The sequence below is a fragment of the Lynx rufus genome, unplaced genomic scaffold, assembly GCF_022079265.1.
Source record: "Lynx rufus isolate CCGP_SWC_20201006 ecotype Redwood Valley unplaced genomic scaffold, mLynRuf1.p SCAF_33, whole genome shotgun sequence".
NCBI classification, from domain to species: domain Eukaryota; kingdom Metazoa; phylum Chordata; class Mammalia; order Carnivora; family Felidae; genus Lynx; species Lynx rufus.
The window spans coordinates 226,890-366,601 of NW_025814849.1; the positions used below are offsets into that span (position 1 = coordinate 226,890).

Below are 139,712 nucleotides of genomic sequence, written 5' to 3' on the forward strand. Positions count from 1 at the left end.
CGCAGCCCCACCCACAGCACGAGCGGGTTCGAGTCCCGGAGGCCGCTGGGCGTGGCGGCGAGTACTCCTTTGCGAGGCTCGGCGCCCGCGGAGGGTTACACGCGGGGGGGCGTGGCCTGCGAGGGGCGGGACCTCCGGGGGGCGGGGCCGGCCGGGGATCCCGCAGGCTAAGGCCGCGCCGCGCTCAGTAGCGCCGCGCTCGCCGTCGTCGCCGCCGCCCGGCAGCTGCCCTCCGACCCCGCCGCCGCGCCTGCAGACCCCCGGCCCGGTCCCAGTGCCGCTCCGCGTCCCCGTGCCCGTCCCCGCGCAGCCGCCGCCGCAGCCATGTCCAAGCAGCCGCGAGCCGGCGGGGAGGAGATCCTGGAGTGCCAGGTGATGTGGGAGCCTGACGGCAAGAAGAACACGCAGATGGACCGCTTCCGGGCGGCGGTGGGCGCTGCCTGCGGCCTGGCGCTGGGTGAGTGCGGGCGCGCGGCCCGGGGCTCCCCGGCCACCCCGTCCCCGGGGCCAGGGCCCTCCAGAAACCCGGCTCCCCCTCGGAGAGGGGCCCGCTCCTGGGGACCGGGGCGCCCCGTTCTCCCGGGCGTTGCTGGCAGGGCCCCCCTAGCTGTTAGAGTGGTCTCCTGATTTCCAGTCTCCTTCTTGGGGGGCTTGGAGGAGCCCCTGGAAGTGGGGGCCCCCTTTCCGGGGGGGGGTGGGACTCCTGACTGTGGCAGCTGCGTCCCTGGGAGGGTCCCCCAGCCCCCCGGCCTTGGAACCTGGGGGCACTGAGAGATCCCTTGTTAGACCAGGCGCTCCCTGGGGTCTTGCACTCTGGCCTGGGGGGGGGGGGCTTCCTTCCAGACGTAAGATGTAGGGTCTTTCTGACTTGTGGCTCTTCTCCTGGGTGTGTGGGGGTCACTCACCAGCCAGTAGCACCTGCTGTCTCGTTCTAACCCCCCCATCCCCCCTTACTAAAGGGCCAGTGTGGCTGGCATTCAGGCTCCTGGGAGAAAGATGATCAGGTAGGAACCTTTGGGGTTAGGGCGGGACTCCTCCGCCTGTTGGCATTCCCAGGCCCCAGCAGAACCCAGTCCCAGGCCTGCCATCCAGGCACCACCCCGGCTCTCAGAAACCACCTGGCTGGGTTTTGGCTGGGCACACCAGGCCCTTTTCCTGGGTCAGAAGCGCTCTGGCCTGGGCCTCCCTGCAGCTCAGCTGACTTCTGAGGCTGCTGTGTTTTTGCTGGTGGCATCACATCCGTGTTCTCAGTCCTTGTCACAGACACGGAGACCTGCTCTGCCTAGGGGAGTCGCTGCCTCCTTACGTGCCCCCCTTTTCCTGGGGCCCTTGTTCCCTCTGCCCTGAACGTTGGCTGGGCTTCCTGCTTCCTGCTTTTCCTCCCTCCTCCCTTCGGTGCACCCCGCTTGCTTTCCCGGAGCACAGGTCTGACTTTTCACTCCTTGGCTGCGAGTTCACAACGGCCTCTTGTTGACCATGGAATTGCACACAGGGCCACCTGGCAGCTTCGCGTCCCCCACAGCGCGATGGGTGTCATAGCTTCTGCCGAGCCCCTGTCCTTGGCAGACCCAGCCCTGTCGCGCCCCTCTCTCCTGCACACTAGACAGGGAGCACTTTGGAGGCAGATGTGGCTTATTCCTCCGGGGCCTCGCAGGGCGTAGTTGGTAAGTGACCATGTGTCGGGCTGGGGCGAACAGACGAGGCTCCAAAGAGCTGGGGGTGGGACATCGTTCTCGTTCTCGCCTCGATCCCGTCTGCGTCTCCTCTGCCAGCAGAAACAACCTCTCCCGTGGCGAGCCAGCCCTCCCACTCTAGGAAACCGCCGCACACGGGTTGTGCGTGGGTGAGACCCATCTAACCTGACGGCCTGGATTCTGAACTGGCTCCACCATTTACCGGCTGCGTGATTAGGAGAAAGTCACCTGATCTTCGCAAGCCTCTTTACAGACTTTCCCCGTCTGTAGAATGGGCACGATGAGAGGGCCGGCGTCAGTGGGTGGTGGTGCGAGGGTGACAGGAGGTGATCCGGCCCAGCGGTCACTTGCACCTGGCCTGCGGGTTGCTGTGTAAATACCACCGGGCACTGGCAGCTCCCAGTTGGCCTGCTCAGGGCTGCGGGGGGGGGGGGGGGGGGGAGGGGGGTGCCCGGGGCCAGATTGGCACTGTGGACTTAGGACTTCACTTGGGCGGCTCACACACTGGGAGACACACAGGAAAAACAAAATTTCCATCTTCTTTTGAAAACCTAAAGGCCCGTGTTGCTGGGCCTGTATCCCCACGTGGTGGCAATGAGCTGGCCCCGGTGGGGTTCCTCTCTTGGTCTGGGGGTGGTTTAGAGCTTGGCGTCTGTCTTTTTGTCCTCTTCTGCTCCTGATGGCTAAGCCAGCCTGCTCTTCTCGCCTTTCCAGAGGCCTGGCCCTGGACTTCTGGGCTTTAAGACTCATCTCAGATGTTTCCTCCTCTTTGATTACTGTCATCGAATGTCTTCTCCTCCGCTCTCCAGGCGCGTGTAATTTGGACTTTCATCCTGCCTCACTTTTTCATTAACTTGTGAGCATTCTAATCGCTTTAAAGTCTATAGCCTTGAGTTTGTATCTTCTGCGCCCCCAGTGTTTTGTGTGTAGCTGGCACGCGGTGTTGAGCAGAGTGCTGTGCCCACGTGTGCAGGGAGAGCAAGGGACACATCCTCACGGGTGGCTGCAGCTGTGCTCGGTCCCCGAGGAGGGATGGGCGGGAGGGCGGCCTTCTCCAGCCTGGCCGCCTCTCCACGAGCCCAGCCCAGGGCTGGCGTGAGGTTGGGCGGGGCCTTGGCGGGGTCCCGTATTCTTTCCGACTCCCAGGGCCTCTCCCAGGGCCTCGGGTCGGTTGGTTCCCGTGACTGCTCCCAGCCAACCTCACCTGAGGACTCTGCACACGTCCGCGTGGAACTCGGGGTGGGGGTGGGGGGGCGGTTGTAGCCGTCCTGTGGACAGCCTGTGGCTGCAGCCCAGCATGTGTGCATGTGAGAGACCCCAGGAGACACGCCGCGGGTACCGGCCCTCCGTAACCAGGGGAGCGACACCCGCTTTCAAGTGCGCGCTCCTTCGTTGGACGGTGCCGAGTGCCTTTCTGTGTGCCGCAGGCCGCAAATCACGGCAGCCTTCGGGCGGCTGGGATGGCCTTTGCCCGCAAATGGAAGGCTTGGTCCCGGCTCTCAAACCGCTCACGGGCGGCTGGGGGAGAGAGCTCTTGCAGAACGGGCGTGCCAAGGGAGCGTCAGAGTAGGGACAGCCCGCTGTGGGCTCCCGAGCGGTTCCCTGTGTGCTGGGCTGTCCGATCGATCATGAGCGGAGACTCGGAGGTGCAGGCTGGTCCGAGTTCTCCTGGGTGGACGGGAAGAGGGGGTGGCTTTCAGAGCCGACGCCTACGCAGGGAAGGGTGGTAGTCGGCTCTCAGTGGGCGTGCATCCCCTGACCTAACCCGTGGAGCCCTGGCCCGGCGGGTGCTGGCACCCGTTTCCCGGGTGGGCAAACACAGGTCTTGGGATGCTGCAGCCGTGAGTGGCGGGCCTGTTGTCTGTTTCCAGAGTCATGACCGTCTGCCGGGTGACGTTGCCTCTCGCGTGTGGGTGAGGGCGGGGGGGACAGCTGTCACCGGGCTCTGTAAGCTGCCTGTCGCTATGTGGCGTGACGGTGCCTTAGGTTAGGGCCCCAGGAGAGCCAGGCAGGAGCTGCAGTGGCTGTTAGGACCCAGTCTCAGAAGTCACCCTTGGTCATTTGCATAATATCCTGTTGGTGACACAGGCCCCTGCCCTGCGTGGGGCGGGGACAGCATGGGGATGTGAGTGCCGGAGGCGGGAGCCCCTGGCTGGCCACAGCCGGCCGTTCTCGTTTCTCAGGAGAAGGCGCAAACCCTGCATTTCGTTTGAAAACTGGGATTTTAGTACGTTGGCAGCTAGTTCGGGCTCTTTGTGAACGTCGTGCAGACTGAACCAGACGTGCCTGTGGTAGGCGATCTGGGCCTCAGGAGCGCAGGCTGCGAGCGGGGCGTGGGTAGAAGTCACAGGGCCCGGCCCGGCTGACGACTCGTCCCTCAGGACTTGCCTGGGTCGTCCACGTGGACGAGCTCCCCCCCAGAGGCAACGCGTCCCCCTGCTGTCCTCTGGGGCCCTCGTCACGTTAAGGTGCCGTCGAGACCACTCGTCCCCCGCATCGGCAGGCGGGTGGCATCTTCCTCCCTCCGGATGCTGCCAGAGCCTCGCTTTCCGACGGGCTCGCTTTCGGTGCAGGCCCCGGGGTCGGGCCTCCGTCCGTCTCTTGTGTCGGCCTGGGGGAGCTCTCGGAGCTGGGAGCCTCGGCCACTGGTGAGGGCTGGCGTGACATCGAACAGAGAGGCCCGGGGGGAAACGGAACCGGGGGCCCCGCGGACTAGCCCAGCTTCCCCGCTGTGGGCAGGCGGGGGCTCCCTCTGCCAGAACCACCCTGGGCCCGCGCTGCCCTCCTCCTGGGCCGCGAGCCCGGTGTCTCCTACTCGTGAACGCGTCCCTGTGCTGGCATGGCCCTGTCCCGACGTCCTAGCCCGTCCCACGCTGCCGGGTAGCCTGGCGCTGTCCTGCTCCTGCGAGGTGACGGGCAGGGACGACGATGGCTGGCGCACCAGGTCCTTTCCCTCTGCCAAGCTGTGGTCTCTCAGTGCTTTGTGTGTTTTGACTCGTTCGGTCTTCGCACTGACCGTGACAAGTCACGGAGGACGACTTATGGAGGAGACGCTGAGGCCCAGAGAGGGTTGTTTACTTGTCTGAGCTCACATGGAAAGCGGCAGGACCTGGACCCGGATGGTCGAGCTCCGGAGCCTGTGTCTTGAAGCCAGGCTCTGTTGGTCCTCGGGGGTCATTGTTGTCATCCCCATTTTGCAGGTGAGAATGCCGAGGCTCAGAGAGGTGGCACAGCTTGCCCAGGGTCCCTGTGCAGTAAGTGGCAGGGCCGAGACTCGAACGCAGCCATCACTTCCTACTGTCACGGGAGGATCCGTGCTCTTCTCCAGTCAGTTTCCAGGTGACCTATAAGGACACTGAGTCCAGAGAGGCACAGTGGCCTACCTCAGGTCCCCAAGCACGGTCTCCAGAGTCAGGGCCGGCCCCAGAGTTCCAGACACTCCATCCCTGGTGCTTTTCCCCCCACACGCCTGGTTGACCTGGTCTGTGGCCCCCGGCTTGAGTCGATGGGGCGGGACTGGAGGGCAGGCCTCCCGGGGCTTGGAGGCAGGGGGCGGGGGGGGGGGGGAGGGGGGGAAGCCTCACTGCCACGAACCCGAACTGCTCCAAAGCCCCTGTTCCCTGCTTGCTGTGTGGCCTCTGTGCTGACTCTCCCCTCCTCATCCGGGGGATCCTTCTCCGCTCCGCTGCAGAGGGGCGCTGTACCACTCACTCCCTGTTCTTCGCCTGGGCTCTAGGCTTCCCCCGGGCGTCCCCAGCCTGCCCTTGCTGCCAGGGCCGCCCCCGCCTCCCGCAGCCTGCCCTGCTCTCGGACACGTCTCTTCCTCCCGCTCCAGAGTCCCGCGTGCCCGAGGACAGTTCTGGACGCCTCAGTGGGAAGGGGCATTGCCGACGGGCAGGGATCATTGTGTCCCCCCTCCGTGCCTCCCAGGACTGGGAGCAGTGAAGACCGTTAGGCCTTGATGGCACTGAGAGAATTCAGCCCGGCCATTGCCTTATGCCCCGTTTTCCTCTTCCTGACACCTTTCTGCCGGTCTGTCCCAGGAGCACCAGCATGGGAACGTGTAGCCTGCTGGGAATACGTGGAGATTGAAAACGCCCAGTGAGGGCAAGGGTCTTGCCCAGGGTCTCAGGATCAGAACCTGGTGTGAAGAACCTGCTTCCGTTTGCGTAGAAAAGAGAGAGGGGGATGTATCTAGTCACGTACGGAGTCTCTGTTAAGACGCACACGCTTTGCCTGTTCCAAAGTCTGAGTCACCTCCCCCGCCCCCAACACTGTTACCCGCATGTGAGGTCATCACCGAGCTTCTGGTTGCATTTCTGGGACCTCAAATCTGTCAGATGGGGCTTTCCTCATTTCGTGTGGTATAATAGCAGGCTTAGGGGCGCCTGGGTGGCTCAGTCGGTTGAGCGTCCGACTTCAGCTCAGGTCACCATCTCACGGTTCGTGAGTTCGAGCCCCGCGTCAGGCTCTGGGCTGATGGCTCAGAGCCTGGAGCCTGCTTCCGATTCTGTGTCTCCCTCTCTCTCTGCCCCTCCCCCACTCATGCTCTGTCTCACTCTGTCTCAAAAAATAAATAAACATTAAAAAAAACAAATAGCAGGCTTAACGTAGCTCCGGCTACGTCCAAGGCCCTGTTCTAGCATCTCGTGCCTGTGTTCGTTTGAGTTCTCCCAACAGCCCCACGAAGAGGGGGTGCTGTGAACCATCTCCACTTGACAGATGGGGAGACCGAGATACGGCGTGCTCAAGTAGCTTCCACAGGGTCGCACGGCTAGTACGTGGCCAAGGCGGGATTTGAAGTCAGGCCTTCTGGCTCTGGAACCCATGTTCTTAGGCACTGCTAGTCAGGGTATGAAGTCACTGCCTCATGCTTTTGTTCGTGTTAGGGGCCAGCGGTGGTAGGTTTGCGCTGGTAAAAGTTAGGATACGCCACCGCCCCCAGACCGTTTCCCATCAGATGCCTCTGACAAACCTGTGACTCCTTAGGCGTGGCCATCTCCTTACTGAACTGCTAAGGCTTTCGAAGCGTTACTTGAGCTATGTGCCGTTTTCTTTTCTTTTTAGAAAATTATGATGACTTATACCACTGGTCGGTTGAATCCTATTCAGACTTCTGGGCCAAGTTCTGGAAATTCAGTGGGATCATCTTCTCCCGCGTGTATGATGAGGTGAGTCGAGACTTTGCACACACATTGTCTTCTTACGGTTGTGGGTCCAAAATGAAGTGTTTGTTTTTGGGGACACCGAGTCCTATCTTCTTTCCAAGCCTCACACCAATGGGGAGAAAATCATTGTTCTAGAGAGTTGGCAGAAAGTTGGGTTGAGGTCACAGATTCCACGGAGAGCATGCCTTCTAGACTCCGTGATGCGTGGACCCCAGGCCCCGTCCCGGGAACGCGGGCGACCCTACGTGGCAGGACGTCATTTCATTTTTATTTTATTAAAAAATTTTTAATCGTGGTAAGATACACGCCACAAAATTTACCACCTTCGCCATTTTAGTGCCCAGTTCAGTGATGCTATTAAATCCATTTACGCTGTCGTGTTTGAAACCGCCAGGAGGTTTATCGTTTCTTAAGCCTGGAGTTTAGGGACCTTTACGACTCCTTATGCTGTCAGTCAGTGACTATCTGGGGAAAGGGGGTCTCCTGTTACTCAAAGTTTAATTTATTGGGTTTGATGGTGGGGTGAACCATCCTGAAAGATTCATCTGTTGGCACTGGGGAGGAAAGTCGAGGTTCGAGCCCTTCGAGGAAGGAGGTGAGGGACCCGGGTCGGGGAAATTGTGGGAGGGGCAGGCGCATGCCATCGCCATCTCCTGGTTTTCCGTGTGTCTGGTCAGAGCCTGGAACATTCGGCAGGTGCCACATCTGTCTTATTCCCTTTTTGTCAGCGGCTCTCATAAAGTAGGTGCTTCATAAGTATTTGTTGAAAGAGTACGTTACTGGGGATGGTGCTTTCCCTTTGGCATTAATTTCTTAAAAAAAATTTTTTTTTAATGTTTATTTATTTTTGAGGGAGACAGAGTGCAAGCAGGGGAGGGGCAGAGAGAGAGGGAGACGCAGAATCCAAAGCAGGCTCCAGGCTCCGAGCCGTCAGCACAGAGCCCGACGTGGGGCTCAAACTCACAAGCCGTGAGACCATGACCTGAGCCGAAGTCGGACGCTTAACCCGACTGTCCCTCTTTTTCAAACTTTATTGAGGAATAATTAACAATGAAACTGTATATATTTAAAGCATCCAGCGTGATGATTTGCTGTAGGGATACATTGTGGAAATTAACACTCCCACCATCTCGCCTGCTTTCTCTTTGTGGTGAGGACACTTAAGATTACCTCTCTTAGGGGCGCCTGGGTGGCTCAGTCGGTTGGACGGCCGACTTCGGCTCAGGTCATGATCTTGCGGTCCGTGAGTTCAAGCCCCGCGTCGGGCTCTGTGCTGACAGCTCAGAGCCTGGAGCCTGTTTCGGATTCTGTGTCTCCCTCTCTTTGACCCTCCCCCGTTCATGCTCTGTCTCTCTCTGTCTCAAAAATAAATAAACATTAGGGGCGCCTGGGTGGTGCAGTCGGTTAAGCGTCCGACTTCAGCCAGGTCACGATCTCGCGGTCCGTGAGTTCGAGCCCCGCGTCAGGCTCTGTGCTGACAGCGCAGAGCCTGGAGCCTGCTTCAGATCTGTGTCTCCCTCTCCCTCTGCCCCTCCCCTGTTCATACTCTGTCTCTCTCTGTCTCAAAAATAAACGTTAAAAAAAAAATTAAAAAAAAAAAAGATTACCTCTCTTGGCAACTTTGGTGTGTAACTTCTTCCCGATTACCTAGAGGGCGCTGATCTCTTTTCAGTTTCAAGCCTGTAGGCCAGTTCGGTGTTCAGTCTACGAAACGATTTGATGATGCTTTGGGCCAGGTTAGCGGGCTTCCTGGGAAGCAGAGTGTCTTTTGTTTATTCCCGTGTGGATCTCATTGTGCGCATTTGCCGTCATCTCCTGTAGGTTGTGGACACCTCAAAAGGGATCGCGGACGTCCCTGAGTGGTTCAGAGGCAGCCGGCTAAACTATGCGGAAAATCTCCTGCGCCATGAGGAGAACGACAAAGTCGCCCTCTATGCTGCGAGTGAGTCCCGACAGCGACTTGGGTTTTCCTCCTTTATTTATTTACTTATTTTAACCTATTTTATTTTTATTTTTATTTTTTTTTCAATATATGAAGTTGATTGTCAAATTGGTTTCCAGGATTTTCCTCCTTTAGTGTCCTCGGGGCCACCCACCCAGAGGGCCGCGTGGTCAGAGACGCTCCGAAACATTCACAGGCTGCAGCGTGTGTCTCCAGACAGTGTCTTGGCACCTTTTTTCCTCCTCCCTTTTTTATCGTGGCAAAAAAATGCGTAACGTTAAGTGTACCATCTTAACCATTTTTAAAAAAGGATTCAGATTTATTTATTCGTTTTGAGATAGAGAGCAGGGGAGGGGCAGAGAGAGAGCGAGAGAGAATCCTAAGCTCAAAGTCCAGCCAGGTAGTCAGGTGTGATGGGATTTCCTTCCTCTTTACGGCTGCATAATATTTCCTTGTAGGGATGCCTCACATTTTGTTTGTCCATTGCTCTGTGAGTGGGCCCTTGGGGTGCTCCCACGTCCTGGCTGTCGGGAGGAAGGCTACAATGAACACGGGTGTGCAAATAGCTCCCTGAGGTCCCGCTTTGGATTCTCTTGGATATACGTCCAGAAATGGATCATGTGGTGATTCGGTGTTTAATTTTCTTTTTTTTTTTTTTTTTAATTAAAAAACATTTTTTTAAATCTTTATTTATTTTTGAGAAAGAGTGAGAGAGACAGAGTATGAGCAGGGGAGGGGCAGAGAGAGAGGGAGACGCAGAATCCGAAGCAGGTTCCAGGCTCTGAGTTGTCAGCACAGAGCGTGACTTGGGGCTTGAGCCCATGGACTTCGAGCTCATGACCTGAGCTGAAGTTGGATGCTTAACCAACTGAGCCACACAGGTGCCCCTTTAGTATCTACATTTTATTTAAAAAAATTTTTTTTAACGTTTATTTATTTTTGAGACAGAGAGAGACAGAGCATGAACAGGGGAGGAGCAGAGAGAGAGGGAGACACAGAACCTGAAATGGGCACCAGGCTCCGAGCTGTCAGCACAGAGCCCGATGCGGGGCTCGAACTCACAGACTGTGAGATCATGACCTGAGCTGAAGTCGGACGCCCAACTGACTGAGCCACCCAGGTGCCCCACTAGGGGTTTTCTTAGTAAGGAGACACTGTGGTTAGTCTTCTAATTAATTGGGTTTTTGGTAAATCTGAATTTTGGTAAAGTGACATTGAATTATGTGCTATTGGTAGGGTTTGAGGTGTTTTACATAGCGAATTTTCCAGGTGACTACATTTGTCTCCTTTGAGTAATTAAGCTTTATTTACCCATTTTATTTATTTTTTAAAGTTTATTTATTTTGAGAGAAAGAGAGCGTACTCATGGGGGCGAGAGAGAGTCCCAAAGCCTAGTGCGGGGCTCGAACCCACCAGCCATCAGGGCCTGAGCTGAAATCAAGGGTCAAACGCTTAACTGACTGAGCCCCCCGGACGCCCCTTATTTACCCATTTTCCACACGCGTGCTGCCGTGTCGTGAGGAAGTAGGGCTTCAGCAGAGACTGAACGTCATTGGCCCTCTGGTGCTCGTGACTCACGGCTTCGGCTTCGAGACGGCACCAAAACCCGATGCTCTCGAGCTGTCCGTGTGTGGGGGACGCTCGGCCCATGCCTCGGGGGTGGGGGGGGCCCGGAGAGCTGCGCCCTCTGCCACCACCTGCCCCGGCCTCGTGTCCTGCTGCATGCCAGTGCCCTGGCCTGTAGCAGCGTTCCTTGTTTGTAGTCAGCGGTGGTGCCCAAAGCCAGATAACCGTGCTCTGTCCGCTGTTCCAGTGCCCGAAGTAGGGGTGGGTGAGGTCCAGTGGCTGTGCGACCTTGGGCCAGCCTCTCAACGTGCCTGGGTCTGTTTCTGCCTCTGTCACGTGGAGAGGCTGATAGTACCGCCTTCAGGAATATCGTAGGGTTGAAGCGAGCGAACACGGATGCGTAGGCCCACGGCAGACCTTGCCACGGGAAGCGTGAGTGGCTCTCAGTTGAGGTTGTGCCTCTGAAATCCCCCCCTGCGTGGCTTTTAAAATCCTGGCCGTCCAGGGGCACCTGGGTGGTTTAGTCGGTTAAGCGTCCGACTTCGGCTTTGACTCACGGTCTGTGGGTTCGAGCCCCGCGTCGGGCTCTGTGCTGACAGCTGGGAGCCCGGAGCCTGCTTCGGATTCTGCATCTCTCTCTCTCTCTCTCTCTCTCTCTCTCTCTCTCTGCCCCTCCCCCGCTTGCACTCTGTCTCCAAAAATTAAATAAATGAAAAAAAAAAAAAAAGTAGAATCCTGGCTGTTCCGTTCCTCCTGTGGCTTCTTTTTTTTTTATTTTTTTTTTAAAATTTTTTTTTTAATTTTTTTTTCAACGTTTATTTATTTTTGGGACAGAGAGAGACAGAGCATGAACGGGGGAGGGGCAGAGAGAGAGGGAGTCACAGAGTCGGAAACAGGCTCCAGGCTCTGAGCCATCAGCCCAGAGCCCGACGCGGGGCTCGAACTCACGGACCGCGAGATCGTGACCTGGCTGAAGTCGGACGCTTAACCGACTGCGCCACCCAGGCGCCCCCCTCCTGTGGCTTCTTAAGCACATCTTCCAGGGACGGTACCCAGGCTTCCATATGACTTTAAAGCCCACGGTCGCTTCTGATGCACATTGTTGGATAAGAACCACAGAGCCTTGTCTTTATGTCGTCTTCGGGCTGTGCCTTTTACTCTCCTCCCTACTCAGCCCGGGTGCACTTTGGGCCGAGTGCATAGTGGCCTCGGGGAAGCTACACCAGGCCTGGCATCTCTCCCTTCGTCTTTCAGGAGGTGTTTGCGTGTCCATCCGTTCATTCTCTCGCTTGTTCTCACCTCGGTCTCAAATGTCTCCTCAGCGCAAGGTGCTGTGGACGTGGTGTTGAACAGGATGGACAGGGTCCCCTGCTCTCGAGGGGCTGACTTTCTGGTGAGGCAAACAAGGAATAAAAGACGTATAGGCGATCCCTGACTGAGGACGGTTCAGCTTGATAATGTCCGACTTCGCGACGGGGCGGAAGCAGTGTACCTTCAGCAGGAATCGTATGTGGAATAGTGCCTTCGCCATGTCCCGGGGCAGCCATCTGTGTCCCCGTCCTCTCTCGCGATGCTGGGCAGCGGCCGCAGCTCCCGGACCGCCGCCTGCACCCACGCGGCCGTCCCGTTTGTCACTTGCGGTACAGGATTCAATTACACGCGACCGTCAACACCTCGTTATAAAACAGGCTTTGCTTTGTGGTGGGTGACTGTGCCCACCCGGAGGCTCCCGTCCGTGTTCGGAGCACGTCTAAGGCGGGCCGGGCCAGGCTGTGGTGTTCCCTAGGGTAGGCGTGTTGGACGCAGGCGGGCTCTGACAGAAAGCGGCCCGCCGAGTCCTCGCTTTGTACAAGGAATGAGGGAGGACGTTTGCCTGGGCCCCTTACCCTCGAGGGGAAACAGGATGTCGGTAGTGAGCCACTCGTGCGATGCGTCACCGCAGAACGCCACAGGGTTGCTGGGGGCGCTCGGTGCAGAGGGCAGCAGAGGCTGGGGGAGAGGTCCTTCCTCAGGCGGGACACGAGCCACGCAAGGCGTCCCCGCCCTCACCCTCACGCCGCACGCGTTGTGGCGTTGAGCTATGCACGGCGTTGTCAGCCACCAGCCCTGTCTGAGTCCGTCCGCCCTGTCACCCCAAAGGAACCCCCGACCCAGCCCCTGGCACCCTTCGCTCTCTCCGGTCTCCACGGGTTTGCCCGTCTGGGCGCTTCGCGGAGGCGGGGGTCACACACGGCGTGGCCTTTCAGGTCTGGCCTCTCCCTCGGCCTCGAGGTTTCAAAGCCCATCCTCCCCGCGGCTGGCGTCAGCGACCCTTTCTCTGTCCCAGGAACGTTCCACAGAGCGGAGAATTCGCGTCCTGTGTGTCCTAAGAGACCCTTCGAGGGCCGTCCTGCCCCGGGTGCCGGGGTCCCTTTGTAAACACCGCTCAGCGCCTCTTACGAGCCTGAAGCCTGAGGAGTGGGAACCCTGGGTCTCTCCCTCATCTTCTTTTCCTGCTCTCGTTGGATGTGTCTGTACTTTGACCCAAGGTCTCGGGCACTGCACGAGGTCCTGGTTTCCCCCTCTGGAAAGCGGGAAAGGTCAGACGTGAATCTTTTGGAAAAACAGAACCGAAGACCAGTAAAGGTGGTGAAACGCGCCAGTCTTCTGGGTGGCTGGGTTCGGACTGAACTGGCCGTGCACGTTCGTTCACTCTCTCTTCCCAGCACCCCCCCCCCCCCCCCGCGCCCCGCTCCTCTCGTGTGCACTGGCTGAACCCAGCCCCTTTTTTCTTAAGCCTAGCTCCGTGTTGAGGTGGGTTAGGGAGGCATGGTTGTAATTTTGGGTGTGCTGTGTCCGTGTCACCCTCTCCCTCCACACCCCCTCTCCTTCCCACCCCCACCCCCCTCTCCTGCCCACCCCTTCCCTTTAAATATGTGAACGTCTTCCATTAAGGAGCTCCCTCTTGTATTTGCGGGGCAAACAAATGCCCTCAAGCCAGGGATCATATTTAGTTTATAAATAGGGTACCTTTGTTTTTTTTAAGTTTATTTGTTTATCTTGAGAGAGAGAGACAGAGAGAGAGCGCATTCGTGGGAGGGAGGGGCAAAGAGAGGGAGAGAATCCCAAGCAGGCTCTTGGAGCCCAACGTGGGGCTCGATCTCATGAACCGTGAGCTCATGACCCGAGCTGAAACCAAGAATCGGATGCTTAACGGACGGAGCCACGCCGGCCCCCCAGTGGGGTACTTTCCTAAGCAGCGTCCTAGATCGGCTGGTTACTGGCTTGGGGATTTCAAGACAACCGTGTTTCGTTTTCTGCGTGTTGTCCTGATTTGTTCCTACTCTGCCGGCTGCGTGCGGCTGCTTCGTGCGGGGTGGAGTTCTGCTCCGGCGTTCTCCGCCGAGTCCGTCCCTCCCAGGGACGGTCCCTGCCGAGGCCAGGAGGTGCCACCAAAGGCAGGCGTGCGCCGGGCCCTTGGCGCTCCAGCGAGCAGAGTGCAACCGCGTGCATCCGTGCCGCCCGCGTCGGAGTTCCAAGAACAGCTGCGTGTGCAGCACACTGTGTCTCCAAACAGTGGGTTTCAGGTTGCTGAGTATTTTTACAGGGTCAGAAATGATCTGGGAGGGGGGAGGGGAGCATGGGGGAGGGACTTCGAAGGCCGCCTGGCGAGGGGGGAGAAGAACCAGGGGCGGGCGTAGGTAACTTTAAGGAGATGGGAGAAGCCAGGTCGACACCAAACAGAAATCAGGACATTTCTTCACTTTGGAAGGGAGGTGCCCCGTGCGGCAGAATCGAATAGAAGTTGGCAGTCAGGAGTAACGTGTCTGCGTCAAAGATAACGGCCGGGATTCACCTCTTCCACGTGGAAAGTACGGCCAGATAGTTTTGCCACAGCCACGCAACATCGAGTGTCGGCCATGTTCATTTCCTGTCGCCGTGGAGCAAATTTCCCGAAAACCGCGGCCACAGATAGCGAACAGAGCGTCTCACGGTTTCTGTGGGTTGCACGTTCAGAAGTGGCTTCGCTGGGGGGTTCTGGCTCGGGACCCTCTCACGAAGTTGCGGCAAGGACGTTGGCGGGGGCTGCGTCATCCGAAGGACTGACCGAGGCGGGCGGGTCCGGGTCCAAGATGGCGCACTGCCGTGGCTGTTGGCGGGAGGCCTCAGTTGCCCCCCGCGTGGGCCTCTTGGGGGCTGCTTGAGTGTCGTCACAACACGGCAGCTGGATTCCCCCAGAGGGAGCGGGGTGGGAGCCGCCGTGTCTTCTGTGACCAAGGCTCACAGGTTCCCGTTGTCTCCAGTGTCCTGTCGCTCACCCGGCTCGGGGCCCCTTCGGTGTGGGGGGACCCGCATGAGAGCACCAGCACGGGGGGCGGGGGTCACTGGGGGCCGCTGCGGAGGCCGGCGAGCACACCGTCTTCCCCTGTCGTTGCCGTCTGTTAGGTGGAAATTCGTATCTCACCCTTGTCACGGACCTGTCTTCCACAGCGAGCTTGATCATTTTTCTGTCCTCGGCTGACAGCCACACGCACGTCCCAGGAAGTTGAGTAAACCTGTGTCCGTGCGACATTTTTTTTTTAAACATGATTTAAAAAAACACTTTTTTTAAATTTTTAAATGCAAATTTATTTAGTTTGTGAGACAACTTTTTTTTTAATGTTTATTTTTGAGAAAGAGAGAGCGCGTGAGCAGGGGAGGGGCAGAGAGAGAGGGAGGCACAGAATCCGAAGCAGGCTCCAGGCTCTGAGCCGTCAGCACAGAGCCTGATGCGGGGCTCAAACCCACAAACCGTGAGATCATGACCCAAGCCGAAGTCGAACACTAACCGACTGAGCCCCCCAGGCGCCCTGATGTGTGACACATTTCTAACCTATGTTTAGACGAGTCTACGACTCGGAACTTTTCTGTTAGGCTCGTCTCCACTGTGTGTCCCTGTTCTCTTCCCAGGGGAAGGCAAAGAGGAAATTGTGAAGGTGACTTTTGAAGAGTTGAGGCAGCAGGTGGCTTTGTTTGCAGCAGCAATGAGGAAAATGGGTGTGAAACAAGGAGACCGGGTCGTTGGTAAGTTCGGGCTCTTGTGGTTTGGGGGAGAGACGAGGTGGAGTGACCAGCTTGGAAGGTTGAGGCGACTTTTGGACAATGGCAGATTGCGAGCAACCCTGTAGGACCTCAGCGATCCACGCTTGGTGGAGGACAGATGACCAAGGAAGGTCATGGTGCCCCGAGAGGGAAGGGACAGCCTGTGCAAAGGCCCGGAGGTTCATGGGGCAGGGCACCTGCAGGGGTGACAGGAGCACGGTGGGCTGGGCGTGCACCGCAGGTGGTAGGGCAGGCAGGGGCCCTCCTTCCAGAAGGAACCAGGGTTGGTGTCTCCAGAGGGCAAAGGGAGGCCTGGCTCCCTCTCCCTCCCCGGCCCCCTCCCCAGTTCCTGCCTTCCTCTGTTCTCTCTGCATCTGGCAATGAGTCTTGGTTTCCCACCGAGCACATTCAGGTGTCTTCTTACAGTTTTCCTTTCACCTTGACTCCTGGGGAAGGTTTCCGGGCCTGTATGTGGACCTGTTCTCCGCCCCAAGGACCTTTAGTTAATTTAGATGTGGGTGGGCGTGCCCGCAGGGCGAGCAGGGGGAGATAAGAGGACTTATCCTCGTGCAGGCGGGGTGGCCGGGGTGCTGGTCTGCCTCCCCACCCCCATGGCCGTGGGACAGGGCCACAGGGCAGGTGGCAGTGGGAGAAACCGCCTCTCCTGGGGGAACTCACCACAAGTGGGCATTCAGCGTGTTTGCTAAGAGGGCGGCCTTATCATTGTAAACCGAGTAAGGGCTGTACCCCGTGTCTCCTCCCATGGCAGCTGGGCACGGAGGCCCTGCTCGCATGTCAGTTGACTGGGAAGGAAGCAGACGGGGGGTCACCGCAGCCATCGCCCCCTGTCTCGGCCCTGGATGGGCTGTACTGACGTCCGGGGTTCGCACGCTTCAGCGAGGTCCCTGCTGTCCCACGGGAAACCGTCGGCCCTCCCTGCATGCAGCCTGCTTTATGTTCCTTTGTGGTCCTCATCGCCCATCTGAAATCTTGGGATCGTTTGTGTGTGCGTGCGCATGTGTCCGTCTGTCTGTCCTCCCACTGGAGGACAGGGGCTGTGTCCTCTGTGCACGGCTGCGTCTCTGTCCGCAGGGCGGCCGGGGCGCAGTGGGTGTGTGACGGGCTCTTGTGGGTGAGTGCGTGTGAGCGTGGGGCCCGGTCATAGCAGGCACGTGTGCCTGAAGCCTCCATATCTGTGGTTCTTCCTCCGGTGTAAGCCACCCTTTCGAGGTCTAGAAAAGGAATTCAGAAGGTTCTTATTGCCTCTGGTTTTTTTCTTCCCTCTAAGTGTTCTCCTTCCTCCCATTTTCGTTAAAACAAGTCTCTTTTTGAAGCAAACATTTTCCGAGAGAAGGAGAAGTGGAGACCAGGGTGTGTTGGGGAAGACGGTCGAGACCCCCTCCGGGCCGTGCTTTCGTGGGCGATGTCCCGACTGTGCAAACTCATGCGGGTGCCTGGTGACCCATGCTCGTGAGGGTCTCAGCCTGGACACTAACTTGACCCGACCACAGTTCCAGGACTGGGGGCTGTGGTTCCTGGAAGAGGGCACCAGGGAATGACTCCCGAGGGGGGGGAGGACGCGGGAAGATGCTTGAGGGGCTTCAGACACCCGTCGGGGCTGCTCTTGTGGGTTTCTCTTGTCCGTGACGCGTGCTCACTGCCCTGGCACCAAGCCTGGGTGTGCGGGCCCCCCGGGCGTGGGTCCTGCCCTGCCCCGCCCCGGGGACATTGCAGTTTACATGGTAAACTCAGGAGACCGCAGGCCTGCCTGTGCCAGATGCTGGGCGCATCCCCAGCTGAGCCTCGCCCTTTGGGGGCGCTCCTGGCTGGCTGCCAGGGAGGTGCAGCGAACTTGAAGAAGCGGAGAGTGGAGCGCCTTGGGGGAGGAAGCAGGGAGAGAGCTGTTCAGGCTCAGAGCCCCGGGTGCCGGGACTGCGAGGCTTCTGTGGCCGCCCGGGGGCCGTGCAGGGCGGCGTTGGGCCACGGCCCCTGCTCCCCGGTGCCTTATGTGTCTGCTCCTTTCCTCTGGGACATTTAGGACCATCCGTCTAATTGACCGGAGTCCCTCTGGCCACAAAGTTGCTCTGCCTCTGTTGTCATTACAGCCCAGCCTCTTGCCTCTGCTGTGTTCCTTCCAGGCTTTTCTGGGTCTCTTGACTCCTGCTCGATTCCCTTACTGCCTCTCCTTCCCCCTTCCGTCCGTCCACCTGTCTGTCTATTTATCCGTCCATCCACCAGCCAGCGCGCCCATATCTCAGGGCCTTGATATGCAGGGCATGGTAAAAGGCGTTTGGTAAAGGAAAGGACAAGACAGGCAAAGTCCCTGCCCTCCTGTGGGAACCAGCTGTGAAATTGACAGTTATATTATCAGATGCAGGTGATTATTATGGTAAATTTGGTGACGGAAAGATAGAGTGTGCTTTGTGGGGACCGGCCAGGGAATCTGAGTTTATCGGGGGGCCTCGGAGAAGGCGTCTCTGAGAAAGTCTCATTTACATTAAGAGTTAAAGAATGAATTTGCAGAGTCAGGAAGGCTGCTGTGTGTGAAAGAGTATTGAGGCAGAACGGACATCCTGTGCAAAGGCCCCGGGGCAGGAGGAGTTTAGAACAACTGGTGTGTGTGGAAGGGTGTTCAGGCAGAACAGAGAGCCTGTGCAAAGGCCCTGGGGCAGGAGGAGCTTAGAACAACTGGAAAACTGGAGAAGGAGGCAGAGCGGAGGAAGAGGAGGCCAGGGCCGGATCATCAGGGCTGCGGGGATCGTTCTGGTTAGTATGGGTTGGAGGGGTGACCGTAAGGAGTGGACAGGCTGGGGGTAAGCGGTGGGGCCGTCCGGATGGGGACATCAAGGCAGCTGGGATGGGGTGGGGCTGGCCGTGCTCCTTGGGCTGGTCAAAGCCAGCTCCTCTCCCCACTGCTTGCCTGGCTCTCAGAGGTCCCTCTTGGTAGTCTGCTGCACCCCACGTACCCTGAACCCAAGGCTTTCTCCCTGTGCCCGACGACAGGTTATTTACCCAATGGTGTGCATGCCGTGGAGGCCATGCTGGCTGCAGCGAGCATCGGTGCCATCTGGAGCTCCACGTCCCCAGACTTCGGTGTGAACGTGAGTTGGGTCCCCAGTGAGGGGCGCCCGTGTGCCCCTGAGTGCCCTGGGGGTGCAGCCACTGGCCACAGAAACATTCCCGTGTGATTTCCCAAGGGGAGGGCTCTGCCCACCCGGCGTCTCGGGCAGGGGCGTGGGCAGCTGTGGCCCAGGACTGGCAGGCCGGGAAGGAGACGATGTCACGACGGCCTCCTGTCTCACCGGCCGGTGACACCGGAACGATGGGAGAGAAGGACCCAGAGTGAGCTGAGCCTTGGTTTTAAATCTGCCCGCCAACGAACCCTCCTCTTTTCTGGCGTTGCTAACGTCCCGTCCTCGTGTGGCAGATGGCGCTGGGGGATCTCACGGGAGGTGTCTGTCATCTCTGCACTCGTGACCGCGGGAGACTTTCTGATGTTTCTGTTCTGCAGACCGTCATCTGGGTTCGCTCACAGAGGCTGCCCCGAGGTCTCCTTGCGCTTGGGTCTTTCCCTGCCGTTTCTGATCTCTCACTTTGGATCCGTGCTCTGCGCGGGAAGAGGGTGGGCCTCTTTATCTCTGCGGAGCCGAGGGGACCAAGGACCCAGGGTGCAGCCAGCCGCCAGAGGGGCCCAGGCAGGGGCAGGGGGCGCGTGCTCAGCCCCGCTGTGGAGAAGGAAGTGGCGGCAGAACAGGACGTCCCCGGGGCCTCCACTCGCCGGCCCGGGGCCTTTCCTGCTTGCAGAGCCTTGGCGATGTGGGTCCCTTGGGAGCCATGAGGACAGACCCCAGTTAGGGGACACGGTGGGCATCCGGGACCCCGGCCGCTCTCCATGGCATCAGGTGCTTCGCTCCTGGCCCGGCCCCCGTTCCGGGCACCGGCCAGCACAGCTCAGCGGCTGAGGCTGTCCCGACTTTGCCGACCCTGCACCCCTGTGCGAAACAGGGACGGTGGGAAGAGAGGGCCGTGGAATGAGCATAGGAGGCTGGGCCCGCGAGGCCAGATTGGCGCACCTCGGCTCCGGCTTCAGCCGCTGGTGACGTTCGAGCTCGGCGCCCTGTGGTCGGGCTGGTCTCGGCCGCAGGGCTGGTTTTCGGGCACGAGCTTGGAACTCGCGTCTACCTTGAGGCTTCCTGTTCTGGTAAAGGTGGTCCAAGCAGGTCTCCTCCGCCCCATGCCGTGCGGAGGCGCGGGGGCAGTGAAGTGGCCGGCTGGGGCTGCGGTGAGGACCGGGCTCTGCCGAGTTCAGGAAGCAGGTGGCCGCCTGGACCTCCCGGCTTGGCGGTCGTTTTCCTCCTGGGGCTTTCCTGTGCCCGGTCGCCCCACGGGGACCGCAGAATGGATGCTTGCGTGGGGTTGGGGGCCACGCTCGACTCACTGCCCCCTGAAGTCACCGCGTGTCAGCCTTTAAAAGTGACGTGGGTGTTTTGAGCCGGTCACGAAGGTGTTGGGAGAGCTGGGCGTGGCACAGGGCAGTGGTCGTGGCCTTCTGGGGCTGGAAGGAAGCCCCTGCCCGGAGACCTCACGGAGAGCGGAGCCCCTGATGGCACCGGGAGGCGCATCGTGCCTCCGGGTACAGGGTGGGAGGCTGGGACGCGGGCCAGCGTCCAGCCGCCTCCCACTCTGCTGTTGCCACGTCCCGTGCCACGTGTCCCCAGCAGATGGCTCTCCAGCCTGCGCTGCTGACCCTGCTGCACACTAGATGGCAGCGTGGCTCTGCCTTCTCCGGGCTTCGGCTCGCGGCTTCTGGGAGTTCTCTCTGGCCTTGTGGCCTGAGTCTCGGGGGAGAGCCCTCCGGGGGTAGGAAAGCGACAGGGCCAACGGCTTCCCCTGGGGCCTCTGGGTCTGTCTGTGGCCGGGCCCAGACCTCTGATTCAGAAACACTGTGGTCTCCGCTGTCTGTTGGCCCTCACCGTGGCTGGGAGCTCTGTGACATGTGAGGCCCGGGTCCCTGGCGGGCTGGGTCCTTCCATCCTGAGTGTTGGCGCCTTGCGCAGGGGAGAGCAGGGGAGGCGCGGGGTGTCACGGAGATGTCTCTGCTGCCTTCAGGGGTGCCCTCAGCCCGACTCCGGCAGCTCCTCCCTGATCCGAGGCCCTCCCGCAGGCCTTCCGTTCCCTGAGCGTCTCCCGAGGTGCCCTCTGCCTGGGGACAGCCTCTCCCCTCCCGCCTCGCTGTGGAACCTGCTCCAGCGGCCGCCCCCGAGGGGACCCCCTCCCGCTCCGTGGCTCCAGCCCCCGCTGCCTCTTCCTGGTCCTGCTTCAGTTGGCCTGGGACCCGGCCCTGTTCTCTGCTGCTGCCCTTTGGTTTCCTTGTCGCTCGGGCTAGTCTCTCCCAGAGGCTGCGTGTGGTTAAGAGCACCGGCCTGCACCCCTGGCTCTGCCATTGGCCGCCTGTTACTGTGGCCCAGTTGCTCAACCTGCTCACGCTTCCGCGAGGACGTGGGCGAACAGTACTGCCTTGCTCCCGGGGCTGCGCAGGCCAGATGCGCGCACGCCTGGAGCAAGCCGGAGCGGTGCCTGGCACGGTGAGCGCTCGGTGCGTGTTGGGATTTTTAATGGGAAAGCTTTTCTTCCCACATAAAGCGGCAACTCTCAGCCCCGCTTAGAATCCTGAGCTTTGAGGGGCGCCTGGGTGGCTCAGTCGGTTGAGCGTCCGACCTCGGCTCGGGTCATGATCTCACGGTTCACCGGTTCGAGCCCCGCGTCGGGCTCTGTGCCGAGAGCTCAGGGCCTGGAGCTGCTTTGGATTCTGTGTCTCCCTCTCTCTCTGTCCCTCCCCTACTTGTGCTCTGTCTCTCTCTCAAAAAAATAAACACTAAAAAAAATTAAAAAAAAGAATCCTGAGGTTTAAGAATACTCTATTTTGCTTTGTCGAGTTTGTACATCACCACTATGCCTGTCATCAGCCGAACGGTTTTCCTGATGATTCTCCCGAATTCTCTGCATCACTCTTGCCGTTGCCTGTGCTGACAAACCTCCTGGTCCTTGTGCCTTTCCCTTCTGGTTCCCGCCGCCCAGCGGTGTCAGAGACTGGGACGTTCTTGGGAAATCCTGGCGTCACTGCTTGTGCCCTGGGAGTGACCCGGGTGCCGATCGTGGAGCTCTGGCCCTGGACGGAAGCGCCGTTCCGGGCGGTGCCTCCCCAGGTGCCGTGCTTGTGGATGGAGAGGGCTCCACCGAGGTCTGGACCCGGGAGCACTTCCCTGTCGCCCCTGGGCTCACACTCCAGTTGTAGTGAGCGTGTCTGTCCACGTCAGTGTCCCAAACGAGTCGTTACCCACACGGAGGCGTGCTGCTTTCAGAGAAAGAGGTGTGCTTGCCAGGACCCGACTCCGTGCGTGGTGGGCCTGCCTTGGAAATGGGGCTTATTTACGAGGATACACGTTTGCAGGGGCGTGCGTTTGGTTGGCAGAAAGTGCCTTTTGGAGGATTCGCGTACCTCGTAACTGAAGATCAGGAGGGACCAAGATACGGACACGCCGGCGAAGCTCCTTTTGTGTGTGCCAGGTGCCGGAGTGGCTGTATTCAGGGCTCTTTCCGCAAAGTGGGGCATCTCCCTGGGGGTGCAGATACTCCCCCTGTAGGTTCCCCATCTCATACACTTGTGCTTTGCTGTCTCAGCGCGTCTGTAAGTCTACGTTGACCCTTTCTTCAAAGTGACGTTCATTTCTCAGGTGCAAGTCGTGGCTTCTCAGTTTTCTGTATGGGCCACGGGTTGGCGGGGTCGCAGGAACGCGCCTAGTGCTCCGACGTCACGCTGTTCCTTTCCCTCGAGGCGGTCGCGTTGGTTGCTTAAGGTTTTTGCCTTTGGCGTGACTGATGGCGACGACCTTCCCTTCCCGTTCCAGGGCGTTCTGGACCGCTTCTCTCAAATCCAGCCCAAGCTCATCTTCTCCGTGGAGGCGGTCAGGTACAACAGCAAGGAGTTCAGCCACATGGAGAAGCTGCAGCAGGTGGTCAAAGGTGCATGGCTCGCCCGAGTGGGGGCCGGCAGGGCTGGGGCGGGGTGCAGAGAGAGGAGGCACGAGGGCCCCTGAACCGCGAGCGGCAAAACCCCGGGAAGCCCCCATCTCTTGGTTGTGTTACGCTTGGTGGGAACCACATCCACCGCGTGTGTCGTTCAGCGAGCCTGCGCCCCCCCCCCCCCCGCCTCCTCCAGGACTCCCAGACTTGGAAAGGGTGGTGCTGATTCCATACCTTGCCTCAAGAGAGAAGATAGACATTTCCAAGATTCCAAATAGGTAAGCCAGCGGATCGCTGCGTCCGTGTGGAGCCCACTGGGAGTCCCCCTGGGAAGTCGATTCTGTGACTCATTCATTTTAGAAGTGCAGGTTTCAGTTAAAAATCAATTCTTGTAGGGGCATCTGGGGGGCTCAGCCAGTTAGGCGTCCACGTCTTGATTTCCACTCAGGTCCTGATCTCACCGTTCACGGGTTCGAGCCCCGCATCGGACTCTGTGCTGACAGTTCAGGGCCTGTTTGAGATTCTTTCTCTCTCTCTCTCAAAATAAATCAACTTCAAAATTAAAAATAAAAATCACTCTTGTAGAGGGGCACCTGAGGCCCCAGAGTGAATTCCCCAAGCCACAGAGCCACGTGGTATCAGAACAGCCCCAGGAATACTTTCTCTCTGCTGTCCCTTCCCAGTGGAAGGTCAAGCCCCGCTCCCCGACTCAATGGAAATGAACGTACGCACGTGGCCACAGGTGCACGCACACGTATATGTATGTGACTGCATCTGTATGCACACCTGAATGTGCACACATACATAAATTTCCCTTCCGGAACCGATTTTTGTCCTTATCGCTAGGAGTGTCTTCGTCTGTTCCTCTGACATTTATAAGCTGGTGCAACACGCACCCTAAGTAGCAAATAGTATTGTGAGCAGGTTAGTTTGGACTAGGAGTTAGGAAGGGGGTCATGGTTTGTCTCCAGATTCTTGGCGCTGTACCCCTTTCCTCCTCCTTGAAACAGCTGTGGGGAGAGTTCAGCCACCAGGTGTGTTTACCTGTATGGGCGGACCTCTCCCTCTAGCCCCGTGTGGGGCCCTGGCAGGAGCCTGGAGGGCGGCCCCTTGAGGCTGCGTGGGAAGCATCACACAGGTGCACAGTGGGGTCCTTGTGTCCCGTGGTGGGGGGGACAGGGAGGGCTTTTCTTTAGAGGGGAATGAGGGGCAGAGGAGGAGGGAGGGAGAGAGAGAGACAGAGAGAGGCTCTCAAACAGGCTCCAAGCCCAGCGCAGAGTCTGATGTGGGGCTTGATCTCATGACCCTGGGATCATGACCTGAGCGAAATCAAGAGTTGGACGCTCACCGGCCTGAAACACCTAGGCGCCCCCTGCAGGCAGGCAGACGGGCCACACCTGCAGGGAGGGTGATCCATGACCGTCGGGGCCCAGTAAACACAGCCCGCTCCTTGAATCGGGGGGAGGGGGGGGCAGGAAGTGCCCAGGGCCTGGGAGAAGGGTGTGGGATCTGGGGGAGGTGGCACCTAAGGCGACCTTGAGAGACGGGCAGGGTTTGGGAATGCCTGCGTGTGTCCGGATTCCAGCAGGGTGCTTGTCAGCAGGGTGCCTCTTCCCTGCGGGCTGTGGTCTCAGGCCGGACCGTTCAGGTCCAGACATCCGCTGTGTGACCCTGCGTGAGGGATTCACCTGTGTGGGCCCTGGGTTCCCCGCCTGTAGAATGGGCAGAACAGAACCTTCGTCCCGGAATTGCTGTGAGCGTCAGATAAGTGAGTGCTGGGCAGGCGCGCTTGGTTGTTAGCCCTCAGCAGTGCTGTCTGTCGTGGGGAGCAGGCGAGAGCCACAGGCCGCAGGGGGCTCTGTTCCGTGGCGCATCCGGGTCAGAGTGTGCAGGGCCTTGCGGGCCGGCCCGGGGCTTGCACTTGACCCTTGTGCCGCGGGAACCCTACCCGCCAGGATACATTGCAGCCCGATGACAGAGCCCTGGTCCCCGTTCACACGGCAGACACAGCTCCCTGCTTTATGTTGGGGGCCATCGTGCCCAGAGGCCGGAGGCGAGCCTGGCAGGCTTTCTGGCCCCATGGTGGCCCAGCTTTTATCCCTCTGAATGTGTTCGTCAGCGATTGGTGTGAAATGAGAGCGCCCTGTAGCATCACAGCCCCCCCCGCCCCACCCTGGGAATCGCACCTCCCCTGCTACCCGGCTCTCGATCGCCGGATCCCGCAGATAAACTGAGCACACGGACGTGCCTGTGTCGGGGACCGGGCCGGTGGGGGGACCGCCCTTTGGGGTTTTTCATTTTTAGAAGAGCAACACAAGTAATTGCTATTTACTGTGATTTATAGACCGTTCGGAAGAAAAGGCTTTTCTTTGTGCGCGGTATCCGATTAGATTGGGCGCTTTGTGTAAGTGGGATTGGGATGGGAGGTGGAGGAGGAGTGGGGCTTTCATTGGCTGGAAAGTTCCACAGCGAATAATTTCCCGGACACTGTGGAGCAGAAGGCTTTGTTTGTTTACCGCTCAGAGTGGAATCATTCTGGATGCCCTTTGTAAACCTCCATGCCGCCCCCAGGAGACGTGCTTGTCCTCAAGGACTGCTTTAGAGTGTGTGCATTTGTGTTTCACAGTAATTATTCTCAGCAAATCGCTGCGGGCTGAGTGTAACTGGTTCTCCCCCTTCCCTGAAAGAGAGAAAGTTCCATTTGTCGAAACAGCAGGTTTGTTCCCCCCGCCCTTCTCCCTTTCGAGCCAACGGAAGGATAGGCCAGGATCAATGTTCCTGCTGGTCTCAAGGTAGAGAAGGCACCTCTCCCAAGATGGCTTTGCAGCTTCAGCAGCCCTGTTTCTGCTCAGAACACAGGTCTGTGCCTGCTTTGCTGGTTTTTGGCCACGTGCATTGGTTCTTTATGTCAGCTTTGGGGGTGGGTTTCTTAGGCAGTAGTCAAGAGCTGGGCTTTTTTTTTTTTTTTTTTTTTTAATTTACGTCCAAGTTAGTTAGTGTAGAGTGCAATAATGATTTCAGGAGTAGATTCCAGTCATTCATCCCCACGTGTAACATCCAGTGCTCATCCCAGCAAGTGTCTTCCTCAAGGCCCCTTGCCCATTTAGCCCATCCCCCCCTCCCACAACCCCTCCGGCAACCCTTAATTTGTTCTCTGTATTTAAGAGTCTCTTATGTTCTGCCCCCCCTCCCTGTTTTTATTTTATTTTTGATCACCTTCCCCATGTTCATCTGTTTTTCTTTTTGATCTTTTTTTTCACATTTATTTATTTTTGAGAGACGGAGAGAGACAGAGCACAAGTGGGGGAGGGTCAGAGAGAGAGGGAGACACAGAATCCGAAGCAGGCTCCAGGCTCCGAGCTGTCACCACAGAGCCTGACGTGGGGCTCGAACCTATGAATCGTGAGATCATGACCTCAGCCGAAGTCAGATGCCCAATGGACTGAGCCACCCAGGCACCCCTATGTTCATCTGTTTTGTATCTTAAATTCTACATATGAGTGAAGTCATAATATTTGTCTTTCTCTGGCTAATTTTGCTTAGCATAATACTCTGTAGTTCCATGCACGTAGTTGCAAATGGCAAGATTTCATTCTTTTTGATTGCTGAGTAATACTCCATTTGTGTGTGTGCGTGTGTGTGTGTGTGTGTGTGTGTATACACACACATACATACCACATCTTCTTTATTCATTCATCCATCGATGGACATTTGGGATACTTTGGCCATTGTCGATAGCGCTGCTGTGAACGTTGGGGTGCATGTGCCGCTTCAACACAGCACACCTGTATCCCTTGGATAAATACCTAGTAGTGCAATTGCTGGGTTGTAGGGCAGTTTGGGCTTCTTTTTTTTTTTTTTTTTTTTAAAGTTTATTAATTTTGAGAGAGAAAGAAAGAGGGGAGGAACAGGGGAGGGGCGGAGAAAGAGGGAGAGAGAGAGGATCCCAAGCACGTTCTGTGTTGTCAGCCCAGAGCCCGACGCGGGGCTCGAACCCACGAACTGCGAGATCATGACCTGAGCCGAAGTCAGATGCTTAACCGACTGAGCCCCCCCGGGCGCCCCTGCCTAAAAGTGTTTCTGTCTCAGAAACTGTAGTTTTCAGATCTTGGCCCCACCTTCTTGCTCTTCACCGTCTGTGGAGAAGCTCGGGAATCTGGTGTCTCCTCTCCCTGCTCCTTGCTGGGGCGGCCGGGTGTCGGAGTCACACGCTCTTCCCCTGAGTTTGCACACAGACAGGACGCGTTACTTGTGAGTGGTCCTTCTGCACATGCTTGCTAAAGCACTTAGCAGGTTCTCAGACGAGACCCCCCCCGGGCCCTGTGAGTGTGCTAATAAAGCAACATGGAATTTTCTCTCTGTCAGCTTTCCCTCAATTAGCGTGGATCCCTTAGGTGGGTCTTCTGCAAACAAGGTTAGTTTTCCCAGGAAATCCTTCACGGAAGCAGTAGAGGGCAGCGAGCGGCCAGGTGTAGCCTGGGAGGCCTCGGGATACAACCCAGCATTCTGGAACGTTCACCGTTTGCGTCTGTGTGTTTTGCCCCCAGTGTGTTTCTGGACGATTTTCTTGCCACCGCGAAGGGCGAGCAGGCCCCACAGCTGGAGTTCGAGCAGCTGCCCTTCAGCCACCCGCTCTTCATCATGTTTTCGTCGGGCACGACCGGAGCGCCCAAGTGCATGGTGCATTCCGCGGGGGTACGTCTCTCCAACCGTCTGTGCTCTCCTGGGGGCTCAGCTGGCGGAGGTGGGCGTCCGGCTCTGCACCCACACCGCCACCCCAGCCAGACCGCGCCCCCTCCCCAGAGACTGCGGCACGCGGCCCCCCTTTGAGTTGGGGGGCCGCGTGGAGATCGGAGACTGAGCCCAGGCACCCGGAGCTGCTGTTCCAGGCGCTGTTGTTCCAGGCGCTGCCGTGGCACCTGTCACCACAGTGACCGGTGCGGAGGCCCCGCGGTGCGTCCGAGGCAGGGCGCGCACTGGGTGAGCCCTGACTTCCGCGCTGTGGGCCCGTTTCAGGAGGGGCGAAGCAGAGCAGGGGAGAACAGTGCGTGTGTGTGTGCGCTCGGTGGTGTGGTGGAACGGGGCCGACCGCGGCTGCGGTCCGGCATGGAGAGCCGCTGGCTTACGTTCTGAAGTGCAGTTAGGAAGCTGTTCCGGCACAGCTCCAGCACTGTGGTCGTCGTCTGGGCTGCCGTGACCGAGGACCGCGGGCCGGCGGCTCGAACAGGAGACATGCCCTTCTTTCTCACAGTTCCGGGGCTGGAGTCAGATCGAGGGGCCCGGGGTTGGACCCGAGGCCTGTCGCCTTGGCTTGCAGAGGCCGCCGTCTCACTCGGAAGTCCTCCCTCGGTCTTCCCCCTGTGCAGGCGTCCCCGGGGGCTCGTTTTTGCCCACATTTCCTCTTTGTGTAAAAAAATCCACCAGACTGGATTAGGACCCACTGCGGTGGTCTCTCTACCTTCTCCACCAATTCCAAGGCCCCATCTCCAAATGGAGTCACCCTCCAAGGTCCTGGGCCTTAGGGCCTCACAGTGTGGCTCTGGGGACACACAGTTCAGCCCAGAACAGATACGTCTCATTTTTCTGTTTATTTCCTCAAAAGTCCAACCATATTCAAGCACCTGGAATAACGCTTTCCCACTAAGCGTGGGATTTTATCCATGTGCGTTAGTGACTTCAACCGTTCATTCTTGGAACAGTTCCAAGCCCGTGGAACAGGTGCAGGGGGAGGGAGCACAACGGGCATGTCAGCTAGACTCCGCCATATCGTTAACGTCCTCAGCGTCCGTTCTCAATGTTTCCTTGAAAGACTCTTGCTTTGCTTCTCTGTCTCTGAACACACACACACACACACACACACACACACACACACACGTTGTTATTCTTTAGCTTTTTGCTGACCCCTCGAGAACAAATTGGGGAGTCCCGGCCCTTCTCACACCTCCTGAGAACGAGAACGTTCTCTCACAAAACCCTGGTATCGTCGTGACGTTCAGGAAAGTCAGTGTTGATGTGATACCGTCACCACTCGGGTGCTTCCACTCTCCCCATGACATCCTTCGCAGCCGCCTGCTGTCGCGCCTCTGGTGTCCTTCCCCTGCCTTCACCTTTCACGACCTTGGCATTTTTGGATTCCCAGCCTCTGGTCTGGCAGAACGGCTGTCTGGGTTCGGTCGAGGTTTCCTGCGGGTTAGATTGGGGCGATGCCTTTTGGAAGTGATGTTCAGGAGGCCCCTGATGTCAGTTTATTTCATGATGATCATCTAAATGGGTCACTCTCCCGAGGTACAGTTCCTTGTCTGTGACTGTGAGCCCTCCTGGCCTCGTCTCCTCCTACCCCGCCTCTGGCCTTGATGGGAGAGCTTCTTTTAGACTCTGGCACAATCGGTCCCCTCCTGGAACTCGGACCCCTCCTGGGCTGGTCTCGGGGGGCACAGGGGCTGCGTGCCTGGTGCTCCTTCCCGCAGCCCTGGGCTTGCCTGGTCCGTTCCACAGCTTCTCTCTGGACCCTCTTCCTAGCTTCTCCCTCAGTTGGCTTGGCCTGTGGGGAGGAGAAAAGCCTGCGGTCTCTTGGTCAAACCTTGTTGTGGCCGCCTTTTCTCCCGCTGCTCAGAAGAAGGGGGTTATTCGCGAGGAGAAATGTCCTGTTCGCAGACCGCTTTCCAGCCTTTGCTTGACAACATGGTGGTATTTGAAAATTAAACATAAAGTTTCTCTTCTAGCGCATTTGGCTTTTACAGATGTTCCCTCTGCCTCGAAGCAGTTTGAATCCCTTCTGTACAAAGGGAACGTTTACATTTGAATCATTTTAAAGCCTTCTGCAGCTTTTCACAGAGTGCTTTCATCAGAATGGGGAAAGCAGTTAGCAGTGGCTTCATTATTACCTGGTTTTGGATTCGCTGGAGGTCTGATCGCAGGTTATGACGTAGAGCCTCCAGATGAACACCGAGAGCCCCTGGTGACTTCGCAGGAAACCACAGGGCAGGAGGGAGGGGGGAGTCCGGGGGCCCAAGGCTTTATTTCTAGAAGTGATGCTGGCCAGAGTTGAGTCGCCTTTTTGTAAGAGTGAGTTGACCCTGTTGTTCAAACCTTCCTAGTTTATTAAATCAAGTCGGGAGATGTCATTTGCTGTGGTTGCTGGAATCACATCCTCCCTGGAGAGGAGAGCCCTGGTCGGCCTGGTCACGGGCCCGTTAACGAGCTATAGAGGGGAGCATTTTTAGAAACCTTGTAGACAAGGGTAGGGTCTGCGTGGCAAAACAACAGACATTTTAGGAAAAACCAAAATGTCTCACTGCGTTTTTATTTTTAGTGCTTTTTGCATAGCGAATGTCACTTTTTTAGGAGAGGAACATAAAAACGTATTTGATAGAATGTAGCTTGCTCATAAAATCATCATGCCTGGTATATTTAGAGTGTGGAAAAGTCAGGAAAAATTACACTCCTTCTCTCTCCGCTGGGCTGTCGCATCTCCAGAGAAGTGACGAAGCGTCTTGCCTGTTGTCAGCGTCGTCTCCGCCGGAGGCTCGGAGGCAGCCGGGCGGAGGGCTGCGGCGTGGGGACCGCTGGCTGTGCCCCGGGCTCGCGGGGGTGCCGGGCCATGCCTGGTCTGCAGGCTGTGTTTTCTACGTCCACAAGAGGTGTCAGAAAGCCGCTTCCCTCTTCTTCCTGTGATATTAAATTCCTCTTCCTGGTTGAGACGCACGAAGTCATGTTGTTCGTCCTTCCCCTCAGACTCACCCATAAATATTTAAAAATTAAGAGCAGAACCGTTGCTGTGAATTAAGATTTATTCAGAGAGATTCTCGAGTGGGAAGCAAAGCCTGGTGTGTTTTGTGCCACCTGAGAGGAGGAGGACAGGCCCCAGCAAGCCCGTGTGGGGTTATACACAGGCCAGGCTTAGAGCAGACCGCGGGGCGAACATACAGGTCTAAACTGAACACCGGTTTTATTTTATTTTATTTTATTTTATTTATTTTATTTTTATTTTTTTTTTAACATTTATTTATTTTTGAGACAGAGAGAGACAGAGCATGAACGGGGGAGGGGCAGAGAGAGAGAGGGAGACACAGAATCGGAAACAGGCTCCAGGCTCCGAGCCATCAGCCCAGAGCCTGACGCGGGGCTCGAACTCACGGACGGCGAGATCGTGACCTGGCTGAAGTCGGACGCTCAACCGACTGAGCCACCCAGGCGCCCCTATTTTATTTTTTGAAAAGAATTTTTTTTAACTTTTTTTTTTTTTTTTGAAAGAGAGGGAGCACGAGTGGGGGAGGGACAGAAGGAGAGAGAGGGAGACACGGAATCCGAAGCAGGCTCCAAGCTCCGAGCTGTCAGCACAGAGCCCGACGTGGGGCTTGAACCCACGAACCGTGAGATCATGACCTGAACTGAAATCAAGAGTCGGATGCTCAACTGACAGCCACCTAGGTGCCCCTAAATGCCCATTTTAAGTAAATGGGAGGGGGATTTGCCACAGGCTGCCGTTGTCAGGGAGCCCCTGGCCCTGTCTGTGGATTTGCCGTGGGGATGTTTTGTGCTGACTGAGAGAGTTCCTGAAGTGATTGTTGTCCCCTAGCAGGTGCCCACCCAGTCTGAGGGAGAACAGTGCGCAGAACTTTGCACAGAAGCTCCTGACCCCGGGGTAGGGGGCTGTCTCCGAGCCCCGTGATGCATGCTCGATAAAGCCACGGGAGGCCCGCTCCAGGAATCTGCAGGTGGCCTTGGGGACCCTCAGAAAGGACCTGTCCCCCCCACCCAGTGGAAGTCTTTGTGCTGCGGTCTGCCCGGCCCCCAAGTGGCTCAGGTCCCTGCTGCTCCTCAAGGGCCTGGCGAGGGGCGCCGCTCTGGACACGCTCTGGAACGGGAGCTCTGACTCTTGAGCTGGAGAACTTGTTGGGCAGGAGGGTTTCCGTTGAGCTTCGAGAGGGACCATCTCCCCCTCCTGGCTCGTTTTTACTTCTCTTGGATACAAAGAGGGTCGGTTGTCAAGGCTGCTCGTGATAAGGGGTCCTCGCTTCAGGCCCGATAGTCCCTAAACGACGGGAGCCCACTGACGTCAGCCAGGTGCTCCTGTCCACGGACCAGAGTGAAGTGTGGGGCCGGCGCTCTTCAGGGGCTTCCGAGGGGCAGTGCTCCGTGTGGCCTCGGGATCGTGTGTGAGATCCATGCAGAATGGGAGCACTGAGGCCGGGAGAGAGAAGGGGCTGGTGCAGGGCCCCTGCTCGGCCGTCCACCCGGTGCTCCCTTTCCTGCGGCTCACAGCAGGACGGGCAGAGCAAGTTGGGAATGAGGGGGCGTGGGCACTGGAGTATTACAGAGCTGAACATCAGACGCGAGGAAGCTCCGTGCCCCGAGAAGGAGCCCCAGGGCACGTTACGTGGAAAAAGCAAAGGGCAGGGCCGTGCGTCCGGGTAAGAAAACCAGCATGAAGGAAGCTACAGGGTCCCTGGCCATAGACACAGGGAGCGGCTGCCCGGAGACCTGGGGCCGGGGAGGGGGCCCGTCGTGGCCTGTGCCTCGGAGCGCTGGGCCCGGTGCACGTCCTGCCCGTTAAACGTTCACAGAGAGAAATAATGGACCGGGCGTGGAGGTCGGGAGGTCTGACTGGGCCTTTGGGCTGCAAGCAGGGCCTCGTGCTCTCCCTCGGCCAAGGGTCGCGCGAGCTCTGGTCCGAGGCTCGCGAAGCGTCCCAGTGTCGCCTGGCTGGCGCCCGCCCTGGAGGTGCATGTTGCCCCGTGGGCCCCTGTTCTGTTTTCCTGTATCTCTGACTTTGCCTCTCCTGCTTTCTGCCTGGGGTTGGGGTCCCACGGTGCTCCCCGTCTCTCTGGCACCCGGAGCTCACAGGCCGGTCCGAGGCTGCCCCCACCGGCCCCCGGAGACCCCCGGGTCAGCTGGCAGAGCATCCGGGCCGGCTTGCCCGGCGGTCTGCTTCCTCTGGGCGAGGGGCAAGAGGTCGGCTTCTCCCCGGGGCTCTGCGCCTGTGCCCCCGTGCCGTCGGCGCAGGGGCGCCCCGCTCACGCCGTGTCCCCCGCCTCTCCCCAGGGCACCCTCATCCAGCACCTGAAGGAACACATTCTCCACGGCAACATGAACAGCAGCGACACCCTCCTGTATTACACCACGGTGAGTCGAGTGCATGTGTCCGCGGGGTGCCCTCCTGCCCTCTGCGTCCCTCCCATCCCTCGCTTTGCTTCCTTCCGGGTGGATGCGGTTCAGCCGGGGGTTTTGTGCCGGGGCCTTCACTTGCGCTAGCCGGGCGGGCCTGCCGGGAGCACAAGGGTCCTTGTAAGAGGGAGGTGGACGGGTCAGTGTCAGAGAAGGGGCTGTTCTGAGGGAAGCAGAGGTCAGAGTGAGTGGGCTTAGGAGCCAAGGGATGTGCGTGACCTTGGGAAGCTGGTAGACGCCGAGAAAGAGATTCTCCCCGGAGGTTTCCAGAAGGAATGCGGTTCTGCAGACACCTTGACTTTGGACTTTGGACCTGCAGAACTCGGAGATAGTAAATAGGTGGCGTTTGAGGCCACTAAGTCCCTTGGGCGGTAATAGGAAGTGTTTCCAGGTGGCTCTCCCAATGACTGTGACAGCTGGGGGTCCGGTGCGGAGGCCAGGCTGGGCCTGAGAGAGGCCACCCTGGGGACCGGAGCCGCCTGCCAGCCCAGGCACTGGCTGCCGCTGCCCTCACGGAAGTTCTTTTCTGCCCCAAGTCCTTGCCAGTGCGTTTTGTGGCTGAACCCAGGGCACCTGCCCCAGCTGCCCCGGAAGCTGGGCAGTTAGATGCTCGGTCGCCTCGCTCCTCACTGTGGTGTTTGCGCTAGGATCCCGTAAAGGCTGCGGCATGCCCCGAGGAAGGGGGCCCAGGGGCCAAGGAAAAGCAGAGAGAGCAACAGAAGCCAGCGTCCTCTGGGTCAGGCGTCACCGGGACGTGGGGTGGACGTTTCCGTGGTTTAGCTCAGGATACGCGTCACTAAAGCGAGGCTTGGGTTTGAGCAGTTGGAGACGCTCCTGTCCTGGTTGAACTCTGGAAGGTGAGCGAGGACGAGGTAAAAGACGCGTTTTATCCCAAGGGAGGAGCGCTCCAGGTGGGCTTCTTCTCAGCCTGCAAATACCAGGAGGTCTCGGAGGGATTCAGCTCCGTTTCCCGGATGATGATTCTGTGCTGGGTTTTGAAGGAAACAGAAGGCTGGAGGCACATTCCCGGCCCGCGAGACTGGTGCCCAGGGCTGTGGCTCCGCCCCCGGGGACGGAGCCAGGACTCTATGGCAGTCGCAGGACGGGAGCCTGGGAGCCTGGCAGCCTGGGTGTGTGGCTGCTCAGGCTGTCCTGCTGCAAGTCAAGGGCGCGGAGCAAATGATTTGGGTCTCTGTCAGCTGCAGGCTTGTATCCCAGAGCCCTGCTCACCGCGTCCCCACAGGTGGGCCAGTGGCGCCAGGCAGTGCCAGCCTCCGGGCCCTTTCCACGCGGGAGCCCAGCCCAGCAGGGTTGACGGGGCGTCGGGTTTGAATGGCACGAAGACCCCCGTAGCCCCGACCACGTCCAACTCAGCGGCCTCCCGGGGCTACGTGGTTTCAAATGACAGGGTTTTGCATCGAGGAAAGTGCCCGGAACGTGGCAGATCTGGAGCGGTCCTCCCAGAGGCTTTTCACTTTCCCCAGCAGCGTCCTGCCCACGAAGGACAGGCGGTTGGCTTGTCCTGTGGAGCCAGGCCTGCGCCGTGTCACTTAGTGACCCACCTTAGCAGCTTTTTTGGACAGCGGGTCGGCCGGGCCGCGAGCTGCGGGGGCTGCCGTGCTGGTTTCCGGAGACGGGTTCCTCAGTGAAAGAAACTCAGCTAGGGATATTAAGGCAGCTCACCTAACTTGAGATTTTTGTGCGACCCTGCTGGTGCCGAGGGGAAGGACGGGGGGCTCCGGGGGCCGCTGGGTTCTTGACGGCAGGGGACTTGCCGAGGCTGGTTCAGGCCGCAGGGGACTTGCCGAGGCCGTGTGCCAGTCGTGTCTTCTAAGCCCTCGTCTGGGCTTCTCTGCCGGGCTGTGCCCGCGGGCAGCCTGGGGCGCCTCGTGGCCACCCGGTCCCCCCGTGGGATCTGCCGCAGGGGTGCCGGGCGAGGCCGTCTTGCCGGTGGGGTGTCCTCCTGGCCCTCGGTGCGGGCAGATTTCCTGCCGGAGCTTCCCTCTGGCTGCCCTGCTCTGGAACCGCCCACAGATCCCCCGCGTGGACGGGAAAGCTGTTGTCAGTGGGTTTGGCAGCACCTTTGTGCCTTAAACTTCATTCATAGATAACGGAAAAGGCACTTCTTGCGCGTGGGAACCCTTTCACACAGCACGCCCGAGTGCACGTGAGACGTCGGCGTCCTCCGGGGTCCAGGGCAGCCGTGGCGGTCGTTCTCACACGCAGCGTGCGTGCCCCGCGGGCCTCTGGGTTTGTGCACACCCCCCCCCCCCAGGTGTGGATGGGGTCATGCGCGTGCCCTCTGCTGGCGTGTTTCACACTTAAGCTCGTCTCAGACACCTGTCCTCATCCACCCAGACCTCGTTCCTCTCGGCGGCCGCGGTGGGCGGCCATCCGGGTGCAGACGTCGGACGCGGGTTCACGGATTCGGTGTGTGGTGTTCCGTAGTTTGTGCCCGTGTGGGACCACGTTTGCGTTGGCGGGCGTCTCGCTGCCGTCCGTCTCCCGTTGTGCCCGGGAAGGCCACGGCGGACGTTCTTCGACCCCTCTTAGCGCGCGTGTGTGCGTGGATCTGATGTGCGCGGTCAGCTCTTGGCGTGAAATTCCCGGGGCGAAGCCTCGTGCATCTGAGAGGGGCGGTTCGCAGCAGCCGTTGGCTCGGCTTCGGGAGGTTTTCTAGGGACGTGAGGAGCCGAACGGTGGAGGCGAGGGCGGCTGGCCCGGCGCTCGGTTGGCACTGTGCTCCTCTGTTCCAGGTCGGCTGGATGATGTGGAACTGGATGGTGTCCGCTCTGGCCACGGGAGCGGCCCTGGTCTTGTACGACGGCTCCCCCTTGGTGCCCACGCCCAACGTGCTCTGGGACCTGGTTGACCGGCTGGGGTAGGTACCCGAGACAGCACGCCGGGCCACAGAGCCACCCTGCGGTCGGCTGCCGTAGAGGAGGTACCTTCTCCGGGGTGCGTGGTGCCCCTCGGGGGGCGAGGGGGGGTGTGGGAGGTTGAAGTTGCCAAGGAAGGTGCGAAGGGGCAGGCGGTCCCGACCGGAGCCCACCACGGAGATGGGGAGTCTTCGTGTAGAGTTGGGGGGCCACCCCCCAGGGCCAGGAGTGGGTCTGAAACAATCAGGAGATCAGGAGAGGGAACGTGATCCTGTTTCCAGGACTCTGGAATCCAAGAACTGGCGGGAAAGCTCAGGAGGAAGGGAGACGGGGCCACGGGGCCAGCGAGGGTTCTGGCTCACGCAGGCCTCCTCCAGCTCAAGGCTGAGGTGGGGTGTGAAACAGGCGGCTCGGGGGACGGCGTGGACGCGTACGGGAAGGGGGCGGGCGCAGGGTCTGGGCTTCCCACCGCCGGCCTTCTGGGCCCGATGGCGAGAGGGGAGTCCTGCCTTTGCCAGCCGTCCCGCGGTGCTGGCCTGCTGTCCCCTGGGCCTCCTCGAGCCCGTCAGGAGATTGCTCCACAATGCTCCCGCAGACGCTGTGTGAGGGGGTCTGTCCTCCATGCGGTCCTGCTAACGGCTCGTTCCTTGATCGAGTGATACGCGGGAATCCTGAGGAGCAGAGGCAGAACATGGGGAAGGACGCGGGGCCCCCTCTCCTAATTCCCCTCCTCCTCATCTCCGTGGGAAATGGTCAGGAGACCGACCGCGTGGGAGTGCTTCCTCTGCTAATGAGTTAATCGTAACCGACTGAGGTGTCCTCACCACTGTGCTGCGTGGTCACTGTTGGCCTAATGATCGTGGTTCCAGGAGTGAGAATATAGAACCAGCAGACCCTGGGGGCCCGGAAGCAGCCGTGCTCTGAAATGTGCTCGTTACTTTAAGTCTGAATCCGTTCACGGTGGGGAAACAGAGGAGCCACTAACGTTTTTACATCCTTGGCCATTAAAATTTCAAATACAGCTTTGCCTGGGCTGGGTAATATTTAAATCCTGACATTTGGCTCCCAATATTGGTGAGGAAGGTTATTTCCTAATGAGACTGTTTTCCAACGAAAGGTTAATCGAATCTCTGGGAATGTAGATGGCTTTAAGAGCTTTACCCTTAATACCTGTGAACCAGGCTCCAGGTGGGGACACTTTCTGGTGTGTGCGTGTGTGTGTGTGTGTGTGTGTGTGTGTGTGTGTGTGACAGGAGGGGGGTCAGAAAATGTGCATTATTGGGGTTCGATGCTAAAGAATTTGAAGGATGAAGAGCCCCAGGAAAACCCAGCTCTGTGTGTGTGTCTGTGTATGTGCACATGTGTATGTGTGTGCACGTGTGCACAAGGGTGAGCGACCGTGTGTAAGTGTGCGTGAGCAAGAGTGAGTGTATATGTGGGTGTGCCTGCGTGTGCGTGTAGGTGCGGGTCTGACACTCACAGATCTGTGCTCTGGGCCCATGTGGTAGGCACGTCCTGAGCCCCGGTTGGCTCGTGCCCCAGATGTTGCCAGAGATGTGGCCTTGGCCGCCCTGGACGCGGCCGGGAGAGCCTGCCCACCGGGTTCGCGGAGGCTGGTGCGGCTGCACGGCCCGGGCGGGAGCCGAGGGGAGGGGAGCGTGCAAGGGCCTCAGGCCTCCGCCGCTTGCTCCCACTGCCAGCGGCGATCGAAAGGGGGGTGCGTGTCAGGTGAGGCGAAAATTAAAAACTGAGTCGCGTGTGGTCACGTCAGATCCTGCCGGTTTGTAACACGAGCTGCGGCCCTTCCGAGCGGCTGAACGGCAGGGATCTTGTGGGGTCGTTTCAGGGCGTCTGGTTTTTAAAATAATGTCGATAAATGTAGGACTGAAATCCTCGCCGACTGATAACGTGCCGGCGCACGGACTCGCCCCCTCGGTTGGTGACTGGGCGCTTGCTGTGTCGGCACAGACAAGGTTCTTTCAAAGGACGGGCTTTCTTCATCATTTGGGGTGTATTTCTGGGCTCTGGGAGTCTGGCTCGGGGAATACTCGGGTGAGGGCTGGGGCCAGAAGTCTGGGGTCTTCTGTGTGGGCTGCGCCAGTAACTGGGCCTGCATCAAAGCCACCCGGATTACCCCGTGTCGCCTGTCTCTGAGTGCGAGAGTTCTCGGTGGAGCCTGGTGACGGGCCGACAAGCTCACCTTGCAAAGTGCACTTGCTGGACGGCCCTTTGCCGGTATCATTTGCGCACGCGCGCGTATCTGGGTGTGCGCTCTGTGCCGCGTCCCCCGCCGGGCCCTGGGGCGTGCACGGTGGTGGAGGTGGACAGGTCCCTGTCCTCGAGGGGCTGGCACCCGAATGGGGAAAGGAGAGAGACAAAGAAGTGCCACTGGTGCCCTGGGGTCAGGGAGACCCTCGGAGGCAAGGGCACCGGGGCTGGGACTTGAACCTCCAGACCTGGGGAGGGGCCACGACACGTTCAGGCAGAGGGAATACAAGAGCCCAGGCCCTGAGCGGGACTGAGATAGGTGTGCCGGGGAAGGAGACCCTTGTGGCCTGAGCGCGAAGTCGATGTGGGGCCGGCCGGGAGGTCTTGATTTTACGGCTTCCTTTGGCCGAAAAAGAGAAAATTATCCCGTAATCGGGAGGATAGTGGGTTGTCGTGTGGCTCGTTATCTTCCACGGAGCCTCATGGTCCGGGGACCCAGGGTTCTGGGCACGTTAAGAGTCAGCGTGCAGACCTGTCCCTGCTGTACCCCGACGGTAAACACAGTGTCGTGACTCACTCTGAACTCAATAGCGAGCATCAGTTCAGCCCAGGAAGGTGACGTATCTTGGATTTTGCAGACTTGTCAGCAATGAGTCACTAATTTTAGAAGGCTTCGGTGCATGGCCTATGCAGGAGCCCGAGAGTTTGTTTTCTTTCCCTCCCGTGCCCTTAGCATCACCATCCTTGGAACGGGTGCCAAGTGGCTGGCTGTGCTCGAAGAGAAAGACCTGAAGCCAAGTGAGTAAAGCGTGCCTCTCGCAGCACCTGGCCCGTTCCCCGTCTTGCCAGCCAGGCAATTCAGAGCTGCTCCGTTACCTGTTTCCTGGCAGGCCAGGCTACAGGTGTCGGATTTAGTTTTAATCTTTCCGTGGTCCTTCGCCCTAGTGGAAACCCACAGTCTCCAGACGCTTCATACGGTCCTGTCCACCGGCTCCCCGCTGAAAGCCCAGAGCTATGACTATGTCTACAGGTGCATTAAGAGCAGCGTCCTTCTGGGTTCCATCTCAGGTACGCTCCCGTCTGTGTGCTTGTGGGGAGGGGGTGCTGGAGGAGTCAGGACACGGGACACGACCGGGCCGGTCGCCCCCCAGCGCGCACAGCCTCTGACCCACACGCCTCCGTGCACGTTGGCTCTTCTTGTCCCTGGTAGTCAAGTTCGAGAAAGTCGCCGAGTTGGCAGATGCTGAACCGTGGCTTCTGGGGGAGATAATGCACCTACGTGTCTCACGTCGGTTACAATCTCATGTCCCGGAAACGGCTTTTTCTGGTAGATTCTGTTTTCTTTATTTTACAAAAGGGAAAACAAGGTTCAGGAGTGTTGACCGACTTGCTGGAGCTGCCCCACTAACGGGGCGCGGTGGAGAGATTCTAACCCAGCGCAGCCGCCCCGGAGCCTGAGCTCCTCCCCTCACGGTCCTCCGGTCCTTGCGGTGACGGGAGCTGGAACCAGAGGGCAGGGCCCTCTGTCTTGTTGGACCTCAGCCGGGAACGTGCGTGTTGGGCATCTCGAGATTTTCACCGCTTGGTTCTCGGGTCACGTTCTCAGACGACCTTGAAAGCACCCTGAGTGTTGATTTTGGGGTTACAAAATTAGCGAGTAGGAGAATTTGCAACTACAGAATCTGTAAATACTAAGAATTGGCCGTGTATGAGAACAGTCGTTGCAACGTTGCGTATGTTCATTGAAAGCCGGAAATGACCTGTGTGCCCAGTAGAAGGGGATTGATGGAATCATTTATGGTGCATCCTTTGTTTTTGCAGCTGTTAGAAGGGAGACGATGACGATTTTTATTTAGATGGAAACTTATTTACTATAATTGAGAGAGGGTTGTGATGTGTTCAGAAAAGCAGACTCCAGAGTTATCAAGCGTGGTCCCCTTTGTAGATTGGAGAAAGGCACGTGTGCAGGTGAGTGGACGCCCGCGTGTGCGTATGGGCGTTGGGATTTCAAGTGGCTTTTTTTCCCCTTACTTTTTTCCTAACGTAAAGTTGTGTGAAGATAATTTGTATATTCAGAATCCAAAAGGAAATAGGGTGGTGACCGCGCCCCCTCCCCCCCCCCAATCCTCCTTCCCCAAGGAAGCCCGTGCCAGTTTCTGTCAGAGGCCATCTGTCTGTGCGTAGGTGGCACAGCAGTGTCGGGGGGGGGGGGCATTTGACGTAGGGTTCCCGCTGTCCCACGTTTCCCCCTTAATGGTGCGACCTGGGCTTCGTTCTCCCGCAGCTCATCAAAATCTTTAGGTGACTGTGTTCTTCTGAAAGCACATCTTTAAAAGACGCCATTTGATTTGCTGGAAGCCTGAGGCTGAGGACGCCCCCGCCAGCCCCCCTCCTTCCAGCTGGACCCTTGGCCCGAGGCTGGGGGTCTTGGGCCGTTGGGGCGAGCAGGGATCCCGCCAACATCCGAGAGTGGTCTTGGGACCTCCCTTTCCCCTCTGGGCCTCAGTTTTCCCTCACGAGGAGTGGATTGTAGCGTGGGATCTCCAGGGGCCGACTGGGTGGGCACGCCGGGGCTCTGGTCCCTTATTTCGTGGAGTCATTGGCCTCACGATAGGTGACATCCGTACATGTCTCCTGCCCGCGTACCACTCGGTGGGGTGCCGTGAAGCCCTGAGACATGACAGCTGTGTGTCCCGAGACAAGACGGTCCTCGGGAGAAGCAGGAATAGGGTTGAGGAGCTCCTGTCTGTATGAGCAGGTTGTCTGCGTGGAGGGTCTCTGGCCGCTGGGAGGGGAGCCAGGTGTCGGGAGACTCACGTCCACTCCTTACCCTCCTGAGAGTTGTGGGCCTTGAGCCACCCACGTTCCCTGCCCCAAATGCTGGTTTGTAGAAGCTTCGGGAAGTGGATTTCCACGGTACTGCTGGGCGATTCGGTGACATTCTAACAGTGGGGCGTTTCAGCTCAGAGCCTCTCGGCGCCGGGCCAGTGCTGTGTGTGTCACAGTGTCCCCTGAGAGCGTCTGGTGCTCATCTGGGGGCCGTGCTGGCACCCCCCCTGGGGCCCGGGGCGCTGAGACGAACGCGATCCTCGTTTTCATGGGGAGGGGAGCAAGGGGACAGTTGTCGGCAGCGGTGGGTCCGGCTTCGGGGGTTCCTGCCGCTCCTGTCTCATTGGCTCTTGGGATTGGACTCCCTTTCAAGTTCCTTCCTGAAACTGGAGTGTTTCCCATCCCACGCTGCCTCATGTGGGAGGCCCTCGCTGCACGGACCTCGGGGTTTCTGCTCTCCCAGCGGCCGCGTGCGTGCACACGCCAGCAAAGGGCCTCTGTGCGTGACCGTCTGCGAGATGGTGCCCGTGCCGTAGATCTAGCGGGCGAAGCCTCCGTTTTCCCTGAGCCCGCGTCTTGAATTTCGAGGTGACCACGAGAGGTCATCTGTTTTGTGCGTCCTGCGGCAGGAAGCCTTGGTCACAGAATAAATCCCCCAGGCACGGGCGGTTTGCTGCAATTCCGTTTCTTCCTTTAGAAGCCGGAACCATCCGGGGGTTTTTCTGTATTCATCTCGAGAAAGAGTGGGACTAGCTGTCCTTTGGGGTCTCCCTCGCGGGGTGTTCCCCAATAACAAACACGGCCGTTTGTCCCCGTCTTCTGAATGTGGATCTCCTTTTGTCGTGTCTGCAGGTGGCACCGACATCATCTCCTGCTTCATGGGCCAGAACTTTTCTGTTCCTGTGTACCGAGGGGAGATTCAGGCCCGGAACCTGGGCATGGCCGTGGAAGCCTGGAACGAGGAAGGTGACGGCTTCACTGACCACTTTTCTTTCCGTGCCCGGGCGTGACCCGGATGCTTGGTGTCAGTTCTGCAGAACCTCCCGGAGCGGGGAGGCCCTGCTCGCTGTAGAGTGATGCAGCTTCTCGCCCGGCCCGGCCCCAACCCCCTTCAGCCTACCCGCCTGGGAAGTCGGTGTTGGGCCGGATCACAGTGGAGAGCTGTGTGTTCAGGAATAGCAGGAAGGCGGCCGTTCCCCCGGCATCCAAACGTCGGAGATGCTGCTGAGGCTGCCGTACTGCCTTGCTAGTCCGACACCCTGACCTTGACGAGGACCCAGTGAGGGAGCTGGGGGTTGGTCTCTCTGGGTTGCTTTGTAGCCTGTTAGCAGCCACTGGCTATAAATCAGCAAAGCCTGTTTGTGTCTCCAGCACCAAACAGGGCCCGGCGTGTGGTGTGTGCGCTGCACAAATTTGCACTGCAGCCACCATTATTTCGACCTGGTGGAGTGCACGGGGAGGTTGTGCCAGCTCCTGTTTGCACGAGGGAGAGGGAGAGACAGCAGCAGTCGTGGCCACACCAGGCTGCGAGCCTGGGGAGTGCAGGAAGGGTCTCTCCTGAAGTTCACAGAGAGTGTTGCCAGAGACCTTTCTGAAAATGCATTCTTATCCTCAGAAGAAGGCTTTTCCCTGGTGCTGCCTGGGGTCATTGCTCACAAAAGTTCTTGGTTCTGTACGTCTGTTTTCCTCCCCACCGTCCAACCGTTTCTCTTGGCTCTGGCTGCCGCCGCGTCCGGTAGCCTGCTCGGGAGGAGATGCTCCTGGCAGAGAGAAACCGACGCTTCCAGAGGCACACGGTTACCTGTCTGCCCGTCTTCTGTCTCGGGGCTTCGGTGGGGTGACATGAGCTAGGCGAGGTGATGGACACGTGATAACCCGGGAGCCTCCGTGGATGCATGGGGGGTGATGGCTTCTCAGTGCAAGTCCCGCCCTGCTGCACTGTGGAAGGTGCTGGATAGACAGGCACCAGCCGGCTTTCCACAGGCCCACTCAGTGGGAGTGGGAGGGACGCGGTCTGGCCCTGTCTCCGTGGCCTCCGTGGCCTGTGCTGTGCCTGGGGCTGGAATCCAGGCTGCCCTTGTGGCAGCACGTGTGCCTCGGTGCCACCTGTTGAGCTCACAGTGTGGTGATAGAGAGAGAGGGTGAAAGGTGGGTACCCCGTGATGCTGGAATTCTACCCCTGGAGAAGCATTTGCACCTCTGAGCAAGGAGACCTGTGTGAGGGTGCTCCCCGTAGTTTGTGCACAGATGCCCCCCGTGGTGTGCGTGCGGGGGCTCCCCCTGGTGTGGCGCGGGGGCTCCCCCTGGTGCGTGTAGGTGCTCCCCATAGCGTGTGCGCGGGTGCTTGCCCTGGTGTGGGCGCGGGTGCTCCCCTTGATGTGTGCGTGCTCCCCATGGTGTGCCTGTGGGTGCTCCGCGTGGTGTGCACACGAGTGCTCTCACTATTGTGGGCGCGGGTGCTCCCCGTGGTGTGCGTGGAAGTGCTCCCCATGGTGTGCGTGGGGGTGCTCCCCGTGGTGTGAGCGCGGGTGCTCCCCCCGGGGTGCGTGCGAGTGCTCCGCGTGGTGTGCGTGCGAGTGCTCCGCGTGGTTTGCACACGAGTGCTCCCCCTGGTGTGGGTACAGGTACTCCCCCTGGAGTGGGCGCGGGTGCTCCCAGTGATGTGTGCCTTCTCCCCGCGTTGTGCGTGTGGGTGCTCTGCCTGGTGTGCACGCGAGTGCTCTCACTGGTGTGGGCGCCGATGCTCCCCCTGGGGTGGGCGCGGGTGCTCCCCTTGATGTGTGCGTGCTCCCCATGGTGTGCGTGCTCCCCATGGTGTGCGTGGGGGTGCTCCCCGTGGTGTGTGTGTGCGCTAGGGAGCAGAGCTGGGAACGACAGAGAGGTGCGTCTCTGGAGGAATAAATGCTCGTGATTGCACACGGGGAATCACAATCCCCGAACGACCCGATTGGAACACCACGTAGTAGATGAGTGAGTCCCCCCGGTGCCACACTGGGAGCGGCGCTGGACACGCGCCGCGTGAGGCCGTTTACGTGGTTCGGAAACACACAGGACAGTGTCGGTGGAGTGAAAGTATTGACCCCCGTGTGGGAAAAACAAATCACCCATCGAGGAGAGGTGGGGGGGAACGCGCCGGGAGGGAAGGTCTTCAGGGGAGGAGTGAGCGCGGCTTCCAGGGGCGCTGACGTGACCAGGGGCGCGCTGTGCCTTCACGTGGGTCCCACGCACGGCGTGGCGCGTAAGGGGCGGCTAGCGAGGGGGCGGGGAGAAGCCCAGGGGGCGTGGCTGCCGTGGGTGCTGAGGTTATTTTGCATTCTTCCCAAACCAGGAAAGGCGGTGTGGGGAGAGAGCGGGGAGCTGGTGTGCACCAAGCCGATCCCCTGCCAGCCCACGCACTTCTGGAACGATGAGAACGGGAGCAAGTACAGGAAGGCCTATTTCTCCAGGTTCCCAGGTACGTGGGCTGCGGGTGCAGACTCGGCCTGGCCGGGCCCGCGGGCTCTGCTTCTGGATGTGCCCCCTCCGCCCGCGCGTGGGGAGCGGCTCACAGCCCCTTCCGCCAGAGGGGCGATGGTGAGCGTCTGCTCAGATTCTTGTCACCTTCAGGTCGAAGCCGTCACGGGAAACCGGCGTCCGGGTTTAACTTACCCTTAACCGGCCCGTGTGCGCAGAGCCCCTGCGCCCCAGTCGCTGCTGCCGGGAGCCGGCACGAGCCAGTGGTTTGCCCGCGGGAGGGCTGCGGACGCTTACTCAAGACTGTGCGGTCCGTTCGGGGGTGGGGGGGGGGGGGGGGGAAGGGCGTGTGCAAGCGGATTCTGGCCCGGACTCTTCCTTCCTGCCCCACGCACCCTCACCCGGTCCTCACCGAGGGGCTGGACAGTGGGGTGGTTTACAACCCGCTGGTCACTCTGGCGTAGCCTGACGTCCTCTCGGTTCGTCTTCTGAGCGACGCCTTGTCCCAGAGCCCGGAGGTGTTTTACTTAGAGCTCTGCTTCCTGCCCCCCCCCCCCCCCTTGTCTCAGAAGCACCGCTGAGTTCCCGCAGCTGCGCCACTCGCAGTTCAGCAAGCCCTCTGTCCCAGAGCGGTTTAGTCCAAGTACTTGCTTCGGGGTCTAAAAAGTGACCCGATTTTGCATTAACCACGTGTGGACGGTCTGAGAAGGGCAGGTGACCGTTGGTGGCAGAATTTGCCATGGACCTCTCCCATTTCCCGCTTGGCCTTGCGTGTTTGCACAGCCTGCGTAGGACCACCGTCCTGGCACCACACCTCCCACTCGGGAGTCGCCGTTGCGTTTCCATTTTTGCCTTGGCTGCCAGGAAAATCGGACTTGAAATCATTGCTTGATCATAGGATTCCGCTTATCCCCAGGACAGAATTTCTGATTCTCCTTAAAGAATCTCATCATATAGTCAGTTTTGTAAGTAGATTCCTCAAGTACTTCCTGCGAGTAGGTGCAGTATAGGAACCAGTATGCACAGAGGAAGGCAGTGAAGACAGTGGGACTCTGAAGCTGTTGGTCATGGACCGGGTGAACACGGGTTGAACCTGACCGTCTGTCCACTCCCCAGCACTGGGAGATTCTTACACTGTATTGGAATTGATGGTTAAAGAAAATGGTTGGAAGGCAAGGTCGTCCTTGCTGTAGCAGGAAGGAGACTCCCAGACACCCTTAGGCCGGGCGAGAATGTAACCAGGCAGTGATATTCAAGAAATCAGCGAGCGAAGAGCAGAAGTTCAGCACAGAGGGCGTAGTATCTCTTTTGTGTTTGGAAAGGAAGTCTATGTGTGTAAGTCTGTGAATAAATGCACGACAAAGGGTTGTCCGAGTGGGGGAATTATGAGTCGTTTTGGTTTTCTTCATGACATCTTACTGTTTTTAAAAGCCTAGTAAAAACTTAAAGAGAAATGAAAAACAGACCGAAGAAAGATTCAGACCGTTCTGATTCTACAGAGCAATGACTTCAGCTCTGAGTTTCCTGGCAGCCAAGGCAAAAATGGAAACAAAATGGGCACAGGGAAGTGTAGAGGACACAGGACACTAGGCCTGCCCACGAGCTGCCAGGATGTTGGGCTTGATGACATGGAGACGGCCAGTGTCCCTCAGCCCTCGTCAGCAAAAGAGTCCAAAGCGGACGGAGGTCCCGAGTCCAGTAAGAGAAGTGTGTGTGACTGTGCGATTTATCCGTGATGGCGCGTCTGTGTACGTGGAAAGCTGTGCCACTGTTCTTTAATGTACAAAAGTACGTGCTCACCGTAAGAGGTTCCCTGCGCTGGATCTCCAGGGGGGAAAGCAGGAGAAGGCCGGGTCTCCCCCTTCACGCTGGCATGCTTGTCCCCAGGCACCATCGCTCACGGGGTGGGGGGGCAGAAGCAAAGCCAGTCTGCCGTGGACACAGTGGGAGCTGCAGGCCTGCGGAAGCCCACGAGGAAGCCTGTGACAGCCTGGCACCTGAGCCACCAGCCCCTTGTGAATTCCTCCTCCCGACTTTGTTTTGTATGAGGCGGAACCATTTCGCTGTCACAAATGACCGCTCCTTCAGGGTGCATTTGCGTCTTCCGTTTTGTCTCCATTTCCGGGGCCGTGCGTTAATTATCAAACTCCTGGGACACCGGGCTCCACATAAACCAGACCGTGTGGCAGCACGGGCGCCCGAGTCCCCACATGAGCAGGACGGGCCCTGCTGCTGTGTCTGCGGCTTTCTGTGTCCCGGGACTGCGCGTACAAAGCCGGTCCCCTGAGTGGCCAACCCGTGTGTTCCTGCCAACACCCCACACGTAGCACCTGCAGTCCCGGGAAGTTTTCCCTGTTTGTGGGGGTGAATCTTTTGCCAGTGCGGTCGGGGGGGGGGTTCGTTCTTCAGCTTGGGGAGGAGGGAAGAAGGACCTTGAGGCCTACGGTCCTCTTCTGCGTCAGAATAAGTGAGCTCAGGGGTCCTTTGGTCTCAAACCGCCTCCCAGGGACCACCCTCCCTGTGGACGGACGGACGGACGGACGGACAGGCGCCCTGACTTCCCTCTCAACGGGCCTTAATCCACGCTCCTGGCAGCGTGTGGCCATGACGGTGAACGAGCAGCAGCAGAGCGTGTTGTTGGGGTGGCGCCTCCCGGACGGTTGTGAGCTGATTGGGTTAGCCCCTCGGGTCCGGAAGCTTCTGTAGGATTGGAGAGGGAGGGGTGCTCTCGGTGAAGATGCCACGGCTGGTTTTAGTTGGCATTTTCCCTTCCGGGCCGCAGGGGCCCCCTCGTTTCGGGAGGCGAGGCTGCCCCTGGTGGCTGCAGGGAGCGGCATGTGCTTGTGATTATTCACACCCGTCCGGCCTCCTCCGTTTGTGTGGCTGGTGGGGGGTCACCGCATCTGCCGGCGGGAGGAGGCCTTTGGCTGGTTCAGCCGCTCCCTTGGCAATCGCCTCGGCGGCGTGGGGGGAGGGCGTGGCCGAGGCTGGGGCCTTGATCCCTTGGGATATTAGCTTTGCTGCACCCCAGGGCGAGGGCCAGCCCGGGACCCCGCCACACAGGGGGAGGTAGCTGCCTGGTTTCAGGGTCACCTCTGATCCGCCCGCCCCCACCGCCTTGCACGTCCCCCAGGTTTCACCAGCTACTCAGCTCTGTCCACACGGCTGGTGCCTTAGCTCAGGCCTCCGTTGCTAGGACTGTCGCAGTTTTCTGCCCCTGCTCGTGCTGCCTGTGTTTTTCTCATTGGAGAGCGGCCCGGACCCCTCCGGACCATCTTTCTCGGCTGTCCCGGACCACCCCGTCCTCCTAAAGCGTGGCCTGTGCTTCCTGCCGTTCAGTCAGAGGGCCTTCCCCCGAAGCTCCCACTGACCTTCCCCGGCCCCTCCGGCATCCTCACTGCTGGGGTCGGCGCCCCTGACTTCCCGGGGTCCCTGTCGGGCGGGCCCTGCAGGAGTGGTGTTTCTTGCCTGCTGGTGCGGGTCGGAGCCGGGTGCACGGGGCCCCCACTGGAAGGGGTGCTCCTGGGGCGGGCGCTGTCTAGGTCACATCTGCCCCCGGCTTCCCAGAGCCGCCCCTCTTCCTGGTTTCTGAGCCTCAGCCGCGTCTGCAGACGGGCATTAACGTTGCGGAACCGTGCGAATCGTGTTGCCGTCAGGCCCGCGTGGGCGTCTGTCCGGGCAGCCAGTCGGGACCCCTTCTCCTCGGGGTGACTGAGCACGTCTGCCTCCCTGCAGGTGTCTGGGCGCACGGTGACTACTGCAGAATCAACCCCAAGACCGGGGGCATCGTCATGCTGGGCCGGAGGTGAGGGGTCTTCCCGAGGCATCGAGGCAGGGACAGGAGGCAGCCTGCGTCTGCTGCCCGAGGGCCGGGCCCGATCCACGTTTCCGTGCCCCGGGGTGGGGTGGGAGGCCTGTGGCCAAGGCGCGGCCAGTGTCCGTCCACAGTAGCAGCCGCCCTTTCAGACCTGGGATGTGTGGGTATTGGGCACATGCCACACCTGTGCAGGTGGGAAGGGACAGTGAGGGGACAGGTGTGTCCACACAAAGGGGACTCCCTTGTTGTCTGGCTTTTGGTTGACAGAGAAAGAGAGAGAGAGAAGGTGGCTGGTGGGGATAAAGAGCAGGGGAGGGAGCCTTCGTGACGGGGCCCGGTGTTGCCATGTGGCAAGGCGGTGGTGGCCCCCACCCCCGATCCCCGTGCGACGAGCCTCACTCAGGAGCTCCTGTGTTTGTGACCGCGTCTCTCTTTCCAGTGACGGCACGCTCAACCCCAACGGAGTGCGATTCGGCAGTTCGGAAATCTATAACATTGGTACGCATTTTCTCTTGCTCCTGAAATCGTTCTTAGGTCATCCCGGAGGGGGGCAGCCTGTCCTAGCGGGGAGCCCTGGAGCCCGTTTTACAAAGACCCCACCTTTTGGCATAACTCTAGCCCATTTGCGTCAGCCGTGGGAATGGACAGTTGTGAACTTACCTGGTCCACGTGGCTTATAGCCATAAGATCCCAGAGCGGTATTCTTGAGGTCACAGGGTCCCATCCCTGCTCCGTCACCTTTTATTTTCACAGCGAGCTTCCTTGGGTTGCTTAGTTGTGTCTGCTTTTTATGGGTGAAAAAGAAGCACAGAAAGGTTGTGTGATTGCTGGAGGTCACACAGCACCATTCACACTAAGGACAGTTGCACAGTCATCCGTGGGGCTTTAAAATGCCCACCAAATCAGCCTTCCGAGGAGGTGGCTTCCTGCCGCTGTCACGTCAAGGTTGTTTGCGCAGCCGGGACGGAGAAGTCCTGATCTCTCTGCTCCCAGCCTTTGTTCCCCCCACCAGTGGAGCCCCCACCACGGGCCTTTGCTTCCTTTTTATTTTTAAATTCATTTGTAGTTAAGTAAGTCGGGCCTGAGTTTGGCTTCTTGGAACCATTCAGCTCGAGCTGCAGCTGTGCCTGTCACCAGCGATGGGCGTTCTGCTTGTCCCCCGGGGGGCTCTTGCCCTGGGGAGGGGGGAGGGGGGCCGGTGCGAGCGTGTGGCCCCTTCCCCTGTCTCTGCAGTGGAGGCCTTCGAGGAGGTGATGGACAGCCTCTGTGTCCCCCAGTACAACAAGGACGGGGAGGAGAGGGTGCTTCTGTTCCTGAAGATGGCGTCCGGCCACACCTTCGGGCCCGACCTGGTGAAGAGTATCCGCAACGCCATCCGCCGCGGCCTCTCCGCGCGGCACGTGCCCAGCGTCATCCTGGAGACCAAGGGCATCCCGGTAGGTGCCCCGCCGGGCTCCGCCCCGCCCCCGCCAGCCGCGACCCGGGCGTCCCCCACGCGGCCCGGCCTCTCCCGAGGAGCGAGCTCACGCTCTGTGTGTCGTTTGTCCGCGTTGCCTGGCAACGCCATCTTTCTTTTCTCTCCCACCGTCTCTCTCTCTCCCTCTCTCTCTCTCTCTCTTTTTAACCCTTCCCGACTTGCCTTTCGAGTAACTTGTGCTCAATGCCTGTGTTGGGAGGGTAGGTGGGCCCGGCCCTGCGCATCCACCTGGCTTCCCCCCCCCACCCCCCCCCCGGCCCCGGGGCGGGCTCGGTGTTCTCGGAATTATTAACGAGAAAATGAATTTTGACGGTATGAAGAGCCGCTGGCGGCTGCTGCCCTTGCCTTTGCATTTTGAGTTCTGCCGGTGGAAAGAAGACCCGAGTCTATTTAGAGGCTCGTCCCCCCCTTGCACTTTGCTCAGGCTCTGAGTGGGGGAGGAGGCGTGCCCAGATGGGATCTCAGCGTTCACTCGGACCACCGACGCGGCGAACGCGTCCGTCAGCCCACGGCAGAAACTGCCGAGTGCGTGCGCCCGCGCGTGTGCACGGAGCCCGCCGATCGCACCGGGCTGGCCTGTCTCCGAGGCCTGCGGAGTAGCTGGTCGCTGAGGGGGTGGGGCTGGGGGTGGGGGGCAGCTGAAGCAGGGCCCTGATGTTGCCCCGAGCAGGGATGCATACGCGGGGTGCGGGCAGGGCTGGGACTTGCTACACCGTCCGTGCAGTTCTGTCACATTTTGGTTAAGGCACAGCTCGGGAGTTCTGTCTGTCTGTCTCTCCCGGTCGGTGACTCCTGATGACTCCGGAGACGGTGGCTCTCTCAGGGAGGGAGGGACACTTACTGCCTTCTCCCGATGAGGGCCTAAGGCTTTCCTTCGGTGAACCGGTTCTGTGTGCTTCCGGCACATTCTGAGTGACTAGAGTTTGATCTTCCCCTTGGCTTTCTCTTGTTGAGACGGAAAGTGTGTCCTTTGCTGCCGGGAGGGTTATTCCCCAGCCGTGTCCCTGCACGAGGATTCAGTGGAGACACGGGTCGTGGTGACCGTCTTTTGTCCTCAGCCTGGCGCCCGGGTCCCTGTCAGCCCAGCTCTGTCTCTGCTCGCTCTCCCCAGGTGCTGTCCCCTCTGGTTGGGCTGGGGAGTCATTGCAAGGGTTCCTCGAGGTTTTTCAAGGCCCCCTGTTTTCCGGTCCTCGTGCTCTGCCCTGACGGACCGGGTTGGCCCTGTGCGTTGCCGAGCTGGGGAGGGGCGGCCCAGCCAAGGAGACTCGGGGCCCTGGGGGCACGGCGAGGCTGGCGGGTGCCAGGCGGCCGCTCTCGGTGGAGAAGCCTGGCCCGTCCCGATGGGAGGCAGATGGCGGTTATCTCTCGGGGAGGCCCGAGCTGGGGCTGGGCAGTTTCTGCCTCCCAAATAGAAATAGTCTAGCAGGGAGAAACTGTCCTCGCCAGAGGACACAGTAGCGGGATTTTTCCGAAATGAGGCCTTCTTTGTTTTGTCAGCTGACGGAGGGTGTAAATTATTAGCTCCCCCGAGTCGTTCTTGGACCTGTCGTAGAAAGCTTACACGCACACGAAGCAGGTGAGACTCCTGCTTTTCGGGGCGAGCGGGGCTGACGCCCAAGTGACAGGCAGTCCCCCGGAAGCCAGCGCTTAGATCCTTAATTAGTTCACACGTCGCCTGAGTCTTTCAAGTGGTTGAATTTTAATTACATCTCAGGTTTAAAAAAGTGGTGCCCGTGGAGGAGAGTTGAGGGCACCGGCGGTGTTACTCACGGGCTCTGTCCTGCCGTCTCCTGGCCTGACGCCCGCACTGCCACCAGAAGCCTGTTGGGACCACGGGCCGGGCCCACGAGGCGTGGATTCGAGAGGGAGCTTTGAACGTTTGGGGGGCTTCTGACTGCGAGGAATGTAGTGCCCCGGCCGGCCCAGACGAGGGTTCTGAGGAGGGATCTGGGAAGGGGTCGGGAGGCTCCCGGACGAGCTCCCTGGCGAGGGGATCGGTGACGAGGGGCAGGGAGCCGCCCGCCGCTTGCACGGAAGTGACGGCTGGGTCGGACGACATGGAGGTGTCGTGACGTCAGGAAAAGTAACCAAATAGAAATAGTCTAGCGGTGAGCGCCGAGAACCCCACCCGCAGCGCGGGGAGGGGCGCTGGCACCCCCGACTTCACGCCCGAGGGGACAGACCCGGGTTGAGGGATCGGCCCTCAGCCCCCCAGACGCCGGCCGTGGTGGAAAGCCGCCTTCCTGGGCACGCCTGCCCGGCTGCCGGGTCGCCCTCGGTCTGGCTGCAGGTGGAGGCCATTCGGTCTTGGTCGGGACAGCCAGACGTCGGAGCCCGAGGGGTCTTTTCCCCTGAGGGCTCAGGTCCCTTTCTGTCTGTTTTCTCTGCCCGCCCTGGCAGTACACCCTCAACGGCAAGAAGGTGGAAGTGGCGGTGAAGCAGGTCATTGCTGGAAAGGCCGTGGAGCACCGAGGGGCCTTCTCGAACCCCGACACCCTGGACTTGTACAGGGACATCCCCGAGCTGCGGGACTTCTGAGTGGGACCGGCTCGCACCACTCTCGGCCACACGTGCCTGTGCTGTGACTTCCGTGGCTTCCAGAAAGCGCTTAGACACGTACAGCCCTCGGGAAGGCAAGCGTCTGCGGGCTTGGGGAAGATCGTCTCTGATTTGCAGCTGCACCGGGCGGGGGCCCGAGTCTCCCCGGACCAGAGGCTGAGAGGGAGGAGCGTTTGGTTGTGTGCGTGGCAAGGCTTCGAGGGTGTGTGTGTCTTCCCACTTGCACCCTGGCACGCGCTGCTGGGCGCCGGGGCTCGCCCGTGTGGGGGCGGTCACGGCCGACGGCCTCGGCCACGGCCACGGCCACGGCCATGCTCCGGGCACCGGCCGGCTTTCTGGCGACGGCACACTCCCGCTGCAGCCTTGCACCTGTTGCTTTCTTTTGCTCTCTTAACGTGTGAAGCTGTGTGTTCTCCTGGCTCAGGGCCCGTCCGTCTGCTGTCGCCCGTGAACTGCCCCCCGCGGCCGACCACCCCTGCGCGTCTGTGTCTGTGTGCAACGCACCGGGTCCCTGCGGTTCCTGACGGGGCCGTGTGCTCTGACACGCAGGTGGAAGCTCCCTCTGGAGGACACGGGGGTTCTGTGCTTTAACTGGGTCCCTTTATCTTGCGGACTTTGAATGGTTTCAGAACGTTTTAACGTCCGTTGTCTGCCGTGCGGGGGCGTTCGCGGAACTGGCCGTGCGCCCTGCGGGGTGGCGGTGCTCTCGGGGAGTTGGCGGGCCGCCCGGGCGGCCGTCACGGGGTCCTCCCCAGACGGAGCTGCCTGGCCTCGGGGGACACGGCCTCGCCGCGCCCTCCACCCGGAGCCCTGAGAGCCTCAAGTCGCAACTGTGATACTCGCACTTGTGAACCGAGTCCCGGGTGCCGCAGCCGGGTAGCTGGTACGCGCTTTTGGTTCAGCGTGTTGATTCCTGTAATCCTAATGTTTGTTTCTGTACTTGTGAAAACTGAGCGCAACGAAAACCTTTCTCGAATCCCTTTTCTTCTGGATGACAAAAACACAGGGAAAAAGCGCCATGAAGAATTCATACAATAAACATATGCACACACACGCATATACACGTGCGTGCACACATCTGTTCACGTGCGGCGGGCCGGTACGTTTTCTCTGGAGGGGGTGACTGGATCCGAGGTCCCGATGCTGCCTGTGCCGCAGAACCAGCCGGGAGCCCTGCCTTGGGGGAGACGTTTGGCCACGTGGTTGGAGCCTTCCCGGGCCCCTGGTAGTTAGCACCCGTCCGGGGTGACCAGATGGCCAGCGAGGACTTCTCCGCGTGGAGCCGGCACCCCAGAGGAGGGCGCTGTCCTTACCCTGGACTCCCCCACCGTTCCAGGAAGCCAGGTGTCTGGACAACAGCCCTTGTCATTGCAGGAGCTGTGGGTCTGGCCGCGTGTCACCGAATCTGGGCTCAGCCCAGCGGGGCTTCCTTTTCTCCTGTCCCGGGAAGCTGGAGGCAGGTGTGTGCCCGGGGCTGTGCGGTAGCTGCCGGATGGCCAGCACGCGTCTGTGCCCTGCCCGCCCTCCGTCTCCGCCTGCCTCCCAGCTCCCATCGTGTTCCAGGCAGGAAGGAGGAAGTGACGGGAGGGCTGGGTGAGGGGCAGAAACCACCCCCCACCCCCAGCCTGTCCCCTTTCAATCGGCCAAACGGTGGGTTTTCTGGAAAACCCACCCTTTGCACATCTGCTTGTGCCTGAGTGGCCAGAGGTGGGCCATACACGGCCACCCCTCGCTGCAGGGGACTCTGGAGGTCTGAGCATTTTAAACGGGACCTGTTACCTTTTTCCTATTCGTTTCCTGTCGCTGCTGTAACAAATTACCACAAAGCCAGTGGCTTAAAACACAAATGTATTACAGTTCTTGAGGTCAGAAGCCCGACGCAGGTGTCACTGAGGGAAAGTCAAGGTGCAGGCAGGCTGCGTTCCTTCTGGAGGCTCCAGGAGAGACTCCCTTCCTTGCCTTTTCCAACCGCCAGAGGCGCCCTCGTCCTTGGCCGGTGGCTCATCCCTCCGTCCCCAGAGCCTGTGGTGGCTCCTGCCTCCCTCTGCCACACAGGAGACCTCTGAGATACGGTGGCTCCACTCGAATAATCCAGGATAATCCCCCTATTGTAACATCTACTGATGAGCAAAGCTTAATTCCATGTGCAGCCTTAACGCCCCTGACCACGGAACCTCACGTTTCCACCCGGCACGTCTGGGGCCTCGTCCTGCCTGCCTCACTTTGCCCGCCTGGCCGGGTCCCGCCGCTGAGGAAGACGGCGAGCGGTCCCCAGGCGGTGTGGGCCGTCGGGAGCCCTGGCGGTTGACTGACCCCAGGCTGGGGCATCCTCCCTGTGGGACCGGCCTGCCGGTCCCCTCCCTCCCAGGACTCGGGCCCGACCCTTCAGACCGACTGTGACTGAGGAGTGGTGAGAGCTTACCTGCTGTGCCCTTTGAGTTCCAGCAGGACCCCCCAGGCTGGCTGAGCCCACGCGTCCTCATTAACAAGCCACGCTGGACAGCTTCATTAATGAGAGACAGATGGTCTGAACGATAGCCATCGAGCGCCCCTGGGGCCCAACCCTCCCCTGAGGTGCCTTGGACTGGGCATCGCCCTGCGAGCACCTGCCGGCCAGCTGCCTCTGCCTTTGCCACCCCGCCAGCCAGCGGCCCCTCCCTCCTCCTCCTTGATCCCCACCGTGCTCGTCCCCACCCCTCCAGAAGCACGGGGCCTGCAGCGTGGCCTGGCTGGGGTGGGGGTGGGGTGTTCCCACGGCCTGCGGGCCCCCGGGCAGCTGTCCCTTCTCTGGGTCTGTCTTCCCACCTCTGGGAACCTTCTGTAGGGGGACGGCCCCTTCCCACTCACACCGTGCCCACCCCCGCCTCCTGGCCTGTGTCGGGGTCACTTGATCCCTGACCCGTCCCCCTTTTGTGCCGTGCTTCCTCTGCACTGGCCCCAAAATGACCCCTCTTGCTGTGGGTACCTGCCTGCTGGCCCACCTCCCTGCATATGAGCCCTGGGGGACCCCGGATTTGCTGCCTCATCTGGATCCCCAGCCCCCGGCGAGCCCCCTAGCAAATGGCTGAGCCCACCAAGGCTTGGGAAAGGTGTCTCCCTGGCCTTCTCACCCGCCATCGCTGTGGGCGTGTGTGACCAGGAGAGACCCTCCACTCCCCTCGGGCTTCGAGGTCCCAGGGCAACGTCTCATGGGGAATAAACTCCCTTTGAGGGCCCAGCCGTGTCCCCTAGCCCTGGGCTCTGCCTTCACAGGGACAGTCGCGCACCTGTGTACCGGGGATAAGTTGTGTCGTCGGGGTACAGGCTCATCTGTTCTGATGAGCGTCCCCAAATCTGGCTCGGTCGGAAAGAGTTTTTCCCCTACGACAGCTTTGAAGTAAATGGGTGGACTGGGTGGGGGGGCTGGGTAGGTGGCTTTGCTCTGCAGGGTCACCCAAGTGACCCGAGTTTCTTCCGTCTGGTTGCTGGGCCCTCCCCCGCACGGCAGTCCCGTGCACGTGACCGGCACTGGCTCGCTCCACTCACACCGCAGCCCCATCCGCTCTGCTTCCGGCCCAGCTGCCCCTTCAGCCCGCAGGTGCACGCAGCGGGGCTGGGCAGGTGCGCTTCAGCTGGGTCCCACCTGGCCTGCAGCCGGAGGGTCAGCCTGGGGTAGAGCGCGTGTGCGCGTGCTTGTGTTTCTGTCTCTGCATCTCGAAGCTAGACCGTGAGGTTCATGAGACAGACTTGTGTGTGCACGTTTGTGGGTATGCAAACGTCCGCGTGTGCGGGAAGGCGTGTATTTACGTGTGAACACGTGTATGTGGTGAATGTGCGGGTGTGCGTGTGCTGACCTCACACCCTTGTCAAAACCCAGAAGAGCAGGGCAGGCAACACGTCAGGTATTTCTGCTTCACAGTTTTTAAAAAACTTGTATTTATTTTTGAGACAGAGACAGAGCACGGGCACGGGCGGGGCAGAGGGAGAGGGAGACACAGAATCCAAATCAGGCTCCAGGCTCCGAGCTGTCAGCACAGAGCCGGCATGCGGGGCTTGAACTCACGAACTTGAGGTCGTGACCTGAGCCCAAGTCAGATGCTTAACCGACCGAGCCCCCTGGGCGCCCCGGGTATTTCTGTTCTAATCCAGGGTGAGGGACGCAAGCCTAGCGCCCGCTCGTGGGCGGGCCAGCGGGACTCTTCCCCCGTCGCACCTGCCTCGTCCAACTGTGGCTTCTCACGGCCCCACCGCCTCAGCCTCGGCCCTGAACAGATTCCAGCTAGGGGACGGTTTTCTCTGTGTGCAGGCCGAGCGGCTTTCCCTGGGTGTTCCGCAGAGCCAGGTACCAGGCACTGAGCTTCTCTCAACCGGTGCCCCTGTGTTTGTCCCCGGGGCCGGTGGTCACCGAGGGTGGTGAGCCTCTGGCGCCATGGAGTGAGCGTGTCCGGCAGGGCCCGTGGTCAGCAAGGAAGGGAGAGGTGGTGTGACCGGACACCACGGTCGAGGCCTCTCCCGGCACACGGCGCCGAGCACGGCCTCGGAGGGAAGATGCCACCACGAGGAGACGGTGGGGGGGGGCGGCCCGTGGGCGGAGGAGAGCGAGCCTGCGTCCAGGTCCCGAGAAGGGAACGGACGGACCCGGGGCAACAGGGGGAGGTGGTTTGGAGAAGGTAGGGTACCGAGCCAAGCAGGGGAGGGGCCGCGGTGCAGAATGTGGGGTGCGGGTCGTGTCCCGAGAGCCACGAGGAAGCCGTGACGGCGTTGAGCCCAGCAGTGACACCGGTGGACGTGCATTCAGAGGGTGGCGGGGCGGGGGGGGGAGGGCAGCGGGAAGGGCGCCCAGTGGCGAGACTTCTTCCCAGCTTCCTCTCGCCTCCTCTCTCCTCTCGCCACGGCCCCGGCACCGCTTGTGCGCAAAACACGAGAACCCTTCCGGTCCAGCAAGCCAATCGGTGTCGAACACACAGCCGGGACAGGCAGGATTCGTGTTGGCTCCGGCTTTGACGAGCTGCTGTTCTTGCTCTCCGAGCCACGGCTGCCTTTTACATCCGTTCTAGAAGCCTGCTGCCGTCACGTCCCCAAGTCTTCAAGACGGTCGTAAGCAAGTAAGTAAAGGCCTGTTAAGATGATGCTGAAAATACATCACGAGCTAAGCACCGACTCCACTGGCACGGCGGTCGTGTTGGAGCGTACCCTTGACCGTCACAGTGGTAAGCGGATGGCCTCATGATTTCATTAGACGACTTCAGGGGAGAAACAGTTGTTAGTGGACTCACGTGCTGGAGGAGTTTCCAAACTTCTGTACGTTGGGATGCCTTCCTGTTCTTCCTGCGACTATGCTGGTGGGCCTGACCTAATCAGGCGAGTCCTTTATATGAGGCCTTCCCTGAAATCAAACAGCAGAGACTCACGGCTTTGGAGAAGCAAGCTACCGTGACTTCTAGAGCCTCAAAGAAATGAGTTCTGCCATAAACCTGAAGAAGTTTGGCAGGGGATCCTTCCCGAGTCGGGCCTCCAGATGAGAACACAGCCTGACCTTCACCTTGATTGAGCCTGTGAGATCCTGAGCTGGGCACGAGCTAGGCCATGTGTAGCCTCTTGGCCCGCAGAGGTAATACACAAGTGTTGTTTGAGCTACTGTGTTTGTGATAATTTATTATAGCTTATTATGCAGCAGTGGAAAGTGCGTAGACAGTCGCAGTCGTCCGGGCCTCAGCAAGTAGGATCACACTCCACTTAGCCCCTTTCTGTGTTTGAGTCCTGTCTCCTTTGTCCTGCCCAGGTCCTTGAGGATTGGACTCTTTCTCCTTCACCTCTTTCCCGTCTCTCTACCCCTTGGTCCCCACCGTGGTCAAGGCTTCATTTCGGTTGGAACTGACACTGTGACAGGAACCCATCTCTTAACGGTGGCTTCAGGCTTAGCGGGACCCAGGGGCTGAGACCATGTCATCACGATTCGGTATCTCTCCTGGAATCTCTAAGGGCAGTGCAGTGTGGTGGTTAGGGGTGTGGACTCTGGAATTGGGTTGCCAGGTGAAAGGAAGGATGTTCAGGGGGCGCCTGGCTGGCTCAGTCAGTGGAGTGAGCGACTCTTGATCTTGTGGTCGTGAGTCTGAGCCACACGTTGGGTGTGGAGCCTACTTAAAAAAATAAAATAAAGGGGCGCCTGGGTGGCTCAGTCGGTTGAGCGTCTGACTCTGGCTCTCAACTCAGGTCTTGATCTTAGGGTCGTGAGTTCAAGTCCCTGCATTGGGCTCCGTGCCGGGCATGAAGCCTACTTCAAAAAATAAATATGTGAAAATAAAATACGTTAAAAAATATAGGATGTTCAGTTAAATTTGAATTTTTTCAGGCCGTGAATAGCCTTTTAGTGTAATAGATCCCAAATACTCCCTGGGACATAATTATACCAAAAAAAAAAAAAGCGCTCACTGTTTATCTGAAATTCAAACTTAGCTGTCCTGTAGTTTTGCTAAACCCGGCAACCCTGTTCTGAACCCAAGTACTTGGATCTGGACTATGGTTGTCTGTGTGACCATAGAGAAGTTCCTTAACCTCTCTGAGCCTCATTTTCCTCACTATAAAAGTGGCGGTTAAAAGACTGCATCTTAAAGGGTTGTGATGAGGGTGAAGTAATCCCATGGCCTAGGAATAGAGCCAGGCATCTGGTAGATGCTGAATAAACATTAGCTAGTTACCTTACAGCCCCTAGTCTTTCCTTCTGTGTAAGCTTCAGTCTCAGGGTTTGTTTTTTTTTTTTTTTTTTCCTTCCCCTAAGGCCTGGGGGGGAATCCCATTGGCCTGGCCAAGGTCATGTACCCATCTCAGACCCAATCACTTTGACCAGGGGAACGGGAAGTTCTGATTGGCCACAGCCAGGTCATGTGACTGCCCCTGCAGGTGGCCTGTGGGTCCGCTCCCCTGCCAGCCCCTGCGGTGAGAGTGGGAGAGGGGAGGTCCCTCCCAGGTGATTCAGGGAGCCTGCTGACGGCAGAGGGGGTCTGCAAGGACTGGTTCCCAAGGCCGCGGGCTCCTTGGCACCGTTTGGGGGCATCCGTGAAACGGCCGGGTGGAGGGGAAGTGCTGTTGAACTTGGAGCCTAGGGTACCGCCTTCTCCCCACCTCACCGGCTGCACCTTGGGCGACGGTGCCCCGTGAAGGCCCCTGGAGGCCTTGTTTCCGGAGGGAGCGGGGAGGGAGCATGGCCTGGATCTCGCCCGCAAGAGTTCCCCAACAGAATTCCTGAAGAAAATTGGTGTTTCTGGTTCTGGACGTTCACGTGTAACGAACGCAAGTGAGCCTCGCGCGCGCAGACCGCAAATGCAGACTTGGGTTTTGAGGCTCAGCCATATTTAAACCCGAGACGGGTCACCTTTTGAGGGGCAGCAGCTCCATCGGGGTAACCCTCTCTCTCAAAATTGTGGGCTTGTCGCAGCTAGCATTTCCTCTGGGAGGAGCAGTGCCTCGCGGTGGCGGCGGCTGAAGGAAACCGGCAGGACAGTTTTTGACGGGCGTTCTGGTGGGGAGGGGTGTGTCTGTGTCCCCTCTCCTTGAACCTGGGTGGGCCGGTGACTGGTTCGGTCTACAGAGTAGGACAGGTGGTGCCCGTGGTTTCATAGGCTTGGCCGGGAAAGCCCTGGAGCTCGGCCTCGTCCCTTTGGGGTTGCCCGCTCGGGGGGAGCCCCTGACCACGTGAGAAGTCTGGGCATGTAGGCAAAGAAGATGAAAACAGGATGTCAAAGAGATGCTTGCATTCCTGTGTTCAGTGCAGCGTTATTCACAACTACCGAGGTACGGAAGGCACCTCCGTGCCCGTCAGTGCGTGCGTGGATGAAGGTGTTTTATATCTGTGTCTGTGTTTCTACCTACGTCGTACCCGTATCGTTGTACCTCCGAAATGTACCCACTGTTACGTGTAAATTATGCCAGAAACAAAAAAAAAAGCGTGGCTTCCTTTGAGGTCACCAGGCTGGAGCAGCCACATGGGGGCGCTCTGGTCCAAAGTTCCCGTGGAGCCCAGCCTTCCAGCCATCCCTGCCGAGGTCCCCGGCACATGAGTGGGGCCATCTCTGACCCTCCAGACCAGCCGTCTGCCAGCTGAGTATCATTGAGCGACCTCAGCTGACGCTACACGGAACAGAAGAATTACCCAGTTGGGCTCTGCCTGAATTTCTAACTGTGGAATCCGTGAAATATAATAAAATTATCTTCGTCTGTGCTGCTAACTTTGGGTTAGTTACGTAGCAGTAGTCTTCAGAACGCGGCTCCTTTAAAGTAGGGCCGAGCTGGTGGCGTAATACTAGAAGAAGGTCGGGTGCAGCCTGGGGAAACGTGGGGACAGGAGGAGCCTGCTCTGTGTCCAGGCGACGGCCCTTATTGGGACGCACGGGCATAAGAGGCTGTGAATCTGAAGCAGGCGCTCCGGGTTCGAGTCCGGCCTCGGCCAGCTGGGTCACAATGGGTGTGGGTCTCTCAGCCACGCGGCCTCGGCTCTCCCGTCTGTAAAATGGGGTTTCTGCGAACTGCAAGTTTGACGATAAGGAAGAGCTGTCTCCAGCCGACGGCCAGGGGCTCGACTCTAGCCTGCGAGCGTGTCTGTCTAGACTCTACTTGTTTGTTATTTGGGTCCAGTATAGACACTGGGAGATTTCACAAGCTTTTCTTGCGATCACGTGGTCATAACAGCTGGCATAGTGTGACCGCCTGGCACAGGCTGGACACCATTCCGCGGCTTTGCACGCGCGATTCCTCTGACCTCTGTCTCATCGTCATCCTCCCCGGGGCTCTGCCAGAAGTGATCCAGCAAGCAAGGGGGCCGCCCAAGCGGGAGCCACGGCGGGAGAGGGGACCATGAGAAGACGTTCCCTCCGGCCCCTGCCCGGATTTAGGCACAGCCCTGGGGGGAGGGGGGACCCCACACGTGACTGACGTCGATGTCGTGTCCCCAGGAGACGGGGGTTCGCGGGAGACCTTCCTCTGGGGCACGGAAGAATGAAGTCGGTTTCTGCCAAGCCGGGCGGGTGTGGGCTGAGCCTGAACAGAAGCTGCCCGTTGAGCGAGCCCTCCCGGAGCGCCCAGGCCGGTGGCGACGCCTGAGCGAGCAACTCGTTGGATCCTCCCAGGTCCGCCCGGAGAAGATGCCGGAGAAGATGCCGAAACGGTCCCTGTTTTCACAGAAGGGAGACCGAGGTGTAGACTTGCCTGGGGCCACGCGTTAGCACGCGGGACGCACGTGGCGTTAGGCCCCAGGCAGTCTGGCTGCCGTGCTGCTTCTGTGTCCCCCCCGCCACGGCCCCCTTCCCGGGAGAGCCGGACCGGTGTCCTCTGTGGCCCAGACGGCGGGGCCCCGTGCAGAAAGGAAGCCCGGGGCGGCCCGGCGCGTGGCTCTCTGCCTGCAGTCGGTGCTTAAGCGCCGCCGGTGGGGACCAGAGACAGAAAAGGCGTCTGCGGGAGGGAGCTGACGGCTGTGCTCTCCCACCCAGCCTGGGCTGCAGGAGCTGACCCCCCGCGTCACACAGCCTCGGGCTGGCCGCGGTCCCCGCGGTTTCGGTGATGACTGCCAGGCCCCCTCTGGGCACTGACTGCTGGGCCAGGTGCCACTTGCTGAAGGCGGCAAGCTCGTTTGTGTCAGCGGGGGCTGTCCTGGGAGCCGGGGCTCGTGGCTCCCACTGGGGGGCCTGCCGGACCGTCCTTCTACCGTGGGCTGGCTCAGGACCACAGGCCGCAGGGGCCGGCGCCAGTCGTCCGGGCCCGACGCTGGCCGGAGCTAATAACAGCCAACACGGCCGTGGCATTCGCAGCGTGCCGGACATCGTGCTGAGGCTCGTCCTGACGACAAGCCTAGGACAGACACACCATCGTTATCCCCATTTCGCAGATGCGGACTGAGGCGCCAGGTTCAAGGAACTGGCCACGAGGGGGCACAGATGCGTGGGTTCCGGATGCCGGCCTTGACCTGCCGAACCTGTCAGGCGTCGCTCCCAGAAGGACGGAGACGATCCCCCTTTTGATAAGCCTCATTGTGTGGTCCCGTTTTGGGGTGGTTCTTGAATGTCTAGGTTGATTAAAAAAAAAAAATGACGCCCCAGTGAAAAAGATCAGTTGCCGTGTATGGTTTCCAAGTCACTTGGATGCCATCAAAAATCCTCGTATGTTGGAGCCTCTAATTAGATTTGGAGGGGAATGAATTCAAGTGTCATGAAATTTTAAAAGAATGCGTTCCATGAATGGTATTTCCCATTATTCCAGCTTGATTGAAATTGTGGGTTTTTAAGACGATGCTATTTATACTCTTAAGACAATGGAGCTTTCAAAAGGATTCGATTCCTAGGTCTTCATATGTGATTTCTAGGGAAGTGGAAATTTTCAAATTTTCAGAATGAATGTGTTTTTGTGGTTTCCCTTCTTTTCTTTCTTTTTCTTTTTTTTTTTTTTTTTGGTTTTTTTTTTTTTTTTTTTTTTTTTGGTTTTGTTTTTTTAAATAACTGGAGACAGCAGTGTCTCTCTCCCCCCGATGGGAACCTCAGGGTTCTTGCCAAAGCGTGTATCACATAATTGCTTTCGTGTTCAGACCCGGCAAGAGCACGTTGTAAATGGCTGAGACACAGATGTGACAATTCTATTAGGCCTGGGTTCTTGCATGGTTGACCTTGCAAATTGAATTCGGGGAGGTCAGCCCTACCTCCTGGCTGCTAGATTTCACGTCCACAGTTTGGGGAGAGGCCTGGCAGGTGCAGGCTGAGATGTCCACAGTTTGGGGAGAGGCCAGGCGGCCACTCTGACCCTTCCCATCCCACATCCCCCGCCTCACGTCCTGGGGTCTTCCTCTGCGCCCCAAACAGAAGGCGGTGGCCGGTGATCGATGGGCTCGTGCCTGCCGTGGCATCATCAGCCACTCCGTCAAAGTGACAGTGTCATTTTTAATATTGCCTCTTCAGACCTGAGGTTTATTTTGAAGTTGGGAGTCAGCCAGCCTTTCCAGAGAGAGAACCGCAAGAAGTTTAGGGCACAGTCCCTGACCCTGGATGCTGGGGAGCTTTTACACAATACCCACGCCCATAAAGATGCCTTCGGGGTGCAGGAAGTGTTCCATATTTTGATCCATGGGGTGGTTGCTTGAGCTTATGTATGTGTCCCAAAAGTTGAGCTTCGGTGAGGATGTGGGGAAATCAAGCCTTTTGCGTTGCTGGTGGGGATATGACATGTGTGGCCGCCGTCGAAATAGTTTGGCAGGTCCTCAAAAAGGTAAGCGCAGGGGTGCCTGGGGGGTTCATCAGTTGAGCGTCTGACTTCAGCTCAGGCCATGAACCTAAGGCTCGTGAGTTCGAGCCCCGGTCGGGCTCTGCACTGACAGCTCGGAGCCTGGAGCCTGCTTCGGATTCTGTGTCTCCCTCTCTCTCTCTGCCCCTCCCCAGCTCATGCTCTGTCTCTCTCTGTCTCTCAAAAAGAAATAAACATTAAGAAAAAAAAAAAGGTAACTGTAGGTCTTCCGTGTGACCCGGTGAGTCCAGTCCTAGCTATATTTTCCAAAAAACTTGAAATCGGGAACTTACACAGACATTTGCACACGTGTTCAGAGTAGCACCGCTCAGAGCAGCCACAAGGTGCAAACAGCCCGCGTGGCCATCGGCAGATGCCGGGAAGAACAGGTTGTGGTCTGTCCACACACGGGAGTCCGATTCAGCCGTAAAAGGAAGTGAAACTGACCCACACTACAGCGTGGACACACGTTGAAAACACGCTAAGTGAGGGGCGCCTGGGTGGCGCAGTCGGTTAAGCGTCCGACTTCAGCCGGGTCACGATCTCGCGGTCTGTGAGTTCGAGCCCCGCGTCGGGCTCTGGGCTGATGGCTCGGAGCCTGGAGCCTGTTTCCGATTCTGTGTCTCCCTCTCTCTCTGCCCCTCCCCCGTTCATGCTCTGTCTCTCTCTGTCCCAAAAATAAATGTTGAAAAAAAAAAAAGAAAACACGCTAAGTGAGAGAGGCCAGACGTCGTAGGATGCCACTCGCATGAGACACGCAATTTCAGAGGGACAAAGTGGAACAGAGCTCACTGGGGGCTGGAGGAAAGGGCAGGGGGAGTGAGTGTTAACATGAGATTCTGTTTGGGAGGATGAGAAGTTCTGCAGGCGGATGGTGGCGATGGCCGCTCGGCAGCGTGGCCGTGGTGCCACCGAACTGTGCGCTTGTACGGAGTTAAGGTGGAAAACTCTGCGTTACGTGTATTTTCCCACAGCGAGATATAACTGAGATCTGGATGCCGGAGGGGCGCCTGGGGGGCTGAGTCAGTTAAGCATCTGACTTCGGCTCAGGTCACCGTCTCGCTGTTAGTGAGTTTGAGTCTCACGTTGGGCTCCCTGCTCTCTCAGCACAGAGCCCGCTTTGGATCCTCTGCCCCCCCGTCTCTCTCAAAATAAATACATAAATAAAACTTAAAAAAAAATACTGATTCCCAGGTTCTACTCCTAGAGATTCTGCTTTTCATGGTCTGCAGAAAACGCATTGATGTTTTTATTTTTGTAGAGAGCATGAGCAGGGGAGAGGGGCCGAGGGAGAGAGAGAGAGAGAGAGAGAGAGAGAGAGAGAATCCCAAGCAGGCTCGAGGCCGAGTGTGGACCCCGATGTGGGGCTCGATCCCACAACCCTGGGACCTGAGCCAAAATCAAGAGTCAGACACTCAACTGACTGAGCTACCCAGGTGCCCGCAGGCGTTGATGATTTAAGGAAGACTTGCCGTGAAAAATTTATGATCTGGAAAAAGGGCAAAACCCAGGTGTAGAAAGCCCTCAAGAAAAAGGACAGAGCGATCCAGGTTGAGTCTGGCCGTCTGGAAAGGCCAGTAGGTCACCTCCAGGGCGGTTTGCTGCTGTAGGGCCTGTCCTCCAAGCCCCCCCCGAGCCCCCCGCCCCCTCTCACAGGGCAGCTGGCCCGTCAGTCAGCGGGACGGGTCCTGGGTGGTTATGATGGACAGAGCCTCCCCTCCAGCTTGCGGCGGGCCTGCGGAGTGAAATAAACACCGACAGGTGGGCTTGACTGTTCCCGCAGCGGAAAAGTCTGCCCTGGCCGGTAGAGGGGCCCCCTGTCGGACTTGAACTTGAAGGAGGGTTGGGCCTCCCACAGGCGGAGGAGGGGAGGCCTTTCGAGGGCGGGAAGCTGACAAACCTGGGGCCTGGGACTGTGTGCCGAGCGCGATGGGGACAGGCAGAGCCTAGTAGGGGAGGAAGGGGAGGAGGCCTCCGAGGGGGAGGGACAGAGTGGAGAGGACCTCAGTGCTTGGTGAAAGGTCGTTGGGTGGAGGGATTCATATTTGCCAGATGAAGTGATCTTTTTCTTCATTTATTTCACTCTTTCCTTGACCCTTTCCTGCCCCCCCCCCCCGGGCAGCTGGGGTCTGTGTGAACCAGAACGGTGAACGAAGAAGGAGAGAGACAGAAAGGGAAAGGGAGCTTGGGGGGCGGGGGGCAGAGAGAAGAGTTATTTTATAACTTTTACTTAAAATTTTTTTACTATTTAAATTTTTTATAGCTTTTACTTTTTATGTTTTTTTAAGATCTTTTTTTATTTTTGAGAGACAGACAGACAGACACAGAGTGTGAGCAGGGGACGGGCAGAGAGAGGGAGACAGAATCCGAAGCAGGCTCCAGGCTCTGAGCTGTCAGCACAGAGCCCGACGCGGGGCTTGAACTCACGGACCGAGAGATCGTGACCTGAGCTGAAGTCGGACGCCCAACCGACTGAGCCACCCAGGCGCCCCTGTAGCTTTTACTTTTTGAAGTCTAGAGCTGGGTGTACAGGAAGACAGACAAAAAATAGGGAAAAAAGCATGATGAGGAGCGGGGTTTCCCTGCCCCACCCCCAGCAGACCAGAAGATTCTCTGGACTGGAGGAGAAGCCGAGAGAGGAGACATTGCTGGGTATGGGGTGAGGGGAGCCTGGCTCCCCGGGTGACTCCTCTGGCAGCAAGTCCCCAGATTCCTTATTGGTTCTAAGAGCAGAGGGGCTCTGGTTTCCTGAGGGACGGCCTGGGTGGGTAGCGAGCGGTAGGAGAGCTGGGATGCTTCGGCAGCAAGGAACAGAATGCCCAGAGAGTAGGGATTTAACGAGCACAGGCATTTAATGATCTCCTGTAACCTCCTAAGCCGGGATCACTATGAAGCTCTCTGGGCACCGTCTTTGCGAGTTACTTGGCCTTCTCCTCGCGGTCACAAGGTGGCTGCCACGGCGTCGGCATCACGTCCTCACACATCTGCGTCAATGGCAGGATGCGGGGCCGTGGGGCGGCCAGTGCAGCAAGAAGAATTTTCGTGGCCCTCCCTGTGGGAATGTTTTCCCCAGAAAGTTCCCCAGCAGTCTTCCCCTCTAATTCATCGGCCAGGGCCGTTTCTCAGGGCCACCCCTAGCTACGAAGGAGGCTGGGAAGCAGGTACTGCAATCCTTCTTTTCTCCCCTCATTTTTGCTTTGACATAATCTCACTAGAAGAAAAGTTGCAAGCATTGCACAAAAAAAATACCCATATCCTTGACTCACATTCTCCAAATGTTAACATTTGCTTTATTCTCTCTTTTTTCTCTCCCCTCACATGGGCGCGCGCACACACACACGCACACACACACACACACGTGTATTTCTTCTGAATTGCGTGAGTCAGTTGCAGACAGAATGTCCCTTTATCCCTAAATACTCCATTGTGTGTTTCCGAAAAACAAAGGCATTCTCTTACGTAACCGCGGCGCAATGATCAAAATCGGGGAATTAACATGGAAACAATGCTATGATCCAATGTGTCGACCTTTTTGCAGATTTCACCCGTTGTCCCCGTAATGTCCTTCACGGCAGAACAAAACCCATGCCTCCTGAGCCTCTGTTAATCGCACGCACTGCCCGAAACTTCCTTTGCCTTCCGCGACACTCGTCTGTTGAAGAGGCCAGGCCAGCCGCTTGGCAGCGGGGCCCCTTGGATGGAGCTGCCTGGTGTGATTCGGTCGGGAGCTTGCAGCAGGACCGCACGGAGGTGATGCTGGACGCTTCTTGCCGCGTCGTATCTGGGGCCGCGTGCTGTGGACCGGTCCCATTTCTGGCAGCGTTAGCTTTGGCCCAGTGTGAGGCCGGGTCTGCCAGGGGGCCTCGCTAGGAACGTGCTCCTGTAGCGGTAGGCTTTCCACCTCGAGAGCGGGAATGGGTGTGGGGGTGGCCAGCACGTGAGATGACCACGGTCTTGCACGTCTGACTTTGTGAACTGCGCCCCCCCCCCCAGTCATTGCGGATCTTGAGTTGACGGGGAGGAAGGAGGTCCTCAGGAGACGCAGAGTTACGTTCTCTCCTCTTAGCTACGCTTCTGAGGACCTACTGTGTGGCAGTCTCCTGGGCAAGACCCCATGGGAGGGAGGGAGCTAATATTTCTTGCACACCTACTGTGGGCCACACTTTGGGTGAGGCGCTCACATCCACTCTCTCGTTGAAATTAGCATCTCGGCTCTAAGGGCTGGTACTGAGTAGTGATTGGGGGCGGGGGGCTTGATTCATTTCGAGAACCAGAGAAACCATTCACAGCTTCCCCGATTTCTCAGTCTGCCTCACCTCCCTTGAGTACAGTTTTTTTTTTTTTTTAAAAGCATCTGAACTATTTTCCATATCAAGTGCTTCAAGGACCTAATTATGAACTTCATTATAATTGTTCATTAGTTATATTTTGTTCAATTACTTTAACAAGTTGCCAAATGGAACACAAAGCCGGCAATTAGCATTATATAATTGTAACGAGGCACTCAAATTGGGTTATAGAGCGTTGTTTTTGCCTGTGTGTTTTCTCCCCAGGAGAAGACAGACTGACGGAAGGTGATGGCTGGCCGTCTGTCCGCTCATCAGCTTCGTCCAAGCTGTCAGGGGTGGGAGCAGCCTTTTCTTTTGTACAAAGGTCAAGTTTGGGAAAATGGCGATGTATAGGGACGGTGCTCGAAATGTTCCAGAGAACGTTCTATTATATTATGTTATCGATGATGATTATATCATTGATGACGAGCTTTATATGACATTACGTGGCAGTCACTGTTTCAGGCACGTCTATATTCAAGAATTCGTCGAATCTTCCTGTCAGGTGCCTGAGGGTGAGTGCTGTCATTTCCCCATTACACAGATGGTGAAATCGAGGCACAGGGTCTGGGCCACTTGCCCGAGGTCACACAGCCGGGAAGTGCCTCCAGCTCCAGGGTCTGTAGTCTTGACTACGACTTTCTATTGGTTATTGAGTCTCAGAAAAAATCGTATACTTTGAAAAATGTTGGTTACCCACTTTCTCTGATAGGAGACCATCAGCGAGAAAAAAAGCGACACTGAATTTTAGCCGCGTAATTGTTGATGTCTGAATGTATTTTAGAGGTAGGAATATGAATGCAGCCTTCTACCGTGTGTCCTAGAACGAGTCGCACGCTGTCTCCCGTAGCTGCCCTTGACCCAGCGGCTGTGGCTGAGGGGATGGACTGGGCTGTGTCTGCAGCCTACGTCCCCTGCTCACTTTGATCTGTGAAAGTTTCCACAGGATTCCATTAACTAAAATATTCACTTATCAAACTTAAAGGAGCTGGCTTGACCAAGAACTTTAGATTCTTTGGAGAGCAAGTGAAAACACCCAACCCATCCGGCTTTAGAAAAGGGAAGATCTGGGGAGCCTGGGCGGCTCAGTCGGCTGAGTGGTTAAGTATCCGACTCTTGGTTTCGGATCAGGTGGGTCAGGATCTCATGGTTCCTGAGATCGAGCCCTGCGTTGGGCTCTGTGCTGGCAGTGCAGGGCCTGCTTGGGATTCTCTCTGTCCCTGCCCCTCCTCTGCTCATGCACTCTCAAAACAAACAAACAAACAAACAAACAAAGGGATGCTCTATTGGCTAATGCCACCAAGAAGTCTGGGTATGGATTTCAAGCATGGCTGTATCCAGGACCTCAGACCGGGTCCTGGGTGCATCTCCTCTGTCCCACCAAGGGTGCTGCTGCCCTCTGTGTCCAGTTACCATCAGGCCGCTGCCCTTGCCAGGTAGCAAGAGGCCACCGATGTTCCGTGTGCCCTGCCCTGGGGCCACTGCTGTGTCTCCCTGCGAGGAGACCTTCCGTGGCAAGCGACAGGTCAGTGGGCACCCTGTGGGGTCTCCCTGTGCGTCTGAGCTGCACCCCGCCAGGGACCGGGACTTGGACCAGGATGGGGCAGCAGAGGGGAGGGTGGTCGGGGTGTGGGCACCTCTGCTCAGCACCAGTGCAGGTGTCCTGTGCAGTCATGTCCAGATGGGGGGCTCGAAGCCCCCGCCCAGCTCCGCCTCTCCCCCCGTACCTTCCGCAGGGGCCCCCCAGTCAAGCTCTTGCTTTCCATCAAGTCATGTGGAAACGCCCGATCTCACGTCAGCGCCCGATTCCCCGGTCGCCCGACGTGCATCCTTGTCATCTAGGAAGCTGGTCTTCGCAGGGCCTTTCCCAAGAGTTCCAGCAAAGTCCGTGGGCCTGACTCCCAGGGCTTGATATTGCGGGAGCCCTCCCTGTGGAGGATTGGCCAGGTTCGGGTCACGTGGCCCCTTGTGGGTCTGCAGCTTGACTCCAGGAGAGAATGTAGCTCCCCAGAGGAAACCCTGAACCCTCTGCGCGGAAGGGAAGGGGAAACGCTTCTGGTCAGGCTCAGAGAGCAGACCTGCCTTGGAAGGCCGTGAGTTCAGAGGGCCTGGCCCTTAGCCAGCTTGTCCCGTGGGACTCAGTGTCCACATCTGGGAAATGGGCATATGGCACGCGGATCTCATTCTGTCTCTGTCGCTCCGCCTTTGTGTCTTTCTCTCTCTTCCTCTTAGCTGGTCTCCGCTCATAGCTCTCCTAACAGTGTCCATCTGGGCTCCGTGCTGTCAGCAAGAGCCTTGTCCAGATGGCCGGACAGGTTTAAGTTGATGGCTCGGTGTGCTAATGACACAGAGCTAATTCTTAATAATGGTGAAAGGCAGTAAAACCTGCGTCTGGGTCAGATCGAGATCCCTGGTCAGACCGTACTGCCTGCTGCGGTCCTGGCCGCTGTCACCAGGACGGGTGCGATCATTCCGGAACGGGGGTTTAGCTGCGGCCTTGGTCCCCTCCCGGTAAGGCCTCAGACTTCAGAAAGCCAGGGTTTTCTGAATCCAGGACTGGCGAGTTGCGAAGACCAGACCCCCTGGATCTTAGGGATCAAGTCACAAGGGAGCTAGCTTATTGTCAGCACAGTGGCCGGAGGGCTCGGGTCACAGATGCACCGGTGCCTCGGACGGAGCTGTGTCCACCAGGACACCCGCACGTGCACAAAGAGACCGAGTCGTGGCCTCAGGCCGAAAAGGGCTTTACGGAAACGATACCGGGGGTGATGACGGTGCTGTTGGGAAGTGGCAAAAAAGATGCTCCCCGAACGGGTAGATCGAGGACGTCCAGACAGAGAAGCAGGCACAGAATTAGCCTGCTGAGGCTGCCGGCCCCTGAATCCCTGGACAGCGGACACGGCTCCGTCCCCGGGGTCGCGTCTCCCTGTCTCTCTGCCGTCAGGTCGGCCCGGGTGCCCAGCACTGTCACGCCCTTGTCATGGGGAGGGGGGAGGGGAGGCGGGGGATCGAGCCCGTGGGCTCGGGAGCCAGACCGGGTGGCCTTGACTCCCGACTCCGCCGGGCAGTGTCTGTGCGACCTGGGGCAACACGTGTGCCCGTTTGCTCACTTGCATTGAAACAACTGTGTCCACCCCTGCAGGGCTGTGTAAATGACAGCATGTGTGAAACATGTTGAAGGAGCTCAAGCATTCTGAGTTTTAGCTCTCACCATTCTTCGTTTATTTATTTAAAAAAGTTCTTTTAATGTTTATTTTTGAGAGAGACAGAGACAGAGACAGAGTGTGAGCGGAGGAGAAGCAGAGAGAGAGGGAGACACAGAATCCGAAGCAGGCTCCAGGCTCCCACCTGTCAGCACAGAGCCCGACACGGGGCTCGAACCCACGAACCGGGAGATCATGACCTGAGCCAAAGTCGGACGCTCAACCGACTGAGCCACCCAGGCACCCCTCACCATTCTTATTTTAAATTTTTTTTTTTAACGTTTTTTTTAATTTATTTTTGAGACAGAGAGAGACAGAGCATGAACGGGGGAGGGGCAGAGAGAGAGGGAGACACAGCATCAGAAACAGGCTCCAGGCTCCGAGCCGTCAGCCCAGAGCCCGACACGGGGCTCGAACTCACGGACTGCGAGAGCGTGACCTGAGCTGAAGTCGGACGCTTAACCGACCGCGCCACCCAGGCGCCCCTCACCATTCTTATTTTAAACTGATCACGGGGCACCTGGCTGGCTCTGTTGGCGGAATGCGTGACTTGATCTCAGGGTTGTGAGTTCGAGCCCCACGTTGGGTGTAGAGATTGCTTAGATTAACAAAACTTAAAAAATAAAATAAAACGATCAATTAGCATTTATTGGTGTGAGGCAGCTGCTGTTTTTTGTGAGGACGCACCCAGCGGGGAATCCCCCACATGCGCACAGGGGGCTCACAGGACAGGCGTCTACCATGATAATTCACGTTCCTCTTTCTACTCAAATTTCCTTTTGACCGGAGCCCCGATTCCCCTGTGGTTTCCCGAAATCTTGTTCAGTCCTGGGATGCACCCACCTGTTCACCAGGACCACTTCTTAAAAATGAAACCTGGGGGTGCCCAGGTGGCTCCGTCGTTTAAGCGTCCGACTTCGGCTCGGGTCATGATCTCACGGTTCGTGGGTTTGAGCCCCGTGTTGGGGGCTCTGTGCTGACAGCTCAGAGCCTGGAGCCTGCTTCAGATTCTGGGTCTTCCTTTCTCTCTGCCCCTCCCCAGCTTGTGCTCTGTCTCTCTCTCTCTTTCTCTCTCAAAAATAAATAAAACGTTGAAAAACATTAAAAAAAAAGAAAAGAAACCTGAGTGTCTGTATACAGTGTGTGTGTTCTTCCATTTGGCTGCAGTCTGCACCACTCCCTGCTGCCCCACACCTGCCCTATCTCACTCCTTTACGTGACTTAGCTTGGCCCCCGTGGACATCTGTGTTTATGATCCCAGAACCATAGAGCCGGGGGTTTAGGGAGACAAAACATGAAAAGTTCACACTTTTGCATCTCTTTTCATGGAAGTCACGTTCCGCCCTGAAATTGTAGACCCAGGGACTATGGTCTGTTAGGTGGGGCGGAGAGGGTAAGACAAGTACGCAGAACCATCCAGCCCCCTGTGGATACAGGGGCCTCTCCTGGGCCCCAAATGCAGGGCGTGGGGTTGGCTTCGTGGGCCCCGCGCGGTCATGGCCGCTGTTGTCTCTGCCACCGGTTTTTGTCTCTGCCCCTCTCGGGGCCGCTGACTTTTTCCTCGTCCTTGCAGCGAATGCCTTGGGCTGCCTCTCCTTTGCTATGAACTGAGGTGCTAAGCTGTACTCCGGCAGGCTTCCCATCTATGTGATTCCCAGGGGCCCTGGGACGATTTGTCCCTGTCAAAGACCCCTGCAGACCAAGGCACGTCCCGCTGCTCTGTATGGCAGACGGGCTCACACCGTCTGCGGTGGTTGAGAGCTGCTGCTGGCTTTCCGCGCTGGGGAAAAGCCCGGGCCACCGGATCCTGGGTTGGTACGTGAATCCCAACGGTTTTCTCTTAATCTAAAGCCATAGAATAGAGGTTTGTGATGATGGCTGGGGTTCTTTGGTTTGTTTTGCGCTTGTTGTTGTTGTTGTTGTTGTTGTTGTTGTTATCCTGTTTTATATCACGGGTTCTTGTCTTTCCGTGTGTCGGACTGGGAATCTGGAAGCCCAGTTTTAGTCCTGAGTTCCAGCTGTCGCCACAAAGCCGTGTGAGGCTCGGCAGGCCCCTTGACCTCTCTCTGAGTCTCAGAGTTCTCATCTGACAAGTGGGGAAACTGAAGTCTGCCCATCCAGTCTCTCAGGGGCGTTGAGTCGATGAGATGAGGTCGCGGCCATGAAGTTGCTTCGACAAGAGACAAAACTTTGGTTCTGTTGAGCTACCTGAAACCATACCTATTGGTAAGAAATGGTTTTTGCTTGCAGGTAACAGGAAACTTCACTCTTGTGGCTTAAGAAGGATTTACTTTAAAAAAAAAAGAATATATGTATATATACACACATATATGTATACACAGACACATATATATGTGTATATATATACACATACACACACATATATATGTATACACACACACACACACACACACACACACATCACAATGTGTATTCCAGAAGTGGTCATCTTTGGGTGATGATAAAGCTGCTCAAGGAAGGGCCAAAAGTCTCTGTGATTCTCCCGGTCTTCTCTTCACAGTCACAAGATGGCTGCCGTAACTCCAGCAATCACAGCACTGTTTAAGGCCAGAAGAAGGGCTGGGGCCCGATTAGGCTCCCCCGTTCCCTTTCTGGTAGGCAGAGGCACTCCCAGACCATTTCCACACCATTCGTCTCACTGGACAGAAGTAGGTCTTCCAAGAAGGCCCGGGAAAATAAGTGTTCAGCCTTCCCGTCTGTAGGCGGTGAGGCGGCAAGGCAGAAGGAAGCTGGTAATGAGTGTTGGGTTAGGCCGGGCACAAACGGAGATTGTTCTGCAAGGGAGGGTTGCAGAGCAACCCCCGAAACCTCCAGGGAGGTTTTGATCTGCGCCCCTGTGACTGCTGCCCCCTGTTTAGCTGAGCCCTTTCCTGGGGCCCAGCTCCATTTGAATAGCTCACATTTACTTTGGAGGTGGAATTATATTAAAAATCAGATGCTTGTCATTATGCAAATGGATGTCTCGCTATAGCTTAGGATTTTCATTTTTCTATGAATTATTCCTTCTTCGCTGCTTTCCACCCTCCTCCCCCCCCCCCCATCTCTGGGAAGAAATAAAAACAACCTCTGACTGATCAGAGGAATTTTCCAATCATTCAGTCAGTGGATATTTATTGAACGTCTCTTATGTACCGGGAGCTGTTTTCGGTTCTGGGAAATGGCAGCGAAAGGCACGGTGTCTGCAGTATTGGAGCTTACATTCCGGTGGGGGAGATTGGCGACACGTAAATTAATAAGGGAGATAATTTTTGAGAAGAAGAAGAAGACAATAAAACATGGCGGGCAAATAGACGTGCAGGTGGGGAGGGCTTCTTGGGGGGGGGTGGCTGGCAGAGGGCTCTGAGGAGGCGATCTTGCGGGAGAAACTGGATACATGAGAAGCCAGGCGTGTGATGAAGGAAGTAGCGGGTGCAAAGGCCCTGAGGTGGGAACAAGCGTGGTGTGTTGGCGGAAGAGGAGGGCCAGAGGCTTCCGCACAAGGAGAGAGGAAGAGAGCGGCGGGAGACGAGGGTGGAGGGGTGGGCCAATCCCACAGGGCTTTGGAGCGGCCACGTGGCTAAGGCTTCTGCCTGGTGGGGGCTGGTTTGTGGCACGGGCCCCACTGGCTGGAAGCCTCGCCCGCGGTCCGGGTCCCAGGGCCCCCCATCTTTCAGGGATCAGCATTGCCGCCGTCCGACATCATCTGGTTTGTTTCCTTGCTCGCCGTCTGTTTCCCTAATTTGAATGTAAGCCCCATTCGGGGAGGGACCTTATCTGTCTTGTCCATGGCCGTGTCTCCAGCACATAGCAGGTAGGTCCTCAAAAACATTTCACGAGTGTTCCTTGGTCTCCTGTTGCCGCATTACAAGTTACCCCAGACTTAGGGCTCAAATGACTTCCTCACTCACAGCTCTGCAGGTCAGGAACCAGACACAACATGCCTGGGTGCCCATCGGGACCTCGGACCCTCTTCCAAGCCTAAGCGGTGGGGGTGAAGTTCAGTTCCAGCGGCGGTAGGCCTGAGATCCCCCTTCCCGGCTGACCGTTACCTGGGAGCAGCTCGTGGCGGTTAGAGACCACCCACATCCCTTCTGGGGCCGCCCCGTCCAGCTTCACAGCCGGCGATGGAGAACGGCTCTTGTTTCAAATATCTGACTGGGAAGAGCCCAGTCTCTTCCAAGGGATCACGTGATACCACGTGCCTTTCTTAACGTCAAGGGCACCACGTAACATAACCTGTCCAGGAACAAAACCCACCATATTCACAGGCCTGGGACTGTGCAGGGTGGGAATCTCCGGCCATCTGAGAATTCTGCCTGCCAGACACTGCAGGGATGAATCAGCTCTCACCCCCATCCCTCCTCCCCCGGAAGCTGTCTCCCTGCCCCGCCAGCCCAGCACATCTGCTTCCTGGCGGCTGCATAGTTTGCTTCCTGTCGTCAGGAGCTGTTGTCTTCTGGCCACGGAGTCTGCGAAGTTCCCAGTCCGGGCCGTGGGTCTCCATTTATGCCTTTCTGCCTGTGGCACCATCCAACCCCAGGGCCTTTGCACTTGCTGTTCTTACTGTCTGTCTCCCCGGTGTGGCTCTTTCTCTCATCCTTTCAAGTGTTTGCTCAAATGGCGCCTTTTCAGGGGAGCCTTTTCTGACTCTTTTTTCTTCCACTCTAAACATATTTTCTTCGGGGGCACCTAGATGACTTTAGTCAGTTAAGCATCTGATGTCGGCTCAGGCCATGATCTCGCGATTTGGGAGTTCAAGTCCTGCAGTGGGCTCTATGCTGACGGCACAGAGTCTGTCTGTCTTCCTCTCTCTCTGCCCCTCCCCAGCTCATGCTCTCTCTCTCAAAAATAAATAAACATTAAAAAAACCCTCACAAAAACCTTTAAAGATGCTTTGTTAGGGATCAGTCAGTAGAACACGCATCTCTTGATCGCAGGGTCGTGAGTTTGAGCCCCACGTTGGGGGTAGAGTTTACTTTAAAAATTTTTAATTAAAAAAATAATCAAAACAACACATTACAAAAAAAACACAAACAACTTTTGTTTTACTTTTCTTCGCACCGAGTTTCGTCTGACCCGCTTATAGGTTTTGCCTGCTTACTCGGTTTACGATCTTTCTCCCCACACTAGAATGTCCGCTTTTCCACGAGCTTTCCAGAATTTGGTCTGGTTCTCTGGCACAGCCCCGGAACGTATGGCGGTGCCTGGCGCATACGAGGGGCTCAGTAAAGATCCGTCCGGAGAATAACGAATGAGTGAGGCTTGAGGAGGGCAGGTTTACCTTTTTTTTTTTTTAACCTGTTTTTCCTTTTTTTGCAAACCCTGAGCAGGCACAAGCGTTCCTTCCCCAGGCGGCCTCGTTACATAACCAAGGCCTTCGTTCTGCGAGGAGCTGTCAGCACAGCTTCAAACGGTTTTACTTAGTGTTTATAGCTTCTCCTCTTAGCTGCGTGCGCAAGCTCTCCAGAAGAGCCCTGGAAATAAGGCCTCGCTTCAAATGGGACAGAGGGGTCCTGACACGGCGTGAGGAGGCCCCCGGGGCCGACGGGGCACCTGCGGGCGGCGGTGGACCTCAGGGTGGGCCCGTGGCCGGTGTCCCGCCCTGGGCACCCACGTCTCGGGACGGAAGCGTAGCTTTGTTCCATAAATCGCAGCGAGAGGAGAAGCCGAGGGTGGGCGCAGAAAGAGACTGACAAGCGTTGCCCTCTGGGCTCTGCCACCTGTGAGCCACGCGTCCCAAAGTGTCCCAGCGCCCCTAAGGGATTCAGGTAGCACAGCATCCCGCCGAGAAGCGCCTTCTGTCTTGGTGGGGGACTCGTGCACCCTGCCTGGGGACCCACCCGGGCAGGAGGGTGGGCGCTGGCCTCAGCCGCCCGCCCGGTCCTCAGGCCCCAAGGGTCACGAGTGCGAAACCTGCCTCCGCGGCCCAAGTTTCTTGGAGGTCGGCCACAAAGTCAGCCTGGTTTGTTGTATTTATTCACTGTTATTATATAGTCTCCAATTAATAAAAGATTTCCACTTCAGGTGAGCTCATTATACGTTATGAATTTGCAAATGTCAAGACGATCGCGGTGAAATTTAGATGGTGTGGTTCCAAGGAGGCGATACCCAGGGGGCCTTTAACCGCTGCATTTAATAAACTCAGCGGTACCCCTGCCCCCCCCCCCCCCAGAACAGGTGCGGGCTGCCTGGGGGCTGCCGCGGAGCTCAGCACTGTGGCATCTCGACCGCACATGAATTTCCACGGCAAGGATCCGAATGCTTTGGGGCCCCCGCCCTCCCCGACAGTGGGTTTCTGTACGGGAGGCTCTGTCTGTTGGTCCTGAGAGCCCAGGTCTCACCCCCCAGTTCCAGCCCGGCGCTGGTGGGAGAAGCCGGGCAGTTGGTTGTCCCCACAGCCGTGTGGCCGTGCTAGCCAGGCCCCTCGTCTGGGAGCAGCCTCTCCGGGGAGGATGTGACACGGGCCGCGGTTTCCCAGGCAGCTCGGCATCTCTCCGTCAGGAATGGCCCTCTGAGGGGCCCGAGGAAGAACTCGGAGAGGGCTTTGGGGACAGTTAGTCTTGCCCCCAACCCCGGCGGTGCCATTTTTCGTGATTTAAAGCACGTGGATTCACCCCCTGAGCCTCAGTCTCCTCATTTGTGAAATGGGGGTGAAAGCGCCCCCTCTGATTTTCCTGGGATGGTTCAGTGGCCCATCACACACCGAGGGTCTTAGTAAACAGTAGGAGAAAGAGGCTCACATTCAGTCGATCAGGTGTTCAGGGGCGCCCGTAGCCGGGGACCGGAGCTGACGCCGCGGCGTGTCCTTCTCTAAGGCGGGAGCGTGCTGAGGACTCATCACTCAACGTGATGCTCCGCGTTGGGCTTCTGCCGCCTTACTTAGAGGTGTCGACGGTGAGACGCTGGGGTGCCCCGGCTCTAGCGTCCAAAGTGCAGGGATTTGTTCAGTGCAAACATGCTTGAGGAAACGTGATTGCATGAAAAATTTTGATTTATATTCTTTTTTAAAAATGTTTTTATTTTTGAGAGAGAGAGAGAGAGTGTGCAAGCGGGGGGGGGGTGCAGAGAGAGAGGGAGACACAGACTCTGAATCAGGCTCCAGGCTCCGAGCTGCCAGCACAGAGCCCGACATGGGGCTCGAACCCACAGACCGTGAGATCGTGACCTGAGCCGAAGTCGGACGCTCAAGCTCAACCAACTGAGCCACCCAGGAGCCCCAAAACACACTTTCATTCAGTAGGCAGAAGACACAGATGATGCTTATGCCTTTAAGAATGTAAATTAGGGGCTCCTGGGTGGCTCAGTCGGACTTCGGCTCAGGTCACGAGCTCACGGTTCGTGGGTTCGAGCCCCGCGTCGGGCTCTGGGCCGACGGCTCAGAGCCTGGAGCCTGCTTCCGATCCTGTGTCTCCCTCTCTCTCTGCCCCTCCCCCGCTCATGCTCTGTGTCTCTCTCTGTGAAAAATAAACAGTAAAAAAAAAAAAAAAGAAAGTGTGTTTTGGGAGTGTCCAAGGGCGAGGAGGGCGCTGTCTCATCGGTGGAGCAGTGTTCTTTCTGGGTCTGTTCTTAACGTTGAATCCACTTACCCTGGACGTCTGCCCTTGACTCCCCGCGTACCCGGCTCTCAGGCTGTGCAGTTTGGGCAGGGCTGATGCTCTCCCCCCGCTGGGGTTGGGCACGTGACTCCAGCCTGGCCAATTAGCTTATTCCATCCCTTGAGCCCAGTGATTGGTTCAGGGATGGGCATATGACCTCTCCGAGGCCAGTAATACTTTCTTCCTGACATTCTTTAAAAAAATGTTTTTAATGTTTATTTATTTTTGACAGAGAGAGAGAGAGAGAGAGAGAGAGAGAGAGAGAGCACGAGTGGGGGAGGGGACAGAGAGGGGGGAGGAGGAGTCACAGATTCCAAAACAGGCTCCGGGCTCTCAGCACAGAGCCCAACGTGGGGCTCAAACCCACGAACTGCGAGATCATGACCTGAGCCGAAGTCGGACGTTCAAGTTCAACCGACTGAGACTGAGCCACCCAGGCGCCCCTGCCGTTCTTCTTCTGACACGGAGTCCTGAGGACATTGGGTTCCTGGAAGCAGCCAAGCCTGAAGCCGCGAACACTGCGGTCGTGCAAACCAGTCATCCCTCTTGGCTTTGGTTTTTGTCATTATCAACTATAACACTGTTCTGAGCCCTGTGGTTCCAGACAAGAAGACATCTCTCGGTCCTTTGTAGCTAAATGCAGTGATTTAACAAGTGATCAACTCCAGCTTGGGTACCTCACCCTGTCCCGTGTTTTATCATTTTCTGTACCTCCTCAGGAGCTTTGCAAAAGCGGAGAAGCTAATGCACACTAATCCCAGCGTGATCTGGAACGCCCCCCCGTTTCCCACAGGAAGCTCCCCTAAACAAAGACCAAAGAATAAATATAATTTGTGAGATAAATAAAAAACATTTAAAACTGTAAAGGCAGATGTGCTCAGGAGAAAGAGCTCTGCAGATGGGAAAAGCCCCCCCCCCCGTTTTGCTGACAATGGCACAATGCCATCCCTCACACCCCTGGTTTACCGAAGGGCCAAACAATTACAGTAAGTGATGAAAAGATTATAACTAGTGACGATTTCATTGAATTTCTAAATTTCATTGTGACAGTCTCCTGGATATTTACAGATTCATAGTGTATAATGGACTAACCCAAATGGGAAATCTTTTATTAATTGGATAAACCAGATTGTATATTAAAAATGAATAAAACAAATGAGGTTGAATTCATAGACCTCCAGTTAAGATTTGCGCGAACCGCTACGCACGCCTAGGAATTTGAATTGGCACAGCTTTTCCGAGAGGCCCTTGATGCGAAAATTCCTGAATCGTACCCGCTTTCACTTGGTGATCCGTTCTTCAGGGACCCACCTTGAAGAACTGCACGTATGAAGGTGCAGGGACAAGACCGCTGCTTTTTGAAAAAAGGTTTTATTTTGTTAGGTGATGTCTAACACCCAATGTGTTTTATATACATATATATTTATATATATATAATGTATATATATTATACATAAATATATAATATTTATATATATTATATATAATTTATATTTATATTTATAATATTCTAATATTTAATTATATATATATTTATATATTTGTATTTTCCACCTGTTGACTTGAGGTATTTTGTTGAGTGGTAAATACATATCACGGTCCACTCAGGGCTTTTCCTAGACCTACTTCTATCCCTGAGGCTGCTTTTGGTTACCGGTAGTTAATATCCGAGGTGCTGTGTTTAAACAATTCAGCTTATCACCTCAGTGAACAGAAAGTCTGGCCTGGAGGCTGGCGCTACGGCTCAGAGATGTTGTCAGGAGCTCTCTTTCTGTTCCGCCATCTGTAGTCCTGTGGTGCCTCAAGGCCAAAAGAGGCTGCCAGGGCCCTCCTATCACACCTTCACTTTCCAAGATGGCAAGAAGGAAGGGGTGGAGGGCAAAACAGGCCCTTTGCCTCTCTCATCTGTTCTAGGAAAGCAAGCTTCCCACAACTACCTTCTACATGGATCGCATTGGTCGGCACTGGGTCACAGGCCTCCTCTAGCGTGGTCCCTTGCCAGGACCGAAGGTGATTGGCTGACACCTATCAGGACTCCCCCCCCCCCCAAAGGGCTGAGGTTGCCACTTAAGCCAGTTGGGAGCTTGCTGGGAAGGAGAGTGGGCTGCGTCTGGCAGTTCTGGGGGTCTTGGGCTGTGCTGAGGCAACAGTGGGTGGGAAAGACACATCCCACCCACCCCGGCGGCTAACAGACCCCAGAGTCAGACTGGGTCAAATCTGATCGTGCCCCTAGCTGGCCGGCAGTGTGCCCACAGGTAAATTGCTTAAGCTTTCCGTGCCTCAGTTTCCTCAGCCTTTTATGGTTTGTGGAGCAGATGGTTGTGAGGGTCCGATGAACTAAAAATGGGTTTCAGCCCAAACCTGGCCTGAAAACAGGTGACAAAAGGTTGTAGACAAGTGTTCAGCCTAGCTCTATTCACAGTAGCAAAAGGTGCCGACAACCCAAACGCCCAACAGCCGACGAATGGATACAAAAATGTGTCCTACCCACACAATGGAGCATTCTTCAGTTAGAAACGAGGAGTGAGGTACTGATTCAGGCCACAACCGTGGATGGGCCTGCTCTGGGTGCGGAAGCCGGGCGCAAAAGACGGCACGTGGTGAGATCCCGCTTGGATGAGATGTCCAGAAGCGGCAAAGCCATAAAGGCAGAAAGTAGTTCCGTGCTGGCCGGAGGCTGAGGGCAGCGGGGGAGTAGCTGGGCACAGGGTTTCGCTTTGGGGTGTCGAGAAAGTTCTGGAACCGGATATGGGTGATGGGTGCACAGCACCATGAATGTCCGAAATGCCATTTTGAAATGGTCAAAAGGGTCAGTTTTATGTTATGTGTACTTCACAGCTATAAATTAGAAAACATTTACTTTACAGCAATAAATATAAGCAAATAAAAAATAAATTAAAAAACCTGAAGCGTGGAAAGCCCTTAGAGCAGTGCCTGCCTGGTGTGTGTTAAATGTTTGTTCTGCCCCAGAGCGGTTAAAACTTGTTCCAAAATCCCCTGCTGGGGGGTGGGGGAGGGCGGCTCGAGGAGGGGGGGGGGCGGCCGAACCACCCCTGGAAGCCACTCTTCCCCGGGGCCTCCCCACCCTGTTGGGGCTCTATCTGAAAGGGACGCCAGCCCCTTCTGTCCTCAATTTTCACCGGCTTTTTGGGGTTTCTGCCGCCTCCCGAGGGCTCAGCTCTTAATCGGGTGCCCTTTCACTCGCTCACCCATTTCACCACCATTTCCTGGACTTTCCCCTTGCGCCCAGCCCTGTTCTGTCACCAGCCATTTGGTGAACAAGACAGGGGCTGACCTTCCAGTGGGGGAGACCAGCACTGATGAAGTTCGTCCTCCTGGACGCATGGTGCCAGGTAGTAACAGCTGCTGTGCAGAAAATACGGAAATGGGACAGAGAGATTCGAGGTACTTGCATGGGGGGGGTCCCGGGAAAGGGACCCCCTTCCTTCTGTCACTTGTCCGTATATCCAGGTGTGCTAGCAATTGTATTCTTCTTGGCTTCCTATTGAAGGGAGCCCAGCTGCTATTCTGAGAGGCCCTCCTCACCCACCCCGCGGCCCGAGGTGGTGGAAACGGGAGGGTGGCTTTGAGGGTGTTCCCCGGACCATCCCAGCTGAACGCGAGTATTTGCATTGGAAAAGGACAGTCCGTCTTGGCAAAGAGCATCTTAACTGACGACGGATGGGTCACGACGGGGGTCGCTGCATGTGTGCTGGAAACGTTGGCGGTGCCAAGGATGAGGGGTGGTGGTGTTCCAAAGCCGGGGCAGGGGTGGGGAAACCCCTCTGCCCAGGGCCCCTCGTATCCCCCTTCCTTCTGCGGTTCGGGCCAGGCCCGCAGTGCCAGCATAGCCACGAGATGGCAGTGTCGCTCTACGCTTGCGGCCGGGCGGGCGCGTGGGCTGAGTTTAGCAGAGATGGGGGCGGGGAAGCGCGCGAGAGGGCCCGCGTGGGGGCACCTGCCTGGCGGGTAGGGGGTGCGGGACCTGGGGGAAGCTAGCTCGGAGCAGAGGGCCTTGGGCTCGCTTTTAATTGGATTGGCCTCAGTTTCCCCATCTGCACACGGCGGGGGGGGGGCGGGGGTTTGGCTGCGTAATTCTTACGATCTTGTCTCAGGCTATGAGGCCAGCAGACTGGGGGTGAGATTCTAGGTTTGCTGAGTGGGGCTGTGGGGTAGGCTTGAGAGGAGGGCTCTGCCGGGCTGGGGGGGCAGTGGTCTTCTAGGTCACTGCTGCGGGTCCCTCCTACCTTCTCTGACCCCTTCAGGAAGTCCCTTTCCCTGCCCAGAATAATGCTGGAAATACACCCATTATAATATAGACTCTGGGGTCTGGTTAATATGCAGGAGTCCTTACCCAACCACAGGACAGGTTGAGGGAGGGCTGGAATTCTCATCTCACATAAGGAGCTCAGAGGGGTTTAGGGGCTTGTCCAAAGTCACCCAGCCGTGTGGAAAAGCCACCCTCAAAAAACAGATCCCTCTCCACAGCCATCATTAGCAGCGATCCGCTGGGGGCGGGGGGGGGGGGACAGAACTATGCCTGTCTCTACTTTAGCTTTGTAACAGCAGTACTTAGAACGATATATGACCAGAATGGAGAGCTAGGGAGGGGTCCATTTTATTTTTCAATAATTTTTAATTACTTCTAGAAGTTTTTTAAATTTACTTTTTCAAGTAACCTCTACACCCAACATGGGGCTCGAACTCAGGACCCCGAGATCTAGAGTCTCCTGCTCTTCTAATGGAGCTGGCCAGGCGCCCCGGGAGGGGGTCTGTTTTAGATGGCTGGTCTGGTCTGGGAAGGCCTCTCTGAGGATGTGAGGGACTCACCAGACCTATTCACCCCCTCCCTGTGCATCCCGGCCAGAAAATGACTTGTTGTCTTTGGTCACAGACCACCCCCCACTCCCCCCCCCCCCGCCCCCACCTGTCAGCAGTCAAACACGTGGGCACCTTGCCTAGAACACCCCAGGTCTCCCTGCTGTGAGCTCCCCAGAGATCAGCTCTGTATGCATTTCCTTCTTTTCCTCCTTTTGGGGGCGGGCAGGACCTGCATTCCATTCATTTTTTGTTTCCCCATCTCCCTCCCCAGTCCCCAAGGCCCGGCACATAGTAGGTGCTCAGCTCAGCAAACACTTACAAATGAGTGAGTGGGAAAGAGAAGACACAGAGGACGCATCTGGGCTCGGAGGATCTCGGGCCACGCTGACAGCATCTGGGGATCATGCTCACAGTCGGGGGAACCGTCATGGGGGGGGCAGAGGGGCCCTTCCTAAGGGCCACCCCAGACCCGAGGAGACCACCCCTTGTCCATCCTGGTATTTGGTTCTCCACGTTTGGATCGCAGGCCTTGCCAGGGAGCCCAAAGGGGTTTGGCCGGCACTTGGGTTCCTTGAAAAGGAAGCTGTTAGTTGCGATGGGAGATTCCCTTTCTGTCTCGCAATTAACCTGGCCTAGAGACTCGTCACCTGCCCCGGGCTCCTTCTTCCTTCCTTTATCTAAGAAGAGCTGAGCGCTGCCTCTGCTAATGAGCTTGTCTGTACTAATGAAGCAGGTGCCCTGTCCCCCGCCGGCCCCCCTCGCCAGCTGGGAGGGGGAGGACTGTTCTTGAGATGTGAGCTCTGGGCCCACAGAGGAAAATCAGATACATGAGAATAATGACCATAATGATGAGAATGATCATGTGGACAGTGGATCCCTTTAAATGAGCTCTCCCTTCACAGGTCGGGGGCTTTATACGCCTTATACGGGACCCCAAGTGGACGGTGCGGTGGCTTCCATTTGTCAGATGGGGACACTGAGGCCGTGGAGCCTAAATGACGGGGCCCAGGTGGCATACCTGGGGTGGCAGGGCCGGGTTCTCAGCCAAGACTCTGGGACTCGGTTTGCTCACCCCACTGCTGCCTTATTGACGTTTCTAAACAGTTTGACCCACTTTTTTTTTATGGGAAACCTAGACACTGGAGACAGTGGCTGGTACATGGGAGCTGGGACCGGGGGTGGGTGGGGGGGCACTCCCATCTCAGGTGCCTCCCCACCGGCCCCCCCAGCTGTGTAGGGCAAGTGTCCGGGCATCTGACGACTGCAGGAGCCCCCTCGTGACCCCAGCCTGATTCATTCAGTCTGCTGACCCCCGTCGCCCGGCCCGGGTTGGGGTGAGAGGTGCCCCCCCGGGGGGATAATAGCTACTGTGACCCCCCCCCCCCAGTGAGGCCCGTGTCCCAGGCTGGAGGAATCCGACCGCCCACCCAGTCCCCGTCCCTGCCTCCATTACACCCTGGCGCAGTCGCTGTGACCCTGCCCCCAGAGCCGTCCCTCGCCTGGTCGTGTATGCCTGACGCCTGGGCGTCCTCCCGCTCAAGTAAATAAGGGCCCCCGCCTCACACCTGGGTAGACAACCCCAAGACGCCTTCGCTTTCTTTCAGGGCCCCTGACCGCGCCCAGCCAGGGCACCCCCATCCCTGTCCTAGTGCTTGGTGGAAATTCCTCAGGTAGCCCCCCCTCCCCCCCGACTCCCCGAGGCGACCCCACGGGGACCCCCAAGCTGGGCCGAAAGTATCCCAGGACCTCTCGTCCGCACTCAGCCTCGCAGTCCCTGTCCCCCGCGGACACCCCTCCCCCCATTCCGAGGACCATCCATTTCCCCCCCCCCCCCACCCCGCGACCTTGGGAACTCCCGCCACTTGGCCCGAATCCGCCCCATCTATCTGCTTTCGGCCGGCAGGTGCCCCCTCCCGCGGCCCCGTCCGCGCGCCCGCCCCAGACCGCCCCCGCGGGGCTCTCTGGGCCTGTGCCGCCGGGCGCCCTCCCCCAGGGACGCCCGGGAGTGGCACGTCCCGCCGCCTATGGCTGGGCGGCCGCCTGGGGCCCCGTCTCCGCGGCGGGCCCGCCCCCTCCCCGGCCCCGCCCTCCCGCCGCCGCCCCGCCCTCCGCCCGGCGCTCGCCGCTCGCTCGCTCACTCTCTCGCGGGCTGCGGGGCGGCCGGCAGCTGGCGCGGGCAGAGGCGGCGGCGGCGGCGGCGGCGGCGGCGGCGGCGGCGCCACGGCGATGGGACGGGCGCTGGGGCGCAGGAGCCGCGGCGGCGGCGGCGGCGGCGGCGGCGGCGGCGGGGCCCGCGCAACTCGGGCCAAGTGCGGGGCCGCCGGCGCGGGCGCGGGGCGCTGAGCCCCCCGCGGCCCCCAGCTCCCGGGCCGCGCACTGCCGAGCCCCGGAGAGCGCGCAGGGGCGAGCGGAGGAAGCGCCGCCAGCGCCGGCCGCCTGCGTCTGGGGAAGAGCGGCGCCCCGGGGGCGAGCCATGCCCGGCGCCCGAGCGTAGCCGCCGGGGGCTGCCCCCCACCCCCGCCCCCGGGAGCCGCGGGCCGGGCCGGGCGCGCGACAGGAGCAGCCCCGCGCCGCGCCCACCGCGCGCCGAGGACCATGCCGCCCCCGGGCCGGGCGCCGCCGCTCGGGCTCCTGCTGGCGCTGACTGCGCTCCGGTGCCCAGGTAACGCGTCCCCGGACCCCATCCCCGACCCCGGCCGCGGCGCACAAAGTTGGCTCCCGCGCGGGGCGGCCACCTCCTTCGCAAGTCCCCGGCAGCTCGCACCTCCCGGACTCGGGTCTGGGGAGACCCCGCGAACCCAGGGGTCCCCGGCACGTACCTCTCTGCCCGGCGCGAGAGCCCGCCAGCCTTCCGCGCCAGCTCCCCTGCGGATCCCTGCAGGGCGCACGGGGGCAACAGACCGGAGGCGCTCAGCGTCTCGAGGCGGGTGGGGGCGCGCCTCCAGGAATCTAGCCCCCCCCCCCACCCCCCGCCACCCTGCCTGGTCCTGGTTTCCCCGGGGTTTCGCTGTGACGGGGCGTCGGTGGACCCCCTTCTCCCGGTCTCCTGCTGCCCGCGGACGACGCACGGCCGCGCGTTCCCAGGACACCTGCGGGGCCCCAGCCTTGAGGTCGTCTCGGTCGGCGCAGTCTGTCTGGCTCGTCCGCAGCCTCTCCCCGCTCCCCGCCGCACCCTCCTGCTTTTACACCCCCCCCCCCTTCCCCGAACATGTCCCCTCCCCGAGTGGCCTCCCCTTAGCCCAGGCACAGCCTCCTGCTCGCTTTCTGGAGACGAGTGCTGCCCCAGCGCCCTGACCCCAAGGCGGCCGGGCAGCCCCGCGCGCGCAGGGCCGCCTGGAACGTGGTGGTGCCCGGAGCCATTGCCTGGGTACCATGGTGCCGGGCTCCCTGCTGGCACCGGCGCAGCTGTCGCCAAAACCTAGTGAGTGGGAAAGGCGGAACAGTCATGTATTTTCTCTCTCTGCTGGAGTTTGGAACGCTTTTACCGCCTTGGCGTGGCTACATGTTGGTTCTAGAGGAAGGCCACCCTAAAATGCCAGTCCGTCCCCTCCCCTTCCCCCACCCCAAGCAGTAGAGACCGTCCTGAAGGCTCCGATGAACCCGGAACCGTCACGAGCAACCTGCGGGTGCGTTTGGAGAGCTCGGTTCTCCTCCAGCCCTTTCAAAATCAGGACCCATGATTGGGGGAGCAGAGAGCGTTCTCTTTAGAAAAAAATTCTGCTCCTTTTCTTAACAAACAAACCGCACAGACACCCAGAATGCAGGAGAAAAATAGAACTTTAACTTTTCAGCTGCAACTGCCTCAGGGAGGTTGCATTTAGGAACAAACCTTGTACGCCAACTTAACGGGTGATGTATTTGCGTGGAAAAAGTAAACATTGTCTGCCTTCGAGATGCCCTGAAGTGACCCAGAATATTTCATAAAACCTTCCACTCGGAAAAAACCTGGTGCCAGAGATCCCCATCGGCGTTCAGCTTTGGCTTTGCGTGTGGATGGGTCTTCCCTCTGCTGGGCTAATGAGCAGCTATACCGACCGTGTCGCCTGCTCTCGGTGTCCTTCCGTGGTTCATAAGGGGGGCTGTTGCCGGGGTCAGGGCTGTTTCCTCTTAGCTGAAGCCCTCCCTGGGACCTGTTCCCCAAAGTGCAGTTCCCTGGACTTGAAAATTACAGTTTTGTCTCTATTTTGTTTCTCCACGGGGGTCAGCCTTTGCCTGGATGTGCTCGGAAGCCGGTATTGGAAGTCTCTCAGAGAAGCTGCCTGCCTGTCGCTTGTAGGAGAACATGGAGAACCCCCCCTGCCCCCCCCTCCCATCCCCTAGCAACGGAAGAGCTTGTGCCTGGCTCTGGGAGGAGGCCGGGTCCTGGCAGGGAAGGTGTACCACCTCTGAAACCTGCTGTTGGCCCCGGCTCCTAGCCCTGCTGTCCCTGCCGCTCCCCGAGGGTCTCAGCTGGGCAATTCCTAATGCAGGTGCCATGAGGCAGAGGACCCCCCACCCCCACCCCCCGTGCCATCGTCAGGTTCTTGGGAGCACATGTAAGTCTTTTCACCGGTCCCTACCAGGGACATAAAGAGAGACAGTTTGATAACTCTATATTTAGCACCAGTTAGGAGAGCTAGGAAAAAAACAAGGCTGCGATTCTTGAAAGATACTTAGCTGCCTACTGTCGGTTGAAAGGTTCAGAGGAATTAGCTACAGTTTCCTTCGGAGCTGGTTGGATCTTCTGGGTCATTTCTGGCATGATTTAGCGATCGCATGTGGCTGAGGTTTGGGAGAGGGGCTGGAAGGGTGCTGAGGGAAGGAAGGACGCCCTCTCCCCCGTCACACGCAGGGACTGTCTGCTCTGTGCCCCCCCCGCCCCCCCCCTCCCCCCCCCGCGTGGGCAGCTGCCATGGTAAAGAGCGTGGTGGGCGTACTCAGCCTTGTAAGCGCTTAAACATATGGACCTGCACTTGGTAAGAGTCAGCACAAATCCCCCAGCTTGGCGACTAGGGGGCCCCCATTATTCAAGGCACTTTTGTGCGAGCTACGGCTTTGCAAATTAGCAGCGCTGTTACAGTCCCTGCTGGGGAAAATGGACGCGCCTTGCTTCATTGACCCATTGTGCTCAGGGTCTATAAAATTGGGGTGGGTGGAGAGCCCCCAACAGAGGGGCCTTGTGACTGGCAGTGACTTCTGTGTGTGTGTGGGGGGGTGGGGTGGGGTGGCTTTGGCCCCAAAGCGGAGATACTCTTCGCCCTGCCTGGCACCTTGGCATGCAATGTGGTATATTTCTTTCTCATGACAATAGTGATTGGGGGGGGGGGCTTGCCTGTCTATGGTGTTGCTCTGCAGAGAAGTGTCGTCCGGAGGTGGTGGGGGGTGGGATGCAACTGCTGTCACCTCCCCTGAGTGATTTAGTGGCGGTACGGTGGAGGTTCCCAGAGTAAATCATTTCAGCACCCCCCCCCCACTACCGGATGCGGGGGACTTGGGAGGCGGGAGGCTTCTGTGTGAGCTGCAGCAGTCACAGCCAACAATGAGCACGGTGATTGCCATGACCCAAGAGAGCAAAAGGAACCCCTCGCTTGTCGATGTGAAGTCCAGGAGGGTGGTCTCTGGGCTGGCAGAACCCTTCCAGGGGCCTTGTTCCTGGATGAGCCCCACCCCCCCCTCCGGTTGTACGCGGCTGGGTGGCTCCTTTCTTCTCTCCTGGGTCTGACATCGAATGGGCACAGAGACGGGACTTTCCCTTTGTTGCTGTGGGGTTGAGCAAATGCACGCGGCCCGTCCCCTTGGGGATATGGAGGCACCCGGGCGCCATGGACGGCTTCATGGGGAGCTTGGTCCCCCCAGATCTTTCTTGGAGTAAGTGAGTGGTCTCGCAGAGTAAGAAGGCATCTCGGAGCACCTGGCCCAACCGCCCCCTGTGCAGATGGGAAAAAGGAGACCCAGACCAGGGGAGAGACTTCCTCAGGGCCACACGGGTGAATTGGTGTCAGGTCAGGCGCGTGGCTCACACAATTGTTCTTTGTGAAGAACGGCCCCCAGGGGTTTCTCACTGTGCTCAGGGGAGGCTTAGCTCTACTGGATGGGCCTTTGAGGGACTGTGGCTCCATTTAAGGAGCCCAAGGTCAGGAGAACGACAGCGGTTTGGTGATGCTCACAAAAGCAGTGAATCATCCCAGTGGTGCTGATGGGGACGGGGTGATAGAAGCGAGAGCTTCTGCAGGCCCCGGCCCAGCCTTGCCTTGTGTGAACACAGTGGGAGAGACCCACCTCCCGCCATTTACCGTTTATAGGTGAGGATGTTGAGGTCCAGAGATGCCAAGTAACTTGCCTGAGGCCACACAGCGTCAGATTCTAGCCCAGGTGCTGGTCTGTGCCTTACCTACCACCTGACGCAACCGGGTTCCCCCGCGCAGCCTCACACAGAGTGGTGTGGACGGGCCTCCGCGGGCCAAGCTGGGGGGTGGTGATCGAGCCCCGTCCAAGTGCCAGCCTCTGCTGGGGGCTTGCACTTCTGTCCTGCAACACATGCGTCTGTGAAGGGGAACTAAGGTTGCGAGCCGTTGGAATCAACCAGACTGGGGGGGTCAACTCTGCAGGCGCCTGGGCATCCTTTACGTTTGGTGCCCTCGAGGGATTAGATGGTTCTGTTCAAGGCCGAGACTTGGGCAGAGAGACTCCCCCTCTTTTCCCTTTGGTCTCCTGCCCTGGTCCTTCCATTTCAGTGAACCTGGGAGTCTGGAACAGCTCCGTAACTAACCCCGGTCGACAGCTGTCTGTGTGTTCTGAGCCCTTCGCGGATTTTGCTTCATTGACCCTCAACAACCCCATGGGGTAAGGACTGGTACTTGTCCCATTTTACAGATGAGGAAACTGAGGCCGTGGCTTATGTGAGGTCACACAGAGGGAAGGGGGACGGATGTGAACCCACAGCGGGCCTGGTTCAGAGTCAGTGCTCTTGAAACTGTTACCTTCTGCGTGTTCCTGGCACCAGGGTTTGTGGGCGATTGATTGGATTTTGAGGCTCATTTGGGCCCAGGGGATTCAGGGATTTGGTCCTTTTTTGAGAAAATCGTTCTGGGAAGTGTTGGCAGCTCTAAAGCTGTCCCCCTCAGTCAGGAGCCCTGGGGTGTATCTGCAGGGAGGGTTTGGCGTTTTGGGTAACTGAGCCTGCGTGGAAGTCCAGTGGAGGACGACTTCTGTCGCCCTTGTGGCACGTCTGGCCTGCAGACTTCACTCGTTAGTTGCCAGCATTTGAAAAGTGGGACGTGTCAGTATCACGATCCTTCTTGGCTTCTCTCAAGAAATTGGGAGGTCTCGTCTAACCCTTGACCGCTCTGAGACTCAGTATCCCCATCTGTAAAATGGGCCCTGTCTCAGTCCACTCGGGCTGCTGTAGCCAAATACCCCAGGATGGGTGCTTTGTGAACAACAGACCTCCCTCTGTTTCTCGCAGTTCTGGAAACTGGGAAGTCCAAGATCAAGGCCCCGGCATGGCCACGTTCTGGTGAGAGCCCTCTTCTCCTCTCCCCGTGTTCTCGTGTGGTGGAAGGATGCGGGAGCCCGCGGCGGGCGCGGGGGGAGGGGGGTCTCTTCTATGAGGGCACCCACTCCACTCCTGAGGCTCCCCCATCGTGACCTCATCACCTCCCAAAGGCCCCACCTTCTGATATCACATCGGGGGTGCGGTTTCAACCTAGGAAGGCCAGATGGGCTCTTTGCTGTAACAGTCAAAGCTGTGAAGTGAAGGTTAACGGAGCCTTGGTGCTTACCATGTGGCTACTCACTTCGGATTCCCCTGGATTCTTGGGCGGCCGCCCAGGGAGAGGTTAGGGGCTCAGATGTATCCCCGGTGGGGATACTAAGGTTCAGAGGAACGCAGGGACCCGATCAAGACAATGCAGATTGTGAGTGGCAGGGCGGGGTCTCCTCCCCAATGAGCCTGACTCCTGTCTTTCCTGCCTCTACGGTGCCTTCTTATCCTGGAGTTTTCTCTCATTTCCCAATCTCTCCGGCTTAGGTACCTGCGATCTCAGGGGCTTGCATTCTAGGACAGGTTCGTGTGATGGAGAGACAGGGAGCCAGCAAAATCACAAACAGGAAAGTCCTAGCCAGTAATTTGTGCCCCTCATGTTCAACAGAAGGCTATGGGATGGGGAGTGACTGGGTGAGCCAGGAAGACTTCCTGGAGGAGGTGGCAGTCATCTTGTCCAAAGACCTACATGATCAGAAGGAGCCCACCTGGAGAAGGGTGTTCCAGGCGGGAGTGGGAATACTTGCAAGGCGGTTTGCTCAGTGCCTGGCACACAGCAGGTGCTCACGGACCACTTGTTCATTCATTCACTCGTTCACTCATTCATTCATTCATTCAGCAAACATCTGTTCCTCAGCTCTAAGCTCTGGGGACACAGCATGGAACAAAGGAGACACATTCCCCATTCCGAGGACTGTCATTCGGGTGGAGCGAGACAGTAAGAAAACAACAGACAAACAAATACATAATTTAATGGCAGGCGGTGATAGGTGCCAAGGGGAGAGACAGAGCCGCCGTTGTCCCCTTTTCTCCATCCACGCACTTGTTTTGCTACTTGAGTGCAGGATGGACCCGTGATGCCCGCTGCCTGCCAAGCGAAGGAGAGAAAAAAGCCTAGGTTCTTTGGACTTGAATTCCGACGTCCTCCCTTGCTTAAACCACCTGGGTCCACAGTCGGGCTGCTCCGAACTCCCTTCCCTGACACCTGGCTCCTTACCTGATCAATACCCTCTCCTTCCACTCCAGTCCCAAAATAGTTACATAAAGAATCAATAGAGTCCAATTTGATTTGCTGTATTTTATTACCGAGGGTGATGGAGTGTCTGGAGCCTCCTGGTGCTTCTGAGCGTGGTTGTTTGGCGGTGTTAACCCAAATTAACCCGTTGGGGGACCTGACTCATCGTGGCTGTGCTTTGGTGCCCAGAACGCAGCGCCCAGGAAGGGTGACTCGGTAAATAACGCATCTCTAACGTCTGCTCTGTGCTCGGAATGTCTCCCACCAGGGCTCCTAACGCACCGGACAAATGGACACGTAAAAATAGCGCTGTGGCTGCAGCCAGCGCTCCCGGGGCCGACCCCGCGGGCCTGCTGCAGGGTCCTGTCGTTCCTTCCAGAACTCCGGAGCGGCAGGCTGGCTCTGCCTGGTCCCCCGGCTCTCGGATTCCGTGGCTTCCTTTGTTTGCCTGGTTCTCTTCGTGTTGTGTGCTGTCGACGTATTTATATCCTTGGCTCGGTATTTTCCCCTTCTGTGGTTGTGCCGTCCGCCGTTGCCGGTTCCCCCGGGGGAGCCGGGGGGCCAGATTGGGGGGGCTGGGGGGCGCCCGGGCGCAGGGATGGGGGCTCTGCGGGAGATGAGGCTGGAGGGGGCGGCCAGGCGGGAGGGGACCCTGTCCTCGGGCCGAAATATGGGGCAGGGGCAGTGGAAGGGGAGGGGCCCGGTGTGCGTGGAAAATGCCATTTCGCCAAGTGAGTTTTCTGGGGTGGCGGTGACTCGGAACTTTTCCAGGCCAGCGGGGAGCCTCTGGCTGCCTTTGGGCCATAGCTGGCCTGCAGACTCGTCTCGTTCGTTGCCAGCGTTTAAAAAGTAGCAGATGTCAGTATCCAGGTTTCTGGCTGCTTGCAAGAAATCGGGAGGTCTGGGACCCCGGTCTAGCTCCTTGAGCTCTCTGAGACTCTGTTTCCCCACGTGTAAAACAGGTCTCCATCTCCCCTCCTGCCGATTTCCTTCCTTGAAACTCCACCCCAGTCTGCTTCCTCCCTCCTTGCCTGCCTTTGCTTATTCTAACACATTTTTCTTGTGCGCCTGTGCTGCGATGGCACTGTTCTCAGAGCTGGTGACACAGCAAGGACAAGACAGACAAAGGTCCCCGTCCTCGTGGGATCAGCGCTAAGGTGGAGACAGACAAATACTGAACTAAACAAATAATCGAAATGCAGTTTCTTAAATGCTGGTGAGTGCTACAGAGAAGCACGGAACAGGGCAGCAGAGAGGGAGCGCCGGGAAGGGGTGTTTTGCAGTTTTATTTTATCTTAGTTTTTCAAATATTTTTTCTTTATTAAGTAATCTCTACACCCAGCGTGGGGCTCGAACTCACGGCCCCGAGATCAAGAGTCTCACGCTCCATCAACAGCCAGCCAGGCGCCCCTGCAATTCTCAATAGCAGCATCTGGAAAGGTGACATTTGAGCAAAGGCCTGAGCAAGTAAGGGAGTAGGCTGTTCGGTGGCTTTCTTGGGGAAGGGTGTTCCGAGCAGAGGGAACAGCCAGTGCAAAGGCCCTGAGGTGCTAAGGACTGTTTCCTCTGCATGAGGGGGCAGCTGGTCCAGGTTTGACAGAAGAGGGCTGTGCTCTGACTCCCAGGAGCAGAAGCAGGGAGAGCTGAGAAAGTCTACTGCACCGGTCCGGGCTTGGATCACGAGTGGTGGCTGTAGACGAGGTCGGAAGTGGGATTCGGGTGCAGTTGGAAAGTTACGCCGCAGGACCGGCTGACTGATAGATTCGTTCGGTAAATATTTACTGGGTGCCGACTCCATGCGTAACACTGTTCTTGGAACTGGGGCCAAATCAGTATTTGTCAGCGATGAAAGTAACAAACAGAACTTAACATCTGTGGGTTGGGCCTTTGCCTTTTGTGAGTTCTTCCCCGACGGCCCCGGGGAAGAAGGTTGGGGTGGACGACCCCGTGTTCCTGCACGTGTGAGATGATGCACACGACTGGCGAGAACACAGTTAAGGGGATCCGAGGACGACCCTGGATGCAAAATGCTTACAGCACAGTTTTACTGAACGCTCAGTAAATGGCGGCAGTTGTTAAGAACGCCGTTAGGACAGTTGGTGGAGGTTGGATTTGACCTGTGATCTATCAGACTCACTTTGGTGTTCATCTTTCCTGCTGGAACCAGCAATATTAAAAGAAAAAAAAGTTTCCGTGCTCACGACGTGATTCTTCTGGCACCGTTTATTGTCCGTGGCCAGTATGGGTATACTCGCTTTACCTGGTGATGTGTAGGTGAAACGTGTGTCGGTCAAATTCTGTCTTCTTCATCAACGTCCACTGCAGTTTGGAGATGTGTTGAAGCTCGATCCGACCCCGGGCTGGCTTTGGCTCCTGACAGGTTGCTGGCTGGTTTCTGCAGCCCTTAAAGCGGCATCACCAAACTATGGCCCGTGGGCTAAATCTGGCCCTCCACTTGTGTTTGTAAATAAAGTTTTATTACAACAGGGCTACGTCCATTTGTTTACCTACTGCTCGTGGCTGCTTTCTCACGACAGTGAGAATTGAGTACTGTCAGAGATCATCTTGCCTGCAAAGCTGAAATAAACGATGCACCACCTATTCCTTTTGCAGACAAAGCTTGCCTTAAATGAAGGTCAAGCAGGGAACGCTCCGCAAGTGTGTGTTAATAGCACACATTTGTGGTCAAGAACAAGTATCCCTTCGTAATGTCAGGAAAATTGTCCAGCTCATCTGAACGAGAAGAGTTGTGGGTATGGTATCTCTTGGTTGAAAAAAACAACACAAAACATATTGATTGAAAATTGCCATCAATTCAGTAATGCTTTTGAACGAGTGGGTTTGGGTAATTACAGTAGCATTTATGTAACATTTTAAAAATAGTAGCACATGTGTGTGCAAGATATTTTTACTCTGTAGGCAAAGCTGGGTGGCTTACAGCTCAGGAGACCCTTGTAGGGATGCTGTTGGAGATAACCAGGATTAAAGGAGCCCACTGGTTAATTATTTTATACTTGGAATGGTGCTGGTTAGTGGGTCTCTTTTATGGCCTTGTGTTTTTTCTTTTTGGGTTGTAAAAAAAAAATTTTTTTTTTTAACGTTTATTCATTTTTTGAGAGGCAGACAGGGAGTGAGTGGGGGAGGGGCAGAGAGAGAGAGAGGGAGACATAGAATCCGATGCAAGCTCTAGGCTCTGAACTGATGGCACAGAGCCCGACGCGGGGCTCGAACTCACGGACCGCGAGATCATGACCTGAGCCGAAGTCAGAAGTTCGTCTTTAAAACAGTCCAAAAGGGGGCTCCTGGATGGCTCAGTCGGTTGGGCGTCCGACTTCGGCTCAGGTCATGATCTCACGGTCTGTGAATTTGAGCCCCGTGTCGGGCTCTGTGCTGACAGCTCAGAGCCCGGAGCCTGCTTCAGATTCTGTGTCTCCCTCTCTCTCTATCCCTCCCACACTCACGCTCCGTTTCTCTCTGTCTCTCAAAAATAAATAAACGTTAAAAAAAATTAAAACAAAAAGATGAACATAACCTTCTGTATATTTACTTGTGACACTCAGGTCCGCGATGCATGAAGCTTTCAATGCTAAGATTTTGAGTTCACTTATGGAGATGAATGTGCCAAATGCAGCGTGCATGTCCCTATAGTCGTCTGGATTCTTATCATCGCAAGGGACAAAACTGGGCATTTGCTGGACTCTGGAGCTAGGAAGTTCAAGGAAGCAACGCCTTCAGGCGTGGCTAGATCCAGGTGCTTAACGCTCCCAGTGAGTGAGCGCTTCTGCTCTCTCACTCTGTCTCTTGGTTCTCTTTCCCTCTGTGTTCATTTAATTCTCAGACAGCCTTTCTCCACCTGATGGCAAATCTGGCCACCGTCAGCCCCAGGCTTTCCTCCAAAATCACTTGTCTCTTCTCTCATTGTACCAGCAAGGACCCCTGGACTCACTTGCATCACGTACAGAGCCCTCACCCAGGGACTGTGACTGTGGATGGAATCCTTTATGTGATTAGCCACACTTAAGGCAGAAGCTCGTCTCTGGAGTTGGAATTGGAAGCACGTTGCCAGAGAGAGACAGGAGATGATTTCCCCAAGGAGAATCCCGGTGCTCCCACCAGGAAGAAAAGGAGTTGCCTCAGCAGCCTACCAAGCAAGGGAGGTGGGGAGAAGCCTCCCCGGCCGGGAGAGCCCTCACCTGTGGGCTGAGACCTCTGGTGCCTGTCCCGCAGGGAGTCGAACACTCCCTGGCATCCTTGTGCGTGCCCTTGGCCGCCGCTGGAACCGCTGGGCTGCGTCCTTGTGATTTCAGGCCGGTGATTTCACACGTCTTCCGGTTGCTTTGATCGAAAACACGGAACATTTGGGATGCGCTCTGCGCGTAGCTCTGAAGAGAGAAGCTGGCCTTTGACCCAGCCATCCCACTTCTGGGCCACCTGTGGTTTTCGAAGTGAGAGCACCACTGTACAAGGTTGTAGGTTCAGGGGCGTTTATAGCAGCGTCTTCGCTAGCGGCAAAAAAGAGAACCGAGCGGCCCGACTGCCCCATCGGTAAAGTAGCTCTTGACCGCGTGGTATTTCCACGCGCACGACCGTGTAACTGTTAAAGAGAGCAGCTTGGACGTATATTCTCTTCCCCTGGAAGGATGACGTGGGCTCGCCAAGAGTTGCGTGGTAACTTACGCTGTGCGATGCCGTTTCAATAACAACCGTGAACTTGGGGCGCCTGGGGGGCTCGGTCGGTTTGGCGTCCGACTTTGGCTCGGGTCACAATCTCGTGGCTCGTGAGTTTGAGCCCCGCGTCGGGCTCTGTGCTGACAGCTCGGAGCCTGGAGCCTGCTTGGGATTCTGTGTCTCCCTCTCTCTCTGCCCCTCCCCGCTCTCTCTCTCTCTCTCTCTCTCTCTCTCTCAAAAATAAAAAGAAACATTAAAACAACAACAACAATGAACGAAAAGTCCCCATATAGAAAGCACTTACGTGGTGCTTTCTACGTGCCAGTCACAACTTTAAGTAATTTGCGTGTGTCAGCTCACCTAATACTTACGAGTCTGGGTGTGTGGGTGTTATTACTATACCCCTTTTAAAGAAGGGAACATCGAGGCACTGAGAGGTTAACCAGAGTTACATGACCTGAATGAAGGAGTGAAGGGGGTGGGGTGGTGGGTGGTGGGAAAGGAGGGGGCAGGAAAGGCAGGACATCTGGAATGTTCGAGGTATTTTAGCCACACCAATGCAGAGTTTTATGTAGAGAGCGCCACTCTTTCCTGTAGGGTTTCTGGGGCCCTGTTGGGGCTGGTGAGAGTGCCTTAGTGGGGATCCTCTGAATTTGCTCTGGGCTTTTCTGGTGCCGGGGGCTGTGGTGCATGGAACTCGGGTCACCCGGGACGGAAGCTGCTTTGTGGCTCACTGGGGGAAGGGAATCCTGGCTGTGTGGTGTGATGGGCGTCTGTGGAGAATGGGTTCATCACTGAGTAGCACACCCTTACGTGGTGGTGGCTGAAAAGTAGGAGATTGTTTCTGTCCCAAATCAGATTCTGGTGCTCTGTACTTCAGGACTGTAGGTTGGCTCTGTTCCGTGGAGTCCTCATGGGCCTTTGCTCCCTTCTGCCATTTCCAGTTTGTGGTCTTTGTCCTCATGGCCCAAGATGGCAGCTGTGGGTACAGCAGTTTCGTCTCCATTCCAGGCACGAGTATGGGGGTGCAGACAAACAGAGGGTAAAGGATCAGTTGTCTTTTGTGGAAGAGTCCTGGTCGTCCCACGATGCCTCCGCTTGTGTCCCATTGGCTGTGACTAAATCACATGGCCCCATCTCGCTGCGAGAGAATCTGGGAAGTCTTCATTTTAGATCGCCAAAAATCAAGAGTTCTGTTACTGTGGAAGGACAGAATGGATGCCAGGGGAATAATTAGTAGTTGGTGATAAATACCTTAGCAGGGATAACACAGTGTTTGGAGAGAAGGCATGAACCGTCAGGATCCTTTATAATCGTGTGTGTGTGTGTGTGTGTGTGTGTGAGAGAGAGAGAGAGAGAGAGAGAGATTGATTTTATTCTGCCTCTCAAGGGGGGGCCTGGGAGACATAGTTTTTCTGGGTGCCAGGAGGAAAAGACAGCAGTTTGATGCGTGTGTAACACCATCTCTGTCAAAGATATAAATATGGCTTGAAGAAATATTACGGATGAATCTGAAGTGTCTTTTGAACAATTTCATATCCTCCCCAAAGGTGACCATCCATATCAGTTTGCTGTGTATTTTTCCTGTAGGAAACACACACACACACACACACACACACACACACACACACACACACTTAAATGTTTATTTATTTAGAGAGAGAGAGGGAGAAACAATACACACGTGTGGGGGAGGGGCAGAGAGAGATGGGAGAGAATCCCAAGCAGAGCCCCGACGTGGCTCAATCCCACGAACTGTGAGCTGAAATCAAGAGTCAGATTCACAACCGACCGAGCTACCCAGGCACCCCAGAAATAAATATGTTATAACATAGTTTTAAGTTTGTTTTAAAAACATACCTCTGGGGCGCCTGGGTGGCTCAGTCGGTTAAGCATCCAACTTTGGCTCGGGTCGTGATCTCGCGGTTTGTGAGTTCGAGCCCCACATCAGGCTGTCTGCTGTCAGCACGGAGCCCGCTTCAGATCCTCTGTCTCCCTCTCTCCCTCTGCCCCTGCCCCCTCCCAAAATAAATAAACATTAAAAAAATTTAAAAACATCTGCTTCTTTGTCTCCTCCCCAATATTGACCTGCATGTAGAACTATTTTTTTGAATTGTTGCATAGCAGTCCGTGGTATAGAAATATCAAGGAGTATTTGGTGGTTTCCCGCTGCCTCATGAAACGGGGCTTCTCCAAACAGAAAAGGGGGCCAGCAAGTAGGCGTTCACCCACCAGGAACACTGTGCAGTGATGAGCACCCAATCAGGATCTGCACACATTCAAACAAAGCCAGGGTGGGACTGGGTTAGAGCAGACGAAAGAGCTGACACCTGAGGAAGTGGAGTTAACACAGCAATGGGGACGGTGGGGGACTGGTTGTTGGAGACCTGCCGAACCTGCCCAGCGTCCTGTTCCCGGTGGCTCCCACTGCGGGTGATTCCCGAGGACTTGGAATGCCAGCCCATCTACTCACGGCATTTCTCCAGGTCCTGGGAGCTTCAGTCTCCGAAGAGGGACGTCCTCCCGTTCTCTGGTGTCTGCCTCTGCGGCCCGTGATGCAGACCCGTTTGTCTGTAATGGGAAAGGCTCTTGAGAAAGCCCCATGGATTTATGATGAGATTTTTATTTCCTTACGATATCTTCTTCTCCTTCCACCCACCACCCCCTACGCCCAGGCCGTTGAAGTGTTTTTCTCTTAAGTTTATGGGCTGAGCTGTTGGGAGGGTCTGCGTGTTTCAGGAGGAAAGGTATCGGGGGAGGAGGTGTCAGCCTTGCTGTTCGCACCAGCCTCACTCACGCAGGCTCTGAAGTGGCCTCGTCTTCCCACTGGACCAATTTGCCTGTCAGCTCAGATCGTTTTGGGAGGGCGACTGCATTCTGTTTCTCTGTCACCGTGGCATGGAGACACCGTGAGGGAGGAAGGTGCCGGGACTCTTTTCCCAATATTTCCCGTCCCTCGAGGGTCCCTCCCTCCTCTCGTTCGGCATCTTGCTTTGTGAGTTTTTAATACGTGTTCGAATCAGGGGGTGGATGTGTATCGCGTCTCTCACTGCTTAGTTACGTACCGTTTGCGGCTTCCCCAGCTGCTTTCTTCTTGCTAACCGTTTCAAAGTACCTCACTGAAACGTAGGGCATGAGCTCAGGCAGACTCACTGCCTGGGTTTGAATCCCAGCCCCGCCACTTGATAGCTCTGTGACCTTGGGTTGGTTGCTTAGCCTCTCTGTGCTATATAACATTCTCTTCCGTGAAATGGGGAGGCAGGGGCTCCTACTCCTTGCGCTGCTGTGAAGACGAAGAGAGATGTTGCGTAAGAACTCAACACAGTGCTTGAATTCCCAGGATTCCTTAACGAATGTTCGCACGGCTTTACTTGTCTCTCCATTTACTGAATGTTTAATTGAACACCTACTATGTGCTCTGGTGCTCCTTTTTGTGGTTTGGCTCATCTCTGCTCCGACGTCATTTCATCTCCGAATCCTGTCGCGTGAGAGTGGTGGTCTGCTATCTTCGCCTTCCTCGGAGAGTAACACCCATCTTTTCAAAATTTATTTTTAAAAATTAAGATGTAATTGGCAAACAATATTATATTAGTTTCAGATGTACAGCATAGCGATTCCTTATTTATATACATCATGAAACGATCGCCATGACCGCTGCAGTTACCATCTGTCACCGTGCAAAGTTTTCACAACATTATCGACTGTCTTCTCTATGCTGTGTATGGTGTCCATGTGTCTTATTTATTTTATAACCAGGGGGTTGTACCTCGTACTGCCCTTCACCTATTTTGTCCACCCTCTGTCCCTCTCCCCTCTGGCCACCATCAGTTTGTTCTCTGTATCTGTGAGCCTGTTTCTGTTTTGTTTGTTTGTTTCCTTTTTTTAGATTCCACGTAGAAGTGAAGATTCCGCAGATGGGTGAAATCGTATGGTGTTGGTCTTTGACTTATTTCACTTAGCATAGTACCTCTTAGCCCCACCCATGTTGTTGTAAGTGGTAAGATTTCACTCTGATTGTCGAGTAATATTCCAGTGTGTGTGTGTGTGTGTGTGTGTGTGTGTGTGTGTGTGCGCATACCACATCCATCGATTCATCTATCAATGGACCCTTAAGTTGCTTCCACACCTTGGCTATCGTAAATAATGCTACAGTGAGCGTAGGGGCGCATATATATCTTTTCCAATTAGTGTTTTTGTTTTCTTTGGATAAATACCCAGAAGTGGGATTGCTGGATCATATAGTATTTCTATTTTTAATTTTCAGAGGACCCTCTGTACTGTTTCTAGCAGTGGCCTCCACCCATTTACATTACAGCCAGCCGTGCATGGGGGTTTCCTTTCCTCCACGTCCTCGCCAACATGTCATTATTTCTTGTCTTTCTGATAGTAGCCATGCTGACAGGTGGGAGTTGATATCTCATTGTGGTTTTTACTTGAATTTATTTGATGACGAATGATGTTGAGCATCTTCTTGTGTGTCTACTGGCCATCTGTATGTCTTCTTTGGAGAAACATCGATTCAGGTCCTCTGCCCATTTTGAAATCGAATCTTTGGTTTTTTGATACCGAGTGGTAGGAGTTCTTTATATGTTTTGGATGTTAACCCCTTATCGTATATGTCATTTGCAAATATCTTGTCTCATCCAGTAGATTGCCATTTCACGTTGTTGGTGGTTTCCTTTGCTGTGCAGAGGCTTTGTATATTGGTGTAACCTCAGGAGTTTATTTTTGCTTTAGTTATCCGTGCCTGAGGAGACAGATCTAAAAAATTATTGCTAAGACCAGTACCAAAGAGCTTACCTCCTATGTTTTCTTCTAGGATTTTTAATGGTGTCAGGTCGTATCTTTAAGTCTTTAATCCACGTTGAATATCCTTGATGTAAGGAAGTGGTCCACTTTCATTCAGGTGCGTGTAGCTGTCTAGTTTTACAACACCATTTATGGAAGGGACTGTCTTTTCCCCATTGTATAGTCTTGCCTCCTTTGCTATAGATTAAGTGACCGTATAAGTGTGGGTTTGTTTCTGGGATCTCTGCTCTGTTCCACTGATCTATGTGTCTGTTTTGGGGCCAGTTCCGTACTGTTTTGATTACTATAATTTTGAAGCATAGCGTGAACTCTGGGAACATGATACCCCCGACTTTGTTCTAATTTCTCAAGATTGCTTTGGTTATTTGGGGTCTTTAGAGGTTCCATACAAATTTTAGCATTATTTGTTCTAGTTCTATGAAAAATACCAGTGGTATTTTTTTTTTTTTTTCCCAACGTTTATTTATTTTTGGGACAGAGAGAGACAGAGCATGAACAGGGGAGGGGCAGAGAGAGAGGGAGACACAGAATCGGAAACAGGCTCCAGGCTCCGAGCCATCAGCCCAGAGCCTGACGCGGGGCTCGAACTCACAGACCGTGAGATCGTGACCTGGCTGAAGTCGGACGCTTAACCGACTGCGCCACCCAGGCGCCCCTACCAGTGGTATTTTGATAGAGATTGCCTTGAATCTGTAGGTTGCTTTGGGTACTATGGACATTTTGACACTATTTATTCTTTTTTTTTTTTTTTTTAATTTTTTTTTCAACGTTTATTTATTTTTGGGACAGAGAGAGACAGAGCATGAACGGGGGAGGGGCAGAGAGAGAGGGAGACACAGAATCGGAAACAGGCTCCAGGCTCTGAGCCATCAGCCCAGAGCCTGACGCGGGGCTCGAACTCACGGACCGCGAGATCGTGACCTGGCTGAAGTCGGACGCTTAACCGACTGCGCCACCCAGGCGCCCCTATTCTTTTTTTTTTTTTAATTTTTAACGTTTATTTATTACTGAGAGACAGAGAGAGACAGAGCATGAGCATGGGAGGGGCAGAGAGAAGAGGAGACACGGAATCTGAAGCAGGCTCCAGGCTCCGAGCTGTCAGCACAGAGCCCAACGCGGGGCTCGAACTCTCAAACAGCTAGATCATGACCTGAGCCGAAGTTGGACGCTTAACCGACTGAGCCACCCAGGCGCCCTGACGCTATTTATTCTTCTAAATCACGAGCACAGTGTATCTTTCTGTTTATTTGTGTTGTCTTCGATTTCTTTCATCAATGTCATATCTAGTTTTCAGAGCACAGGTCTGTCACCTCCTTGGTTAAATTTATTCCTAGATGTTTTATTCTTTTTGATGCAGTTGTAAATTTTATCTTAAAATTTCTCTTTCTGACAGTTCACTCTTTGTGTATAGAAACAACACATTTCTGTATACTAAGTTTGTATCTTGCAACTTTATTGAATTCACACCTATTCTAATCGTTGTTCGGTGGGGTCTTTTGGGTTTCCTATTTATTGTACCATGTCATCTGCAGATAGTGGCGGTTTATTTCTTCCTTTCCAATTTAGATCCCTTTTATTTCTTTTTCTTGCCTAATTGCTGTGGCGCGGACTTCTACGACTATGTTGAGTGAAAGTGGGAGGAGTGGAGATCCTTGTCTTGTTCCAGATTTTATAGGAAAAATGTTCAGCTTTTCACTGTTGAGTAAGATGTTAGCTCTGGGTTTGTCATATATGGCCTCTATTATGTCGAGGTATGTGTGTTTCCTCTGCACTGAGTTTGTTGAGAGTTTTATCACAAATAGATGTTGAATCTTGTCAGATGCTTTTTCTGCGTCTGTTGAGATGATCATATGATTTTTTAAAATGTTTTATTTATTTTTGAGAGAGTACAAGTGGGGGAGGGGCAGTGAGAGGGGGACAGAGGATCTGAAGTGGGCTTTGTGCTAACAGCAGCTAGCCCGATGTGGGACTAGAACTCACAAACCGCGAGATCATGACCTGAGCCAAAGTCGTCGCCGCTCAACTGACTGAGCCACCCAGGTACCCCTAATCATATGATTTTTATCCTTTGTTTTGTTAATGTGGTGTATTATATGTTGATTGATTTGCAGATGTTAAACCAACCTCATATCCCTGCAATATATCCCAGTTGATCATGGTGTATGATCTTTTTAATGTCTTGTTGAATTTGGTTTGCTAATACTTTGGTGAGGATTTTTGCATCTATGTTCATCGGAGATACTGACCTGTAATTTTCTTTCTTTCTTTCTTTCTTTCTTTCTTTCTTTCTTTCTTTCTTTGTAGTGTCTTTGTCTGGTTTTAGTATCAGGGTAATGCTAGCCTTGTAGAACGAATCTGGAAGCATTCATATGTCTTCAATTTTGTTTAGAGTAACTTGAGAAGGATAGGTATTAACTATTCTTTAAATGTTTGGTAGACTGGAAAACCAATCAAAACAAACCCAAAGCAGAAACAGACCCGTAAATACAGGGAACAAACTGATAGTTGCTAGAGGGGAGGAGGGCTGGGGGGATGAGCAAAATGGGTGAGGGGAAGTGGCAGGTACAGGCTCCTGGCTGTGGAATGAATAAGTCACAGGGGTGAAAGGTACAACATAGGAAATAGAGTTAATAGTATCGTGATAGCATTGTATGGTGACAGATGGTTACTCTTGCGAGTATAGCATAATGTATAGACGTGTTGAATTTCTAGGTTGTGCAACCTGAAGCTAATGTCACACTGTGCCAACTGTATTTCAATAAAAATAAGTAAGTAAGTAATATTTGGTAGAATTTACCTGTGAAGCTATCTTGTCCTGGACTTCTGTTTGTTTGGAGTTTTGTTTTTTTAAATTAAATTAAATAATTAAATTAAATTAAATTTAATTTAACTTAATTTAACTCAGTTCAATTCATTTTTATTTTATTTTATTTTATTTTAATTGTCTTTTTTAATGTTTATTTATTTTTGAGAGAGAGTATGAACATGAGCGGGAGAGGTGCAGAGAGAGAGAGGGGGACAGAGGACAGAAGCGGGCTCTGTGCTGAGAGCAGAGAGCCCGATGCGGGACCTGAACTCAAGAACCGTGAGATCGTGACCTGAGCTGAAGTTGGATGTTTAACTGATTGAGGCACCCATGTGCCCCACGGGGAGTTTTATTTTAATTGCCGATTTAATTTCATTGCTAGTAATCAGTCTGTTCAGATTTTCTATTTCTGTACATGACTTAATCTCGGAAGATTGTATGCTTTTGGGGAATGTATCCATTTTTCTAGGTTGTCCAGTTTGTTAGAACACCCTGGTTTTCATTTGGGAAAAACTATGGCTTCCCTGCTTTGAGGCCATGTGGTTTCGATCCTGCCAATTTCCTCCTCCTCCTTCAGGGGCTGGCTTCTGACTTTCTGACCCATCAGAGCATCTCAGCAAGGCCTCATGGATTGGATCACGCTTGGGCACGTGACCCAAGCTGGGCCAATGAGGGCTGGCCTTGGGATGTTTGTTGCAAACATTGGGTAAGAGGTCCTTCTTTTCTGCTGCAGTTGCTAAGCTCGTAGGAGGTGAGCCTGGCGGTATCGGTTAGTATTGCTGTGTAACAAATTATCGTAAACCCATGGTTCAAAACGATACACTTTTATTATTGGTTAGGGACCTGTGCGTGGGGTCTCTTCTGCCTCCAGATCTGTCGCAAGGCTGCAGGTAAGATGTTAGCCAGGGCTGGGGTCTCATCTGAACGCTTGCCTGGGGCGGGGGCAGTGTCCTGTTTCCATGTTCACATGGTTGTTGGCAGGATTCACTTTTTGTGGGTTCTTGGACCCTGGTCCTCAGTTCCTTGCCACGTGGCCCTCTCTCCATATGGCAGTTTGCTTTATCAAAGCCACTACATGACCATCTCTTGAAGCCTAATCATGGAAGTATTCTATCGGTCAGAAGGCATTTACTCAAGGGGAGAGGACTGTACAAAGCTGTGCATGCCAGCAGGCCGTCTTAGAAGCTACCGACTGTTCTGGATCTACGTGGGAATGAGGCGCCACGGGGCAAAGATGAAACCGAGAGACAGAGCAGGAAGCTTTCCTGGGGGCCATAGCCGAGTGCCTAGAAGTAGCTATTTCTGAGATGAGCTTGATCTTGAACTTCCCCGGTACGTGACCCAGGGTACTTTTTTTCCCCTTAAGCTACTTTGAGTCGGGTTTTTCTCGCTTCCAACCGGAAGCGTCCCAACGGAAGTCCCGCGGAGGCTTCTCCGATTCCCTTGCCTGGCAGTGACCGTCCTCCTTGGAAAGCCTTTGGCATTCTGTGTGCTCTAGAAAGTCTGCACATACCTCACCTCCCCCTCCAGACTGAGCTCATCGAGGACAGAGTTGTATGGATACATATTTTTTTTAAACCTTCCTTCCTTGCTTTCCTTACAGTGCCTAGAATGCCGTCAGACACAGTAGATGCCATCTGCCAGTAATTACTGGTATGAGAGGTTCTTCCTTGTGCCTCCGTCTCCCCCTCCCCTTGCCAATCAAAAGTGTTTCAAAAATGATCTCAATCTCCTGCACCTGGCGTAGGGTTGGAACGCTGAATGTCAAAGACGAAAACGTCGATGCCACCCACGAGAGGTAGCACACAGCTGCGCACAGAAATCTTAGCCGAAGGGTGCATTCCACAACGTTGGGTGGGGTCATCCTAACAGAAACGACGGGTCACAAGCGACAGACCTGATGGGAGGTGGTGCTGGCCTAATTTCCTTAACATTCTCGATTTTAATCCAATACTTCTATGACAGCCCTGCCCTTTGGAAGCATTTGCTGAGACCAACATATTTCTCTTTGGTGACAGGGCTTTATAGTTTTTTTCTAGGCTTAGCGGAGTTTTGTTGCTTCTCCGGAACTTATGATCTCTCGGACGCCAATATGTACCGAAAAAAAAAAAAAAGTTTTCTCCACGAAGCCACTTTAAAACGCTTTTCATTAATGCATTCAGTCGCCTGCAATGACCTAGCCTCCGAAGTCACTTGGGGTGACTTCACTGCATTTTATTCATCAGATGTCAGCCCATAATCAAGGGAAGGGGAATTTGACTCCCTCTCTTGATCAGAGAAGTGTCAAAGAATTTGCAGACATGTTTTCAAGGTCCTCTGACCAAGGACAGAGTGGAGGGGGTGGGGAGGGAGGAGCTTCTTGGCTCCTGGATTCGTCAGGAAGGCTGTGAATGCTGGTGAAGGATGGCCGACCCCCCAGCTGGCAGGTGGGGATCTCGTGGGCCTGGTTCACTTTCCCTTTAGTTTCTTCCAAATGTAGTGATGTCCTTCCTACTTGTCTTCCTCAGGGGCACCGGATGCCCCAGGCCCTTTTCTGGTGCCTGGCCTTGGGGCCCTGTGGCTTTTTAAAGAAGTGATTTATTTTGAGAGAGAGAGAGAGAATCTCAAGCAGACTTTGCACACAGAGCCTGACACAGGGCTTGAACCCACGAACTGTGAGGTCATGACTTGAGCCAAAACCAAGAGTTGGATGTTCGACCGACTGGGCCACCCAGGTGCCCCAGGGCCCAAGGATTTAAAAAAATTTTTTTTGATGTTTATTTTTGAGAGAGAGAGAGAGAGACTGAGTGTGAGTGGGGGAGGGGCGCGCGCGCACACACACACACACACACACACACACACACACACACACACACAGAATCTGAAGCAGGCTCCAGGCTCTGAGCTGTCAGCACAGAGCCTGATGCGGGACTTGAACCGACAAACCGTGAGATCACGATCTGAGCCAAAGTCGGACGTTCAGCTGATGGAACCACCCAGGCGCCCCTGGGGCCCTATGGTTTAAACGTGGCCTGTCACGCAGTCCGGCCTGACTCCTGGACAGCAGGTTCGACGTGGGCTCCTCCTGGCATCGGGTCCTGCCACTGGCCTTGGTACCCAGATACTCCTTCCCCACAGCCCCCGCCTCCGTATATTTGCTCCTTTACTCCCTTGAAAAGGGTCATCGCGGGGAGTCAGCATTCCAGGACAGCGGCAGTGGCTGCCTCCATCCATGTGAGATGTGAGACACTGGAATTAGACTATTAATTTCACCCGGGGCTTGGGCACATTGCTTCTGCGCTGGCTTCTTCCTCCCGTGTCTCTTCTGGAAGCTCCTGGGGAGGTCAGTGGGAAGCTTTAGAGTTTCTGTGACCTGCTGGGTTCTCTGTGTCCGCGAGCCCCTCTCCTGATGCGCACAGGTGGAGGGAACCTTGGCCACCTCCTAATGCAGCGGTTGACAACCAGCACCTGTCTCGTGGCCGTATCCTGCCCAGGGGCAGACCCGTTTGGCCAGCGCAGTGCCGTGATAATTTTCGAGCTCATATTCCAGAGGTATAGAAGATTTAGTGTTATAATTTGGGTGTGTGGCTTCTTCTTGAAGAGCCGCGGGGCTGGGACCACTGGTTTGCAACGACGTGATCTCTAGTTTATGCGTAAGATAGTCAGTGAGCGCCCACTATGTGCCCGGCGCTGTCGTAGGGACTGAGTTTATAGCCCTTCCTGTCAAGGGGCTTACAACATTCCATCTAGAACGTGTTGCCTGTCCAGCCCTCCGGACCAGCGCTGTCCAACTTTCTATGACCACGGGGACGTTTGCTATGTGTGTTCTTCACTGGGGTAGCCACTAGCCACAGGCTACTGTGGAGATCTGAGATGTGGCCAGCGAAACTAAGGATCTGAACTTACGATTCCAATTCATTTTGATTCACACATATTTATTTATTTATTTATTTTTAAAAATTTTTTTTTTTTCAACGTTTATTTATTTTTCGGACAGAGAGAGACAGAGCATGAACGGGGGAGGGGCAGAGAGAGAGGGAGACACAGAATCGGAAACAGGCTCCAGGCTCCGAGCCATCAGCCCAGAGCCTGACGCGGGGCTCGAACTCCCGGACCGCGAGATCGTGACCTGGCTGAAGTCGGACGCTTAACCGACTGCGCCACCCAGGCGCCCCTACACATATTTAATTTTTTAAAAGTTTTTGTTTATTTTGAGGGAGAGAGCAAGTGGGGGAGGGTGAGAGAGAGAGAGAGGGAGGGAGAATCCCAAGCAGGCTCCGTACCGCCCACGCAGAGCCCGATGTGGGGCTCGAACTCATGAACTGTGACATCGTGGGCTGAGCCGAAATCAAGAGTCTGGTGCTGAACCGGTTGACTGAGCCAGCCGGGTGCCCCTGATTCATGTTTGTTTGTTTGTTTGTTTATTTCATTTATTATTATTATTTTTAACGTTTATTTATTTTTGACAGAGTGAGAGACAGAGCATGAGCGGGGGAGGGAAGAGAGAGAGACAGAGAGAGACAGAACCTGAAGCAGGCTCCAGGCTCCGAGCTGTCAGCACAGAGCCCGACGCGGGGCTCGAACTCACGGACCGCGAGATCATGACCTGAGCCGAAGTCGGATGTTCAACAGACTGAGCCACCCAGGTGCCCCCATGTATATTGAAATATAAGTTTCAGCTTATATTTGCAGCCACAACCACACGTGGCTACTAGCTGAAGTGTTGGACAGGGGAGATCAAGATACGTGAATCTGCACCTCCCATGTACCAGCTAAGCCAATGCCCTCATTGAACAGCTGGGGAAACTGAGGTATGTGCATTGTGCAGACCCAGGACTGGAACTCCTTGATGGCTCACCTGGGATGTCCAGTGTAACCAATATCAGCGAGGGAGCAAATGGGCCGAGGTGACGTTAGATGTGGCCGGAGAGATGGACAGGGCTCGGGTTATGCAGGGCCTCGCAGACCGAGGGAAGGAATTTGGATTAAAACAAACCTATGGGGCGCCTGGGTGGCTCGGTCGGTTGAGCGTCTGACTTCGGCTCAGGTCGTGATCTCGCGGTCTCGTGGGTTCAAGCCCCGCGTCGGGCTCTGCGCTGGCAGTGTGGAGCCTGCTTGGGATTCTCTCTCTTCTTCCTCTCTCTCTCTCTCTCTCTCTCTCTGCCCCTCCCCTACTTGCACGCTCTCTCTAAATTAAATAAACTTAAAAAAAACTGAGCGGAGGTGAGATTCACATACAGATGAACCATTTTAACAAGTCAGTGGCATTTCGCACATTCAGTGCTGTGCAACCACACCCCTGTTGAATGGCAGAACATTTTCATCCCCCAAAGGAGACCCCGTACCCATTATGCAGGCCCCCCCCTCCCCCCCCGCCCATTCCCTGGCCACTGCTGGTTTACTTTCTGCCTGTGGGTTGCCCGTTCTGGACATTTCCCATAACGGAATCATACCCTTCGTGGCCTTCTGTGTCTGGCTTTCACCCCGCATGGTGTTTTGAGGTTCGCCCACGTTGTAGCAGGCGTCCGTGGCTCTTTCCTTTTTCGTGGCTGAATTGTATTCCACGGCACGCATCAGGACTTTGGATCGTACCTAAGAGCAGTGGGGAGCCGTGCAGGGTCTCCTTTCTGAGCGTCGCTGGAAGGAAGGCCCCCTTCCGCAGCCCAGTGGTAAACAGGGTCTCCTCCTCTGGCTGCCACAAAGCTGGTTTGCGGCTTCGTGTGGGGGTTCAGGGCGCGGGCTGCCCCACCTGCCGCGCCAGGTACTCGATGCCCCTGCCTGCCGTCGCCGTGAGCACCCTCCGAATTAATTTGGTCTCTGGGGGGAGGATCCCCGTCCGGGCTGCAGCGTCTCTGTCTGACTCAGTGCCGGGCTGGCTCGCTCAGGGCAGCGGCCATCTCTCAGCAGGGTCCGGGCTCGGGGACTGCTTGTCTCCGGGGGAGGGGGTTGGCCCAGTGGCCAGCTGGGCTGTGCGGTCCCAGCCTGGACAGCAGGTGCCGGCCAGGCAGAGGAGCAGCCTGGTCACTGGGGCAGCGCTGCCCGGGGTATGGGAGGCTGTCCTGTTTCTGTCCCTTGTCACCTATGCTGTGGGTGGCCCCGGGAGGGGCATTTACTTGGTTTGCTGTGCTGTGCTCCAGGGTCTGACCGCAGGGCCAGGAGCAAGGACGGCCGTCTCCTCTGGGGCCCCTCTCGTAGCCCGCTCCTCCCGGCCACCGCTGTTCCGGACACGCCCGGGAGCGTGGAGACACTCGTCCCTTGTTTCTCAAGCCCTGTCGGTCATTGGCCTGAACCATTTGGCAGAGCTGAGTCCCAGTGACTCAGACAGGCTTCTGTTTTGTGGCAGCTCTTTGTTCCACGGGTTTTCTTTCCTCTTTTACACTATGGAATACAATGGCTATTGATTTTATTTAAAAAAATGTAATGAGGGGCGCCTGGGTGGCGCAGTCGGTTAAGCGTCCGACTTCAGCCAGGTCACGATCTCGCGGTCCGGGAGTTCGAGCCCCGCGTCGGGCTCTGGGCTGATGGCTCGGAGCCTGGAGCCTGTTTCCGATTCTGTGTCTCCCTCTCTCTCTGCCCCTCCCCCGTTCATGCTCTGTCTCTCTCTGTCCCAAAAATAAATAAAAATGTTGAAAAAAAAAATGTAATGATACAAGTTGTACATATATATTCTCTCCTAGTGGAAAATTGGAGCGTTCCCCAGTACTGAATTCTCCTCTCCTTCCCTGGAGCGCACTACCCCTAGAACCGTCGTGAGGGTCTTTCCAGACTTCTTTCTGTGGATTTAATCTGTACCTGCCCACTTGCTTGAACACCCATTTTTTTCATTCAACACGTAGTAATTTATGGAGTGTCTCCTGTCCATGTCAGGCACCGTTCTAGGCTCTGGGGACATATCAGTGAATGAGGTAGACAGAAATCTTGGCTCTCTTGCGGGGTAGAGATTCTCACGGAGGAAGCGAGTGCTATGAGGGAAAATTATACAGGGAGGGTGTTGGGAGCTGACTTTGTATGGAGGGTGGTCATGGTCAGAGGAGAGCTGGCTGAGAAGACAGCGCTTGAGCAGAGATCCCAGGAGCAAATCTCGAGGCTTTCTAGGGGGAGGGGTGCTCTAGGCTGTGGCAGCAGCAAGTGCAAAGGCCCTGGGGTGGGAACAGGGGTGTGTTAATGGAACAGCAGAGAAGCTGGTGTGGCCTGAGGAGGACACACTAGGGCCGAGGAGACCCTGTTGGTGATGAGGGCAGATCACAAAGGGCTCAGTGGGTCGCTGCACCGCTTTTGGCTTTTACCGTGAGTAGAACGACCACCGGAGGGGTTGAGCAGCGAGTGGTCTGGACCGATTCCCATTTTAAAAGGTTCATTTCCCATGGTGTCGAAGACAGAGCAGTGCCTGGTGGGGTAGGATGGGGGGTCAGGGTAGAGACCAGAGAGGAGGCCAGGCCAGTGCTGGGGACTTGGATCTGGGGCAGTGGAGGTGGGGAGGAGGGAGGGGCCAGAATTTTGGCCTGAGCTCTTAGAAGGGCTGATCTGCACCAACCCTTCCGGGGTGGCCCAAGAACAGGTGCAAGGGCATGTTTGACTTGCGACGCTTGCTTTCAGTGGGGATCTCAAGTGCCCGGCTGGATTTCTGGGTCTTTGTTGGGAATTTCAAATGCCTCGTGCTCCAAATATTCGTCCCCGAATCAGCTGTCCACCGTGTTCCTGTCCCCTGCCCCTTCCCCAAAGACAGCCTCAAACTCCCCAGACTTCCCTGAGCTCAGCACTCCGTGTGCCCATCCCAGCCCCCGGGAGCGCACCTGTTCCCTGAAGACCTGTTCCCTGAAGTTCCTCTTGTCTGGGATTCCGAGCTGTCTCCAGTGCACAGCCCGTTGGTCCAGTGGCCTGGAGGCTGAGTCCTGCTGGGAGAACTCTGAGGAACAGGACGGGAAACCAGGGGATCCAAAAAATAGGAGGGCAGCATGCACTCCACCCTCCGCCCTCCCTTGAAACTGCCCCGCACTATCCACCTTCTGAGCGCTCGCCTGGCTTCCTCTGTCTCCAAATAGGAACCACCGTCTTGTTTTCCTGGCTTCTAGCCGGCGGGGATGCGTGGGGGATGGCCTCTCTCTTTCCTGTGTCGGCCCCCGTCCCCCTTTAGGTCACCATCGTCTCTGGGAATCTGAGCGAGCTGGGTTCCCCTGCAAAGCGAGCCCCGGGGGTGGGGGCGCCTCGGTGAAATGCGGCCGCTTCCTTCATTCACGGCCGGTAACGACGCACAGAGGAACGCGCGAATCACTCGCTCGTTTCAACAGGAGAGCGGATTCACGGATTTGGTCCTCCCTCTTTCCTCTCGGGGGAGGCCCCTCCCCAAGCCGCTGTTCCTCCACTATTGTTCTTAAAATCGAGGTGAAATTCACGTCGCGTAAGATTAACCATTTCAAAGTATACATTACAATCCAGTGTTTCCCAGGACACGCACAGTGGCGTGCATCCACAGCTTCTGTCCAGTTCCAGAACGTTTTCCCGGTTCCTGCCCCCCCCCCCCCCCCCGCCGCCGTCTCCTCTTTGCCTCTATTCTGGACTTTTCCTATAAAGAGAATCGTACGCTGTGTAACCCTTCGTGTCTGGCCTCTTTCACTGACACAACGTCCCCGAGGCGCATCCACGTTGGAGCAGGTGCCCAGGGTTCCTTCTTACGGCTGACTCCCTACTCCCGCCGATGCCAGACCCCCGTTGGTGTATCCATTCATCTGTTGCCAGACAGCGGGCTGTTTCCCCGTTTTCGATTATTTTGGGGCCCCCTCCCCCCCCCCCCGGGTGCTTTTTCAAAGCGCTCGGGTCTGGCTCTCACTGGCTAGGATTGGGTCACGTGACAACACGTGGCTCGGCTGCCGTGTCTCTGCCTGGCCAGGTCTGAGTCCCGCTGCTTCTGGGGTGAGAAGGGGGTAATCGCTGTGCCCGTGCCACCAGGCCAGAGGGGGGAGGGGGGGTCCCGCCAAGGAAAGCGGGGCTGGGGGCATGGGCGACCGGGGGAAGGGGCAACGATTGCCGGTCAGGCCCAACCCACAGGTGCCCCCTCGAGGAGCAAAGAGCTTGAAAGAGCTTATTGTGTCTAAAGGAGGATGTGCTTGGGGAGTTGTCACTTTTCTTCCACCCAGAACCGTTCTTCGGCCTTCCTTGCCATCCCCCCTCCCGCCCATTGAAGTGTCTCCAGGGGAACCACCCTGGAGGGCGAATGCTCCGTCCTGCCACGGCCCTTCCTGCCACAGAGGCCACGTTTGCCACTGCGTTGGTCTCGTTATTGCCTCGGCAACTGCTGAGCACCAGCCTAGTGGTTTGGCCCAACACGGATTTACTAGCTCACGGTTCCGGAGGTCAGAAGGCCAAGGTGGGTCCTGCTGGGCTAGGGTCGAGGTGTGGGCCGCTCTGTGTTCCTTCCGGAGGCGCCGGGGGGTTCTCTGGGGGAGCTTCCTCGTCTCCTCTGCCCTGCGCTGGAGCCCGCGTTCCGTGGCCGGAGGCGCTCTCCCCCACCTTCAGAGGCAGCCCCTTCCGACCTCTGCTTCTGTCCTTGCATCTCCATTCTCTGGCTGACCTCCTGCCTCCCTCTTACAGGGACCCCTGTGATCACACGGCCACCCTGATAATCCGGGACAGTCTCCCCACCTCAGGATCCCTTTCCCTCCATGAGGTCACGTTCCCCGGTCCCAGGGAGGAGGGGTGGACGTCGTTGCGGGAGGCGATCACTCTGCACGCCGCAGCCCCCCTCGTCCACTTCTTACAGACCTCTGTGACCTCTGACCTTGGGCTTCCCTGGAAGCCTGATGCCACTGCCTGCCCCGTTAGTCGACTTGGGCCGCCTTAACAAAACACCACGCAGGGTGGTTTAAGCCGCAGACGTTCCCTTCTGGAAGCCGGGTGTTAGAGATCAAGATCTGGTTTGCGGTGAGGACTCTCTCTGGCCTGCGGGCATCCCTCGTACAGGGGAGAGAGAGCGAGACACAGAAGAGCTGCAGTGTATCCTCTTACAAGGACACGCGTCCTGTTCGCCCGCATCCCACCCTTTCAGCGTCATCCCCCCTAACCAGCGGCGTAAAAGCTGCTGTCGCCAAGTGCTTAACACTGGGGCTGGGGCTCCCACATCTGGATTTTGGGGACACAGAAGTCAGCTCTTAGCACCCCCCCACCCCCCGGCTTCCTTCTCTAGCCCTCAGTCTCGAAGGCCTCTTTGTGTCTTTGCCGAGAAAACGAGAGCTGAGATCCTTTTCTCCGTCCTGCGTCGCCCCTGAAATTACTCTGTTATCGCAGCCGGATTCTCTCTGCTCTGTGAGTGTGGGCAAATTGACAGGATGTTAAAGGATGTTCCAGAAAAGGTCACCGATAACACGCCTTTCTTTGATTAGTTCCCGAGAAAAGGAGCCGGTGATTCCTTCCCTGGGCGGGAGTGAAGGGTGCGGCCCGGGGACCGCACAGGTGTCTGCACAGGAGGGGCCCGGCTGGGCCACCCCCGGCCCGGAGCCCACGGGAGCCATCGCCTGCCCGCCCTCCCTGCCCCGTCACCCACACGGGCCTGGCGTTTCACAAGCTGGAGCCATCGGGCCCCTGAGCCGCCATGCAGATGCCTTCCCTGTGCGCTCCGGTTTGTAATTAAAACATGACTTGCCATTCTGATTAGATTGAGTGGTGAAGTTCATCTGGAAGAGTTTTTCATCCGCATTGTGTAATTAGCAACATATGATGCTTGTATTAGCGCAATTAAAAGTTGTGGTGATTAATACGGGTATCAGAGCAGAACCATAAGTCAACAGATTCTGGGCACTTGGAGTTCACGGGCTGGAAGGCAGGCTACCAGCTGTGGCCCGGCCCGGCGCTGCCTGACGTCTGTGCATCCTGGCTGGGCCGCTGGGATGGAGAGGAGAGCCCAGCCTGGGGGTCGGGTACCCGACTGGGTTACTCGCCGACATCTCTGAACCTCAGTTTCCCTGTCCTGAAAGTCGGGGTGTCAGCACCTGCCTCTCAGATGGTTCTGAGTTTCAGTGCTTGGGATATGTTTTACATGTAGTTAATCTCTTTCCCCCACAGGCTCTCCATTCCCTTCCCTTAATTCCAACGTGGGCTGAAGGGGTGCCTGGATGGCTCAGTCGAGCGTCCGACTCTTGATTTTGGCTCAGGACATGATCCCAGGGTAGTGGGATCGAGCCCCGCGTCAGGCTCTGAGCTCAGCGAATAGCCTGCGTAAAGTTCTCTTTCTCTCTCTCTCTATCTCTCTCTCTCTCTCCTTCCCTCTGCTCCCCTCCCTGAGTCTCTCTCTCTCTAATTAAAAAACAAACAAAAAACGCAAAATGCACTGAAGGTTATTATCTATTATAACTAACCCCATACATACCTTTGACCCAGGATCCCACCCTGAGGTGCTTATCATTTAAATACATTTTCCATGTGTGCAAAATGTGCCAGTGCGGTCATTGTTCCTACTAGGAGAGATTTGGGATGGGTCTAAACTGATTACATAAATTATGATGTATTCAAGTAAGGAAATATTTTGCAGCTGGTAAAAAAAAACAAAACAAAACAAAAAAAAAACAAAAGAGACAGATCTATTTATAGTGATAAAGCCCTAAGGGTGAGCTGGTAGGTGGATAAAGAAATGGAGAACAAGGGGTGTGTGGACAAAAGGAGAAAACATCTGTCTGTTTGCAGATGTGCGGTCAGGGGTTCCTGTGACCCTGGCAGGTCCTCTTGGCTGGGGGACAGGATGGGGGTGGTCATTTGTGCCTTTCTCGTTTTGTGCCACATGCGTTTATTATTTATTTAAATAGTTTAACTTAAAAATATGTTATTTATTTATTTTTTATTTATTTTTTATTTTAAAAAAAATTTTTTTTTCAACGTTTATTTTATTTTTGGGACAGAGAGAGACAGAGCATGAACGGGGGAGGGGCAGAGAGAGAGGGAGACACAGAATCGGAAACAGGCTCCAGGCTCTGAGCCATCAGCCCAGAGCCTGACGCGGGGCTCGAACTCACGGACCGTGAGATCGTGACCTGGCTGAAGTCGGACGCTTAACCGACTGCGCCACCCAGGCGCCCCGAAAAATATGTTATTTTTTAGGGGCATCTGGGTGACTCAGTCGGTGAAGGGTCTGACTCTTGATTTTGGCTCAGGTCATGATCTCACGGTTTGTGAGTTGCAGCCCCACACCAGGCTCTGCGTGGATGGTGTGGTGCCTGCTTGGGATTCTCTCTCTCTCTCTCTCTCTCTCTCTCTCCCTCCCCCTTCTCTATCTCTGCCCCTACCCCGCTTGTGGTTGCTCTGTCTCTCTCTCAAAATAAATAAACTTAAAAAAAAAGTTTTATTTTTTAATTAATTAGCTTAGAGAGAGGGAGAGATTGAGGAGGATGAGGGGCTGAGAGAGAGAGAGAATTAAAAAAAAATTTTTTTTTAATGTTTACTTTTTGGAGAGAGTCAGAGACAGAGTGTGAGCAGGGGAGGGTCAGAGAGAGAGGGAGACACGGAATCTGAAGCAGGCTCCAGGCTCTGAGCCGTCCGCACAGAGCCCGACGCGGGGCTCGAGTCCACGAACCAGGAGATCATGACCTGAGCTGAAGTCAAGAGTTGGACGCTCAACCGACTGAGCCACTGAGACTCCCTTCAAAATCTTTTAAAAGAACAATAAAAAAGGCAGCCGCCCCACCCACCTTACCCACCCTTAAAAAAGGGGAAAAAAAGCCTGGTGTCGCACTTTGTATAAATTCTTTCTCACGTAGACCTTGTGACTGAGAGCTTCTAGAGTGATTTTTCTCTGCTGGGCTGTTGTAGCATTTTGTAGCTGGCTTCTAGATTTCTGGTGCAGAAATGAAGTCTAGAAATCTCAAGCACCCACGCCGTGGCGTTCTGGGGCGGGAGAGAAGGAGCCCTCGCCCTGACCGTGTCCCTCCTGGTCGGCCGTGCCCTGGATTTGGGCAGAGACTGAGACTGATTATCGAAAGGTCATCCTGACCTTTGCCATCAGCCTGTGCAGCTGGGTCCCTGAGGACCAGGGCGACGCTCTACAGAGCTTTTTTTTTTAAATTAGAATTACTCAGCATTTCCACGTGTAGGTTTATACCCAAGAGAATTGCAAACAGGTGCTTAAACAGAACCCTGTCTGTGGATAGTCACAGTGGCACCACTCACAACGCCCAAAGTTGGAAACGACCCAGGTGTCCATCAGCCGATGGATAGATAAACAAATCGTGGTCTGTCCACACAAAGCAATATTACTGAGCCTTAAGAAGAATGAAGTAGACGCACGTTATGCCACGGATGAGCCTCAGAAACATATCACCGAGTGAAAGAAGCCAGACCGGAAGGGCCACATACTGTAGAATTTCATTTATATGAAACGTCCACGACAGGCAAATCTCTAGAGACAGAACCTAGATCGGGGCGGGGGGCGGGGGGTGCCAGGGGCTGGGGGGGGCCGCCACGTGGGGAGCGACAGCGAATGGGCGTGGGGTTTACTTTCGGGCTGATGAAAATGCCCTGGTGATTCCAGGACACTGAACGCGCTAAATGACACTGAAATGTTCACTTTAAAATGCTTAACTGTATGTAATGTGCATTTCACCTCAATTAAAAAAAACCGAAAGCCATCTGTAGCGAGAGGTCCTGACCCTTTTGATTATTGGGTCATTGTTCAAGAGATCAATATTTGGCATGTTGTGATAAATTGAACTGTAAAAAAAATTTTTTTTTAATGTTTACTTATTTTTGAGAGAGAGAGAGAGCATGAGCGGGAGAGGGGCGGAGAGAGAGGGAGACACAGAATCTGAAGCAGGCTCCAGGCTCTGAGCCGTCAGCACAGAGCCCGACGCGGGGCTCGAACCCACAGACTGTGAGATCATGACCTGAGCCGAAGTCGGACGCTTAACCGACTGAGCCACCCTGGCACCTCCCCCCCTTTTTTTTTTTAAATACGTGTCGTGAATGGTGAGGTTTCCAGCAACGTCCCAGGGACTTGTAGCACCGATGTGAAACGCGTTCTCAGAGTTGGGACAAATGTCCTGGATGGCCTTGGCAGCACGTTACAGTCTTTGCTCCGTCGTATGTGGTCGAGGGCTCCGTCGTATGTGGTCGAGGGTGTTTGTCACTTCTGTTTCCCCGTAGCGTTTATGCCCATCCAAGCAGCTACTGATGCATATTTTTATTTACTTTTCTTCTAGGAAAAGCAGTAGACTTTACGCGTTGTCCTTGGCTTGCTTAGCCGTACGTCTTGGCAGATGGCGGTGTTTTGCATCAAGGTTTGGGAAGCGGCCTCCTTCCTTCCTCAGATCACCTGTTAGGCACGGAGGCCGCTCTTTGTGCTAGACCAGGTCGGTGTGGGCAGAAGTCTGTGGGAATTTGTTTGGCAGTGAACCTTTCCCACGCGCCAAAGATGACGCTGTTTCGTGGAGGCCCAGCCGCCGCTTAGACAAGTGCAGAGCAAATCCCTGTGCGTTCAGTATCGATTCGGTCTGGGCGTCCTGCCAGTCTTGGAGAAGGCCACGATGGGGACGCAGACTCTTCAGTCCTGGCACCTCCGAAAGGTCTAGGAGTCAAGGCTGCCCGGGCTCGTGTTTTCTGACAGTGGGCGGGGGCACCACTGGGCTCCCGGCTTTGATGTTTTCTTGGTTGACTGGTCGCTCAGCAGGTTCCGGAAGCTGCAGCAGTCTTCTAGTGGGTCTCCATGCCTTTTCCCTTGTCCTCCTGTGTCTGTTTTTCAGGATGTAGCCAGAGTGAGCCTTTTAAGATATTAAACCTGCTCCTGTCCCTCCTCGGCTCTAGGCCCTCCCATGGCTCCCAGCTCATTCAGATCATTCAGAGTGAAAATCCCCTTACCTGGTCCCCCTGGCCTCCTTCCTGGCCCTGAGAGGCCGAGCACACACCTACCACAAGGCCTTTGCACGTGCTGTTCCATACGTCTGGAATGCTCTTCCCTGAGGTTTGTATGGCTCACTTCCTCAAGGCAACATGATCGTCACCATCTGTCGTCACACCAGAGGGCATTTCTGGCCATCCTGCCTGTCATAGCACCCAACACCCTTTCTCCCTTTGTCCCTGCTTTGTTTTTTCTCATAGCATCGACGGCCACCTCACGTAGGGATATAATTATCCGCTTATCTGTGTTTTGCCCTGGAATATTAGCTTCAGGAAGAGCAGTGGTCTCCTTTGTCTGATTCATGGATGTGTCCCCAGGGCCTGGTATGCTGCCTGGCACAGAGGAAGTGCTCGTTAAATACCAGTTGGGTGAACGTTTAATGAGCACTTACTCTGTTCTGTACTTGGCACATAGGGATTCAGGGAGAATAAGGCATGTTCCTTCTCTTCAAGAAGCACCAGATCTACTCGGAGAGACGAATGAGGTCATTTTGTCCATTAGGTTTTCAAGGTATAGTGTTTAGGGCCCGTGAGTGTATCTGAGATTATACCTCAGTAAAGCTGGAAAAAAAATCTTGCAAAGTGCGTATTCAAATCTTACCCCTGGTAGACGCGTTGTCCTTGTAATCCACCCTCCTTCATTTTAATGAATCGGTGGACATCAAGGTTCTTTCTACCTTTCTGCTATCCTGCATGCAGAGCTGGAAATAACTGCCTGGAGATAAATTAGAAATAAAGAGCAAAAGGGGCGCCTGGGTGGCTCAGTCGGTTGAGCGTCCGACTCCGGCTCAGCTCGTGATCTCACGGTTGGTGGGTTCGAGCCCCGCGTCGGGCTCTGTGCCGACGGCTCGGAGCCTGGAGCCTGCTTCACTATCTGTCTCTCCCTCTCTCTGCCCCTCCCTCACTCATACTGTTTCTCTCTCTCTCAAATATAAATAAACATTAACAAAAATTAGAGCCTGGAGCCTGCTTCACTATCTGTCTCTCCCTCTCTCTGCCCCTCCCCCACTCATACTGTTTCTCTCTCTCTCAAATATAAATAAACATTAACAAAAATTAAAGTTAAAAAAGTAAAGAGAAAAAAAAAGTTTGAGATCTGAGAAAGTTATTAGTTCCCAAACAGTGAAAGAAAGTGGTAATCCCGAGACTAGTGTTCAGGAAACCGCACAATAAAATATAATGTTGACCAGCCAACCTCAATTTGCCTTAACTCTCTTATAAAATAATTTGATGTCATGTGAATGGTAGGAGCGTTTCTACACGTTTGGTAGCGTGGAAGCCTGTAAAAGGAAGATTGCCCGGGACCTGGGAAGCTCCTAACGCTGATGTGGACAAGACTGGATTGCTGGAAACAAGGCGATTCCACAGGAGGGGGAACAGTAGCGATTCGGAGGAGAAGGGAGGGCCGTGGGCAATTCTGGGAAGACTTCCTGGAGGAGGTGTGACTTGATTTGGGCCACGAAAGTCTGGTAGAATTTGGAAACTTCGGTGGGAGGGGAGACTGGAAGGAAGGCTCGGTTTCCTGACTATGGTACGATCCTGGGAGCAATCCAGGGAGGTTGGGAACATGGGGCCCTCCCTGAGAGCTCACTGAGTCCACCAAGGGCTGTGGCTCGGGCTTACGGGGCGACGCAGCCTTTTGAGGTGAGTGAAACTGCCTTGAGGTGGACCCCCCTAACACCTTCCCTCTGAACATCCGTGTGAGAAAAACCGGACTGTTGCCAAAGCCTCGCTGGTACCCTGTAACCGGGCACCTGCTCTTTCGGGCAGAGGGGGAGGAAGCCACACCACACAGCCTCTACCGGGATGGGGGTGAAGGGGGCGCTGGTGTTTGTGATTCCGAGGGGGAATGTGCTTCTCTTATTCCGAGCTGCTTCTCGTTGTTTACGTATCCCGCTTTCCTCCATCGTGGTCTCAAGGCGGTGCACACGAATAAGATGAAAACAACTGGGGGGAAAGGAAAACGAGGGACGGTTGCATAGTTAGTGCAATGGTGGGGTGGGGCCATGTTAGGAACGGATTCCAAGGGACTGACTGTAAATTTGGCCCCGGGCATCCTGGCAGCCAGAGCAAGTAAGGAAAGTGTCACAGCAACCAGGCTTTCCATAGATGGCGAGCCAGTAGAGCAACTTGGGGGTCCCTTGACACGGGAATATTCGTTATCGAATTCCTGCTGTTATGCGGCCGTCTGGAAATTCAAAATTGTCGCAACATGAAGTGCTCTCCAACGAACTGACCATCTGTATATTTGGTTCCCACCCCACCGTCCTTGAAGGAGTGTTTCTCAGCCTCGGTGCTGCTGACATCGCGAGCTGGATAATTCTTTGTTGGGGGGGTCCGTTCTTTGCACCTCAAGATGTTCGTGGCATCCGGGGACTCTGTCTTCCAGAGGCCAGCCGTGATCTCGCGCTGCCCGACCCCCCAAGCTGTGACAGCTAAAAATGTCTCCAGATGGTGACCAGGGTTTCCTGGGGGGCCAGATTAGTCCCCATTTGAGAACCACAGTGAAAGGTAATGTCTATCCCTGTTCATCCCATTTTATTGATATTTTTGAAAGACCGGGCAGGAACCGTGGATTCAATAAATTATAACGAACTGTAACTTCAGTGCAGATCATAAAGCGAAATCGCGGGTCTTGCAGGAAATGTAGGGTTTCGGGAAGTCAATGAAAGTGATGTTGGCAACCTGCCGGACCCACGGCAAGACCATTGACCGAGGACGGCCTCTCAAGAGTTAGAGCAGTTAGCACTTGAGGAAAAGGAAATCGACCACACTGCTAATTTAATGGATGCCTCAAAATAGAATGATTTGAATATCAAAGGATTAGGAGATGACCTTGGCGAAATCAATGATGCCCTGATATATTTTAGCAAAAACTGTGCATCTTTATGGTCATGTTCCCGAAGTCAGACGAGGAGGGAAGGACATTGCTTCCTGTTCCTAATGATTTTGTTGGATGAATTACATGGTTACTCTCAACATTTTATTCGCCTTTCATCTAAGGATTGGGATACAGTCACGGCTCTAATTTGCGTTTTGTGAACGGTAAGCAAGTCTTATTTGCAAAATTTTTATTTTACTTTTCTCGATCAAGTCCTCGTTGTGCCTTTATTAAAAAAAAATTTTTTTTTGGTGGTAAAATTCACATAACCTAAAATTCACCATTTAAATCATTTTAAAGCATACAGTTCCGTGGCATTTAGATTTACCCTGTCGTGCAACGTCACCTCTATCTATGGTCACCAAAACATTCTCATCACCCCCAAAATAAGACCATACCCATATTTCCCCTTCCCTCCAGCCCCAGGCAACCACTACTCTCTAGACTTTCTGTCTCTCTAGATTCGCCTGTTCCATATTTCTTACGGCTGAGATCATACGCTACGTAGTCTTTTGTGACAAGTTTCCTTCACTCAGTGTGTTTGCAAGTTGATTCATGTTATAACGTGTGTCAGAGCTTCATTCCTTTCTGTGGCTGAATAATATCCCATTCTGTGGACGGACCGTAGCCTTATTTATTCATTCGTCTGTTGACAGACATTTGAGTTGTTTCTACCTTTTCGGCCATTGTGGTCAATGTTGCCAGGAACATTTGTGCACAATGTTTTGTGTAAACACTTGTTTTCACTTCTCTTGGGCGTATCCCTAGGAGAAGAGTTGCTGGGTCATATAGTAACTCTTTGTGAATCATGTGCTGTGTTAACTGCGTGTTTATTATAATGGGGTGAGGCTACAATAATTCTAAGTCATGCCTTTAAAAAGTTTTTTTCCCCCATTTTATTTATTTGAGAGAGAGAGAGTGTGTGAGAGGGGAGAGGGGCAGAAGGAGAGAAAATCCCAAGCAGGCTCAGTGTGGAGCCTGACGTGAGGCTTGATCCCACAATCCTGGGATCATGACGGGAGCTGAAATCAGGAGTCGGACACTCAACCGACTGAGCCCCCCAGGCGCCCCTAAGTGTTGCCTTTTTAAAACTGTGGTCGGGGCGCCTGGGGGGCTCAGTCGGTTGGGCGTCCGACTTCGGCCCAGGTCATGATCTCACGGTTTGTGGGTTCGAGCCCCACGTCGGGCTCTGTGCTGACAGCTCGGAGCCTGGAGCCTGCTTCGGATTCTGTGTCTCCCTCTCCCTCTGCCCCCATCCCCACCCCTGCTCATGTCTGTGTCTGTCTGCCTCTCTCTCTCTGAAAAATAAATAAATAATAACAAAATTTTAATATGCCAAATGTATAAAAGAGGTATTTACCAGAAGGTAGGTTCTTCCTCCAATCCTTGACTCCTACTTCCCCCATGCCTTCTGGCTGTGCTATGCCTTTTTTATATTTTGGATTTCTTTCTTTTTAAAAAAGGAATTTTTAAAAAATCTTTATTTATTTTTGAGAGACAGAGAGACAGAGCATGAGTGGGGGAGGGGCAGAGAGAGAGGGAGACACAGAATCCGAAGCAGGCTCCAGGCTCTGAGCCATCAGCCCAGACGGGGCTCGAACTCACGAAACGTGAGATCGTGAGTCGAGCCGAAGTTGGGTGCTTAACCGACTGAGCCACCCTGGCGCCCCTATATTTTGGATTTCTATCACGTTTCCGGAAGAACTTACTCTATTAGGGTGGGCTTAGGCCAGTAGAACTTGATCTCTTTCCTGTGTGAGGGTTCAGCCAGGTACGAAGCCGGCCTTCCATGTGGTGATTACAACCTATGGCTCATTTACCACCCTCAGTCTCTGCAACGGGGAAAAGAGAGCACGAGAGCATCACAGGGAGTTTTTAAGGGACAAGCCCTGGCGGGAACTCACCTCTCTTCTACTGGTATATTATGAGCTGGAATTCAGTCACGTGGCCACTCCTAGCTGCAAGGGAGGCTGGGAAATGTAGTCCAGCTGTGGACCCAGCACAAAGGACCAACGCACCAGGGAACAGCTAGCTTATCTATAGCAAAATTACAGTAGCACTATGCACTTTTTTCTCGGGCGATGCCTGCAAAGACTGGGCTCCCCTGGTTTTACACCAGACTCAGGGTTAGTGTGGCCAAATCCCCATCTCAGGGGAGAAAATGCACACAGGGTCTGGGTTTTCCAGTACAATATAGATTTTGTTTTTATTAATTTTATTTTATTTCTTAAAAAAATTTTTAATGCTTATTTATTTTTGACAGAGAGAGAGAGAGAGAGAGAGAGAGAGAGAGACAGAGCATGAGCAGGGGAGGGGCAGAGAGAGAGGGAGACACAGACTCTGAAGCAGGCTCCAGGCTCCGAGCTGTCCGCACAGAGCCCAACGCGGGGCTCGAACTCACAGACCGTGAGATCATGACCTGAGCCAAAGTCGGATGCTCAACTGACTGAGCCACCCAGGTGCCCCTAGATTTTGTTTTTAAGTGATCTCTACACCCAGTGTGGGGCTTGAACTCACAACCCCAAGATCAAGAGTTGCATACTCTACCAACTGGGCCAGCCAGGCACCCCTCCAGTACAATATTTCTGCTCTTAGCTTGCTGTCAGTCCAAAGATCCCACTTTATCCTGTGATGGACATTTGGGCTGTTTCTAGTCTTTGCCTTATGGGAAAAAATGTCGCAGTGTGAGAGTCCTAGTATGTGCATCTCTGTGTGCAAGTTCAAATATACCTATTTGGTTTTGATTGTAACGCAATAGGGTCAACTCTCCACCCATTTCGTAGCTTGCTCCCAGCTCAGGGTGTCAAAGTTGCACATGACCGTGGAGTCCCACAGAGTTCTGTCGGACCACATAAAGGGCCCAGACCTGGGAGTTCGTGCCCTGGCTTCCAGAACCAGCTCCTCCTTAGACCAGCTACTTAACCTCTTCACGTTTAATGGGATCGATGGAACATGAGCTGACTTTTCTTATACCTGCTGCGTCAGGCTCTGCTTGAAGCTCTGGTGCACATCCACGCATTAAACCCTCGGAACCACCTCCTGAGGGAGGTGCTGTTGTCCTTGACATTTTGCAGATAAGGAGACAGTCACAGAAAAGCTCAGCAACTCGCCTAAGATTATGTAGTTAGTGAAAGTGCTCTCTATCTGGTAGGGTGATTGGGAGGGTCCCGTAAGAAGGCTACGTGGGTGCAGTAGAAACAGCCAGACTTTGGAATCAGGTCTGCCCTTCCCCCAGTCTCAGTTTTCCCCTCTGTAAAATGGGAGTAAGATCTACCTGTTAGGGTTCCTTGGATTAGTCATTCCTCTTTTAGCCAGCCCTACACTCCATTTAGCATTGGAAGGTGATGGAGACTCATTCCAACGAGGTCCTGGCTCTCAAGGTCCAGTCTAGAGGGAAGGTTCTCTAGGGTTAGAGTGAACGTATGTTTGATGCCGGACTGTGCCCAGTGCTCTGCAGGCCTTTGGGGACTGGTAATCATAATAATGAATCATCATATGCATCATAAACTGTTAGAGCCTGACGTGGGGCCCAAACTCACAAACCGTGAAATCATGACCTGAGCTGAAATCAAGGGTCGGATGCTTAACCAACTGACCACCCAGGCGCCTCATCTAGAGCTTGTGTTTTTTTAAATTTTGTTTAACATTTAAAAAAATTTTATTTATTTGAGAGAGAGAGAGAGAGAGCGTGAGCATGTGAGAGGGCATGGGGGAGGGGCAGAGAGAGAGGAGAGAGACTCCCAGGCAGGCTCCTTGCTGTCAGCTCAGAGCCCCATGCAGGGCTCCAACTCATGAACCGTGAGATCATGACCTGAGCCAAAATTGCCGTAACCAAGAGTCGCATGCTTAACCGACTGAGCCACCCAGGCGCCCCTAGAGCGTGTGTTTTTAATCGTTGCTCTGTGGGGCTCCTGTGATGGGGCCGGAGATGCCGGGACCCCATCCCTGGGGTAGGGTCAGAGATGGCTTCCAGGCAGCAAAGGGCAAACTCCTTCCAGGCCAATGCAAGTGGTGTTGTGGGTGCTGCAGGGACCCCTTCCACGGTGGGTTCTTCTTGATCCCATGGTGCCCTTCTCACAGGATCATGCAGAGTCAGCAGCTTGGGCACCAAGGCAGATTCCGCGAGTGTAGAAGGCACCCACCCCTCGCCGTTTCTGTGCTGCCCAGCGTCCCACTGCTGACACCTGTGGGCCATTGGAGCCACTGTGCTTGTGTGCAGGGCTGAACTAAAGTGACAGGAATTCCAGGAGTCCTTGAGTTCTCCTTGGGGTGGGATAACTCCCAGTGTTTTGTCCACCGGTCCCGGGGCTGTCCGGCAGGATGGAAGGGGGTGGCCCCCCGTGTTGTGTGCCTCAGGGGTGCCCTGGCTTGGTCACACACCCTCTGTGGACTCCTTGCCTGCTTCTCTCCTCCACTCCCTGCCTGATGTTTTCTGGGGTCACCTCCCAAATCGGTTACCTGCACTCTAGTTCTTTTCAGATCTGTTTCTGGGGGCCCCCTCGGCTGGGATCTGCCACCTGGTCATCTGGAGCCAGGGACACAGGAGGCCCACCTCTCCCTGCCCTTGGTTTCCGAGCCTCATGACACGGACTGTGAAACTTCGTTGAGCCGGACTGGCCAGGGTTTGCACGGCCCTGTCCCCGGCCTGCTGCCTTCATTAGCGCGTCGGGGGCTCCCGGGACCGGAACACATGTGTGCGAACAACTGCAGATGGTCGGCGGGTGAGGAGGGATTTTGCTTCTGGATCGTGATTAATGGAGAGTTGTGGAGGTGGGCACCCCTGGGGCGGGAAGGCAGCGGCAGCTCTCTCAGCTGCTGACCCCGAAGAGATCTGGGGGAAAAGTCTAACAGTTTGGGTCACGACGCCCTCCCGACCTCAGCATTTCTGACATCTCTTGTGTCCACCGCTGCCGCTCAGGCGGAATGGAGCTCAGCTGCTTTTGCAACTGGGCTCGTGGTCAGGGCGGAGCCGTTTCGAGCTCGGAAGGATCACTTCCATGGTGGGAAATCTGTGGTGGGTACGCGGAGCGCGGAGGGATGGAAGGACAAGGAATATTCTCGACAGCAGCCGTCACTGGTCCCCCCGCCCAGCAGCCAGGTGGCTTCTTCCCTAGAGGTAACTACATTCGTTCTGGAGGCGCCGGGCCTGGCTCCAGCGGTGATTGGTCCTCGCGGATGTCAATCAGCTCCATCTTTGCCAGCGATTGGCCTAGACGCGGCCATGTGACAAGGGTCTGGCCAATGAGGCGAAAGAGTGGTGTTTTTAGAAATGTTCCCGCGAGAGGAGAGCAGTGTGGTGGTGAAAATCCTTGTGTCCTTGCTTCTCTCCCGCTTGGGACGCAGTCGCGTGAGGACTCGAGGGGTGGCCTCCGGGGCCCGGATGATGCGAGTGGCCCTCCGAGGCAGCCCCGCTGCCGCCCGCGCCTCGGCCTCTCGTAGGAACACGTGTCCTGCTGGCTCAAGCCCCTTGCAGGTGGACTTCTGTTATTTCAGCCGGAGGCACGAAGGTCGCCGTGTCCGAAAAGCCTTTACTATTTTAACTCCCGATCCAGGACCTGCTTTTGAATTCTGATGACTTTTCCAAGTAAGAACTTACTTAACATTTTGCTCCTGTGATGTGTAAGTGCATGGAGCCCTGACCTAAAGGGCCCTTGATGTCACTTGGTTCATCACCCCTCTTGAGGTCCCCTGCTTCTTGGAAGACCGTGTTGAAATCTGTATTCGGAATCCTGTGGTTGCCATGGAGAGAAACCCCAGTCCAACCAGTTAAGTAAATTCCCTGTCTGTCTGTCTAGGAATCAAAAGATTTGACTGGGTCTGCAATGGAAAAATCAGGGCACAGATTTTCTAGTATGCAGCTTCAGGTGTAGCTGCATCCAGGGGCTCAGACGGCAGCACTGGGAATTTCCTCCACAGCTCCTGGCTTTGCTGTCCTGTGTTGACGGTGTTCCTGGGCAGGTTTTCCTCATGAGGTGTCACAGAAGCTGCTGGTGTCCCCAGCTTGCTATGCTCCCGTCTGCCTAGCATTGCAATCCTAGGGGAAAGAGAACTGCTTTTTTTCAATAGTGTCATCTTTCTCCCAGAGTCTCATCTCAGGGGCTCACCAAGTGCCCATCCTGGAACCAGTCGCTCTGTTCTGTTGGCCCGGATCACGTGCTAGGTGGCATCCATCGTCCCCCATGGGGTAGGGGTGGAGGGAGGAAGGCAGCCCAAAGGAAAGCCGGGAGAGATGAACAGAAGGAGGCCTGGAGCCCGTGCAGGCAAAAACAACAGATGTCTCCTACGCAGTCTAAGGTATTTTGGGAGGAGAGGAGACACTGTAGATTTCCTGAGGTTTCTTTTTTAAATTGCTGGTTGTAGAACCTTTTGTTAAAAAAAAACCTTGCACGTGAGGCTAACCTGTAAAGGAGAAGGAAGTGGCGATTCTCAGGCAGCAGCTTCCGGGAGGGTCGCCCTGGGCTCTCATCTGTTTGCAGCCACAGAGCTGGGCCTCTTAAAGGGCGGTCCCTGGGCCTGCAGCTTATGCCCCTGGAGACCCGTGCAGGGTCTCGGGCCCCCTCCCCACACCCAGGCAAGCAGAAACCCTGCAGGTGGGGCCCAGGAATCTGTGTTTTAACAAGCCCTCCAGGTGACTCTTTGACAACTCTGCGATAGAGAACGTAAAGGTGGAAACCTCTTTTGGTTTGGACGTCGGTTCGTGGCCCGTCCGCATGGTTCTTTTCCTTCCCTCTTCCCCTTGCGAGCGGCTTCGCTTCCAACACAACCAGTTGTGACAAATCTGGTGCCTCTAAAACTGGGGTCTCTTCACTTGTTGACGCATTGCCCCCATCTCTGCCTCTGTTGTCACCTGGCTTTCTCCCTTTGTGTGTTTCTGTGTCGTGTCCTCTCCTCTTCTCGTGAGGCCACTGGTCCTTACATTCAGGGCCCACGCTCATCCCGTAGGACCTCATCGTAACCAATTGCATCTGCAAAGGCCATATATCCAAACAAGGCCACGTTCCGAGGTTCCAGGTACACATGAAGGGTGTGTGTGTGTGTGTGTGTGTGTGTGTGTGTGTGTGTGCTCGCGAATGCATGCGTGCGAGGGAGAGATGCTGTTCGTCTTACTACTGGATAAACCTCGGTGATTCTAGCCATGTGGACAGCAGTTCCTGAGAATTGAATAAACAGCCTTATTTGAAGTCTGTGCTGGAAAACTTGGGCACATTTTTCTCAATAAAAACAATGTAAATAACCTTGCACGTTAACGCTGCCCTTGTCCCAGTGGTTTTTGAAATGTATTTTTTAGTGGTGGAACTCTTTTATTCCTGCAAGAAATATTGCTCAGGAACATAGGCTGTAAAACACAGCTGCTCCAACTGGAACCAGGTTAGCAGTCCTGCCCACTCCTTGCCCGACATATTTTTAAAATTCTAGGATTCCAGAGAACGGAGTTTGAAAGCAGTTGCTGATACATTTTTTTCCCTCAAAAAACAAGTTAAAAGAAAAAAGGCTTATAACTCTTGTACCAAACGCTGTTAATCCTTAAAAAAAAATACATGTGTTTGGTAAAAACAGTTCAAATAGTACGTAAAGTTACAAAATGAAACGTCTTTTGTGTCCCCCTCCCTCAACCGAAACTTGGTCTTTCCCTCTAAAGATACCAGCTGTCTGTCTTGCCAGAAAGATCTTATGTGCACATCCTACTCTCTGTGTGTGTCTTCTTTTTAACTATGTGGAGGAAGGCATAGTGCATGCAATACGCTCTTTTGTACTTTGATTAAAAAAATTAGTTTATATTCTAGGGCTCTTTCCACGAATGCACATAAAGATCTGCCCTATCCTTCAGCGTAGCTACGTCATATTCCACTGCCTGCATAGATCATAATTTACTAAAAATTCTCCCTGTGGATGGGTAATTATGTTTCCATTTTGTTGGTCCATTATAAACAATGCTGGTGTGAACGTGTTTGCATTTCTCATGCATTATCATCTCCACAGTCCCTTGCCTAGATCCCGTCTTAATTCTGTCTGGGGCTTCCCCATAAGGGTGTTTCCCGTTAGAAGGGGATGGGAATTGGAAAGAGTCCAGGCACTTGATTTTTAAAAAATTTCCTCTTCCAAGGATGTCTTCTCAAAAACAAAAACAAACAAACAAACAAACAAAACCCCAACTTGCTTTTTAAACTTCTAACTTTTTTTTTTTTTCTAGACAGATGCCTGCAATAGACTACCCCTGGTCATGGAATTTTCCTGATGAATTCCCAGCCAATAAACATCTCCTGATTAGGTGAATGATAAATTGGCTGTAGGAGAAAGTTTTAGGCACAAATATAGAATTGACACCTGCTTGCCAAGACAGACAGGAGCGCGCTGTAAATATTGGGACAGGGTTAAATGTGCAAAGTCACATTATGCCTTTTTTTCCCTTCTCATAAATATATAAATAGATTGCATGTTGTTCCTAAGGACCCGAGCTTGACTTCTTTGGGCAATTAATGAATTGAGATGTTCTGTGAAATTGTTTTGCTGTTCTTTTCTGTTTTTAGATCTGGCGAAAGTACGAGGTGGACTCCTTTAGCCAATGAGCAGATCTTTCTGATGAAAGTTACGTTAGTATAAAAAGTCCTCGCCTGGAGAGGTTGGGAAGAACTCTTTTCCTGCTGAGGGTCTCGACTTCTTCCTCATCTGTCAAATGAGTTGCTAGGATCAGAACGTCTACAAGACTTTTCCAATTCCATAGCTCTTTGGGGATCCCACTCGCTAGTACGTGTCTGTGATATCACCAGCTTTAGGTGTTTTTTGTCTCTGTTGGGTCAGCGTGTTAATCTTGGGAAAGGAGACTTATCCAGGCCAGGACTGGGATTCTTACTTAACCAAAGTGTCTGCTAAAATTGGTTAATTGGCCCTCAGGAGTCATCCAGGAGTAGGCTTGGCTATGTAGAACAGAGAAGACAAAGAAAGGGGGCTAAACGAGACAGCAGTTCATTTTCGTCTCTTACCACTGGTGTAGTGACTCCATGTGTCAAAAAACCAGGGGCTCCTCTGTGTTTTTGCTTTGCCTTCCTCAGCTTGTGACCTCTGTCCGTATGGTCACCTCGTGGTCCCAGGTGGCTCCCCCAGCTCCAGCTGTTACCTCCACCTTCCAGGCGGCAGCTGTGGGAAGCAGGTGTCCCCACTAGCTGTTTGAACTCTTTTTGAGTTCTGAGAAGCGTCACCCTGAGCTGATTACGTTTAATGCTAAGGATCGTCTTCAAGCAGACATAAGCTCGTATCTCCAGGTCAGGGAACAACGGTCTCCCTACAGAATTAGGCACAGTGCTGGCCAGCAGCAGCCATGTAGGGAGCACTTATGGTTCGATAATTGAATTTCTGCTCGTGTTACAGTGGCTAGGAACGTCTTTTACTGACATTGTCGCAGAAGTATGTGGAAGGGTCTTTTCACTCACGGGAGACCAAAGGATCTTTGTAGTCAGGGATGTGGACCCTTTCCCCGGCAATCCCTTAGCACAGTTCCTGGCCCATGGCGAGTCCTTTGTAAAAATTGCTTGGATTGGATTCTGTTTGGGGGTGAATGACTGTGACCAGGGACAGTCTGGGCCACCTGTCAAGTGGGTGACGTGTCTTGTGTGCCCTCCTCTTGGATCTCAGCCTTTGCTACCTCCATTGCTTTGCGTCTCCTGATCACGCGATTCGTGCTGCTCTAGTTGAAATCCTGCATTCTGGGAGGCCTGGGGGCCCCAGGCGGTTGAGCGTCCGACTATGGCTGAGGTCATGATTTCACAGCTCGTGAGTTCGAGCCCCACATCAGGCTGTCTGCTGTCAGCACAGAGCCCGCTTCTGATCTTCTGTCCAACCCCCCCTCCCCTGCTCATGCTCTCTCTCTCTCTCTCTCGCTCTCAAAAATAAATAAACATTAAAAAAAAAAAAAAGAAAGAAATACTTCATTCTGTGTCTTCACTCCAGAGGACCCACACTCTGTATTCTGTGGAGCTCACTCACCAACCCGATTACATCAACCCGATGACTTCATCCGTGTGAATAGGAGAAGGTGGGTGTTCCCGCCCCCCCCAGGGCCTTCCCCTCCCCTCTCCACAACCCCCAGCCCCCACCCCCTCCACCTCCGCTGGTTCTGACTCCTGATAATATAGCACAGGGCTTTCTCAAAGCGCTGCTGTCCCCAGGCCAGCAGCTTTAGCTTCTCTGAGGAGCCTATTAGAAATGCAGAATCTCGGGCCCCACCTGCTGAATCAGGAACGCTGGGGCTGGGACCCAGCGACGAGTGTTGTAACAAGACCTTCAGGGGATTCTGGTGCTCAGGTGTGAGCACTGGATGGCTTCTAGGTCCACCTGTCACTCTGGGAGCCTGGCAGCGGGACGTGGGCACTGATGAGCTGTTTAGGGGACGAGCGTGGCCAGCAGGCTGTTTTTCAAGCAGTGCCGATCTGTGCTCCCCTGCCCGGGTACTCCCGGGCAAGAATTTCCACCGTTGGGCAACATTTGTGGACAGGTGACAACAGTGCTTCCCTTTTGGCTCAGAGCTGGGATTATTTGCATCGTTCTCATAATGAATCCGTGGATTTGTATCGTTTTGGTCTTGCCTCAGCTGCTGAATCTGCACGTCGGGGAGGGAGCCTTGTGATCAGGCCTGTGGTTCTCAAGCTTTGTTGTGCAGCGTCTTCTCTGAGGTACCTGCTAAAAAATGCAGATTCTGGGGGGCCAGCCCGTCTGACTCGGAAGGGTTAGGCCCGGGAATCTGTATTTTCAAGCAGCAGCACAGGTGATTCTGACGCAGGTGGCCTGGCGGCCGACAGCCCGAGGGACACCTATCCCGGTGGAGTCTTTGGTCTTGAGGAGGGATCATGCGGACCCCTGCGACGTTCAGGAGAGGGTTCCACGAGCTGCGTGATGCCAGGATCCCCCGAAAGGCGGCCTCTGGGGAGACTTTCCCGCTCCGTGGGAGACGGGGCTCCTCTTGGAGTCTTGATGTTACGGGTTCCCGTTGCTGTATCACGGGGTGTGGGCTGTTACGGTGACGGACGCGGCCTCATTCCGAGCCCCCGGGCTCCCGGGAGGCTGGAGCCGCGCGTCAGTGGCAGCGGTGGTGCCCCTGGGGGCGGGGACGTTGGGTCTCTCCCCCGCCCGGTAAGGAGTTAGCGGGAAGTTCGGCTCGGGAGAGAGCGCCCTGCTCCCTCACCCGCGTTCTGCCCACGTCCGAGGCCGGCCCGGCACTGGCGCGGTGCATCTCGGCGGCCCGTTCGCCGGTTCCCGGCTGCCGGCTGCACCCCGGCTGGCACCACGTCGGGCCTGGAGCTCCTGTCCCTGCCTCCCCGCTTCCTCCTCCTCCTCCTCTGAAATCCACGTGAGCCTAAACATGTCACGCAGAACAACTCAGCGGCGTTTGATTCGCGTGCAGCATTGTGCGGCCACCACCTCCGTCTCGTTCCAAACGCTGTCATCAGTCCAAAAGGAAACCCCGTACCTGTTAGCTGTCCCTCCCTGTTCCCTCCCCCCGGCTGCGGGCGGCCACCGTCTGCTCTCTGTCGCCGTGGATTTGCCTGCCCTGGACCTTTCACGCGAGGGGTCCTACAGATAAGTGACTCTTTGTTCTTTCAGCTGACGTCACGGGTTTTGAGGTCCATGTTGTAGCGTGTGTGAGCCTTGTTCCTTCTTTTGGCCGAATAGCATTTCATTGTGTGGACGGGCCCCTTTCTGCCCATCTGTCTGTGGATGCAGACCTGGGGCCAGTGGGGCATTTAAAAATTTTTTTTATTAAATTGTTTTAATGTTTATTTATCTGTGAGAAAGAGAGAGAGAGCACGAGTGAGGGAGGGGCAGAGAGAGAGAGGGAGACACAGAATCTGAAGCGGGCTCCAGGCTCCGAGCTGTCGGCACAGAGCCCGACGCGGGGCTCGAACTCACAGAGTTCGTGAGATCGTGACCGGAGCCGAAGTCGGTCGCTCAACCGACTGAGCCACCCAGGTGCCCCCTGCATTGGGATAGTTTGAAGAGGTAGTTGGATCGTGTCCCCCTCCCTGCCCCACCCTCATGTTACCATGGTGCTCTCCTCCATTGTCCTGATGCTTCACCAAGAAGCCTGACCAGCCTGACCCCAGGTGACCCATCTAACTCCACCTTGTGCCACCACCCCGGCTCACTCCTTGTCTGCATGTGGCCTTTCTGTCCTTTGAAAAGCCGAGTTCTCTGCCCTGGAGGCCTTTGGATAGGCTGTTCCTTTCCGCTCTTCTTTGCACGGCTGCCCGGGTTTGGGTCCCCCCAGAGCCGACCCAAGACGAAGATTTGGGTGTGGGTAGGTGGCAGGCAGTGGGGGCACAGAGAAGGGAGGTGAGAACAGCAGTCACAGCCGTGTCAGAGAGCAGGTCCCTGGGGCTCACTGCCCCTGAGTGGCTGGCTGGAACGCACCTCCACACAGTCCCGTAGGCGTGAGGAAGTGGGGATCTTCATCACCGCCTGTCGGCCCCTCTCGGTGGCGCTGACTCTGGCACTGCCTGCATCAGGTAGGGCTGGCTCCAGTGGTGAGGGAGCAGAGAGAGAGAGGTGCAGCTTCCCGTGGAAGTTGTCCGTGTCCAGGAGCCGGCCATCAATGCTGCCGGTGACCTCCTGGGGCACCCAGGGGATGGGGCTTTTCTTTGATGTCCCCATTTCAGACAGGCTTTCTTGGGCCACCCGGACGTTCTCTCTCTGAGGACCCTGTTCATCTCCTGCGCAGACATCATCTCAGCTTGTCAGCGCAAAGCTGGCGCACTTCCTTCAAGTTCAGTTCACGTCCCGCGTGGTGAACTTCACCCTTGCAGGGCGGCGCCCACCGTTTGCCGGTGAGGCTTTGCCACCGTCGTGCGCACGGAAGATGCTCAGCGTGTCCTGTCTGGTGGACGAACCCGTGCTGCACCTGCCCGTTGCCCTCCCCTTCAGTTCTCCGGGAGGGCGTGGCTCCAGGAGTGTGGGGGCCCCGAGGACCACCTCTTGGGCGCCGTTCACCCGAGGATGCCACGAGAGGCTGAGATGCGAAGACCATAGAGCGACTGCGCGTGTTTATTTTTCGAAACCAGACTTGATCGTGTTTGGATTTTGTTCATCTTCTTGTTTCTCCTGAAGGGGCTGGTGGAGGAACGACAGGTCTAAGAGGAACGACGCGGGGGAATTTCTGGGAGGTTATTACATGTTTTCTCTCACGCGGCCGCCTGTGTTTGTCAAAACCATCTCAGATTCAAGCTTTTGCTTTCTCTGCTTCACGCAATTTGGTTTTCTCTCCCTGTTCTTTCTCCTTCAAGCTCCGGGCTGTACCGCCGGAGTTAATTCTCAGGAGCATTAGGTGTTGATTTTGTATTTGTTCATTTATTACAGTGCATTCAAAGAGCTATTTTTATAAGTCTGGTGGAGTCTGGTGGTTCTGTTTTCTGGGCCTCATTTTTGACAAAGAGTTTTGTTTGGGAAGCTCTGAAAGTCAGAGAAATGACTGGAAGGAAGGGAGGAGGAAAGGTGACGGAGACGGTTAAGAGAGACGCAGGGCTGGGCCCACGTGGGGGCTTTACAGTTTCACAGGCCAGAATTGATTGGTTTCCTCTCAAACCTCAGGCTGCTTACATTTAAAAGTGCTGAGAGTGGGGCATCTGCGTGGCTCAGTCGGTTGGGCGTCCGACTTCGGCTCAGGTCATGATCTTGCAGCTCACGAGTTGGAGCCCCGCATCGGGCTCTGTGCTGATGGCTCAGAGCCTGGAGCCTGCTTCCGATTCCGTGTCTCCCTCTCTCTCTGACCCTCCCCCATTCATGCTCTGTCTCTCTCTGTCTCAAAAATAAATAAACGTTAAAAAAAAAATTGAGAAAAAGAAAAACAAAGTCTTTCCTTTTGGGTGTATTTAAAGGAGAAGTTCAGAGTTCTGGCTTCAGGCACAGTTGGATCCAGGAGCTCAGGGCCTTCCGTTGGAGCTTAGTTTCTTTGTTTTAGTCTCTTGGCTGTGCTTTTCCCTTTGTTCTTCTCACAGTGGCAGGATGGTTGTCAGGAGTCTGAGCTCACGTTCTTGCGTTTCCATAGGCCCAACAGAACGGCATTCCTCTTCCTCGATGGTGCCAAAGCCCCAGCACTGAGAGCGAGTTGGCCCAGGTTCACACACACACATTTGGAAAGTGGAGGTGAGGCCTGGCCCCCCTGCTGCCGTTTCTGTGGTGGAGGTGCTGGGTTTTGGGGGCGGAGTCTGCTGCTGTCCTGCTTGTGGCTTTGTGGGGTGGAGGGGCGGGCCGTGGAGTACCGGCTCCGATGGGGTGGACTGTGGCAGGCGTGGCACCTTAGAGGAGGCGCGTAGAGGGTGGCTTTCCGTGGGTGGTGGTGGCTTTCGTACGGCGCTGCCTTCCAGATGGTGTGGAGTCAGCAGCTGTGATGGCAGCTTCCCAGTTCAGCTGGCGGCTTCCCGATCCCGCCGGAGACAACCGGTCCTTTGTGGCCTGGCTGTGCACGGCACCCGGAGGACCCGTTATGAAATATTGACCTATAGAGCTTGTTTCTCCAGCCTCCCCAGTGATCCCCCAGCCCTTTGCTTCCCGTGTAAGGGCTCCAGCTCCGGGCGCCTGGGTGGCTCAGTCGGTTGAGCGGAAACTCTTGACTTCGGCTCAGGTCGTGATCCCAGGGATCAAGCCCTGCTAAGATTCTCCCTTTCTCTGCCCCTCCCCACCCCTTAAAAAAGAAAAGAAAAGAAAGCACTTGCACGTCAGGCTGACTTATTTATTTTGTTTTACCTTTTACATATAGAGAGAGAACGAGCAGGGGAGAGGGGCAGAGCGAGAGAGAGAAAATCCCAAGCAGGCTCCACACTCCGCGCAGAGCCTGATGCGGGGGTTCGATCCCACAAGCCCAAATCAAGATTGGGACGCTCAACCAACCGAGCCGCCCGGGTGCCCTTGTGCCTCACTTTTATAAAGGCGTGTTCCCGGGAAACTGAAGGCAGATCTTTTCAGTTCAGAAGCCACATCCTGGACTGTCCATCATCCCTCTCCCAGACTGCGTTCGGTTTCTATACGGCAACCTCCCTTGGCCCCTCTGTGCTTTGTATTCATACGCTCACTGTAGTTCGCAATTAGGGAGCGCTTAGTGGGATGGCTTGGTAAATGTCTGCCACTCCCACCGGGCTGGAGGCTCTGAATTGCCAGGCCCTTGATGCTGACTCGAGGCAGAGCGTGTGCACATTTGCCGAACGAGTGATCACACGAGCGAACGGGTGGGTGCGAACCTGCGCAGAGCCCCAGAAGCAGGCGGGTGGTGGTGGGCTGGATGGGGTGGCCCTTCCTTTAAAGCAGGATGTCTTAACCCATCAGTGGCTTGTCAGAGCTGTCCCAGGACAGTCTCTTTAAGTGCACACAATAGGGGCGCCCGGGTGGCTCCGTGGGTTAAGCGTTCGACTCTCGGTTTGGGCTTCGGTCACCTTCTGACGGTTTGTGAGCTCGAGCCCCGCGTAGGGCTCTGCGCTGACAGCGCGGAGCCTGCTTGGGATTCTGTCTCTCCCTCTCTTTCAAAATAAATAAATAAACTTAAAGAAAGAGAACGTTTTATAAACACACATAATAAAATAGACGCGAACACAAAGGTACCAACCAGTTTTATTGAAATCCAGATACCAAAATATAAGGGCAGAGACTTTTGTGTTCTGGCACTTTGCTTCTCTGACACGTTAAATACTGAAGTGCGGCTGTGGATGTAATACGTACCATACTTCTGAAGTCAGTGGACGTGTAAATGGCACTTCGGGATCGTGGGGACACGGTCTGGAAATCCCTGTGATTCTCTCGGGGGCAGGAGCACGTGGGCTCCGTCACGTACGTCATGGTGGATGGCGGCGCTCTGTTTCCGTTGGGCCTTCGCGTGGTGTGAGGTTTTCCCAGCCGTGTTCCTGGCTCTGTGTCCATCCATGCACCCCGCCCTGTTCTCCCTGTCTGCGGGGACATTGCCTGGACCTACCCTTCCCGCTCAGTCTCTGGAGGCTGTCCCAGGGGCTGCTGGGAGGCGTCTGCGTGCACCCCTCTCCCCTGATCTCTTTGATAAATGGGGGGCGGTTCCTAAGAGTTAGTTTGATGAAAAGAATTTGCTAGTAAACCGAATAGTTAAAAGTCACTGCTGTGGACCCAGTCATCCGGGGATGATGCCTGTTTCCCGAGGGAGGGGGCTCCTCTGGGTGTCAGTGTTCCCACCTGCCCACCTGGGCACTGGATGATCTCTGTACTGGGTTGTCCCCAGCCCCCCGGAAAATTCATGTCCGCCAGGAACCTGGGAGTGTGACCTTATTTGGACGAATGGATGAGGCTTTTGTGGAACAGGGTGGCCCCGAATCCTGTGACAAGTGTCCTTATAAAAGCGAGATTTGGCGGTCCCCGGGTAGCCCAGTCGGTTGAGCGTCTGACTTCAGCTCAGGTCACGATCTCGAGGTTTGTGGGTTCGAGTCCCACATCGGGCTCCCTGCCATCAGTGCTGAGCCTGCTTCGGATCCTCTGTCCCCCTCGTCCTCTGCTCCCCTGTTCGTTCTTGCTCTCAAAAATAAACATTAAAAAAAAAAGAGTGAGATTTGGACACAGAGACACACGGAGGGAAGAAGATGTGAAGGCTCAGGAGGAGGCGGTGCGAGGACAGAGGCAGAGACTGGGGTAACACCTACGAGCCCAGGAACCGTGTGCCGGGGAGCTGGAAGGGGCAGGACGGCCCCCCAGAGTCTCTGCAGGGAGCCCGGCCTGCCCACACGCGGATCTTGGACTTCTGCCCTCAGCATCAGGAGAGGACGCCTTTCTGTTTGGAGCCACCCAGTTCCTGGTGATTCGCTGCGGCCGCCCCAGGGGACTTGCCATCTCCAGGTCCTTCTGGCTCTCAGCGTTGACGAGCAGAGATTGGTGACTGAGGCTTGCACGCGTTTCTAAAGTTGGCTGCACTTGGGCCTATCTGTGGCCTGTCAATCTCCTTCCTGAAACATGAGACTCGGGGAGCCTGGGTGGCTCAGTCGGTTAAGGATCCGAATTCGGGTCAGGTCGTGATCTCACGGTTTGTGAGTTCAAGCCCCACATCGGGCTCTGTGCTGACAGCTTGGAGCCTGGAGCCTGCTTCGGATTCTGTGTCTCCCTCTGTCTCTGCCCCTCCCCTGCTCATGCTCTGTGTCTGTCTCTCAATAAACATTAAAAACAAAACAGAACACGAGACTGAACTAGAGGGCAGGTGTGTGAGGAGCATCAGAAGGTCTACAAGCTCCAGTGTGACCTTCTCTTTAACGTGCAGTAGGTCCTCACGGTATTCATTGTCCGTGAACATAGTGACAACAGACGTTTGTTGAGATACCGTTAGATGCCAAGTCCAGTGCTGCATTCTACAAGAATTCCCTCTTTTTTTTTAAGTTTATTTATTTATTTTGAGAGGACAGAGAGAGAGAGAGTGAGAGAGAGAATCCCAAGCAGGCTCTGCGCTGTCAGTGCTGAGCCCGACGCGGGACTCGAAGTCACTAACTATGAGGTCATGACCTGAGCCAAAACCAAGAGTCGGACGCTTAACCGGCTGAACCACCCGGGTGCCCAAGAATTTCCTCTTTGAATCCTTGTAACAACCTGGCCAAGTCGGTTCTGTTATCGTCCCCACTTGACTCTTCAGGAGACGGAGGCCCAGAGAGGCTGAGTAATTTGCCCCAAATCACACAGCCGGTAGATGTCAGAGCTCGGCCTGGTGAGGTCAGCTGCGGAACCCAGCTCGGTTTTGGTGGAGACGTAAAGTCTAAGGCCACGCCAGGGCTGGGGTCTCCCGTTCTCCTTCCTCCCCCTGCCCTCACTTTGAGGAAGAACTCAGAGCATGGGAGGGTGTCTGTCTGGGGCATCTGCACCGGACAAGGGAGGCATCAGAGGTACCTCCAGCAGCTTCCTTGTCCTTCAGCGTTCCCGGGTAGGTGGTCGCAGGTGC

At 55.8% G+C, this 139,712-nt stretch overlaps 1 protein-coding gene across 2 annotated transcripts; it reads left to right on the forward strand.

Annotated features, from left to right (window-relative positions):
* Positions 1-201: 201 nt before the first annotated feature.
* Positions 202-52,900, forward strand: AACS (acetoacetyl-CoA synthetase). 2 transcript variants are annotated; one of them, XM_047093204.1, is made up of 18 exons: positions 202-457; positions 6,762-6,865; positions 8,684-8,804; positions 15,300-15,413; positions 18,435-18,532; positions 22,340-22,454; positions 22,651-22,732; positions 27,002-27,149; positions 32,499-32,579; positions 35,378-35,502; positions 38,442-38,506; positions 38,654-38,776; positions 41,390-41,503; positions 43,866-43,991; positions 47,726-47,795; positions 48,247-48,305; positions 49,041-49,243; positions 51,685-52,900. In XM_047093204.1, the coding sequence occupies exons 1-18, from the start codon at positions 325-327 to the stop codon at positions 51,820-51,822; spliced, it is 2,019 nt and encodes a 672-aa protein (XP_046949160.1). In that variant the 5' UTR covers positions 202-324; the 3' UTR covers positions 51,823-52,900. The 2 variants fall into 2 exon arrangements, with proteins under 2 accessions (XP_046949160.1, XP_046949159.1); XM_047093203.1 differs by having other exon boundaries at positions 49,085-49,243.
* The last annotated feature ends 86,812 nt before the right edge of the window (positions 52,901-139,712 follow it).

What these genes read in the sequence shown, in the direction of transcription:
- AACS (XM_047093203.1), top strand. Translation starts at nt 325, where the DNA reads ATGTCCAAGCAGCCGCGAGCCGGCGGGGAGGAGATCCTGGAGTGCCAG. An exon ending in GCATGGTGCATTCCGCGGGG is followed by an intron (nt 27,150 to 32,498) that starts GTACGTCTCTCC and finishes GCCTCTCCCCAG; the next exon opens with GGCACCCTCATCCAGCACCT. An exon ending in GGAAGCCTGGAACGAGGAAG is followed by an intron (nt 41,504 to 43,865) that starts GTGACGGCTTCA and finishes TTCCCAAACCAG; the next exon opens with GAAAGGCGGTGTGGGGAGAG.